Source organism: Pararge aegeria, chromosome 7, assembly GCF_905163445.1.
Source record: "Pararge aegeria chromosome 7, ilParAegt1.1, whole genome shotgun sequence".
Classification (NCBI taxonomy): domain Eukaryota; kingdom Metazoa; phylum Arthropoda; class Insecta; order Lepidoptera; family Nymphalidae; genus Pararge; species Pararge aegeria.
The window spans coordinates 6,304,434-6,448,612 of record NC_053186.1 but is presented as its reverse complement, the minus strand read 5'-3'; the positions used below and the strand labels follow the sequence as shown (position 1 = coordinate 6,448,612).

Here is a 144,179-nt window from a genome sequence, read left to right as displayed (position 1 = left end):
GTACTTCTACAACCGTCTACTGTGATAACCTTCCCAACGTGGTGTTTATGGGCCAGCAATGGATGTAGGCACAGAATTAAGAACAACTAACCGTGTACATGACTATTGAAGCATCGAAAACCACTCCACTTTAGAATGGTTTCTCGAACAAACCGTTGGTCACTTCATACCATTTAGCCGATGACAGTAGTTATTTTACCTCTAATGTTCTAAGCGTTCATTATAAAATGTGAAGATGGGAAAACTGTGAGCTAGCTACATTCCGCGGGTGTAAAGTGAGACGTGCGCGGGACGTTTTCACTGTTTTTGGACACAATGCACTGCATAAATCGCTGAATGAGGATTCTATACTTTCTTATTCAATGGATATACTCAGGCTATTGATTGTTTGATTTGATATTCTTTCCAACAGGCCGGCTGGAATTGTCAAATATTTTTGGGAATGTTTATTGATACTAATCCTAACTTATTTGTTCAAATCTTATCCAGTCTCTAAGCATCCGTATGATAATAAAATTCAGGAGCCTCTTGGAGACATTCCTCTTCGCTTCAGACTCGTTGTTACTAAATGGTTTCCCTGATTTGCTTTGCTAGCTCTATGGTAATTTTTGACAATACATATTGAATCTCTAAAAAATGCTTTCAAGCATATAAGAACTAGCGATATTATAAAGTGCATTGACGCATCATTTACCACACAATTACAATCAAGCCGACTCTTATCAGCTGTTATCAGTCGCTTTCACCTTGGCTGGGCACATTAAACTAAACCTGAACGCATAAAAACCATCTAGAACAAAAATAACACTTTAGTATTAATTTTGTAGCTATTTACCGACAAAACGTACCGCCAAGCGATATCTATAGGCTATCCGTTCTACGATGGTTTAGTAGCAGTAGAACTGTTTGTGACAGAGATCGTACGGGGAAGTACATGCACCATGCTTGTTTGTGCCGCTAACCAGCATTGTTGCAATGGTGTGATTACAGACACATGAGGCTTAACACCGTTCGCCTCAGGCTGATTTACACAGTGCTTTGTATGACGTCATCCATGCATGCCCTGCAAAGGGTTGTTCTGTTTATAGGCAATGGTTGTCTACTGAACTTAAATTTACTTCGTTACGCGCTTACGACAGTAGAAACCGATTAGGGGTATTGTGTTTCAAATAATTGCCGTGCCTCGTGGTAAACGCACTGTACGATATTGGACAGAAGCAGGCGTTACTTTGCGGAAATCCATGATATATTATCAAAATTAAGCTCAATTTGCTTTACTCCGCGAAAAGCTGATGAATCTGTATGGTGTAATTAATAATTTCTTCAATCCTTATACTCCACACCAAACAGATCTTTGGCAATGTTCACCAAACAAATCTACGCACGTTTCGCTCTGAAACCGAAGCATCCTCAGGAGATGTTGACTTTACAATGAATAATTGTTAAGTACGACTTAAACTAAACCTAAGAAACCTAAGATTGAAGAAATTATTAATTACACCATACAGATTCTCCTGCTTTACGCGGAGTATAGCAAATGAAGCCTACTTTTCATAATATCCCACTGTAAGAGAAAACTTATCGGTACAAGTTGGCAGTTGGCAACAAAAGAGTCTTATAGACTACCAAAATAAAAGGGAGCGTGGAAAATCCAACAAAGGCCGCAGCAGACCATCCATCGTCCCTAGATATAATTATAATGAGACGATGATATATTCTAAAAATATATAAGATATAAAACATCTTTTCCTTTCTTTTTCAGATGGCGTAGCAATGCAGTGTATTGTTTTCAGATGAATTTAAAAAATAGGTTTAGAAATATAATAAAATTGATAAATTAATCTGTGCAAAAAAACAATAAAACCAATAACTTATTCTTAGATATAAGAAAGCGTGTAAAACATGCAATAAACATTATTATGTGCAAGTAAAGTAGTAAAGAATTAGGATTCAAAATGGCCGACAATGAAGGACCTGTGACCGTCACCGATTTGCCGATGACTTTTCAAGTAAGTTTTTTATTTTACATATTTTCAAAAAATCGACTTCTAAAGCCAAATGCGAAAGAAAAACTGTTTGTTTGTTAGCTATGTCCAGATGAACTGAAATCTTGGTGAAATTTTGTACGGTGAAAGCTGGTATCCTGGAAACGGCCATAGACTGCTTTTATCAAGAAAAAAACACCAGGGACGCATTCCCGCTGGATTGAAAACGCCTTTACAGCTGTACCGATCTTAATGACATTTTCCATAGCTTACGACGTAATGTTGAACATGGGATTATTTATAGTACGAGAAAGTCAAGATTCGCTGGGTGTTTAATTTAATTTTTAATTTTAACCCTATCTATGGTATAGTTTCTAAGATAAATAAATAGATAAACCTAAGTAGAAGTCAGACAGTTATTTTAGATTTGTAACGTTACGCATGCAGAGCGGAACAAGTTACGAAAAACAACGCACAGCGAGTGATGAGGCAACTGCCAGATTTGCATCATTATGCAGTTTGTAGTTACCTGTGAAGTTGTGAAGAACATAAGTTAACTATACGCCATTAACTTTAGATTAACTTAAACATATCTCATTATCACCATCATCATCATCATTGCAATTAAATAACGTCATCTTCTGGACATAGATAGGAACTAGGACTTTTGTAAGAAATTCACGGTCTTGGACCGCTTTTTTCTAGTGGCTCCGAGTAACTCGCGTTGTCTGTCGCCATTCCAGTATCTTGGGGCCCGAACATCTATGGGTTCTCCGCGCTATACGTCCCGTCTATTGCCATTTAAGCTTCGCGAACTGTTCAGCTGATATACTTAGACCTACGCGGTGGGTTTTAGTAGGTCGTTTTTTGAATGCCCTATTTATAGGCGATGGTTCTCCATATAACATCACATGGGCCATCTACTTGATTCTTACAATAATACTGCTTTAAGAGGTTGAAGTAACCCTGTATGAACAAGTTCGAGAGTGTACTGACGAACTCATACTACGTACAGGAGTGTAGTTTTATTGGTGTCAAAAGAACTGACCTCGGCTTTTATTAGTATGTCAGCGAGGATTACAAATATTGTAATTATGTCGGATGTGTCAGGTTTCCTATTTACTTTATTACTTAAGCGGGAACTGTGACTTAAACCTCTATGTTTTTTGGGATTCCAAAATCGAATGGTGTCCTATTAAGCATCCAATTTAACCGTCTAACCGTCCGCCCGTCCGTCCGTCGGTCATTACCTATCGCAAGAACCGTAATAAGTAATGAGTTGAAATTTTCACCAAATGTGTATTTCTGTTGCCGGTGTAGCAAAAAATATTTTAAAGTATTATAATTATGGACACAGATAATTATAAATTAAAGCACCCTTTGATTTATAATTATTTTTATCTTAAATCATCATTTATAATAGAATATTTCCTTATAACTATGAAAAATAGATAAAAATTGCCCTTGACAGCGATTTATTTGGATACATTACGTTTGGATAAAACGGGTAAGAAAAAATGGACTGAGTTTAAACATCCTGGCTTAATTTGATATCGCATATTAGATTGATCGAAAGGTTTGCAAACAATTAGGTATTAACATTTATATTATACGGGCAGAGTTTATGGGGGCCATGTTGATTGCGATGACGTCACTTCCGCTCACGTCCGCTCCAATTACACACACTTCATGGTGGAATGCGTCGCAGACTCACTTTAGTACCCACCTGGGTACTCGGAGTTTTAGTTAGGTATTAGTAATTTGAGAAGCGGTGATAGCCGAGTGGTTATCGCTTCAGCCTTCCTTCCATGAGTTTGATCCATGGCACGCACCTCTAACTTTTCGGAGTTGTGTGCGTTTTATTAAAACATAAGCATTTAAAATTTCACTTGCTTGTGAAATGGTGAAGACAAACATCTCGCCTGCATGCCCTAAAAGGCGTGTAAAGTCTACCAGTCAGCACTTGGCCAACGTGGTGGACTAATGGATAATCCCTTCTCATTTGTAGAGGAGGTCTGTGCCCTGTTGTGGGCAAATTTTCCCTTGGATAGGACCGAAATTATATTTATATGTTTAACTCCCCCTGCTGAAGGCGGTTTCACCCGACAGAAAAACCACTAAGGCTTATCCCTCTCTGATTTGATAAACACCCGGTGATCCTTATATACTTCTCAGACGTCTGGTAACCACCCCAACCAATTGCCGGGGCTTCCTCGCTAAAGAGAAGGGGGACACTTGTACTTGTACTAGTAGGGGTACTCTCCCGTCTACATGACGCTTACCATGACACTGTTACAACCCTTTTGGTGGCTATCAATCCTTTCGTTAGCCTATCCGATCTCCGGCAGGGGCTAAATTGCAGTGAAAAAAAAATGTAGTGACAAAAAGAAAACAACAACTGATTTAAATGGTATTTTGTTCTTATGGGTCACTATTGGATGATACTTAGCGAACACTTCGCATTTTGGATAGATGGAATTGACGCTCGTTTAATTACACTTAAAAATAAACAATGGGTGGGATTATATTTTACGAAATTACGCATGAGATCATCTCATCCGATCGCCGCCATTGTTAAAATATACTATTGTTGTGAGATTTTAATATTGTGGACTAGTATTATTTGGAGGTTGTTCTATATTTAGCGCAATAATAGAATTTGAGCTGAAAATTGTTAAGAAAAGTTTTAATTGCCTAATGCAACTCAAAAAGGTCGTTCAGAAATATTGTTCACGTGATCATATCAGAAATGAGGAGCACCGTAGAACAACCAGAGTTTTTTTTTTAATTTCCACTACAATTTATCTCTAGACTATAATTTCATCTGGCGATCAGATAGTGCAGTCTAACATGGTAGCGAACTGAACTAACCTGTCAGAAATATAACAGTTATTTAAAACCCTCATCCCCTTTCGGTTTCTGCGCGGCATCTAACTGAACGCTAGAGTTATTCATTACTCTAAATAGTAGGTATTTTATGTAACGAATCTATTGTAGTACGGAACATGTAATGTAAGACCTAATTCAATAAGTAACCTGCAATCACGCAAATAAAGAATTGAATTGAACGTACCTACCTTAATTCTGTTACATAAAACATTCTAGTAGGTTTAGTTATTTTTTAAATTCTTTTTTATACTACAATTTTTATTCAGTGGAACATCCTTAAAGTAGATAAATAAAACCGCATTTTTCTGTTTAACGTTTAATTTTTTTCGTATATAAATAAAAAAACAATAATAATATCTGAAAGCACATTTCGGACTCATGAATTGTTTTCTCTCTTGAAAGTCCAACTCTTGAGGAAGTTTATAGGCTACTACAAAACATATTGACAAATTACGACCTAAAAGTCAAGTAAAAAGAAAAATAAGAAAACAAAAGCTACTTTTATTATGGACTAGCGGACCCTCGCGACTTCGTCCTTGTATGAGTCAATGTAGAAGCTAGAAAAGATCATCGTGGCTTGCTATGTACCTACTATTACTATTATTTTACGTGGTCCATTGTAACTCAGTTGTAAGTTGTCATTATTCTAGTTGATACATACATCCTCACAAACTTTCGCATTTATAATATTAGTAGGATGGTACGCAATACACATGCATTCGATCGTTGTCCCATATGCCTTGCGACTTGCTGTTATTTGTGAAGAGTTATGTCCTTTATCTCCGACAATATTTATCAGATCCTTATTAAAATAAGACAAAACATGCTCGATAGTATACACTTTTAAATAAAAAAAGAATTATTAAAATCGGTTCAAATTTAACGGAGCTACCGTTATATTGTTTATCGGGATAAAAAGTATTCTATATGTTGACCCGGAATATCAGCTACCACTATACCAAATTTTATTAAAATCCGTTTAGTAATTTTTACGTGATGTCCGGACAGACAGAAAGACAGACAAACAGGCTGACAGGCAAAAGTTCAATAAAAATCTATTTGGACTCATTATCGATTATAAAGCATCCCCCGGTCAAAATTTTTAAAATATATTAAATGGACAGAAATCTTCCAGTTACAGATTTATTATAAGCATAGATAATTTGAAAATTAGTTCATTGATTTCCTTGAAGGGAAGTAAGCATGCAGTACACACGGGAAAAGCCGCAGGGGAAATCTAGCACTGTCTTTCTTTTTCTAATCTAAACATTTTTGATCTTCCAGGTGAAATATCTAGGACAAAGCGACGCGCGAGGGCTATGGGGTATCAAGCATACACGGAAACCAGTGGATCTTATGGTGGCAGCAGCTAAAGCACTACCTCCAGGTAAAATGGCTTACTATGAGTAGGTATTCAGACTAAAGTCGTGAAGTTACCGTCTAAGTTTCTTGTGAGCTTCTTCTTAGCCCAGGAAACATTTGGAACCCTCGTAGCTTTAGTTTTAAGTTGAAGGAATTAGTTATCGCCATCAGCTCCAATTTATGTCATATTTTACATGTAATTACAGTACGTTTCAAACGTAAATGCGCCCCTGAAGTTTGCAAACGACGTTGCGCACCACACACATTTTGCGTGACCGGTGTAGCGGTGAGGGTAACAGCGCCCGTCTGCTAACTTCACGCAGACGCATTTAAGTTTGAATCGTACTGTACGTGTAATTATTTTACATGTAATCAAGAGTGCCGTGTATGTGCATGTATTTATTTGAATAAAGAAATATTTTAAATTGACTTTGATTATGTAAACACATATGCATTAACGATTCTTAAGAGGCTGTGATAGGCCTACATAAAAAGGAAATTTTAAATTCGAATTTTGAATTAATAGATTTTTAACGAAGTTTTTCGGAGTTCGTGGTCCCACCGATGTCACCTACTGGTAAGACAACGGTACTCTACCATATACCCGCGGTCCTACTGGGCTAGAGGCGAATGATGACATCGACATTATTATGAGTGTATAATGTATATATACTTACTAGCTATTCCCCGCAGTTTCACGTAACTGGGTCGAAATGTTGACTCAAATATTGTGGTACTTATGTACAACATCATCATCATCATATCGGCCCATTACCGGTAAACTACAGGGCACGGGTCTCCTCCCAAAATGAGAAGGGGTTAAGGCCGTAGTTCACCACGCTGGCCCAGTGCGGGTTGGTGGACTCCACGTACCTTTGAGAACATTATGTAGAACCCTCAAGCATACAGGTTTCCTTACAATGTTTCCTTCCCCGTCAAAGCAAGTGATATTTTTAATAACCTAAAACGCACATAACATAGAAAAGTTAGAGGTGCGTACTGGGACTCTGTAGCTGTAGTAAATATTATATCCCAAAATAAGCGGCGACAAAGTCGCGAACAGCAATAACTATATTTTTATTTTATTTCCAGGTCAAATTCTTCCCATAGTAAAACTAACCATTACGGTAGACGGAGTACACCTGGAAACTCACAACCATGGGCCCCATAAGGATGAGTTTGAACACATGGCTGTGTTTTTCAACATCCAGTCAATTTCGTACGGGGTCCAGGACCTGGTGTACACGAGGGTCTTCTCCATGATCATTGTTAAGGATAACGCTGATGTTAAAGGATTGAATCCCTTCGAATGTCACGCATTTGTTTGCGAATCCAGGTAGGTTTATACGAGGTGTTTTGAAACCCTTGTAGCTTTCGTTTGTATGAAAAATTAAACAACGAAACTTTCATGTTCGTCATTTTTCTATAGGTAGTTATAACGTGCAATTTATTTTCAATATATAAAACTGCAAAATCTAGCGTTACGCCTGGACAGGTGAAATGCCGAATTCAAAATATGACGTCCATGACACGGTGTGCGTTTTCTCGGAAAATATTTTTTAAAAATATATTTATTAATTTATGTATAAGCCCAACCTTTAATTTCTGTGAAACCAAGATATTTTTGGACATAGAAGATACTTCCGAACATCATAGGGCAGTTTTTAAACTGGTTCTAATATCCCACTGATGGGCCTTGGCCTAGATCTCATATAGAATTCACCACATCGCTCCGATGCGAGTTGGCAGGCTTGATTTATCATACGAATAAGTATATTTAAAGTAGAATATTCTAGATACCAATCTGAGGTTGATATTTCACAATAAACCCATTTATCAGATAACCTATTTTTTTATCTCAATCAATTTTCCCATGAATTCGAATTTATGTGTGTCATATTTACTTGTGATATGACAAGAAAAATAATATGATTTCGTCATTCACGTAAAAGTACTATTTTGCCAAAAATACGTTTAGAATAAGTGTAATGTTTATTTTCAATCTTGATATAAGGGTTGGTTCTCAAGTTACACGTGAATGGAAACAGCTAGGTTGGAACGCCTTTCTCCATCTTTTTGTTTTTTATTGTATGATGAAATCCTCATAAACCAAGTTGACATGCCCGACTGCACTAGGAGTAAAATTACTCATTGTCCTACGGACCAAAACCTCCTACATTCAGTAACCTTCCTTCCCGGAACCGCAATACGCCTTACTTCTGGAAGGGGGGCTGTGTAATTAGGCTGCGTTCTGCTTTTGCCGACTCTATTTATCCTTTTTTATAATTTTTATTAGTGTTTTTACCTACACTTGAAGGAATTATCAATTTTATAAATTTAAAATGCATATAAAAATCATCCTTGCTCGTCTTCCCATAATGTTTTGGAGTATGTTGCGCTCCTATTCCAGCCCTCCTTACTCCTCAGCATCTGAGAAACCAGATGGTCTTTTGTTAAAGGCTCTCCGTTTTCGCCAAACTCTATGCATTGCAATTTCGCATGATTGGGCGTGTCCGCCGTACCACAATAAGGGCAGTTTTCACTGGCTGCCTTGCCTATTGCATACAGGTAGGTATTAAATACTCTATGGAATTAATTATTAATAATTTTACACCACCTGTCCGCTCTCGCTCTCGTCCTAATCCAAAGGTTGCCTGGCAGAGATCGCTACTAAGGCCGCCTTTTGTATTCTACTTCTATCTTTGTATTTCTATTGTTTTTTCCTAACTTCATAGTGTTGTACAAATAAAGAGTTAAATAAATAAATAAAAAAAAAAAAGATGCCCACGCAGTGCCTGTGTCATTAGTTTATCGACTTCCCTATATTTCCTGTCCAGCGATTTAGTTCGTCTTTTCCTACCTTAGCGGTTCTTATCAGAAACGAAGTATGCCCGTTTTCACTACACCAAGGCATCGCCGAAATATTACCACGTACACACTTGACTTCAACTTTCAAGTCATTATAATTAGCTTGATTGAGAATCTATTTTTTAGGTTACTATTATATTATGAAATATACTTTAGGTACTTTTTTTTGGTAACGGGCCAAGCATGCAAGCATGGATGTTATGTGGAAACCATCGCATATAAACAGACAAACACTTCATTCAGGAAACCTATAAATTGCCGCTTTACGTTCTTCGACCTAAGGCTTAGGTATTATGTGCCTGTAATTACAACAGCAACAACTCCCTTCGCAGCAATGCTGGAAAATAGAAATGCTGCTTGGCGGCAGAAATAAGCATAGTGGTAGACCCCGGACGAGCTCTGTCACAATAAGCTCTACTACTGATAAACTTGAAATAAATCTGTTAAATAAACCTAGGAAACGCTTAAATCGGACGCCTATTAATTTAGGCGATGTCTATAGATAAAAAACAACGTTTCACCAACTCTTAGATGATGACTAATGACGTCATATTAAGCTACGAAACCGATTCGGCGGTGCTTATTGTTAGGGAAATCGGAAGCCTATGCTTGACATATAAAAAAAATATAAATTCGAGTTTTTTTAATAAACTTAAATCCATTCTACAATTGTAAAAATACGATAGTACAAACACAGAATACCACACCTTGTGAGTGGCAAGAAACATAGACAAATTAGGTTATATGAGTTGAGTGAAAATCGATAGCTGAAAATAAATGTATGCCTAGGAACCTTCTTTGATTAGGTGTAACTAACTTAGGCATTGCCTTGTACGTCGTTATTAAAAACGGGCATGAGCCCATTAGTTGAGACGCGAAAAAGATCTAAAGTATGTAGTGTTAAAGCTCAAATTCGTCCACACTTCTACGATTCAACTTTGCGACTGTTTAACGAAGGGCATTAGGTCAGTTTTTCTTTTAAGGGTACCTACTGTATATAGGTTTTTTATATATGTTTTTCGAATTTCAGAAATGCTGCAAGACGCCTCACTTACTCTTTGGCGGCCGCCTTCCAAGACTACTCGAGAAGGGTGAAGGAAATGCAAGCGAATCCAGGTAAATAACCTTTCTCAGTCCATTAATTCCTCGATTAAAGTGGTTGAGTAAAAGAATAATAAGCTAGCACGGTATGATCATGTAATATGGAGACCCAGAAGAATGTTAAATATGTATGTTAAAGTAGAGATGGGATGGATTGTCTGAAAGAGGATATGGGTGTAAAACGAGATGTGGATAATTAGGTGACGGAAGATAGCAGAATAAGACCTTGTTGTCTGTACCCCACGATATGTGGGGTACAGACAAGAAGAAGAATAGTATATTTAAGTCCGATTACTGGGCACGAATTTTCCTTTTGAAACGAGAGGGATTTAAATACATTTAACTTACATTTATTTAAAACACATTAATTCGTATGAAGCAAACGTCCTTCGAGAGCAACTCTTCGTTGCCCGCGTGTTTGTTAAAATGAGTCTTAAAAAAAATTAAAAAAATATTTATTTCGTTTCGTACAGCAAAATAATACATTAAAATTGGGGTCATCCTAGTAAGTTACTAGTATTACTACTAGCACTTGTGGCAGGCGGCCCCGCTCTTCCATAACATCATATACAAATTGAAATAAATAAGTAGATCAAAGTTATATAAATCAAAATTAAGTATAATTCAAAGTTATAAAGGTAAACCAAAGATAATTACAACATGTGTGTCTACTTGAGGTGCGTTAGTGTGTGTGTGTGTGTGTGTGTGTGTGTGTGTGTATGTGTGGTCGTGTGCGTGTGTTTTAGTGCGTATGTGTGTAAGTGAGTGTATGTGTAAACGAATGGATGTATAAGTTATAATGTATGGGATGCAAAATTCATACGTACATTTGTTGCATCAAATCCTCCGTTTCATAATAGTTCAATTTATGCAACCACTCAGTAAGCACTTTTTTGCAATTATGAAGTGCTAATGGATAAATATTTAACTTACTGTTAATTATGTTGTAGAGATAAGTCGATTTCCTGGTAAATTGTTGGGAAGCAAATTTAGTCCTACTTGGAATTGAATGTAAAACCATATTTCTTCTCCTCGTTTTAAGTTTGCCAGTATTGTAAGGTAATTTTTTATGTACTCTTAGTAATGATGAAAGTAAATATAATTTTCTAACCGTTAGTAACTCACAATGGTTATATAGGTCTACAGTTGAAAATCTGTATGGTTTGAAGAACATAACTTTTAGTAAAGACCTTTGACCTCTTTCAACTTCTAGAAACTTTGTTTTTGAAGCAGCACCCCATGTTGAAATGCAATATCCCAAAATGGATTGACCCAATGTTTTTTTGTTGTTACGTGTCTCAGCGTTTTAAAAATCCAGACAAGCTTCCTTATTCTTCCATTCACAAATTCGACATGAGGGTGCCATGAGAGTCGCCAATCTAACATTACACCTAGATATTTGTTTGTTGTTACTTTGTTAATTACAGGACAATTACAATTACTAGAATTTAGATTACTACATTCATGAATTTTAACAAGGAAATTATTGTGAGGTTGTGTTTTTGAATTGATTGTAAAGCAAATATAGTTTGATTTTTCAGTATTTAGCGTTAAAAGATTAGACTTTAGCCAAAGAGAAATTTCTTTACTTTGAGTCTTAATTCATTGTATGAATTTTGAATAAAAAATGGTAAAAAGCTATCATATTTTTTTAGGCTCAAGGCTTGTGTATGAACAATTATTTTTAATACTTGTTAAGTTTAACAGATATTTTAATTAAAAATTAAACACACACAAACACACACACACACTCACACACAGAACTTACCAAGACTGAACAAGAAAATTGACTTTGACTTTATTACTTTCTTCAGAATTGGATGAAAGACCACCAAGCCTAAAGAAAAGATTCGCCATCGACCTCAGGACACCGGAGGAAATAGAGGCGGAGTTAGAAACTGAAGCATAGCGAACAAGTGAAACAAAATATAAGAAGCTCCTATAAATATAATAAGAAAAAGTAACCGTATAAAAAAGGGCTAAAGGAAGTAGAAAACTGCATCTCAGTAGAACTGATTCCGAACTCTGTTAAACCTGGAAAAACAGCCAAATACCGCAAAGGACGCGGCCAATGGTTCAAATCGTTTAAACCTAGGCCGACTAGATTGCGTCCAGTGTGCGACGCAATCTTTAACGTTCTGGTCTAACCGGCGTGGTTGCCGGTGTAATTATAAGGACATTAGGTTGATAATTTTCCATTCAATTATGACTATAATAATGGGACATGTCTCTTAATTTTGAAGACGAAGCCTTACTGTAGCAGCTACAAAAGAAGAAAAACAAGATATTCACGTTTTTAATAGCAGTTTAACCCGCGAGTTGAAAACCCAAGTGCCGATGGCGCGGGACCCCGCTTTAGTTTTTCGTCAATTCGCGTCCAACAATTTAGTTGAAACAATCGGCGTGAGCGATTACCGTCCCGCGTTCCGCACGGGATTTGCTTCAGTTTGAATAGAGCTTAAGGTTTCACTTACAAGGAAGATATACTTTGACAACAGTTGCCCTTAAATCCTATTGAAAGCGTTAACAAAGATGAAATTTTTATAAGATATAAAAGTGTTCTTTTTTGTATTACCATTTGATAATAGATTGTTATAATATACCTCAGTGTTATAACCACAGGATATGACTGAAATTTTACAAATGTTACAGACTTTGATATAATGCATATTATTTATAAATTAAAAAAATAAAATCATTTTTTCGAAACAGTCATTTTTTCGGGACAAAATACTTTTGAATCAGCTACCGTGTACCGTGATAGCCAAATCATCAATTATGAAGGTAGATTTGGAAAAATCATGGGAGTCCCAAAAATGACTCTACTATTGATAAAGTCCAACATAATAATATCTTGGAAATGTATACATAATATAATGGAAGTTTAGCTCTTTTTCCTAATAAATATATTTTGAAATGTGTAAATGTGTATCTGACATTTCAAAAATAGTGCAATGTTTAACTCCAATGATTCCATTCGATTCGATTCGATTCCATTCCATTGTATTTTATAATTAAGTATTTTTGTACATTGAAGGTCATTTGGAAATGACTATTAGGATGCCTTAAAATAAATGTTTATCACTACTTAACGGTAATGATCTGTGTCATGTTTCGATATTAACACGACCTTAAATGTAAACGCAGCGTATCTTATGCTTGTAACCGCTCAATTTTTCATGATAACTTTGTACAGATTGCTTTGTTGTTAAAAAAAGGAAGCGATAAGAAAATACCCTATCGGCATGGTACACTTTCCACCTTAACTGTAAACATAGCCGATGGTGTGGTTGTCAATCGTAATTTATTATGCAAACATTGTAGTTTGCATAAAAAGTACCCCATCAGTATAGTACTCCTTTACCAATCTTTGTATTTTTTAGACGCTATGTAGTATTACACTTTAGAAAATAAGGTTTTGTATCCCTAAGTTAACACTGTTGATAGTTATCGGTACAAAACAATATACAATGCTTTGTTTGTATTCGCCATGTTTTAAAAAGAGATGTCTCTTTTTATATGCTTTTTAAGCGGCTAGGTTTTAATATTGGCATAGCGCAGTCTACCCTAAATATTTTTCATACTCCCATTTTATCCCATAGGGATAAATTTACCTACGTTTAGTCCATTCTTTTAACTACCTGGTCCAGACAACCACATTGCATATACGATTTCAATGGTAGGTGTAATCAAAAATGGGACCAGTGTTTTTTGTGATTTATGGAAGTGTTACAAACCAAAACTTACAATAATTAGGTTAAGGTTAGTAGTTAGTATAGTTCACTTGAATTTAAATCTTTTTAAAATATACCGATATTAATAGCATCATTCCCTTGCTCCTTTTTTACCTGACCGGTAGTGAAAACATTATTGTCATAACTGTTTACTATAAAATGTGCAAAATAAAATAAAAAGAGATTTTCTGTATGCATATACAACGTGTAACGGAATAACGAAATAATGTTGAAGGGTGCATAAGTATATTTCATAAGGAATCAACCTGTAAAAATAATAAATCAAAAGAAGCATATTTATTTTTGTATAGAAACTAATTCAAGACATTCTAAGTGTTTACTTATGACAACCCTACTGAAGATAAAGGATCGACACGTGCATAGTACCTATGGTACGCGACACGTACCTACGTAGTGACAATAGTCACTTGATTTTACTTTTGCATTTGATGTTAGAGCTGTATCTAATTTCTTACAGTAATAACTATGGCAATAGTTTACTCAAAAACTATTAGCGTTTGAGTTTCACAGATAAGTCCCAGAGATAGTAAATAATATACTTCTAAAGCCTCTGAAGTATTATTTCGGTTTTCATTAACACGTTGTATAAAGAAAATTATTAAACGGTAATAAACTTTATATCAAATACAATTTAACGCTTATAAATAATTATACCGGACCTTAGACTATATGAAACAAACCAAAGAAGTTTCACTTCATATACAGATTGTTTATAAAATCTTATATCTGTTTTCATTATTATTAACTTTACAGTAAATTTAGAATTCTTCGAGTTATTTTGTTAAAACCTCAATATTTTGTCAGATTTGTGATTTTAGATTTAGTCATTTTACATAATATTTATAAAAACACATATCATTAACTATTTTAATTTAAATAGGTACCTATAAAAGTATTATTTAAGAATGGTTAATGTAAATAGAAGTTATTAAAAAATAAAACCATTTACTGAGTTTTTACTGTTGTTTATTTTGAATTTGTAATAAAAAATTGTTTAAAACTTCAATTATGAGTGACTGTACATTCTGGAGTGAAAAAACTTTCTAATGTAAAATGGGTGTGTTATTTTGAAATTTGTTGCACGATTTTAATTTAAAAAAAAAGCCACTTTAACAGTGTCGAACAGTACATGAAATACCAACGAAAAGATCAAGAATGATAGATAGATTCCCATCGTGACCAAATACATTTTAATTTTTTGGAAGGCTCGTAACTGATAGCCACCTGAGCTCGAATGCTCGCCATCAGAAGGACACCAGGGCGCGACGATATCGGAGGTTTGTTGACTCGAGGTGCCTTCTGCGAGGACTCTGAGACCTCCTGCAAGGGCTCGGAGACCTTAGACGACGTTTCAGACTGAATAACCAATAGGTTTTATCTTTGGTCGTGTTAAACCTACCAGTTTATCTTTAATATTTTGCCTACCTAATTACGAAATTCTTAGTTACAAGTTTAACTTTTTAAAAAGAGTCTTAATATAAAAAAAATAGTATTTTAGCCAACCAGACATCTTTGCTTCCATCATTTTGACGCAATATTTTACGATGTAAATCTGTTAATATGATCATTGATTTCCGCTCCGCGTTCAACATACTAAGTTCTTGATTCTAGCTCACAAATGAACGGATAATTGTTAAATAATAAAATGTTGAAAAAGTGCAGTAACTTAAATTTTGTAGATTTGGTAGAATCTGCACTCTGAACTAATAGCAGACTTATGTTTAAAAGTGCTTATAAATTAGGCCGATAAAAAATAACCATATCACCACCACCCAACGAACATTTTAATGGTGAAACCTATACGCACTTAAAACTAACATGATCCTGATGATCCGTATTTCCATTATGAAAGAGATACGGAACCCTCGAAACTGAGAGTTTGTAGCAATGAAATTTTGTTAAACTAAAGACTTAGGGCTCTAACGCATTGATTCTACGCACCTCTTCTAAAACATTCAATAAATATCCACACTCTTCTGTACTCCTCTTAACAAAGTCTCTATTCTTCTTTACAAAACTTCTGAAATCATCTTCTACGCCGAGTGTAGCACTCTCTTCTATCAGATCTAGGAATCTAGATAGACTAAGGTGTAGTATTGTTTGCGCTAGACTTTTCTCACTACCGTTTGCTAGGTATATAACCTTAAGATCTTGAAACCAATTCTGGTTTTTATATTCGGTTATTACAGATATGTGTTGTATTGCGTCGTGTAACTGGAAAGTTAAAATTAAACTTGAAATTGAACCTGAATGCAACGCAAGCTCTACTAGATGCAAAAATGGCATTAAACGAGTTGCAAGAAGTCACCGAGGTATTACTACTGTCTTTAGGAAAACAATATTATTTTAATATTACAATTAATATGATATCCCTTGACGCCCTAAAAATAAGAATCACAGTTCTGAAACAAAATGGTAAAAATATAAAACCTGCGTGTAAATGGAAATACAAAAAAAACCATGGAATTGGAAAATTCCCATAAAATACAGTGTCCATCGATTAAAATCATGATTATAATATAGTTTTCATACATGCGAATTATTTTCTGAAGGCTGAAGATCATATAGCACCCTAAATCCTATGATATGAATAATGAAAATAACAACTTACCTAGATAAAATTTTCCGAAGACCTTCAAATAAGAATAAACAAACCTACATACCTTCAAATAAGAAAGTCATGTTTTCACTCGCAAAATATTATCGCCTCTGTCTTTTATGTGAATGCTGATTAAGATTAAAATACTTACATCATTTATGTTAATAAGGAGGCTTTCAAGAAAATCTTCAAAATCATTAAACAATATTAATTTTCGCTCACTTAGAGAGTTAAAATCTGACTTCTTGTCATCTCTTAGCAATAATGCTGCATATTCCTTCCACCGCTTTATAGGTTCATTAAACTTTCTTTCCTTTATTATTTTAGGGAATTTCATAACTCTTTTCTTTGCACGTGGTGCATTGATTTGTTTATTTGTTTTATTTAAAACTGTACTTTTTGTTTCTTTGTTCAAAGCTATTTGTGATGATTTAAAAAGGTATATAGTGTATTTAATGAGCTCGATATCTTTTGGATGTACAAGTTCGCCGTTTTTTATTTGGTCACTGAAATAATTAATCTTATATTATACTAGCTGTTGCCCGCGACTTCGTCTGCGTTTGATTTTGTTTTTAAAGTATTCAGTATCGCTATGCTTTAAATGAGTATAGTAGTATATATATATATAACGTGACTGCCAATTAATTATAGACAAATAATTTGCAATAAAATAAAATTGCGACTATAATTAAAGATCTAAGCTATCCTATCTCTTAAGTTGGACCAGACTGCTCACGAGTCACGGTGTGCCAATTTAATTTAAAATCGGTTAAGTAGTTTAGGAGTCCATCGCGGACAAACATCGTGACAAGAGATTTATATATATTAAGATTTATCTTATATTTCTTATGTGCGTTTGTATGTCACTGAACTCGTCCTAGACGGCACCCTGAATTTGGGTGGCACCCTGGATGGTTTAGATTGACAAAATAGCCCGACAGATGGCACTAGTAGTTTTATATAATTTGTCTTTTCATTGGTATTATTAAAACTTCATGAAAACATTTTGAAAGCGTGGAAGTAGAGACCAGACTAGAGGTGGATCAATGGAGATAGACCTGGAGGCGCAATACTTAAATCCAACCTAAATCTAAAATCTAGCTAATCTAGCTACTCAATGAAATTGTACGTAGTCTTAAAGAGTCGTTATTCATTAACTCTTTTGGACTTTCTACTCACCATTCACTAAAAGATGATTTATGCCTAGACCTTGGTGGAAGCGGGAGACATGGATCCTTAACTGACTGAGACTATTCACGAGATCAATATGATAATGTATTTTAATTATGTATTCTCGATTTCTAGTTAATCGAATTGATTAAATATTAAAGCAGGATATTCCAGTAAAAGCTTAGCGTGACATATCACTGTCATACCTCAACATTTCTCCTGGCTAATGATTCTTGTAATCAGTATAAGAATATCTGTTATACGGTAAAGTTATGGCGGTACTTGCTAGGATTTTTTTAAGAAAACCCCTATTTCTCCTATGGTGCTGAAATCGTAGAATAGACTCCATTTGTTACTTACATTAAATCCATCAATTTTCGTATAGCTGCCTGAATATCCACAGTTGTTTTCAACCAATTGTAATGAAGTAAGCTATCACTTTCATCTTTTATTTTATCTTTTAATACATACAACATTGAATCAAAAAGTTTCTCGAACGGGAGCTCACCAATTTCTTGACTTCTTGATTCAGTTGCTGAGCTTAGCTTAGCTTCTGAGCTGCCCATTTCCAAATGCAGCTTTTCTGGTTTATTTTCAAAACTAAGAGGATTTGGTGTTAAAGGTACAATATTACGTTGCGGTTTATTCCATCGAAAGTCCTGATTTGTTTTAACGTTTTCATTAGAATCAGCCCTTCCAAAATAATAATCAATAGCTATATTATTATGTTTTGGTGTAATTGACGTCGAACCAATATGATAATATTGATTTGCTTTTCGACCTATATAATCAGTTACTTGAGGTACATAGCCAAATAACTTTTGAAGGTATAAAATCCGTCTTATGGCCCTGACATGATCTTTAACTGTATCACTTTTATGTATACTGGATATAGGATGATCTTTTTCATTTGAGTCTGGGAAATATTTTGTACTAGTAGTATTCTTGGTAATACTCGATTTGTATACTTCGTTATTTATCTTCTTTCCTCTTCTCAAAATACGACCAAAATAGTAATTCGAATCAGCATAATCATATGGATTGTAATAAATGTCTTGGCTAACCAAATTTTGTGTTACTGGTTTTATAAATTCATAACGTTTTGCATTTTGTTCCTTATATGTCTGTTTAGTATTTCTTATAGTTTTGTGATCGTTTTCGATTTTTTTATTATTATATGCTGAAAATCGATTTCTTGTATTTATTAAGTTAGATTGATTGGCATCTTCGTCTGTTTTTCTTTCTTGGCTATCTATGTAATCGTTGTCTTCTATATTTGGTCCCAATTTGTTGTAAGTACTGAAGTATGCATTTTCTGGAGCATAATTGTAAACGGGTACGTATAAAGGATGATTATATTGTTTTGACTTATCAGTAGACATAAAATGTGGTTGATTAGCATCTGAAAATCAATTCAAATGATGAAATAACTTATTTATCCTTAAACTAATATAAAGATTCAAATTAATGTTCTGTAATATACAACGTTCAAACTATTTCAAAATATCAGCTCAGTACTTTTGTGAACTTTGCTCTTTAGGTATTCGCACCTAAGTAATTAAAAAGGAAATATTAAAAAAAAAGACAAAAAACCCGATTGGGTCAATATCCACTATCTATCCACACTAACCCATATAATCAACCAAATATGATAAGTGAGCGTGTTTAACTTATTTCTTTGCTTTTTTTTTAATTTTGATGCATCCAGTGTCGCTTTTACAACTAAAACGAATCCATTGACACCACTCAAATAACATAAGACTGCCTTTGTTTAGGTTCTATGGGTTGCCAAAGAAATAAACATACATAAATACACTCGACAGACATAACCCTCCTACTTTTGCAGTCGGGTAAAATTTGTTTTATGCAATTTCTGTCATAATTTTAGCAACTAAAAATGCCCACCCATAGTACTCGAGCACCGTAGCGGGCTTAAGTCACAAACTGCAACTCCGAGAAAACAATTATTTATTTTTAGAAGTTAGAAATAATGACCAGGTTATTGCCAAATGTGCTACGATTCTCGATTGTTTTAATAGAGTATTATTATAACTATTATGTGATAATAATCATAAAAAGCCTACCAATCTGCATTACACATTCTCAAACCTTCTTCCCTATGAGACAGGAGGCCTGCGCCTAGCAGTGGGACGTTAATAGGCAGATGTCGATGATGTTTCCAGGGTTTCATATAAAATTCAAGATTTATCAAAAGGTGTAACTTACCCACTTCAGAAACTTTGTAAATTTTAACTTTATTTAAATCGTCGTTTATATTATGTAGAGGTTCGTTATCACCAATTTGAGAGACTTCATAGTAATCTCTTTCTCTTAGGATTGTTTTATTTTCATCCGATTTTCCTTGATTCATAATATTTACTGTGTTACTTTTAACGCTCGTTAAGTGTGCTGGGCTTTCTGAAGTTTTTATGTCCAATTTATATGCAGATAAATTTTTGATTTTTGTACTCAAGTTCTCTATTTGAGAATCAATCTTTACATCGCTTAATGTCTTATCGATTGGAACAGTTTCTATAGCAGACGTTGATATATCATTTGAAAGTTTTTTAGAGACTACAGTGACGCTTCTTTCTGTTTGCAAATCTTCATATTCGTCAAACTTAGTCATACTTCTTAAATAACTGCCTTTAGATTTATGTGAATCTGAATTCGTGACGTTTATTATTGCAGTAATCGTACTTGCTTCATCTTTACTTGTTTCTGTAACGTCATTAGAACTTGAAAATGCTTTAATCGATTCTGTTTGAGAATTTACATTTATCGTACTGTTATTTAATGTAGATGTACCTTCTTTTTGGTCTTCTTCCTTATCCTCACTTTCACTTTCATATATTTTTTGTTTAAAACCCCACGTGATTTCACCATTTGTTGTACTATAAGTAGCCTCTTGAGACACTGAATCGGGTAAAAGTGTAATGTTTTCATTATTGATGTTATCTTGGAATGTATAATTTTCATTTATATTCGGCTCAAAATCTATTATTTCTGTAGTTTTTAAACTTTCATTTTTATCTGGTCCGTTAGGGGATTCAGTAATTAAAATATTTTTAGGGAATACCAAATCACTTGAAATCCCTGACTCGATCAAAGGAATTTCTTCTTCTGCATTTTCTTTCTGATCCGCTTCCAAAGTAATCGCAGCCTTGTTATCAAATTTCACAGCATCATTTTCAATCTGATCGTATATGGTTTGTACAGGAATAATATCATAAGATGTCTCAGTAGTCGTTTCTTTATTATATTTATTATCGCCGTTTGTCCTTTTCTTTCTTCTTCCTTCACGTAGAGTCAAATCGAAATGCTCTTCTTTATTATAACTATTCTGATCTGATTCAGCTCCGAATTCACTTTTTTCATTAACACTGTCTCTATTTGATACAACACGATCATATTTATCGATTTCTTTAGAATTGTGCTCTCTATTTTCGTTTTTTAAATTATCAGATTCCTCCTTGAGAATTTCTTGAACAAATGCGTCTTGGGCATCAAGTTGATCGTCAGGTATTTCAGCATGTGATTCGTTTGGTGTATCATTAGTTGTAATTCCTTCCAGGATTCTTCTAGCTATCCTATTTAAAAACTCTTGCTTTTCCTCTTCTGGTAACAAATCAATGTATTTAGCGTCACTTTCTTCGTCTTCTGCTAACACACTTTTACACATAAGGATCAGCAAAAATATTTTATGCATTTTTGCTATTTATGTTTACGTTATTTTGTTAGAAATGACATGTTTCGTACACGAAATAAAAAATACTGATTCAAAAATAGGAATTCCGTGTAAAGCTAATCATGCATTGAAAAGCGTAATTGGTTTTCCTTCATAAAAAGCTTAATTAATTTATAGATAAGATTAAAGAGTAGGTATGAATCAAGCAAGTGACACGGTTTACATAAGACATAATTGAGTAATAAAACAACTCATTTTTCAATAATTCAAGAAATAAATTTTTCCGCCATTATCAAAATTTAACTGCATTTTTTGTAAATAATCCGACCAGCCCTGATTTACTATATTATAAATAGACCTGTGACTGTAAAATGTGACGTCAAACTTTAAAGATTCGTGCATTTGCGTGCCTGAAACCATCATTATGTGGGTATATTCTAACGAATACAAATATTATGAATACGAAACTGTGGCTGTTTGTTTGTGTGGTTAGCACACAAACAAACAGACACTTTAATTATTTTTATTTATTTATATTCGCATGTTATATTTGGCTCAACCTGCACTGATCTTTATTAAATAAAGCTTGCTACAGATATTTGGCACTATTTATTTCGAAATAACTAACGGTCTGTACAAAAATCATATTAATCTATTGCTCCGGAGCCACGAAAATTTAAAACTATCGAGTGAAAGTATCGCACTTTTGAAAATAGTCATGATTCTAAAAATAAAACAATTGACAAATCTTATATCTTTATTAGGTGCCTTCATGATAACTTATTATTATTATTTAAAAAAAAAATTGAAGTATTTACAACATTATCCTGTTCAGTACGATGACAAACATTTCTTCTTTAACTTCAACTAAATCATACTTTAAATTTCATAGAGCCCCTCCACATTTTCCTACCGGTTCTCTTATTACTTCTATCTGAGCCCCACCGTGTGTTTTCTAATTCGTCGTTGATTTCCGGTGTGTTAGGTTTATATTCGCTTGGCTCATGGTTTATTTCAGGTTCGTATAGGACTGCCTCGATTTTTGGTTCAGAGTCATATTGAGCTGTCTCTATCTTAACTTTAGGTGCATTTTGAATCTTCCCAACTTGCATTTCAGGTCGATGTTGAACTTTTTCCATAATCATTTCAGGTTTATATTGAATCGTTGGTAGTGTTACTTCTGGATTATATGGAGTAACCTCAACTTTTGCTTCCGGTTCAATATCAATATCTATGGGCTTTTCATTTATTTCTTCATTCATGTCCATTTGTTCTTCAGCTTCCTTTAACAACGCATCCATGATAATATTTTGTTTTTTACGGTTTTGGTTCCGATTTTGTTTCTTTATACTAACGTTTTCTTTTACCGGTATATTTTCGGTTTGTTTATTAGTGTTTATATCAAAATCTTCTCTGTTAACGTCTGGGTCTGCTATTTTACCGATTTCCATGTTGAGGTCGTAGAAACTGGGTGATTCTTCACATGGAATTGATTCTCTGGGTCTTGTGCACACTAGTACTTCCTAAAGAATTAAAAGAAATTAGAATTAAATAGTACATAAGGTTCATATTTCGATATGTAACTTAACAAAATGGTAATCCCAAATTAGTGCTTATACGAAAAAGATAAATAGAGAATGAGTTGAAGGATCACTTTAATATACTATGAGGTATAGACTATGAACATCACGAAAGCAAAGTCGGAAAAAACGCTAAGCAAAAACGAAATAATAAAGCAGACGGGCTGCGGGTGGGTTGTTGTATATTGTGTAGGGCTCCGGATAAAAATTGTATGTAAAAAATTATTCATCAGAAGTTATTTCTTGAAGCACTCTAGATTTATATATATATGTACCTGATTAAACATAGTTTCCTTTGGGCATATGAAACTGAATTTATATGTGATATTGCGTCCAGTTGTAGTCTGTGTAGGAAGGCACACGTGGAAAAGTTGACACTCGTTGTCCACATCAGCATAATAACCGTAGGTGCGGTTTTCACAGCTGAAAGAATAAAAAATATATAAAATGATAGTCATATGGTCACCCGGTTATGTATGGTTTACTTAAAACTATGCCAAATCACGAATTTCTTAACCTAGGAAAAACTTCTATCGGATCGGATGATGCTTAGAGAAATAAACTTTTCACCAACTTTTAGATGATCACTAACGACGTAGTGACGTGCACAGGGTTATTGACCAGGGTATGCATAAAGAAGGCAGATGCCATAAAATGGAACAATCCTTCGCATTAATGGGATATACAAAAATGTAAGGTATGCAGAGCTTTTGTGCATGTATGAAGTGCACGCCACTGGATGTAAGGCGCCATCTGTAGTTGCGACATCGGTGGTGCATTATGCTTAAGGAACTCGTAAACTGACTTTTGACAGATGAAAATAATTCAAATTCGGAATAACCTTAATTCAATACGAAAAATGGAAAATATGATAATGCAAACAAACAAAATACTACACCTTGTGGCAAGAGTCATAGACAAGTTAGGTTATTGAGTTGCCTAGTAAAAAACAATTTCTGAAAGGTATACCTAGGAATCTTCTAAACAAGCCGTTACTCACTTAGGCATTGCCTTGTTCGTCATTAGTGAAAAGGGTATTATTGTTTGAACCGTATATTTAACTTTTGACTTTTGTTGATTAGGTACATATACATCATCATAAGAACCAATGGGTTGTTATGATGATCTCATTATGATGATGGTTCCCATAATGAGAAGGGGCTAAGGCAGTAGTCCACCAAGCTTGCTGGCTGGCTGATCGATGGACTCCACCAGTGGCGTGCATAGAGGGTATGCACAGGGTATGCAGAAGAGTATGGAGAAGAAAATCTCCAGTACGAGTTATAAATACACAAGGGTAGGCTTTTTATAACTCTTACAATGCCTACCCTTAAGTTTTATATATAACTCGTACTGGATCGTATTTCATCTGCATACCCTGTGCACGCCATTGGACTCCACGCACCTGTTGGAACATTAAAGCGGAGCTCTGGAATTCAGGTTTTTATTTTTTAGAAATGCGTAATTAATACAAAATAAAATAAGTAGTACGGAGGAAAACTATGATCGCGTACAGCTTATAACAAAAAAGAATGGAAAAAGAAGGGGAAGGACTTTGTTCAGCAGTGGAATCTATCTTCTATCTATATATATAAAATAGAAAGTATGTGAGTATGTTCCGTATAGGCTCCGAAACGGCAGGACCGATTTCAATGAAACTTTCAGGGAATCTCCGGATTGACCTGGCGAGTAATCCTGTAAAGTTTGGTGACGATCGGAGCACTCCTACTTTTGAACAATCAAACTGTCAAATACAGCTTTTTTTTAATATGATGATATTCTATTGTTTGGTGTACATGGGTGTAGATAATGATATTCACCTCGAGAAGAGAATAGAAGAGAATGAATACGGAGAGAAATAAATGATTTTATAAGGATTTATTGATATTATAAGATTTAAATTAAAAATTTAATGATGTAAGTTTATTGTTTAAATAAAATAAAGCAAAATCTAGCCCGGCGAAGCGGGCTGGGTAGTGTACCCAGCCCGCTTCGCCGGGCTATATATAAAATTGATACTAAATACTTGTTAATTAAAAAATAAGAAAATAACGATAACAGGCTGTAGCAATGAACAAATAAATAAAATGCCTTATTTAATTCTTAGGTAAAACTTTTTTGGTTCAATCCTTATTACCTAAAGCCCTCGCCGGGAATTTAACCCTGAACCTATTTGGACCATTTTCAAATTGAGAGCGCACGTATGAGCCGAAGCGGCAGAAAATAAAAACAATCGTGTAATTTGACGATCTCCCCGGCGCAATTGTGAGGGCTGTGCGAATAAGTGCGAAGATGCGGGCTCGATTGCCAGCCGGGGCAATTTGAGACAATTTCTAAACTTCTCCGACACTGATATATTTTCTCTTTCTCTGGAACTGGTCTAGTGACAGACTTTAACCGTAGCCCGTTATCACCCTACCGACAAAGACGAAAGCGATTTACCGTGTAAAGCGATGTAAATGTACCGGGTAAATCGCGTGTAGAAATCGATAAATAAAACTAAGTTAACCTAACATAACAGCTAAGCTCGTTCTCATCTTAGACATCATTTACCACTAGCAGACCAAATTGCACCTGTAACCTTCAAAGAGGAATAAAAAACATACCTGAATGTATCAGTGATATTTTCTCGAATCGAAGTTGCGTTGGCGGGCAAATTTAAGGCTTCGGCTGTAGTTTGGTTAACCATCTCCTGCAAAAAGAGATTTTTACAAATTGGCTATATCGAACACGTGCTGCTACGCGTGCTGTTTCATATAAAATCGTAGTGATTATTAAGTCAAAGGTGCGTTTAAAAAATCCCATATGGATATTTTTCACCCTGGACTAAAAATATACATAATACGCCGTGTGGTTGAGGCAGATCGGAAGACAGTTGTCATGATCCCTCTTCTTCCGGCCAGTGCCGAACTAGGCGACTAAGGAGACAAAGGGTACCAGCGTCCTCCGTGCTACTACTACATTCTATATAGTGATTATAGGCAAATTCCTCCAATTGGAAGATGCCTTTATTCCAGCAGTGTACTGAAGTCAGTAGGCTATTGATGATGATCCCATCATCATATCAACCTATTACCGGCCCACTACAGGGCACGGGTCTCCTCCCATAATGAAAAGCGTTAAAGCCGTAGTCCACAACGTTGGCCCAGTGCGGATTGGTGGGCACGCCTTTGAGAACATAATGGAGAACTCGCACGCATGCAGTTTTCCTCACGATGTTTTCTTTCACTGTTCAATCAAGTAATATTTTATTTACTTAAAACGTATATAAATTAGAAAAGTTAGAGGTGCGTGCTGGGATTCGAACTCTGCCCCCCGAAATTGAAGCCAAAGTCCTTACCATTGGGCTATTACCGCTTCTTCCATAGCTCCATATTATTAGGTATTAATATACTTTATTTTATGATATAAGCGCTTTAAGCCAGCGCTGCGAGAGCTTTGACCACAATTTATTGGTATTGAAATTCATATAGATTTGTATCTATTTTGAGTGAAACATTAAAGCAGTAAGCGATACCGTAATTTCGATTAGGTACGACATATTAACCCCTACGATTTCTACGCAGCATGCTACCGGAATGCTTAATCACTTCGCGTCACATTTTTGTCTTTAGGGTAGTAACGGTGGTGGCCACGACGAAAACCTTTCACCAGACCGGACCAATAAAAATCCAAGAATATACCCAAACTAACTGTGTTGTTAGGGTGGAATAGTCCTTACAGAGGACTGATCACTTGTCTGGCAATGGCAGGCGTCCCCTCAATAAATAAACTGTGCTGTAGATGGACCCCCGGACCTCCCACTTATAAAACAACAACGCTGACCAGCGCCAGTGAATTTGGCAAAAGATTCTAGCTTAGAGCTTCGATTTTAGTCAATGGAGTTGAGTTAAAAATTGCGCAATGGAAGAAAACCCAGTTTTAAAAGATTGCTTACTCTCATCATTTTCATAACTGCATTACTTTGAACTTCCATCTCGATTTCATCACCGAACGCGTAAATAGTAAATACAATGAACAATACACTTCTTAGTAATATGGTCCCCATTTTGAATTAAATTTCCTTCAAAAGTTTAACGTTAATATCACAGCTTTAATCTGAAAAAAAAGATCTTCATTACGCCACTGGTGAAAGAGTTAGGTAGAGTTAGATTAGAATTTTATTCGACGGCCGAGTGGCGTAGTGGGCAGCGACCCTGCTTTCTGAGTCCAAGGTCGTGGGTTCGATTCCCACAACTGGAAAATGTTTGTGTGATGAACATGAATGTTTTTCAGTGTCTGGGTGTATATCTGTATATTATAAGTATCTATGTGTAATATATTCATAAAAAAATATTCATCAGCTATCTCAGTACCCATAACACAAGCTACGCTTACTTTGGGGCTAGATGGCGTTGTGTGTATTGTCGTAGTATATTTATTTATTTATTTATTTATTTTAATTTTAGACACAAACTGGGTTTTTTGCAACATTTGTAATGAAAATATAATAATATTCTGAGGATACCACGATGTTGGAGGAAATCGTGCGTAGAGAACGCATTTTTGTAGATCTGTGTGATTTACGTATAAAAAAAAAAGTATAGTTTGCACTGTATCGGGACCGGCGACTTAAAGTGCTCTCCTTGGCAATGGGTAGACACCACCTATTTCTTAACTCTAGGCTGGCACGATTTTTATTAGAAAAACCTTTGGTAACAATTCTTGGCTGGAACCAGGCATCGAACTTAGGACGTCATGATCCGTAATTTAAAGCAAAAGTATTGAAGAAAAGGTTAACTTGAAACTAAATACAAAATAACTTAACTAAAAAAAATAACTTTTAATAATATTGCTGTGTTCCAACTTTGAACTTCTTGAAGTTTAGGTACATAACAAGAAAATATTATAAAAAAAAAAAATATTTATATGATACTTACCGAACACTCCAATTCCAAAGAAAATCACATAACACAATTTGTTTTTTTTTTTTTTTATGTAATGTAAAGAATAAGATTTTAAAAATTACTATGGATTATAAAAATTACTGAAAATTGTAAAATAAAGTTTAAAAAATGAAAATAATAAATCACGTCATGTAAGTACTTGTGCACAGTTTCGCAAAATGTATCAGAATGCGAAATTTTTCATGCCATCTCTGTCTTTTATAAACGTTCTGGGGTCCGCGTTATTTATTCGCGGAATTTCGTATAAGGATTTGGTAGTGTTGACAGAAAAATACGAAATTCTTCAAAAACTTTATTAAGTGTGTAGTATGTCCGCCTATGTAATTTTAAATCCATTTACTGAAACCCTAAATTTAATTTTATACTCTTTCTTTAGGCTCGCGCTTACCCTTTCTTCACCATAATCCCATTATGGTGAAGAAAGAGAAAGCGCGAGCCTAAACCTAATAAAAAAAGCTTTTCGTTCATCCTTCCTTCACGCCCTATTATAGAACCAATCGACATGGTTTCTGCCTTAAAGTTAGTTGAAAGTACTGAGAGTAACAAATTCCTAAGAGTGGTTAACACTTAACAGGAACATCCTTATTTCAACACAAAATATCTTTCTTCTTCTACGCATAACCAAACAAAGCATTATAAATGCGAAAGTGTGTTTGTTTGTCCTTTCTTCACGCCATAAGAAAGCATCAGATCGACTTGATTTGTAGGTAATATGTAATGACAGCAGCACGATTAAGCTGATAATGTCGACCAACTATGTGTGTGACTAGATAGTGTGAAAAGGGCTTTATTCTGTATCGTTTATGGTCAAATGTTTAAAAACCAAGATTTGAATTACATTTTAGTCCTTAAACATTTTCTAACTCGGGTTAAAAGAAATTTAGCAACCCAATACCCATAATAGTTCTCACCCGACCCAAGAACTGGTGACCCTTCGGTAATGCTTGCCAGAAGTCCAACAAGGCAGTTATTTTTTTAAGAAAAGGTAGTACTGCTTTTGCTGTCTGTACCACATAAGCTTTGGCTGGCCCACGAAAGATGTGATCCGAAACACTAATGCCATCAAATTCGGAGCTACAACCTTGACTTTGGGCTTACGCCTTCGTTATATCTATCGGTGCCATCATTTGTGGATTAACTCGAATTTACCCACGAAAAGTGATTCATGTTAACGGGAAATGGGGACATTTTTACAAGCTTAAAATAATATTTTATTTACAGCCAATGTTCATGACAATTTGTCGGTAGGTTTATTTTTAATTTTATAAATATAGGTATATTTTCGATACACTTCAGTCTTGTATTGAGACTCAGGTGAATGCAAAGACTATTAACACTATGAGGTTCATATACCTCGTGGTGTCTTAGCCATTATCACTTAAAATGTTTTTATGATAGTTTGATTAGGGCAACTGGATTCTTAAACTAACAACGAAAGCAAGCTTCTTTCGTGTGAAGCGAAAGAGCTGAAATTTTGCAAAACGATGTGTGATCCACTTCCTCTAATAAAATATTAGTAGTTGTACATTGTGATGTGATGTATTTTAGAAAGGTTTTTTGCCATAGAATGTTCGGACAAAAAGTGTTTATCTCCGACAATATTTATGAAGTGATGAAGATGATGATGATAAGTATATTGTATGTACAGATGCCCATAAAACAGTCTTTTCATAAGATTTCTGGCCTATTGGGTCAAATATTCTTTACAATTATAGACCATTACGTTTTCGCAGCACGTTCTATGGTACGCTAAATGGTTCAATACAAGTAGATATTATATAGTCTTAGGTTCAATGTTCTTTATATACTGGTTTGAATAATGAAATACCAAGGTTCTTTCCCCACTAATTCATCTGTGACGGCCGATGGCGCAGTGGGCAGCGACCCTGCTTTCTGAGTCCAAGGCCGTGGGTTCAATTCCCACAACTGGAAAACTTTTGTGTGTTGAACATTAATGTTTACAGTGTCTGGGTGTTTATATGTATATTATAAGTATTTATGTATATTATTCTTAAAAATATTCATCAGCCATCTTAGTACCCATAACACAAGCTACGGTTGCTTTTGGGCTAGATGACGATGTGTGTATTGTCGTAGTATATTTATTAATTATTATTATTTATTTATCGTCCACTAACCGCTAGCTTTTAATGATGCTGGATACAGGTTTCCTGTCTCGAGTTTAGTTTAGTTTAGTTTTTATTTTTTCCACTACGTACGTGGTGGTACGTAATGAAGCAATATAACATGGTAGCGGGTTAACCTGATAGGGATATGGCAGATACATGAAACTCATACCCCTAATCTGTTACTAAACAGCCTCGTCCAGGAACGCTAAATCAAAAAGAAAATTCACAATCTGTCTCGAGGATCGGACCCGGGGCATCGCACTTTTAAGACCACATCGCTTAACACTGCGCCAGAGAGGTAAATAAAAGCTAAAACCTGCTCCCGCGTTTACCAGTTAATCTTAAACCCGATGGCGATCAGTAACTGTACAAAGGTCGCTAACTGTACATCAGAGTAACCCAAAATATTTGCGCGACCGTACCTGACTTGAATTGTTGAAGATAGCGTTTTTGGTTAACTTAAGTTTAGAGCTGTTTATGAGAGTTGGGTTCTGTAGATAAACTTTTAATGGCAAGTTTTTTTTTTTAATATTCATGACTAGTTGGAAAAAGTGAATGGAATAAACAGTATTTATAATAATGAAGACTTTATGGAGCAAAGTTGTCATAAAAATGAGTGCACCAAGCTGTCTGCCAGTAGGGAAAAGTGGCGAAATCTCGTGAACCAAATAACATAAGCTACAAACAGCGTCACTTGATGATGACCACGACCACTCTGAAGAGTGTAACGAAAAAGGAGGAAATGGGGTTAAGGACTTTTATGGCAACTGAGTAAAGTGAATAGTCCTTCACAATATTATTCAAATTTAGAATGAATGGTCAATTTTAAGTAAGTCTATTAAATAAGCACATTTGTAGCGTCTCCATCAAACTTCTAAGGCTGATATACCTAATACATTTTGTGAAAAATACAATAAGACCAAAAAATATAAAATGCCTGGAGGTTGAACTACACAAAGTTAATTGATAACGTTATAAGGATGTATGTAAGTATATAGGTATATCTATTTATTTATTTGATGTATTATTTATGTACCGTACAATGTGAATGAGAACATATGATACAAGAAGTGTACAAAGGAAAGCCCGTATCTTCCCGTGTAGAGAGCAAAATCTGCCCCAGAGGGCTATTCAAGGGGACGAAAAAAGGTTTAAGAAACCTGCATAGGCTGAGGTCGTTTCAGCGTTATTTAGACGAGTTTTTTTTATGGCAATTTATTTTTGGCAGTCTAGGTAGGTAGTGTCTTATCTCTTAGATATACTTAGTTCTTACTGCGATAAGGCCACGTTTTTTACTAACTCTCTATAGGTTCTTTATATTGTTGATGTCTTATGATTCTAATAATTGCCTGTGATAAACAGACTCCTAAATTTCAGTCATATTAAGATACCAACATGTTTAAAACTAGGAATACCTACAGTATAATGGAACAGCAAAAACTATGGAGTCAAAATATTGATAATGTAAACTTTATTTTACTACTTAGACCGGCAGCTGACGGATTTACCGAAATAGAATTCAAAAAAACCGTAATAGCCGAACGTTAATCTGTAACTAGAAAAATAATTCGGTTCGATATGTCATTTCGGAACGATAACGCGGAGAAACCGATTAGAGGTATTTAATAAAACTGCTATGTCCTTAACAGGTTAGCCCGCTAGCTTCTTAGACGGTAGGCTATTTACCACCAGGTGAGATTACAGTCAACGTCTAACCTGTAGTGGAAATTAAAAATACTAAATCAAAAGGTACTCCACGCATCACCTGTTCCATAGACCAGAGGTAAGCAACCGCGTGTGAATCAAAAATAATCGCAATATACGAGTTACAACTCCATTTGTGATCGTGATTAGAATATGTCGCATATTGCTGTATATACTTACTAGCACTTATCCGCGACTTTTTCCAAACTAAACTTCGATCAATTCATACTATTTAATATTATAAATGCAAAAATGTCCGATTGTATGTATCGGATCCGATTGTTTGTACGTTTGTTTGCTACCTATCCGGCTCGATCGTTAAACCGATCTTGCTGAAATTTGGCACACATGTAACTTGCATCCTGGAGACGGATATAGGATAACATTTATTCACATATCGGTAAAGCTGCTGTTAAAAGTTACCCGTGTAATTTAAAAAAAAAGTACTTGTGAGCTATGTATGGCTTAGAAGCTTAGCTTATCTTGATGAAATTTTACAAAGAAATATATTGCATCCTGGAGGCAGCCATAGGAAACGTTTTATATATAACTACTACTACTAGCTGTCCCGGCGAACTTCGTACTTCGATTCTTTTTTTTTTATTTATCTCATAAGTACTTAAATATAAATAGGTGTATGATCAACGAGTATTTAACAATTTAACAGTCTAGTATTTTTTATGTTTGCAGCCATCCTTAGGTAACACATATTTTCTGGTTAGAATGCGGCCCTTTACCCGGAACACAGCTCAATGCTTCTTCGCGGCAGAAATAAACTTGGCTACTGGAGGAACACAAAAAGCTGTTATACCTACTACTAAACTCTCCTTTAAGAGGAGGCCTTTGCCCAGCCATTTTTGGCAGGACTTTCCATTTTATGTCCTCTTCCTGTTAGATGCCTACCCTGGTCAATTGAATAGGCTGAAGATGGACACTTTAAGCTGTGTGCATATCTTGCTTCACGCACAAAACATTTAATATTTAATTTTATAATCAAACAAAAAATGCATACGTTTAATGTGTAATAATTACAGTTTTTTAAACGGCTGTTTAGTTAAGTTCCTTTGCCTAAGTATGACGAAGAAACACCTCAGTGTTGCCAGTACGCAAAACAACAAAACGCATTATTATATCACAAATCTCCAGACGCGATAACAATTTAGATTCCGATAGCACACGTACGTTGGTGGAATACAAACTAGTTCCTGAAGCCAACGACCTGGCATCTAGGCAGTGGCACTTTTACGTAATATGACTCTTTTTATGGGATTCCAAGGTTCATTTACCGGTAAATGTGCTGTCTAAACTAGAACGCGGCAACCGGTAGCATCCCCCTGAGAACTAGTGATTGCATCCAGAAGTTAGTGGCTGAACATTTTTTACACCCCAACACGAAAAGTGGCTTCTTTTTATAAGTTGCACGTCTTGCTTCTTTTTGTAAGATTCTAAATGAACTAACCGTTTCTAATGATTTTTTTTTTCTGTTTCAAACCTGACGTGATTGAGATGTTTCGAACCTATAATGTATAAATATCTCTTCAGGAGTTCGAAGATCATGAACTCATCTCCTACATGATAAAAATATCTATCAAACCCGCTATTTTTTAGCTGCATTCGTCAAGAACTAATGGCGAATATAGTGTTTTTGGTTTGTAAGAATGATGGTATAAAATTCTAGCTTATGTCGGGAGTAAGAACAAAAATACTAATTTAATAATTATCTAAAACAGTTTGTAATTTAGCCACGGAATAGTAAGTGATTGCATTAGGCCAATGTGCAGGTAACATATAGATTGTAATGTATTATCTGGGATACAAATCACCAATTTAACTGCCCCTGTTGTTAAGTGGTTAGCATATTCGAAAATTGCTAAGTATTGATGTTTGTATATTTTTATGAGTACAGAAGAACTTAAGAAGGTAGTTTTGGATTGTTATGAAAATGCATACTAAAAAAAATCTCATACAAATGTGAAAATCACCCTAAATATGAAAATAAAAAAAACTTAGCTACATTTCGTGTAAAGGCTACAAAAAATCACATTCACAAAATGTAAGTGTCTCCAATTCTCGCGGAATTTGGATTTCACTGAAATCTAAAAAAAACTATCTATTGTTCGGATATTCAGGTGGATAAAATCTGTTATGTAAAATAAACTGAGCGTGGGAATAAATACTTTTTGTAATTCATACATTATTGTGGACGTAGAATTTAAATGGACAGCATCACTTCGGGACATAAACATAAAATCGACAGAAAGATTGATGTAATAAAATTATATAACGTATTATATATCATTTTATATTCCAAACATATTTTTATAACGAAAACGTATTGAATAAAATCAATTTGGAACTTGACCAACGCGTTGATGCATGATTTTGAGTTTCTATTCTCAATGGGAGCCTTTACTATTCAAACGAAATTGTAGAGAAAACCTTAGCCTGGAACCATTCATGTTTTAGTCGAAATTTAGTTGTACGAGTACATATGACCCACAAAAATCGGATAGCATCCCGGTGCACCCCCGATAAAGACGTAGATCAAGCTACGATTCTTTCAGACATCTTCTGGGTAACTATTCAGTCTATATAGACGTGGACTGGAAAAAACGTATTTATTTTTTTAATTTGTTGCCTTGTGGTTATGATTGGAAGTGTGCCATTTCGAACACATGTTATACGTTAATGTTCTCCACGCAACACTTGCTGCTGAAATTGCTGAAATAACATTGCCCCTTCAATTTCAGAAAAAAGAGAGTCTTAAGATTACTTTGAGTTTAGTAGGATCCTGCTTAGCCATTTCTAAAAAAATATATGCTCTTTCCATAGAAATCTTAATAACAAAACAATTTTTGTAGGAATCGATTTTTTATCTTATCACACTAAAAATCCGATTCTTGGCGCACCTAAATTCCTGACACGTCGGTTTACCGATCAAACCAACCGTTGGCTTATTTGACGAACATGAGATAGATTCATTCATTTGAAATTTGAATGGGTTACTTATTCATTGACAATTAAAATTCGTTTCACGTAATGCAGAGTTAAGAAAAATAACTTCGTAAATGTACTTAATATACAGTTGGCGCGAAATTTATTCGTTGTGCGGTAAGAATTATATGCGAACATGGTCGGTACCTACTACCCATTATTTTAAAGGTTTACTCCGCAAGAGACATTATTATCATCATAATATTAACCAATGAATCATCACGATACGAACGATTAACGATAGTAGTAATGTTAATGTCTAAACCTACTTAACGGTGATAGCCTATTGGTTAAGTCAGAGGCCTCACTTTGAGGATGATCGAGTTCGGTCCCTGGCTTGCACTTGAATTTTTTCAGTTATGTGCTTAACGTTAATTGAATATTTTGTTTGCTTTGACGACTTAAGAAAACATCGTGAGGAAACCTGCATACCTGAGATTTCTCCATAATGTTTTCAAGGGCATGTGAAGTCTCCTAATATGCAAATGGCCAGCGTGGTAGACTACGGCCTAGACACTTCTCATGCTGAGAGACCCGTGCCCTGGAGTTGGCCGGTAATTTATATATGTCTAAGTACCGACTATAAAACCGCATTATAATCATCCCTTTATTTTGAAAAGAATATAAAAGTAAAAGTTTTGGGCCCTTGCGTAAAATCCTAGCCAGAAGGGATAAAGAAGGGTTAAACTAGTATAAAGCAATATCCAAAACAAATCTAAAACGGTCGACACGTTTGAGTGCTACAATGACACACACAGACAAAGTGGTTAAACTTACACCCCTGTTATTACGTTGGAGGACAAGTTTAGTAAATAGTTTGCTCATATACCTATCGACTAAATAATTGTCTTAGAATAACTTAGTGGTAGATGGCGAGAGCTTTGCTCGAAATATCTCAACAGCTAAAAGAGTCGCGAAGCTGAAGCAGCAATGGGCGGATGATGACACAGCACAGAGGGCGCTGATGAATGAATGATTAGCTTCTTTCGATCAACCGGTGTAGTATATTTTTCTTACAATTAGTGTTACGAATGATTGCGGTTAAAATATAAATTAATTGTTGTGTATATATTTAAACACTAAATACGTAAATATAACAATAAGCTACTACATAATCGTCAAAATAATTTGTATGAATTACGTATGGAGGGTAGAGGTAAAGAGAGTCATCTTATATGGGAGAAAAGTTGAAAAAGTGTCCAGTGTATGCGCTAAATAACAGTTCAAAAATCCTCCACAATGGCGCTGGTGGATGCACAGGGTATGGTATGAATGTAGCAATCGTAGATGAATTGAAGTATGCGGAGTTAAAAAATTTAATGTCATTATCGACTAAAGTAGTTAATTATTGAGAATTTCAACAACTTACGTTGTACAAAATATTGTGGTAAATATAACCTTACTTCCTTGTATCTCCATACTTCCTTGTTTATTTTTCAAGCCTACTCTAACAATATTTATATTTGGCGCTTCTTTTAAGAGTTACCCTGATGCAAATGTGGCGCCATCCTAATTTAATACATTTTGACGACACTTTTTCATATACACAGATGACCCTCCTTACCTCTACCCTCCATAGAATTACGACATACGCAATAAGAGGGCCACAGATTTTTTTTTAATTTAGCATTGCGAAGGTAACTTTATTAAAAAAAAAACTCTTTTTAAATAAACCACACAGTAGCACAAAATATTTTAAATAATCATCTATAGATATATAATTTTTTTTTATCTGTAAATTCTTTTAATTTTGGTGCTGGCAGCCCAATAGCGTCCTTACGTCAAATATTTACAGGTATGTGTCAAATTTGCGTCAAACATTCCCGTTCATTGTTTATTGTGTATTTTCTAATAAAAAAATGTAATTAAATGCTAATGTGTGCCAATTTTATCAAAAACTATAATGAGTGATGAAAATGAAAGTTATTGTCGACTATGCGCTGAACCACGACCTAAAGTTGAGATGCTAACACCAGATAAAGATATCGTGGCCAATTCAAAAGTAATTACCAAATTATCCTGGATAAACATTGATATTTTCAATGAAAACGGCCTTCCAAACACAATATGTTATACCTGCTTGGACCTACTAGAGCGTACGTGGAGTTTCCTAAACAACGTGCGAATTGCGCAAGAGAAATTGATAGCTTTAATATTAAACACAAGTAAAGACAACGCTTACGAAATTGAGCATGAAAACAAGGATTATGAAAAGAAAATACCAGGAAAACCTGTCGACGTGAATTGGGAGATCTTCCAAGAGCTTAAACGCGAGATAAAAATCGAAAATTTACACGAAAATGTGCCAAGTTTATTTCCTACAGGTACAGTTGTTTTATCTGAAAAAACCCAATTAGGTATCAAACTTGAAGCTGATAGTGATGGGGGCGGAGGAGTAATCGTCGATTCTAATGACGATTTAGAACAGTTCAGCTCATCAGACAGTGATGTTCCCCTCAAAAGGGTTGTTAAGAAAAAGCGTGGTCGCACAAAGCATAAGAAATGTAAAAGTGACACAAAATTAAATATATCATCTACAAATACTTCATGGGATAACCAAGCATGTATTTGTGCAAAGTGCGATGCACATTGTCAAAGTATTTTATTACTCCAACTGCATTCATTACAAAATCATGATTGTTGCTGTGTGTTTAAATGTACACAGTGCTCCAAAGTTTTACCTGGTTACCGATCATTTATACGGCACACAAGAACACATAACAAAGCTTTAAGGAACTGTTGCGAGTTCTGTAACTGGTCCTTTACGTACTTACCTGATTTGTCAACTCACAAAATGAAATACCATAAAACAGTTTACAAAACCAAGTGCTGCAACTGCGGTTCGAACTTCGACACACCAGAAGAGTTAGAAGAACATAAAAACTTATTTAATAAAAGTGGAAAGTTAAAAAAGATTACAAACGAAGGTGAAGATCTTTTAGAGCATAAGTGTGATCAATGTAGTAAAGTTTTCAAAAGCCGTGCCAATTTACAACAACATAAACAATTGCACACTGAGCGAACAAAAGACTTCGCCTGTCACGTATGTGGTAAAATGTTCTACACAAAAGGGACTTTAGGTACTCATTTAGTTGTTCATGAAGAAAAACGACCATTTAAGTGCAATCACTGTCCACTAGCTTTCCGTGCAAAGGGTAATCTAATATCACACTTAAGTTTACATTCTGGTTTGAAACCTTTTATTTGTGAGCAGTGCGGTAAAAGTTTTCGAGTTAAAAGACATTTAATGTCACACTCTATAGTCCATACAGACTTAAGGCCATATGTATGTGAGTATTGTAACAAATCTTTCCGTTTTAAAACTCGTCTTAACTTACATTTAAGACAACATACTGGTGTGAGACCATATAAATGTATTTATTGTCAGCGTGATTTTACGAATGGTTCTAATTTTAAAAAGCATATGAAGAGACGTCATGGTATAGACACATCTACACGATTGACATCTAAAATTGTAAATAAAAAGGAATTGAGTGTTATAAGTGAGACTATATCGCAATAAATTGTATATATATTTTGTTTTAGACATCATCAATGTATGCCTCTAATGCCCCACATATTTGCCACAAATTTTGTATGAAAATAAAATTAAACATCTGTAAATACCTGCATTACACTCACCATGTTGCTTAAAAACAAATTAGTGACAAAACAAATTCTCAAAAGACTTTACACTTTGTGAGAATGCAACTTATTTCTATGATGACAACACAATTTGAAATTAAATATAAACTTAAGAAGCAATATATGTAACTACTAGTGCATTGCATCTTAGATACTTTGAAATTGACTGTGCTGTCATAACTTCTAGGATGGCAGCTGTTTTGTTGTAGGAGAAAGAAATTAGTGAAATTTCTCAGTCAATTGTAGACTGATGTTGAAAGGCTTATAATGTTTCATAGGGCATAATACTCTTGAGGTCTTGTTGTTACCAAGTCAGTGTCTGATCAGGGGATCCCTTGGAAGTCAAACAACCTTAATTTTTATAGCCTACATAAATATACAGATATTTTTTTCATATCCTGTCAACCTGCCTTGGAGCAACATGGTGAGCTAGGCTTCGAATCCTTCCCTTCTATGGCAGACGAGGCTTTTGCCCAGCTGTGGGACATTAAAAGGCTGATGATGATTGTAAATTATATGTAATGTGTATAATACTCAATTATTTTAGAATATTCAAGCTATTCCATTATAATTTATACTATTATTAAAGAAAATCTATTGCCACAATATAAAGTGGTTTTTCAATGTGCTATTAAAAAGGCCTATTATGTTCGAATGAAAACTATTGAGGTATTGTTGTAAATACACTACATAGAAAGCTGTTTGTAAACGGGCTATAACTTCGGGATTCGACTGGAACGTTTGATTTACGGCAAAGAAACATTTAGGGAGGCCGGAATACTATAAATATAGTATAATACAGCAAAACAAAATTTCGTAGCCTTCTGCATCGTAAACACAAATCTATACAACTATAATCAATGCTTCTTGAAGATGGACATGAATACATTTTATACCGAAAGGAGGTTCAATTTCCGAGCAGAAGGTAATAGGTATTGGATATATTTAAGACCGGGAAAATGAACTATTCTGTAGGACATCTAAAAAAAAAACGAAACAACCGCGGATGAAGTCGCGGGCTAGAGGTTTTATATTTTCATTCAATAATAAACAATTTAATAGTACCTTTTTTTTTAGATTGAAAACATTTTTTTCGGATTTTATTTAAAAAACCAGAACTTACAGGAAGCTTTAGATCTTCTGGTATTAATAATATCCTGTGAATTCTCCAGAATGCAAACTGTCTTTATGAAAAAAAAAATCGCAGTGAGTTAACTATAAAGTCGTGCATTTAAAAAAATTGTTACCCAAAGCTATATTTTTTAAAATTCACCACCTTATTCTTTTGTTATTCCGGTAAATGACACACTTTCGAATTAATAGTATTAGTAAATATATGCTTCACTTAAGTAGTTAATTGACGTATCCTAGCCTAGGAGAAACTATACTTCTCCGGTATTCTTCAGAACTATACATCTCCGGTAGGCTTTACCTACTCTCACAAAATAGCAAACCTATTCCCTGGTATAAGTTCTTGAGTTCCCTAGCTCATAGCCCGTTCACGAACTAATTTACGTTTTATATTAACAATAAAATCAATGAAATTACTTAAATTACGTATCTATTTTATATTTATTGTAATATAAACCACTGAAAATGTGTTTTGTTTAATTTTCACCACTAGTGAACGTACCTGTGTCGCTGGAATCGTGATTGCATTATAAATAAATTTATAAATAAACTTCCACGATACACACATCGCCATTTAGCTCCAAAGTAAGCGTAGCTTGTGTTATGGGTATAGTATAGCTGATGAATATTTTATGGATATAATACACATAAATACTTATAACATACAGATACTGAAAAACATTCACGTTCATCACACAAACATTTTCCAGTTGTGGATATCGAACCCACGGCCTTGGTCTCAAAAAGCAGGGTCGCTGCCCACTGCGCCAGTCAGCCATCATTGTGTGACATTTGTAATTTGAGGTGAAAAATATACAAGGCTAATAGGAACGGGGGTAGCCGATGGGTTAATAGTTATTCTTAAAAACATTGTTAATAATAAAAAACTTGTCCATAATTTTTTACTCCGTAGGAAGTAGGGTTTATACCCTTCCTACTAACATGTGTAAGTGTGGATGTTTGTTGCTCAACCATGTCGCAAGGATTGATACGATTTCGCTAAAATTTGTTACAGAGATAGATTGTAGTCTGAAACAACACATGGGCTACTTTCTATTCCGGAAAATAAGAGTTCCCGCGGGAATAAAAACCTTAACCCACGCAAACGTAGTCGCGGGTATCATCTAGTTACTGTTTAAAGTTGTGATAAAAAGATACTCAGTGGCAACCATAACATAAGCTGTGTTTACATTTAAGTCACTCATTATTTTGGCACAGAAAATAAAGTATATAATCAAATCGTTTATATTGTTATATTAATTAAAAATTTAAGCTCCCGTTTTTCAATAGTAGTTCAACTAGTCCTTTTTTTTTAAACTGATACTGAGCGAGTTCTGAAAAAAAAAGAATATTCGCCATTATGTGGTGGCGGCCATCTTGGATTTTAAATTTAACACTGTATAGTAGTCAAACCCTTTCATTTGATGCCCATATTGAGGGAGTTGGATCGATAATCATCGAAAACAGCTAAGAACACTCGCAACTAATTCCCCTTTCAAACAAAAAAAACAAATCAAAATCAGTTCATCCGTTTAGGAAATACGATGCCACAGACAGACACCTTAGACTGAATGACCTGATATAAACCGGCGTAACTTTTTTTCATAGGGGCTAGCATGCATCTAAATGGAGTTGGACACTTCACTCAATAGCTGCCAAGCCAGCTTCGCGGCGCAGTATGTCACACAACATAACATTGTGCATAGAAAAAAGTTGTTGAAAAATAAGCCCCATTTGAGAACGGTGTTTTTTGAATATCGAAGATTTTTTTACATTTTTTGTTACACTAACTAGCCTCCAATAGATAAAGTTTTTTTTTTTTATTTAGGCCCAAATGGGCAGCACAGCACTTTGTTCGTAGTGTAATGGGTATTAAAAGTAACTGGTGCAAGCCGGTAGTGTCAAGGATCCAAAACGATATCAACCCTACAGGGCACGTGCTACTACCCAGTGCGGATTGGTACTCCACTCCACACGCCTTTGGTAACAATATGAAGAACTCTCAGGCATGCAAACTTCCTCGCAATGTTTTCCTTTACCGTTGAAGCAGTGGTATTTTAATTTCTTAAAAATCTTGTTATACCTACTAGTACCTTTTATGAGTTTGTCGAAGTACCTACCACCTTTCAAACTTATATACATCAAATCGATAAGCCTTCCCGCTCAAATAGTGTGTCAATTTTATTGACAATATTGTGTCTGGTACATACCACGATAATATTTTTGGATTTGTCGATATTTCGACTCAGTTGCATGGATCGTGGTCACGGCGGGACTGCGTAGATACGAGATGTCAAGATGGACATCTCGTACCTACGCAGTCCCGGTCCCGTTTTTCAATAGTAGTTCAACTAGTCCTTTTTTTTTGATACTGATACTGAGCGAGTTTTGAAAAAAAAAGAATATTCGCCATTATGTGGTGGCGGCCATCTTGGATTTTAAATTTAACACTGTATAGTAGTCAAACCCTTTCATTTGATGCCTATATTGAGGGAGTTGGATCGATAATCATCGAAAACAGCTAAGAACACTCGCAACTAATTCACCTTTCAAACAAAAAAAACAAATCAAAATCAGTTCATCCGTTTAGGAAATACGATGCCACAGACAGACACATTAGACTGAATGACCTGATATAAGCCGGCGTAACTTTTTTTCATAGGGGCTAGCATGCATCTAGATGGAGTTGGACACTTCACTTAGTGTTGCCCAAATGCAAGAACAAGACGAGACTTAGCCAGACTTGGTCTTGGTCTTGCGCCAATACACCTGGTCTTGGTCTTGGTTTTGGTCTTGCGCTCCCAGTCTTGGTCTTGGTCTTGGTCTTGCAGCAAGAGTCTTGCAAGTCTTGCAATTACCTATTAGTCTATTACTATTTATTAAAGTTTACTTTAAATCTTAGAAAAACGTATTAGAATTGGAACATTGTGAGCTTGAATTAACATAGCCATAGTAAAGATCAAGCAGATTAATAAATAACTGAAGATTTGATAAGAAATTCGAAAAATCAACTGACCTATATGTCGTTTTCCATGGAAGTAACTGTTTCTTAATAAACATTTATGATTTATAAGCTTACATTTGCTAAAACATGTAAAAAAACAAATTAATTACAATAACTTGACTGTATTTTAAAGAACAATACTTATCTGTCTAGAAAGAGATTGAACCCTCAACTTATAAGAAATTTAATAAAAGAGTTTTACGATTTATCATTTATTTGAATAAAAAATAAAATACAACACAAATCAACAGCTTTATCATTAGGTTATGATACTTTATATCAATTCTTTTGACCAAGAATTAATACAAAGTAACCATCTGGCTGACTCATCACTTAACCTATTTCTATGTTTTCTAATTACTAATGATGCTTTAGAAAATAACCTCTCAGCAGGTACTGAAGTTGCAGGTATTGAGAGAAAATCACGGGCCATTTTCGATAAAATCGGATACTCTGTCTCATGCGTCCTCCACCAATCTAAAATGTCTTCCGAGCTGGCAGTTCTTGGTTTTCTCAGGTACTCCTCCAACTCGTCTATCACTAAGCCTTGAAGACAATATCCAGATGACGTCGAGGGACATTCATAGAGTTTATCAAAGTCTATTACGTCTTCATCTTCATCACATACTTTATTGTCTTTTTCTGGTAATTCCAGAGATTTGTTCAGTGAGTGTAGACTTTTATATTCTTCATAAAGTTCATTGAACTTGCGCAGACTTTCTGTTTTAAGTTGCTTCCCCCACATTGTCAGGTCAAAAGTCTGAGCCTTATGCCTTGGGTCTAAAATTAAAGAAGTACAATAAATCCAGTTGCTCTTCTTGTAATGTTTAAGCATTTTGTCTCGAGCTGCTTGGAAAGCTAGAATGAGCCTTTCATCCACTTCAGATCGATTAGGTTTCTCATCTAACTGTTTTACCATGGATTCAATTTTATCTAGCAAGAGATTAAATGATACAATGACTAGCGGTAACGTAACATATTTGTCTCCACCAAGTTTTGTACTTAAAAGTTTAAAGTTTATTAGAAATTTATGTAATTTTTCGAGTACCTGCCATTCATTAGCTGTGATTTGAAAATCATTCAATTCGGTGACAGAACTGCACAATATGTCAATGCCCGCTCTCACTTTTAAACCAAATCCAATCATATCATGTGTGGAATTCCATCTCGTTGGACAGTCAAGAATGGCATTTAGATTTGATGGCACGCCAGCTGCTTCACAAGCAGACTGAAACTTCTTCTTCACTATCTCATTTCTTTTTATTTTACTGGAAATACTGCGTAACTTTGTTACAGATGTACGCGAGTCAGCAATATTTGGTGCAGATTCTTCATCTTCCTCATCCTCAGTTTCGCCTGCATAGTCTTCGTACTGCTGATCTTGCGCGTTAGTGTCAGACTCACAGTGTAATGCTAAGGTCTTTAATAAATCTTGTACACCAAGGTTTAAAATGTGAGCAAAGCACCGGAAATGTTGATTGTCTGAATCAAAGTGTGGCGGCAGCTGTTTGCCCAGTTCATACATAAATTTGGTATTTGCAGTTGCGTTGTCGACCGTGATACCTTGTATTTTATCGATTATGCCATATTCCAATAAACATTCATGGAAAATCGTTGGAATATCTTCCCCAGTATGTCGACCGCGTGATGGTATAAAATCAAGAACTACAGATCGATACTTCCATTCGTTGTCTATATAATGAATAGTAACCCCGTAACTCCTACCAGCAATTGACGTCCACCCATCAATGGTAAACGACATTTTAGATGATAATGGTTGAAGTCGTTCCTTGAGATTCAATTGGAGCTCTTCAAATCGCTCTTTGACTTTCCTTCTAAGTGTAGACCTTTTAGGAAACACCATATTAGGGCAAATACGTCGAAAATATACTTGTGTAGCTTCGTCATCGAAAAATGAGAAGGGAAGATATTTTTTCACCACCCAATCAACTGTAGCTGTCGTGATGTTGTCACTGCTGTTTTCCGACTGAAACAAAACAATAAATCTTGTGTTATTATTTAAAACATACTAGGTTTGAGCGTATAAGAGGAGGAGGTTTGTTGTTGTTAAATCGAGAAAATCGTTAAATTGATATTTGTTATATTAAGGTTGCACTGTACTGTAATTTACCAAAATAAAGTACTTAGTTGTTACTGGCCGATTAAATGAAAATATGGGTGTTTATAAAAAATATTTAAGACGATAATTACATACTTAATATGTCGCACCCCTAGATGAAAACACCACTAACTCAAAAATACTTACGTAAGTTAATGGCGTTTTTGAAAGTATCGCATGAATAGCTACGCGGAGTTAAAATTCTTTTAACTGTTAAAAAAATATTCTTACCTGTCCACTTCTTCCAGCGGTTACTAAAAAGCTTGTGATATCTCCACTTAATTTTGGTTTAACAGGAAGAAATATTTCTGATTCCTTTTTGTGGAAAGACATTAGATGTTTCCTTAAGCCTGAAGTGTTTCTGTTTTTCATTTTTATTTCAATCTTTTTATGTTGGCACAATTTACACAAGGCAGTTTGGGATGCATGAATTATTTCGAAAAACTCCTCAAATTTGCTTTTGGGTCTTTTAGATCTGTGACTCAAACTCTCGTTACTCGGACTAGAATAATTTGAATCTTCGTCACTCATATTAAATTGTACACGTGATACGTTTTTAGAAAACAACGAGAATTAGTAAAAACAATTATTAAGTTAGAATCGAAGCACAGCTCAATTGGAAATGACTGGAATTAAAATAATTCCTTCATTTATAGTACGTTTCCTTGCTTTTTACCGCGCCGCCTCGCCACGTGCCGGCTCTATGAAAAGGATGCCGCCGCAAATCGAACGATGCCGCGTGCGGCGTACAAACACACACTAAATATTACCTACTTGTACAGACGCGACCCGTGAATAAAATATATGTAAAGAATTAGTGCCAATCACTATTCTTTACATATAAGTGAATGTTTTGGCGTGCATCTATACTAATATTATAAAGCTGAAGAGTTCGTTTGTATGTTTGATGACAGAAGTTTTAAAATAAATAAATAAATCCTGAACGTCACTATACCTCCAAAGTTACTATTCCTCGTGGACGAAGTCGCGGGCACAGCTAGTAAATACTTACTCTCATCATCTCTCTCAGAGATATTCGAACACTTTTTTGCTATTTTTTCTTGTAAAAACTTAAGAAATATAATGACTAAATGTACAATAATAGTACCTAAGTAATTAGTTTAAAACCATATAAGTAATCAATATTATAATTACTTACTAGAATGAATTATTATGACATCTACTACCTATCCTCACCATTTTATCCTAATCATAATACTACTTGCGTGATCAGTATAATGTATTCATTTTCATTCTAAGCACTCTGAAACTTATTTATTCTTTGGAACACCTGTAGGTACTCTTAAAATTCGAAATTATTTTGCATGAATAGTGTCAAATGTTATGATTTCGGCGCGGCGGCAACGATTGTTTTAGATTTCAAAAGAAGCCGCCGGCGCGTGTATCATAACCATGTACTTCCGAAAAGCGGCAAATTTCTTTGAGAAGTAAGTACAAAACCTTTGATGCCGCATTATCAAAGTGCCGATGGTTAAAACATAACTATGCATGCACTCAGTTTGATTTTAATAGATATTTTTTTATTCGCTATGTTTATGGTATTAGTCGTAATGCGCATAGGTCCAGTTTTTCATATTCTTTGATATAGTTTTTTGCGTCTCATAGAATTCCTAAGCGTACCTACCTACCTATACACCGAACTGTTACACCTAACTACTCCGTGAAATAGCGCTAAGTCCTAGCTGCAAGACGCAAGAGTCTTGCAGGCTATGTCTTGTTCTTGCTCAAGTCTTGCACGGTCAGTCTTGGTCTTGGTCTTGCTAAAAATACGCGGTCTTGTTCTTGGTCTTGGTCTTGCAAAAACGCAAAAACAAGACCAAGACTGCAAGACCAAGACTGAATTTGGGCAACACTAACTTCACTCAATAGCTGCCAAGCCAGCTTCGCGGCGCAGTATGTCACACAACATAACATTGTGCATAGAAAAAAGTTGTTGAAAAATAAGCCCCATTTGAGAACGGTGTTTTTTGAATATCGAAGATTTTTTTACATTTTTTGTTACACTAACTAGCCTCCAATAGATAAAGTTTTTTTTTTTTATTTAGGCCCAAATGGGCAGCACAGCACTTTGTTCGTAGTGTAATGGGTATTAAAAGTAACTGGTGCAAGCCGGTAGTGTCAAGGATCCAAAACGATATCAACCCTACAGGGCACGTGCTACTACCCAGTGCGGATTGGTACTCCACTCCACACGCCTTTGGTAACAATATGAAGAACTCTCAGGCATGCAAACTTCCTCGCAATGTTTTCCTTTACCGTTGAAGCAGTGGTATTTTAATTTCTTAAAAATCTTGTTATACCTACTAGTACCTTTTATGAGTTTGTCGAAGTACCTACCACCTTTCAAACTTATATACATCAAATCGATAAGCCTTCCCGCTCAAATAGTGTGTCAATTTTATTGACAATATTGTGTCTGGTACATACCACGATAATATTTTTGGATTTGTCGATATTTCGACTCAGTTGCATGGATCGTGGTCACGGCGGGACTGCGTAGATACGAGATGTCAAGATGGACATCTCGTACCTACGCAGTCCCGGTCCCGGTCCTGGCTACGATGGTATGTACCACGATAATATTTTTGTTGTTGTTGTTGTTTTTGTTTTTTGGTTTTCTGTAATTTGGCTGAACAAATATTTGTCATTGCCGTATGTGCGGGGAGTAGCCAAAAAACGCAAATCAGCAGTTTGTTTAAAGCAACTCTGGTAGTATAACACTGGGCTTTGCTTTATTTATCTGCATCATCATTTATAATCACAGCTGAAGGTGAATGATGATGCCTCCAAAGGTAGAGAGCGTTTGCCTAAGATAGCTATTCACTCTTAATTTGAAGGCACTCATATTATAGGTGGTATTTGAAACCTATAAATTTTTTACATGTTAGCCCCTGACTGCAATCTTACCTCAGTAATTTTGCAGGCTATTCCGTCAGGGAGTATGGCAGTAAGGTATATTAAACCCAGGCCCCTAATAGGTTTCTACACGACACGTCGGTTTTTAATTGACTACAAGATTAGCTATTAAGACAAAAGAAATTTCACTTCAATTAGGTAGGTGTCATGTCCACCATATTGCAAAAGGAATATCACAATAATGATGTAATGCGAGATGGCGGGTTATGCTCCGAATAACTTACATTGTTCACAGTAAATTCCCAGCATGTGTAGTAAATTGTACCTTAGTAATCGTTAGTTCAAATGTTATAAAATTTAACTCCATATTAGACTAGAGAACGCCCGCGACTTAAAATCTAGTTCGTCACGGAAATACAAAATGTCACCCTTCTGATTTCCAGAATCAAGCATTTTATTATTCTTATACCTTAAGTTTTAATAACTTTTACTTAAAGCTCGAGAACTACGATGCCACAGACAGACACACACACAGACACGTCAGACTTATGTCACCCCGTCGTTTTTGCGTCGAGGGCAAAAACAACGAATATTTTGATATAATCCGAGAAAACCGGACCAATCTTTATTCTGTCCGGAGTATTATTTATAATTATTAGATAAATTAACTAGTGGTTGCCCGCGACTTATATAACTATATAACTGATAAGTAGACGAGAACCCACCGCATTGCATCGCCCGCCCGCTGATTTTTCAAATCCGACTGTTAGTACCAGTGACTGTGCTTTCTAACAATTTAACTTTGAACCCCTGTTTTGGGAGTAGAATGAATACTATGAAATAGGTGGTTCTTAACTGAAAGGCAATGGCTTAGAAACCTTAGTATTTACAAAAACTTAGATAAAGTGATTAAGATGAAAGAATAAAGTGATTAAGGAAGTTAAGCAAGTTTATTTAGAAAACGCCACTTCACTCTCGTTGTAAAGAAACCCCAAACTATAATTAGGTAGCTAAATAAATAAATAGATCTAAATAAATAAATAAATAGATCAATAAACGACACGGTTTATTGATCCATCAAAACATTAATCTAGCAGAGATTGCTACTTAGCGATAAGGCCGCCTTTTGTATCCTACTAATTGAAGAGTCCACTTTCTTTTATTGCCTTAGTTGTGAATACAAATAAAGAGTTAGTATAAAAAGATAGATAGATAAATTCTTTATTGCACACAATTAAGGGATAAAGATAATAAATATTGGAAACAGAAATACAATGAAAAAAATGTATATTATATAAAAATGCGCAAAGGCGGTCCTATCGCTTTAAGCGATCTCCTCCAGACTACCCTTAATTAATGAAGAAAATAAATGATTATGCAAACGGGATAGTGCAATATTTTAAAAATATGTCACAAATAAAATGGATAAATATTATTTTTATTATATAAAAAGCAACAACTACTCTTCAGAGGTATAAATAGTAAATGTGTTATTATTAAATTAATAAAACATACAACATAGTGAGTTCTTTATACAATCTTTGCCAGTATGTCGCACGGACGCAATCGTCCGTCTCGGACGAGGAGTTGCACGCGACTTGCATGTGCAGACTTATCCTGAGATAAATCTGTTTGTAACTACATTTACAACTGTCAGGCATCGGAATAATCTGCTGAATGGCGTAATTATATCTTTAGGGACACGTGGAAAACTGCTGAGGGCCCCATCCCATCGGATGGAGTCCTCATCACTTTGCACGACAAAGTAAAAAAGGTCAACATAAATTCTAGTTTTTAGTATTATAGTAGAGTCTTTACAGTAGATACTAAGCTAAAGCTAGGCGGGTCATTGCCCCGGGGCTCCTAAGCTTAAGGGGCCAACCTCTATGAGCAACGTTCAGAAAAGTTATTTTATTTAATATACAATAAATATCAAATTTTAAACCGAACTTTGGGTTAAAAGTCAAAATTTCTTATCGGGTATTAATTTTAAGTATGTAGCTTTGCGCCGTTATAAGACGGTATTTCATTATCTTCATCAGCAATCAGTAGGTACCTTTACTGGGCACATGTCAAACCAGCCATCTGAGGATCGGAAGTGGACACAGCCTATTTTCCTAAATCCAGGTTAGTAGAACACCTAACTTGATGAAATTTTAAAACTTCATATAACCTTCCTGGTATAATACCTATATCTTTGTGCTAAATTTGGTGACGATATGTTCAGCCGTTTAGTTTTTAATAAATGGAAGTATGGATATATCCACAAGAATTGCTCGTTTATTAAAATATCTCCAGATACTTATGATAAATCTTGGCGCGTGCCGCTCCCATGCGTACCGTGCCGTGCTCACCAACCCGTGTAGAAAACAAAAGCAGCGGAAATATTACTCCAGTCGCCGACAAGAAAGACCGCGAGACAGTTTTCTAACTCAAACCGGCTAAAAACGTACTAAAAACCACCACAGAACCGTTAAAATACTCTAAAAACTATTTAGAACATCTATCAAATTGAATTTGATAGCTTACAAAATTCAATAAACAAGTTGAGCTACCGTGCGCATGTTCTTCGCGCTAAAATGTAAAAAAACCGACTTTATATTTTTTATCTACTAAAAAAAATCTAACAATAAATAAAAGAACAGTGGGATAAACAAAATTAATAAAAATAATCTAAATAAAGAAATACCCTTTCTATTTTAAATAGAAATTCTTAATACAATATATTTACAGGATTATAAAAATGCCTATTATTAACAAGAATAAAATACATTATTACATTAAAGAATAAATCGTGATTTGCAAATGAAGATCGTGCTTTGACTCTATAAATCTGAATTGGTTTTTTTTTCTCAAAAGAACATGGACGGCAAAAGAGTAGCTCTGTACTGTCTGTTTGCTTTCTACACACGGTATGCGGCCTGCGATGATTACCTTAGGATGGTAAGTTAGAATCAATTATATTAATCATGATGAGATAAAACAGATAACAGTAAAAACCACGCCATATGGTGCTAGTTCTCCTTACTTAAGTACATTACTTTCCTATCATTAAGAATTGTTTCATCTTTAGATATTACTTAGTATTAAAAAACAAGGCTAGATTGAAAGAGAATAAGTCGATGGAGAGTTAGAGTTCATATTTGTGATGATAAATTTTTGTTCTACAATTTATTCTTGAAAGCAACACTTTTAGACAAATACCTGTACAAAGTTGCCATAAAAATTTACATTGAAAACTTTCAGCTATGTCATCATATCGACGCATTGGGTACTAGCCAAATACAGGGCAAGGGTCTTAACCCCTGACCCTGCCGTAGTCCATCACGCTGACACAGTGCGGATTTGTGCGACTCCACATACCTTTGAGAACATTATATTGAACTTCCGTCAAAGGCAGTGATATTTTTAATTACTTAAAACGCTCATAACTAAGAATTTTAGGGGTGTGTGCCGGGATTCGAACTCGACTCCCCGAAAGTGAAGTCGATCTCCTACCCACTTACCTGCTGTCACAGCTTCAGCTATGTGTTCAATTGTAAATGTTAATACATTTAATATCAAATTTGACCACGGATTAATAAGGAAAATTACTACAATATCAAAGGCACCGGAGAGTTGTATCTCCATTTTATACTGTGGTATCTTCATTACTCGAGTCATTAAATAAAGGATAATCAATCAATAATCAAGACATGAGGTTAAATGTAAACCCCCCAATGTTTTGATTGTCATCACGTACGTTTTTACGCAAACTTCGTAAATTTTTCCCATAAAAGTATTTTTCCCAGGGAAAAGTTGCAGCACTAATCCTTTTCATCTATACCACCTTCCCTCTTTCCACACCCTTCGCATTTCTAACTGTTCTCGTATAGCTCTAAATCTACACGGATGGCAGGAGCAGGAGACACTTTTTCCAAGGGGAAAAGACAAAATGTCTTCCAACACACACTTCCACAGTGTTATCAACTCTCCAACCATGTGCAAACGGGTGGAAGTAATATCCAAATAATATACCTGTGCCTTATATAAAACGGGCGTAAACTTTTCCCTGTTGCCGCATTTTGGCAGGTGGACAAGTAAACTTTATCCATTGTCAGTGGATATAACCGGGGGATAAATTTGTATCTCATACCTATGCAAGCCTTGCTACCGTTGGCTGAAAACTTAAGAAGCTAAAGTGATTAAGCCCTAATTGACCCGGATTCTTGGCGGAAAATTTGTCAACCCGGTCACTACACCGTGAAGGTTGCACTTAATACACAAAAGACTTTACCCGTTTACTGTGAGTAACACCATGACGGCGGTTTTGGGTTGTAGTTCTACTGGTACACATCCTAGAAATGAATTCACCAAGAATTTATAAGGTACTAACTAGCTGTCCCCACTCCCCGCGAACTTCGTACCGCGGACAATTTTTTTTTTCTTTATGAATTTTATATTTTAATACTTATTATCCTATTCCGGTCTAAGAGGAATCCAAAAAATCAAATATCATAAAAATTGGTCCAGCCGTTCTTGAGTTATAAATGGTGTAACTAACACAACTTTCTTTTATATATATAGATTTGATTTCTCTGTTAAAAAATATCTTGGGCCTGGTAGCCTGGAGTTAGAAAATTGGCGATAATGTTAAACACCTGGCCTCGGAGAGCACGTTAAAATGACGATTGCGGTTATTTACTATTAATAATACTACTTATGTTAAGAATCGTTAAAGCCAGCGATCTACATACAATGTAGCAGCGTTGTTGATCTATGCTCTATATCCCTTTCTTTATGGAACATGAACTGCATACATGAGCTCAGCAGTGGGGTGTTAATTTCCTTAGGATAATGATGATCAAGTTAACATCAAAAACCACAAATGAGACAGTAAGTATATATTTGCGTCCTATCCATGGATTTAAATGAAAACATAATATGTGCGAATGAACCAAAAAATACACAACACCATCTCTTAGAATACTCCTGAACTAACACGGACAACAATTGTACTAAGTACTTTATATTTTTATCATTGAATAATATAGCACTATCTTGTTTGGAGAAAATCATTAGGTACCTACAGGTGAGGGATCAATATTTGATTATATTATTTAGTTTACCCACACTGTGAGATCGGAATCACTAGGTCATTTACAGCCCCCCGATGCTCTTTTTAAGTATTGGCATATTGGCACAAATAATTCGTTTGTTTATCGCGAAGTGAATAAATATATTACGACAATACACACATCACCATCTATCCCCAATGTAAGCGTAGCTGGTTTTATGTTTACTAGGATAACTGATGAGTTATATAAATACATAAATACTTATAACATAACAAACACCCAGACAATGAAAAACGTTAATGTTCTTCACACAAACGTTTTCCAGTTTTGGGAATCAAACCCCCAGCCTTGGACTCAGTAAGCAGGGCGAATCACCGATCGGCCGTAATTATAATAATCCTAGGTTATAAGCCGACACTCTTGACGAAACTTCACACCAAAGTTTTAATTTATAACGGCTATTAAAATATACTTAGCCTTAGTGAAAGCGGTTTTGTATTGTCTTGTCTGTCAGTCTGTGTAACGCAAATACGTAACTCGATAGGTACCCGCTTGGAACAATACGGTGCGACCCAGTGCTCCAAAACTGAACTAAACATGTAGTAACTGGACATCCTGTAGAATTAAAATTCATTTATAACTTTAGCAGAATGGACTCAACCCTAAAAACGGCCAAGTGAGTGTTGGTGCCTATAAAAACGGCAAAACATTTTGTTATGTTTCTTAGTATTTGTTCTATTTGCGGCCAAGAATAAACTAAATAGACTAATTAGATTAATTTAAATATTCTATTATATATATTTTTTTATGAAGTATGTATATTTTATTCAATTTATTATTATTATTTACTTATTTTTGTAATTTATATTTATTATTTAAGTATTACTTTGTGTACACCCTAATCCTTCTTCTTAACTTTATGTACTCAATTTCTTTATTTTAATTATGTAAATAGATTTTTTAAATGCTTGTTTTTTTTTGTTTAGTGAACAATAAAGTGTATTTAATTTAATTTCATTCATTCATTAAACACTTTCTGGTAATCAAATCACGTATGTGGCATTATTAGTATTATTTCTACAAGTAAATCAAAAAAGTATCTTTGGTGGTAGGTCTATATATATTTTTATATATTGAGGGAACGCCGGTCATTGCCAGACGGGTGATCAGTCCTCTGTAAGGTACATTCCACCCTATTCCCCAGGTGATACTGGTAATCAAATCACGTATGAGGCATTATTAGTATTATTTCTACAAGTAAATCAAAAAAGTATCTTTGGTAGTAGTTCTATATATATTTATATATTGAGGGGACGCCGGTCATTGCCAGACGGGTGATCAGTCCTCTGTAAGGTACATTCCACCCTATTCCCCAGGTGAGTAAATTTAGACCTATCTGCTATTTTTTGTTATATTTCAAGTAAGCTAATCCATATGCAGTTTGATATGTCAAGTCTGTCGATTTTGTAGTGACTCTACCGCAAATTTTGAAGACAAACTCTTCCAAACCAGGAAACTCAGCAGTTGTTTCTGCCCCACATTCACTTCTTATGATTTAACATGGTGCTGCTACCAAGCTACCTTGTCATTAAGAAATTCATCAATTGTATAGTGACCTGTAACGCTGTAACAAGTGTTTTAAGAACTATCATGTAAACATGTAAAATAAACCTATAACTCCACCTCACAAATTATTTCTGTACCTTTCGCAAACGATATCCAATCACTTATTTTTATTCACTTTTTGTTTATAAAAACTAATCTTTTGTTTTAAAAATACTGTATTATTTATTATTATAGATCGGTATATAAGTGAGCTACTTTAGGTAGAGACCTGTAACTGTTTTTATAAAATTTTCAAGAAGGGATTGGCTGGATCTATCTTTATATATTGATCGTAGAGTTCTAAATAGTTTCGATATAAGCTTTTTTCCCCGAAATAAATAAACGTCTCATAAGTCGTGTGTATCATTTTACGATCTAAGACAATAATTTCAAAATTACAATACTTAGTTAAGTAACCTTGGTTCCACGTTATGCACATGTCATACCTAACTTAATCTTGTAAACTCATCCGGTCCTTAAGATGATATCATGACAGATTTCAAGGTTCTAGATCTAAGGGTCAGCGCACATGAAGGACGGCAGAGTGATCGGCCCCAAGGGTCCAAAGGAGGTTTCAATAAATTTACGTTGGGCTTATGTATTTAAAGATAAAATGCTCTGCCATACAGGCGTGTGCCCATAGGTATCCCAGATGCAGTGCAAAGTAAGTTTTACGTTGTGACCTACATCCTCTGTAATCCGTTCTTATCATATTTTCAGGGTGTAAATACAAATGCCGCGGAAGCCACGCAGTTCCTCAGAGAATATGATCGAGAAGCTTCTGGAATGTGTTATAGGCGAGTTCTTGTCCATTTACTTTTGTTTATTCCCTTATACCTAACTCCGAAGTTAAGCCAAATAAGTTTATCATAACTAATAGACTAGGCTATCACCAAAAATAAAAAGACAATTAAGTTTATTCTGAGTAATAAGTGTTGCTTAAAATTTTGAATGTTTGATACTCAATCACAACTTATCGAATCTGGGTGAAAATAACAGTGTCAGATTATAGTCTGAAGTAGCGCATAGGCTACTTTTAATTCCCGAAACATGTAGGATTCCCGTGGAATGGATGTGTTTTTGTTGGTAACTTCAAGACATACAAATTTGGCTTCATGTAATAAGTATGTCTTCTCAAGTGTTATTACAGTCGAAATAATTATGCCTGTCTTCAAACCTCCTTGACGATCGCCTGTTTTTTTGTATGTAGAATTAAATAAATTTTAACCTATTACAGGGTAACCATGTCCCAATGGAAGTTTGTGACGAATATCACAGAACACAATCGGCGCAGAATGCTGGAGGAACTGGCCCTGAGCTCGAAATTTGAGAAACTGTCCTGGAGGAAGGCAGCCGTTTATGATGCGTCACGGCTGTCAGACCCTCAGGGAAGGAAGCAGTTGACCAGAATAGTGCAAGCAAGCCGTGCTTCGTTATCCGATGAAAAGTTTTCTGAGGTTTGTCTTCCTATGGCCGTCATCATCAGCATCACATGGGTCGTGCATTGATCTCTTGTTATCATTTCTTATTTTTTCTGTACTTTTGCCATGCTTGCTTCTCTCTTTTGTGTGATGTGCAATAAAAGTTATGTCGACCACTGCAGCGCTAGTGGTGAGCACAATAAGACAACAGTCTTATTAGATCCTAGGTTCGATCGAATCTGGGAATTTATTATTTTTGAATTTTCTCTGATCTGGTGGAGAGCATGCTTCAGCCGTGGTTAGTTACTACACTGCCAAAGACGTATGCCAAAGCGATTAGGACAATGGGTTTTTCTATTTTTACTCATTGTGTGTAGCTGATTCACCCTAATAATTTTAACAGCGTAACGTGGGCTTGTTGGCGTGCCTTGGAATCTCGCTCTTCGAGGAAAAGTTTGAACCCTAGGGCTCAAAGAAGGGAAGGTCCGCCTGAGGGCGCCTCGTGTTCGGCCGAACTTCGGCTCAGGGTTCGGAGTGACAGGGTTTCAGACGGTGATTAGTCCGCAGCCGCACCTACGAAGTCGTACCTACGAAGCCGTGGTGTAGTGGTGCCAACATCCGGATGACGTCAGAAGTCGGGGACCTCACAGTGTCTTCGCCGGTGTGACAAGACACTGTGCAGAAGTTTATTGTGTGTCCTATGCAGAAGTTTAATGCTCCCTGCATTGTCAGTAGTAATTTGATCGTCAAGGTCGTGAAGGATATATTTAGGCCGCCTTATGTTGAGAGTGGCGCTATTTTTGGGTCTCCACCAATCTCTAGATCTTTTAAACAGGTTGAATGAACTTTGCTTTGTACAATGATAATATTACATCTTCTCTATTTCAGATCCAGCAAATTATAACTGAGATGAAAGAAGTCTACAACGCTGCAAAAATATGTCCATTCGGCCAAAAACCTTACGATCCTCACGTACCGCGTTTACCTGCACAGGTAACAGAGGCGCAGGAAACCAAAGCTTACCAATCTTATCAATTAAACAATCAGCCGTTCCAGCACTACCAACCTCATCAGGACAATTCTGATTATCCTAATTATTGTGATATGCAATTGGATCCAGAGATTTCGAGGATTTTAGCACATTCGAGGATTGAAAAGGAGTTGCTGTACGTATGGAAGAGTTTCAGGGATAAAACTGGTCCCAAACTAAAGAATAAGTTCATGAGATATGTGCAACTAGCTAATGAAGCTGCTGTTAATACTGGTAAGATTGATTTTGCATATTACATTGTATTTTTCATCTGTCATTTTTAGAGATTTCTGTTCAGATATTTGCAGTAGATTTCAGTTAGGTTGTTGGCGCTGCGCTGTACAGCTCAATGCCTTTTGCTATGTAGTTCATTTGTTTATTTATTTTTTAACTTTCCAGGAAAAAAACAGTACATTTACACATAAGAGTATTGTCGTTTTGTTATCACATAAACCAATGAAGTTTCTTCATAAAAATTAAGCTTATTTTGCTGTACTCCGCGAAAAGCAGGAGAATCTGTAATTTATAATTTCTTCAAACCTTATACTCCACACCAAATAGATTTTCGGCAATGTACACTCTACGCATGTTTCGCTCCAAAACCGGAGCATCCTCAGGAGATGTTGACTTTATAATGAATAATTGTTAAGTTGACTTAACATTTATTCTAAATACACCATACAGATTCTCCTGCTTTTCGCGGAGTAAGCTTAATTTTCATGATATATCATGGAATTCCGCAAAGTAACGCCTGCTTCTATTCATTGAAGTTTCTACAACTTAGGTTACTTAGGTTTCTAACTTTTTGAGGGAAATAAAAAAAAATCTACTTGTTTAATCTTTAGGTTATAGAGATGCAGGTGACCAAATGCGGGCAGCTTATGAAGATCAATCTTTCAGAGCAAGCGTGGAAGAGATTTACAACCAGGTGGCGCCACTTTACAAACAGCTCTTCACTTACGTCCGCCGGAAACTGGTTCTTCGGTACGGTGAAGCCAGCGTGAGGTCTGATGGTCCAATACCCGCGCATTTACTGGGTGAGTTTTCCGTATGACTGTCAGCGGGTTATATCTTATGAACCGTAACAGGTAGATATTTGAATTTTTCACAGACTGTATTTTTCCTAATAAATCAATTAATAAACGAACTATAAAAAAATTATAGGTTACAAAAAGTACAAGAATCGTGTTTTTGTGCTTTTGTACAATCTTGCTAACTTTACTAAGTACCTATAGTCTGAATAAATCTTTCAGACTTCTCGAACTTCGTGCGTCTCGATGCGCAGAATGGAATGGTTTAAACATTTAATAAATAATTGAATAATTTTGACGACCTCCCTGGAGCAACGGTGAGCGCTGTGAATTTAAGTAGGACGTCCCGGATTGGATCCCGGCGGAGGCAATCTGGGAATTTATTATTTTTAAATTTTCTCTCGTCTTCTCACCGTCCTTTCAACAAACTTTATGCCGAAAGTCATGTTGATTCCCTTTTTATGTAAGACGTGAAGGAAAGACAAATAATCAAATAGACAAACTTTCCTATTGATAACATAAGTAAGGATAAGGATTGAGGATTTAACTTATGATTTCCAGGAAACATGTGGGCACAAAACTGGAAATCAATAATGGATTTAGTGATGCCGTTTCCTCAGTCGCCGAACTTGGATGCCACTTCTGAGATGCTGCGTCAAGGGCTCACACCACTGAGGTATCCTACACCAATATAATTATAACATTATATATAACCCATATATATACCATTATATAATTATACCATTATATATAACCCCACTTACGGATCAGAGACATGGTCGCTAACTATGGGCCTCATAAGAAGGCTCAGAGTCACTCAGCGGGCGATGGAGAGAGCTATGTTAGGAGTGTCTCTACGTGATCTAATCAGAAATGAGGAGATCCGTAGAAGAACTAGAGTTACCGACATAACTCAGCGAGTTGCGAAGCTGAAGTGGCAATGGGCGGGGCACATAGCTCGGAGAACCGATGGACGTTGGGGTCTTAAGGTGCTGGAATGGCGACCCCGCACCCGTAAACGCAGCGTAGGTCGGCCCCAAACGAGGTGGACAGATGACATCAGGCGAGTAGCTGGGAGCCGTTGGAGGCAAGCGGCCCAGGACCGTGCATTGTGGAACTCCCTACAAAAGACCTATGTCCAGCAGTGGACGTCAATTGGTTGAGATAATGATGATGATGATATAACCCATTACCGGTCCACTACAGAGCACCGGTCGCTCCTCACAATTAGAAGGGTTTAGGCCTTACTCCACTACACTAGCCAAAAAACTATTCTACTTTATAAATATATTATAAAACAATTTGAAACAATGATGCAATTTTATAAATTTTATGAGAATGGATATTTAATAAACAAATTATAAAGGTGGAGCACCATTAAAGTTTGAAAATAAAATTTTGGGGATGTATAAAATAAAAAGGGTTCGTTGTTACTTTTGTTAAATTTTATTTTATTACTGGCTTAACTAAAATTTAAAAGAACTGAAAAAGTTCGCAGTTGGTTTTTAAGCCGTGTTTCATTCTCAAACGTTATTTAGTTGAATCCCGTCATAGCACGTTTTTATCCCGAAAATGCTTACTGATATTATAAATACTGTTGCGTTTTAATGAAGTTTGATTGGACTCCAGAATGTTCCAAATGGCTGAGGAGTTCTACGTATCTATGGGCCTGAAACCGGTGCCTCCAGAGTTCTGGCGAGGCTCCATGCTGGCACGGCCTGCACAGCGCAGCGTCCAGTGCACTGCCAGCGCGTGGGACTTCTGCAATAGAATAGACTACAGGTGAGTCCTTCTTCTACCTTCTAGAATGGTTTCATTTGATTACTAACGGTCTAAAGCTACAACGTCCAAGTACAACTTCGGTTTAAATACTTATAATCTCAAACAGAAGACAATATTGTGTCACTTAAATCGAGATAATAATAAAAAAAATATGCGGGTCTTTGGGGACTGTCGTTAGAACTGAAAAAGTCTATATACTACATACACACCGGTAACATCTAGCCACATGTTCCTATTCCAAATTCCTAGCATATAACAGTATTTATTTTCTTTCACAGAATAAAACAGTGTACAGAAGTAACGATGCAGGACCTGATCTCTACACACCACGAGATGGCGCATATCCAGTATTATCTGCAGTATGCTGATCAGCCGCAGTTATTCAGAGATGGCGCAAACCCTGGTAAACTAGTTAATTACATTAAACTAGTGATTCCCCGCGTCTTAGTCCAATTGCTAATTTAATTACTATCATCATCATCTTTATCAACCCGTTACCGGCCCACTACAATGCACGGGTCTCCACGCCATAATTAAATTAATGGTTTAGGACAACATCTTGAGGAAACCTGCATGCTTGAGAATTTTCAAAGGCGTGTTATGCCTACCAATACGCACTTGGCCAGATAGTTGGACTACGGCGTTAGCCCATCTCATTCTGACAAGTAACCAGTGACCGGCAATGGGTTGATATTGATGATTATTGTTTTCCGGAAAGAGTAAGGGAACAAAGTTTTTCATTGTTATGAATATCGTAATACCAGATCGGTTAAGTACCTTCCATCCGTCTAGCCTTGTTGATTCATATACTTGTTAATTATTTTCAGCGTTCCATGAGGCCGTAGCGAACGCTGCTACGTTGTCTGTATACAATATACCACATCTCCAAAGAATGGGGCTTTATCAAAACAAGTGAGTTTGATATTGTAACAAGTTTTAGTCTGTCGGGCGGTTGATGTCTGATGATATTTTATACAAATGATCGATGATTTGATTGATGAATTATAAAGTTCAACAAAACATAAAACATTCCTCTTTAAAAAGTCCATTGTATATATTGACAAAGTATCGCTTCTAATATAAGTTTTCGTATTTTCATCAGGTCCCACGACCCGTATGAGGTCAGCATGAACTTCCTGATGTCAATGGCTTTGGAGAAGGTGGCTTATTTGCCTTTCGCGTTCATGGTTGATCAGGTGAGGGCTCTTTCTACAAAATCAGGGTGTATCAGTCCATTTATTCCCCGCTGCTTTACCCAGACTTAATACCCCATAGCGACATGTTATTTCGAGTGGTCTATAAATGAAAGGTACTTTCCAAGGCACGGAGGTGGATACTCACAAACGAATTCTGAAAATCTCTATTTTACAAAATATATTTTCTAGAGTGTGCTCAGAAACTAATTTATATAGTTCTATACAGACCTTGTTGATACGTTAATTATATTCCTTGTCGGGGGATATAATTTTTGTCTTCTACCTGTGCTAGCCATGCAGGTGTAATTGCAATCAAAAGTTAGTCTATTCAAAACAAATGCATTTTAAATTCTATTGAATTTAAAATTCAATAGAATTTAAAATGCAAAACGAAGTGGAGTAAAGTTTTACGTAAGTAATAGACTTATATAAATGTTTATATTCCACATCATTGTGAACTATTTAATTATAATTTAGTTTTTTTTTATATATAATACCAGTGGCGGTGGTCTGTATTCGAAGATGGCGTACAGAACATGAACGCGAGATGGTGGCAGATGAAGTTGAGATTCCAAGTAAGTTTGAAACTCAACTAATAGATAATATTATTAGTTAGCCCACCAATACGCTTTTTATTTTTACTACCTAGAAATTAAATACAAATTAGAGTTTGAAGAACGACATTATATCTACAGAAGCTTTAAACTTTTTGTTTTATACTTCACCCAAGTCAATGATAAATGTAGGTGCATGATAGTTAAGTGGGATCAATCTAAATCCAATAAAGCGCACTACCAAAGACAGCGAATAAATTTGTTTTCATGCTTCCCCATATTGAAGGAACCAAAAGCTAGGGTACGCAGAAAAAAAAAAACTTTAATTTTAAAATATAAATTTGTCGGGTGCCTTTCGACGCCATTTTTTTCGCCAAATTAACCTTCATTTTATTTCAGGGAGTTACTCCTCCAATCGGCAGAACAGAAGATGATTTTGATCCTGGATCAAAATATCACGTCATATCTGACCAGGTAATCCAATTTATTATCCCGGAATGAGGTAAAAAATATCTATAAAAGTAATTGTAAGAGGGTAGAAATTATTCATTAGTTATTTTGCGTTTATTGTTACTTTACAACTCAAGACCGTGGATTTTGAAACTCGGAAATGATGATGATGATATTGATTTATCTTTACATAGTTTAAAACAAAGTCGGTCCCGCTATTTGTAGATACGCTTAGATCTTTTAGATTAGGAAACGGATTTTAATGCAGTGTTCAGCAATAGCTTTCTATTTGAATGGAAATGTTTATATGTCGTGAACATGTAAATAAATAAATTAAATAAATATACTACGACAATACACACATCGCCATCTAGCCCCAAAGTAAGCATAGCTTGTGTTATGGGTACTAAGATAGCTGATGGATATCTTTATGAATATAATACACGTAAATACTTATAATATACTGATAAACACCCAGACACTGAAAACATTCATGTTCATCACACAAACATTTTCCAGTTTTGGGAATCGAACCCACAGCCTTGGATCAGAAAGCAGGGTCGCTTCCCACTGCGCCAGTCGGCCGTCACATGTATATTGTAGTAGATAAAAGCAATGAAAATCAAAGATTTGTATATATCTGATGTCGTATCAAACATATTTTAGAGCGGCTAAACCTTTAGAGATAGATAAAGTGAATTTACAACGAAATTGATTAATATATCACTCCAAACCCCCATCTACAACATCTGCATTTCCGAGTGAATCCGGGGCGAATCGCTACTTATGTGTATAAACGATAGTGTCGCTACTTATGTGAAAAGACACTATTAATAGATATTAATAGTGTCTTTCATTCTCTACGTATATGATGAAGCGGTGATAGCGCAGTGGGTAGGAGCTCGACTTCACTTTTGGGCCGAGTTCGAATCCCAGCACGCACCTCTAACTTTTCCAAGTTATATGCGTTTTAAGTACCCTATTAAAAATAGCATTTGCTTCTACGGTGATTGAAACATCGTGAGGAAACTTTCATGTCTGAGAGATCTACATAATGTTCCCAAAGGTATGTGGAGTCCACCAATCCGCACTGTGCCAGCGTGGTGGACTACGGCCTTAAGTACTTCTCGTTGTGGGAGGAGACACGTGCCCTGTAGTTGGCTGGTAATGATTCGATAAGATGATATGATAACGATGATCATTATTGTCACACCCCAAACTGTCAGATGGGTACCAGCTTTCCTTAAGCCAGCCTTGTATTTTCCAGGAATACATCAAATACTTCCTTGCAACGATCCTCGAGTTCCAGATCTTCGAGCAGATGTGCGCGGTGTCGGGTTACAGCGGCCATCTTCACGAATGCGATGTCTATAGGAGCAGGGATGCTGGGAGACTTTTGAGGTAGGATTATTCTTTGACGGATCAAGCAGATGATAAGTGCATGCAAGGAACACGTCCTGCAACATGCCGCCCTGTGTCCATCAATTTGAAGCAAAGGGCCCTTCAGACCGGAACACAGCATTGCAACAACTTGCTTTGCGGCTGAAAAAGCATGGTAACTGTTTATTGTTTTCTCTGTGAACGGCTTAGGCGGCGCTTCTTGTTAACAAGGTGGAAAACTTTGTTGGCGGCCAAATTCAACAAGTTACGGATAACCCCACAACGTATCATACATATTATATAACTGTTTTTGGATACCAGAGTTTCGGCATAATAATTTACGTTTTCATTCCTCTTCAAGTTAACCCTTGACTGCATTCCCACCTGCTCGTGAGTAATGATGCAGTGTAAGGTAACAGACTAGCAGTGGCGTGCAGCGAGGGTATGCGAGTTATAAATACTTGAGGGTAGGCTTTTTATAACTCTTACAATGCCTATCCTTAAGTTTGTTATAACTCGTACTGGAGATTTTCTTCATTTTATATCATCTGCATACCCTGAGCATACCCTCGCTGCACGCCTGTTAGGAATTATGGGCGGCTGTTAAACATATCCCTTATAGGTTCGCGACATCGTTCCGGAACGCACAATCGCTTAACGGCACGCCTTTTTCCGTAGGGTGGCCACCATCCACGGCCCTAAACCAAAACCTAACATCAGCCCAGGCCGGAGAAAATTCAATTTACAAATTTTAAAATTGGGGGTTGTCAACATTAATACATATTTGTATTATGACTGCAATTTACTTGTTTTGATTCTTTGTTGCACAAACAAAAACAAAATTCAATAAGATATAAGCAACAATAGAGAAACTTTAAGTAGTTTGATGGCCGATTGGCGCAGTGGGCAGCGACCCTGCTTTCCGATTCCCACAGCAGGAAAATGATTGTGTGATGAACATGAATGTTTTTCAGTGTCGGGTGTTTATCTGTGTATTATAAGTATTTATGTATATTATTCATAAAAGTTTTTATCAGCCATCTTAGTACCCATAACACAAGTTACGCTTACTTACTTAATGGAAAATGTACTTTCAGTGAAATAATGCAGCCAGGAGCATCAATGTCCGCATCGGACATTATAAGAAGCATGACACGTGGCAAAACTAATAGGATATCCCCAGAATCTCTTGTTAAGTAAGTATTTACAGATAAAGACAGGCTGCTAAGAACTTCATACATTTCATAGTATAATATGTTGTTTGAACCTCATTTGAAATATTCAGCATCTTAAATTCCACACAGGCTAAGTAAACTATTAATAGGTACTTTAAATACCTGAACGGGCGGTATGGTGATAATATGCTCGACCGTAACAATAGAAAGATTTTCCCCCGAGCCGGTGATCGTGTTCGGGGACCGAGGCCCGACCGACTCTTTGATAGTTTTATATATCGTCAATTTTTGCGAACACTTCTTTAGCGCGATGTAAGATCATTGTGGTGCATTTTGAGACCGCTACATACTCGTACCTTACGGGTATCGCATTAGAGATCGCTTTATGCACTAGTTCTATAATATAGTATTTCAATTGTATATTTTCAATATCCAGATATTTCCGTCCACTGGAACTTTGGTTACGCGTGCAAAACCGGGATGAGCAAGTTATAGGATGGAACTCCAACTTTCAAGACGTGGCGCTGTTTGCCCCACAGAGGGCGTGGGCAACTAACAATCACTTCTCAGTTTTATTGTTACTAGTGTCTTTTATTACTGTACATAGTTTGTAAGATTGTTTTTGTAAGGAATAAATGATATTTTGTTTTTACGTTTATTTCAACGTTTATTTGTACCTACCTACTCAAATTGAATAAAAGACGTTTTACTCAAATAGACCTTAAAACCGGCAGGGTCTTGAGATTTGTTCATATATTATTATTATTATTATTGTTTTTGCCTAATATTGTGAGGTAATATTGTGAAAACTAAAGCTACGAGAGCTCTGAACACCCATAAAAAGCCCACACAACTAACTCCGAGTTTTCTTTTTACTAAAAATAAATTCACAATATCATAATAATTATCATCATGTCACCCAATGGTAATCCACTGGAGGATTTCAGGGATAAGGATTATCAAATATCACGGCCTTTTGCCGCTAGCTCGGAGGTCAATAAACGTTTACCGGTGTTTTAAGGTCGCTATTCGACCTTAAAGTCCAACGCTTCTCCGAGCTATGCCACTCGTCAGGCGATGGAGAGAGCTATCTATGCTCGGCATATCGCAATGTGAAGAATCAGAGTTACCAGCATAGCTTAACGAGTACCAAAACTGAAGTGGCAATTGGCGTGGCACATGCTACCATATATAAACGCTACTCTCCAATGTCCATTTTCTATTCGATCTATCCGTAAACCATAATTTTATTAGTTAGCAACATTGTTATTGTCACAAAATATTCATAAATTTTTTCACGAGTAACAACTTTGCTTAGCAACTTATCAAAAGATTACAGATATAACCATATAAAATGGACTTATTTTAGTTAAAACTGTCTTTAAAAATAAGAGCTACTAAGCGATAAGGCCTAATTCATATTTACACTTCTTGGCCTGCTCAGCCGCACCCACCATGGCTGAGGTCGCCTGAATGTGTGATGCAGCATCAGGTCTCTGGTGGCACTTGAGCGGTAGCAAGAGATCTTTGGGGGACTTTTTTTTGTGTAAAATCGTGTTTTTAGGGTTCCGTACCCAAAGCGTAAAACCGGACCCTATTATATACCAAGAAAAAAAAACATCTGTTGCCGCTATGACAACAAATACTAAAAAAAAGACATGCATGTGACAATAACAGGTGGTCGGTCGGTGATTGGCCTTTTTTTCCAATAATACTGATTTAAATAAATAAATAAATATACTACGACAATACACACATCGCCATCTAGTCCCAAAGTAAGCGTAGCTTGTGTTATGGGTTCTAAGATTACTGATGAATATTTTTTATGAATAATATACATAAATAATTATAATATATAGATAAACACCCACTGAAAAACATTAATGTTCTTCACACAAATATTGTCCAGTTGTGGGAATCGAACCCACGGCCTTGGACTCAGAAGGCTCGCCCATTGCCCACTTCGCCAATTGCAGTAATCAACCTGAGGCGTAGGTGTTAAGCTGCATGAGCCTTTAATTAAACTGGCAACCACGCCCTTCACACCAGATCACAGCAATGCTGTTTTGGAGTATAAATAGGCATGGCAGTAGTACTTCCCTGGAAGAGCTTTGTCAAGAAAGGCTATTTACTACTAATACGACTCCGCGCATTCCATAAACAAAAGCGCCTCTTTTCTTGTCAAAAAAAAAACTTAGGGTCTATGCGTAAATACGCGTACCTACAATCCATTTCCGTATTGACAGGAAACCGCGGCAGTTTATTTCTGACCACAAATGTAGTATCTGTGACTAGTCATCCAAACTTGGACCAATTTACGCTCAACTAACAGCACTTTCCTTTTGCGGTCTCATTTGGTTCGAAAGCGGTGATAGCCTAGTAATTAGGACTTCAGCCTCCCTTTCGAAGGGACCGAGTTCAATTCCCAGTATGTTACTCTGTGATAGTATAAAGTTACTAAAATCTGTGGTGTAGGGTTCTCTGCGATTACATCAGTAATATACATTAGCGAATAGTGTTATTTATTATGTGAATTTGACAGAGCCGAAAGCTATAGTAATCTGACATCTATTGGATAGAAGCAGGCGATTCTTTGCGGAAATCCATGATATATTATGTAAATTAAGCCTAATTTGCTATACTCCACGAAAAGCAGGAGAATCTGTATGGTGTAATTTATAATTTCTTCGATCCTTATACTCCACACCAAACAGATATAAGTTTTGCTTCGAAACCGGAGCATCCTCAGATGTTAACTTGGAACGTTCGTAGAGCATTCAATACAAGTCAACCATTTGTATTGAATGTGAAATGAAGATGTGATTTATAAACAAAAAACAGTAATTTAATTCAATTAATTTTTATTAAGTGCCTACTAATCGAAGGACTAAGCAGATGGCCCATTTGGTTGTTAGTGGAAAACCGTCGTCCATAAACAGAGCGAAATTTCGCAGGGCATGCAAGGAACAAGTTCTACAAAATGCTGCGCTCCTTCTTATACACCGGCAACCACGCTGGAAAACAGAAATTCTTCTTGGCGGCTAAAATCTTACGGCTAAGCTTGATAAACAATGTATGAGGATGGGGCATATAACCCAAATCATGTCCCTACAGGGCACGGCTCTCCTCTCAGAATGAGAAGGGTATCAATCGTAGTCCACCACCCAAGTGCGAATTGTGGGAATTCGCTCGCCTCTGAGAACATTATGGAGAGCTTTCTTTTTGGATTTGGATGATTTTCGTTCACCGTTAAAGCAAGTAATATTTAAAAGATTAAAAAGCACAAAATTTCGAAAAGTTAGAGTTGCATATAATTTTTTAGTTAATAAATTTGAACTCAGAGAATATACGACTTCAAATAACAATACCTCCAAGCTTATCCAATTCCGGTCTGAATACCAGCCGTGTCAATCTTACTTAAGCGTTTTTAACTCTTATAAAAATACTTACCTTCCAACCCCCGTTTAACCCGTTTTAAGCAAAGGTTTACCGTTTTTATCTCTGATAAAAAATACCCCCGTTTAACCCGTTTTGGGGGTAGAATTAGAAAAACAATTATTCCCGGATACTAGAAGCATAAAATAAACGGACTTTCTAAGTTTTAGTGTCCATAACTTTTCCAAGAACATTCAACCCCAATTAGACCCATTTAGGGGTAGAATTCTGGATGAAATAGTGACCATTGTAACCTGTGAATTGTGTAAATTACTTGTGCATTCCTCCACTAATGTAGCGAAATAAGGACTCCAGTCTCCACTAATACCTGGAACATATAGACAAAAGCCTATAAAAGAGTTTTTTTTATATATACCGTGTAAAAATACTTTCTTAAGCAGTCAGTAAAAAACTGTTATTTTTTTATTACAAATAGACACTTGAACTACTTGATTAGTGGTTGTTTATAACCTGCTTGATCGCTTATAAATTCCCAATCCCTGCGGTGGTAAAACTGCGAAAGTTATAACTTTTGCTTCGGTTAAGTTATATCTACGCATTGGAATCAATAAAGCTGTTCTGTTTCAAACCAGTGTTATTTGATAAAGTTTTGGATAGACTCTATTATCATATCAATGAATAGCTAAATGGAAAATTGTTATAATTATAGACATTCAGGAATTCATTTTGTTTGTTAAATAAAAAAAAAAATTTTTATCTGTTTTTACTTTAAATTTGATGCCGCGTAAATTGGTTGGAGGTATGGGTTTTAATAAAACTAACTGACGACTGCCATAACCCTCAGATTGGATCATCACAAACCATCGAGAGAGATTGCAGTCAAGGACTAACCAGTACAGGAATTAACACTTGTCCTAATGTAAATTGAATAAAGACATCTCTATTAATATAACTCAATGGGCTTCGAATGAGAAGTTTCGTTTGCGATTCCGCAGCCGCGGGCAATTTTAGCTCGTTAAATAAATTGCGAAGTAAATCTTACGGGGTTCAATCCTCGACTGGATCAATTTATACTAAAATACATGGAAGGTTTTGAGGTGACAGCAGAACAGAATATAGTGTTTCTCTTTCCCAGGGTGCCGTACGAGGTGACTAAGGGATTATGTCCTTTACTTCAATATTCGCAGTGAACCACTATAAATGTACACTGTATTAATATCATGTCTTTTATAATTAAGAATCAAACAAACTTACCTAGCGATGTTTGATTCCAATTATGTGAGTGTTGCAACCGAAGACAATTACGGCATGTAATGTAAGTAATATTATAGTAATATTACTTACATTACATGCCGTAATTGGTTGCAACACGAAATATAATTGGAATCTCGGAATCAGCTCCATCGATTTTCATAAAATTTAGTATACAGTAAAAAATTGTTAGTTATTTCGGGGGCGATTAATCGATCTAGCTAGTATTCATTTTTAAAAAATGTCATTCTATTTGTTTTTTCCGGTAATAACCGATTTGGTGCAACGAAGTTGAGCGTTCCAAACTTTAGCGGTAAATAATCAGAACCGTTGATGAAAAGGGATTGGTACCACAAAAGGATGCCATCGTTCACGGCGTCTCACACAAAGTACCTATAACCTGTAAAAAACCGCCAGGCAGGCCAGGATGGTTCCGTTTTCCATTATGAGCTACGGAATACAAAAATTATCGCATATTGTCCACATAAAACGAGTCTTCGTAACAATTAGCACTACTTAAAACTACAAACAGTGAAAGCTGAGCTACCTAAACCAATAATTTCACTTTTTCATCGGTACTTAACAAGTTCTTATGTTTTTAATCCATCTCTTTATTTTTTTACTAGCATACCAATAATAAATAACCAATTAGCTTTATTTTAATTTTATTTGATTGTTACGAGCTAGTGCCGTATATATATAATTTTTTTTTGGACAATTCCCATTATGGATCTTTCAATACGCGTGACATTGGCGTAGTACAATGTACTAGGCAAACCTAAAAGCCAAGAAATCGAGAGAAAAAGCTAAAAGCTGGCTGGCTTTTATTAGAATCAACTTGCACGTAACAACAAAACTCGGTGACATGAAGATCTCCAGTCTCGACATGATTGTTTCACTTTTTTTATTAAACTAGTAAAAAGTTTAGCTCTGGTCTGCATCTCGTCTGACGGTAAGTGATGAGATGCAGAGTGATTAAGAGTATATCTCTTAAATTGTTTGCGGGCTAACATATAAGGGTTGCGACAGTTGTTCAATTCCCATAATGGGTTTTTCGTAGCGTAGTCAGATTTCGGCATTGCAAAAAAGTTGCAAAAAAATTTAACACCTATTTGAAAGCAAGATAGAATTGTGTGTACATTCAACTTTCTCCTTGAAAAAGATAAGTATAGTATTACCTACCTACTTGGCTCTGAAAGTCTTAGCTTTTTGTGATCTTGATCTAACCACAATATTTCGTGTGGACTTGAGTTCAAGTTTCGAAGCTTAATGAACCTTAAAAAATTATTTAAAAAGTTTACTGACACAAGAATCCTAACTTTAACCTCAATGCCGATTTGAAATGAACTTCAAGAACATATTTATTTATTTATTTATACGCTTTATTTGCACACTACAAGTTGAAGAAACTCTTGTTCCAATGATGCAATGTAGTTTAAAAATTCCAATAAAGCCGCTAACTGTTACTAATAAATGCTTTTCTAGTTAAAAATAAAAATTGGCGCGTTCCGAGTCTTCGATATCAGAAATACGAAATGACATTCTTTAATGACATATGCATCAATGATACAAAATAATACAAAGTGAAGCATTTCAAATCCAAATTTCTCGTCTCTGATATCACCGAGAACAAAAGTATTATGTATTGAAGTAGCAGTGGGTTTCAAATATCTTTTTATAGCTGTGACAGTAAAAACAGCTCTTCCCTACACAGTTACACAGTCCCCTTTCGTTAATTTTGGTGAGTAGTTTCAGGTTTCCGTAACAAAATATATTAAAACGAACCTGTACATTGCTACTTTGTCAGGTTGCCATAAGTTTATAAAAACAAAAGTACCTAAACACATTGTTTAAAATGGATAAGTATAGGTAATCCTTCAACTTTGAGGCAAAAGAAAACTTATTTAAAATGGGACAAAAATGGGGGTGACAGTTTTTTAGTAATTTGTGGGAATTTGTTGTTACCAAATTACCATTCATGCGTTTCCTTACAAGATAAGGAGCAAAGATAAAGAATTTAGAAGTAGTACTTTTTGACGGCCGATTGGCGCAGTTTGCAGCGACACTGCTTTCTGAGCTCAAGGCCGTGGGTTCGATTCCCAATACTGGAAAATGTTTGTGTGATGAGCATGAATGTTTTTCAATGTCTAGGTGTTTATATGCATATTCTAAGTATTGTATATCATTGAAAAAAATACTCATCAGTCATCTCAGTACCCATAACACAAGCTACGCTTACTTTGGGGCTAGATGACGATGTTTGTATTGTCGTAATATATTTATTTATTTATTTATTGATTTTTCTTGATGAAGTCTAAGATGTTTAGCGGGTTCATCTGTTGCGGTATGGAAGCTAGTTTAAATACATACCCCAAACGTTTTCTATGCGGCATCGTACCCGCCGTTGAAAAGTGTATACTCTAAGTGTCTATGTGTGTTTATATGTATATTCTAAGTATTTATATGTATGCTTCACAACCGCGTAATGATGCTAGCTTACAAACTTTTCACATTTTCCCCATTTTAAGGTAAAACGTTTAGAACATTAGAGGTAAAATAATTACTGTTAAATGGCGTAAACTAACTGCATGTTCGCGAACCACTACTAAAGTGGAGTGGTATTTGATGCTTCATTAGTAGTGGACGCGGTTTCTGTTTGTTCTTAATTCTGTCGTAAAGGTATAAATACAAAATCCCCAGCAAGATGGTCGCAAGAAACTAACTGCCCCTAATATTTCTTAATAGGTGCCTACTTGAATCAAGGGCAATTTCAGAGATTTCAATCTGCAATCTGTCGAATTTTTACTTACACGTTCACTCGTGTAGGTTGCTCAAATGTGTACAGCAGCGTAGTCGGTCTATGCTCTAAATCCTTTTCTCAGACTCTTCTCCTATGAGAGATTAGGCATGTACCCAAGATGTAAATATGTGTGCTTATTTTTTCAATTTTTCATACATATTTCAAGCTTTTTACGTTGCATATAATCCGGTCTCTAATTTTATAATACTAGCTAATACCCGCGACTTTGTGCGCGTTTATTAAGGTTGTTTATTAAAGCGGGAACTCTCTTATTTGCAGTGGCGTGCTCTTCATACATGCACAAAAGCACTGCATACCCTAAAATTGAAATATAGCCCGTATAAGAGGAGGATTTTTTGTTTATCAAATTTCAGCCAAATCGGTTCAATCGTTGCGACGTGATTGAGTAAAAAAACCTTCAAAGTTTCGCCTTTATAATATTCTACCTTCTGCCCGCGACTGCGTAGACATCAGAATTGGGTCCAAAAAGAATTAAAAAATGTGAAAGTAATAAAAAATTTAATAAAATTTACACCCGTGTTGTCGATTGCGCTGTTAAAGAGAAAAAAATAACTGCATTTTTGCGTTTCAGCTATTACGTATTTAAAATGTTAGAGCCGCAAAATTTATATTTTTATTTCACGCACATAATTAAAAATAATTCGCGTGTAATTCGGTTATCACACTCTTAACGTGTCTCCCCGTAGGAAGGACGATGTTTGACAAAAAGCGGTATAGCCTACTTTTTATCCCGGAAAAACATCTTTTTCCTACAGAAAAAACACGTTAAGAGCATGAGAACCGAATTACACGTAGACGAAGTCGCAGGCGAAAAGCTGGCATGTTATAAAATAACAATAAGATTACTAATAAATTATTGGTGTGCAGCATTTATTTATGCTTTTCCCGCGGGAACAATTAGAGAGATACCCCGATCTGGGGGGTCCGTTTTTGCGTGATTGAGTAACAAACATCAAAACATCCACACTTTCAAATTTATAATATTAGTAGGATTACTAGATGGAAATTGGAAATGGACGTATTAATTGTTTAAATAGTCGTATGTTATACGTATACAATTTATGAATGAGCGTGCACTTATTCGCAGGTACTAATGTTATATTTTTCCCCCTTTCTATTGTGCACCGTAATCTGTTTTCCTTGTATTTTCCTACTAGTAAGGATGCCTGGCAGAGATCGCTACTAAACAATAAGGCCGCCATTTGAATCTATTCTTTTTCTATTTTCGTTTTTCAATCTTTATTTCCTTAACTGATTTTTGATATAGAGTGAGTTGGGAGGACGGAGTGTAACATAGGCTATATATTTATAGCCATACTTTTTATTCCGGAAAAACAAACAGCACGGTATTTGTAAAAAAAAAATCTCCGTAAAAAAGCGTGCGAAGAAATCTAGTTAAAGTATATTTTTTTGATAAAAATGTAATTAGAAATCGCGCCGTTATAACATACCGTTCTCCAAAGTGTAATAATTAGTTAATTGCAAACAGCATTTCATCTAGGATTTGCTTTTAAAATTTTACGCTAATTATACATACATAGTATCCAAAAAAGTTTTAAGTGCAAGTGTTATAATTTTGATTATAAATACCTATTAAAGCTTCAGCTAATACCCACCTGTAGGAAAGTCAGGTTTTTTAAGAAGTTCTTATGTATTTATTTTGCAAATTATACAAATTTATGCAATTATACCAACTTACAAAGCTCTCGCTTTTGTATATTGCAATAACCGCCTCCTAAGATTATTTGACCGTAAGCATAAAGCGGTGATAGCCTAGAGGTTAATGCTTCGGCCTCACTTTCGAGAGGCCGAGTTCTAATCTCAGCACCAACCACTTACTTCTCTAAGTTATGTGCGTTCTATGCAATTAAAACATCACTTGCTTTAACGGTGAAGAGAAACATCGTAATGAAACCTGCACTCGTAACAGTTATCTGTAATGTTCTCAAAGGCTACCAAACCACGGCCATCGTGGTGAACTAACAGCTTAAACTCTTCTCATGTGATATGTGGTTGATAAGGCGATGATTATGAAGCATAAATGTAAGCATAAGCGATGACAGCCTAGTGGTTATAGCTTCGGCCTCCCTTTCGGGGGAATTGAGTTCTATCCTCGGCAGACACCTTTAACTTTTCCGAGTTATGTGCGTTTTTAATTTATGTCGTTAAAACAGCACTTGCTTCAACGGCTTCAGAGAACATTGTAAGGAAGCCTGCATGCCTGATACTTCTCCATGTACACAAAGTTGTATGAAGTTTACAAATCTAAAATAAACCCATTCTGAAAGGCGACCCGTGCCCTGTGGTGGGTCTATAATGGGTTTATTATGATGAATCCAAGCACAGGGGTATACAGGGCACCAAATACACCAGTACAACTAAATAGCGATTGACGGGCCAAATTGGGATTAAATTTATTAAGCAAACAATTACATTGTTAGCCAAACAGACCCGATTAAAACCGGTAGTTTATTTAACCAGAATTTCTTTCCAAAAAAAACAATCGACAATTACATTAGGCGTTATGTACTCAAAACTTTACTTTCATCGTAAAATAACTTGGTAGCAACAGTAGGAATACGAAATTCGAATCACGCGGACCTACCAACATGGCGCGGATAATTCTGACATTTGCTTTTTTAATATCCGTCACTGCAAAGGGGGATGATCAAAACGGTTTAATAACGGCGTTAGAAGATAAATTAGAAAATAAATTAGTTTTTTATGCTAATAATTTTGCAAAGTGGTTGGAAAATGTTAACGATAGGCATTTGGGCCAAAGTGAGTTAGGGAAGATGCTCGATTATAATGGAATTAAGCCGAAGTTTAATAATATTGGAAGTGGTGAGTATTATTTTTAAAAAATCTTCATTTTTTTTATTAATAATTAGATGTGTATATCATTTATATGTTATATCCACTGATCTCGCAATACCTAGTTGTATTTAACTCACTGCACTTCATCTCCTTATTTTAAATATTATATTAGTTATTTTATTTCCAAAAATAACATAGTAACACACCATTAAAATAAAACTGTAAAACATTGTGATACCATCGTAGTGAGGCATTTAAGTTAATATAAGAATTTTTAATTAATAAAAGCCAATTAAGAAAATATGGAATAAAATAATAAAAAATAATTACAATAATAGTTAAAGAATAATATATATTTTAAGAAATTTAAATAAACTAAACGCGCGCATGCGTACAAAAGAAGTGCCTGAAAATACCTGTGTAATGTGTCAACTGTCTCGTATGTCTAGTCAATAGCATGTTCGACTACAAATCGCAATATCCCTGGATTCTCGGATTTGGCAAAACTTGTAAGGTGTTCAGTTTTTTAATTACGAAATTCTCAGTACCAACCTAGAGTTAGGAATCTGCCACGTAGAGCAAGTTAAGCCATCATCGGTCACTAAGCTGTGATAACAGTAAACCCCACCATCACTCATTGGAACAGCATGGTGAGTCTATGTCCTATATCCCTTACATATATGAGAGGCAAAGCGTGTTCCTAACTCAACATTGGGGCATATGCCGCGGTTCAAATTTAAATTTAAAACTCATTTTACATACTTTTAAAACGTCAAGTTTGTCCTTTTTATATGGAGTCTGCGACCGCTTCAAAAGAAAATTTCTACAAAGAACATTGAGACAGGAAACCGAGCAGTTGCTCTTTCCCAACATCAACAATTTAGATTTTTAACCGACTTCAAAAAGGAGGAGGTTTTTAATTCGTCGGAATCTTTCTTTTTTTATAAACTATGTTTTCCTATTACTCGAAGACTTAAACAATCAACAATATTGTAACCCAAAGTAGGAAACTTTTGCCTGTAAAGTTCATTATTTCGCGTGCGCTGAGAAAAGTATTGATGATACATAAAAATATGTACTACATTATTAAAGTACTAATTATTTTAGCTTTTTAGTTCCTGGGCGTATGTTGAAGTTGGTTTTTTTTATAAATTAAAAATATTTTTTTCATTTTATCATTCATTTTTCTATCTTGTGAAAGATGAAAGCGGGACGGATGCTTCCAAGCAACATTGCCATTAAAAAAATCATCAAATGTATAGCAGTAACCTCGTTGTAAAAAATAAATAAATATACTACGACGATGCGCACATCGCTGCCTAAGCCCAAAGTAAGCGGAGCTTGTGTTATGGATACTAAGAGGATTGTTGAATATTTTTATGAATTATATACATCATCATCTCAACCAATTGACGTCCACTGCTGGACATAGGTCTTTTGTAGGGAGTTCCACAATGCACGGTCCTGGGCCGCTTGTCTCCAACGGTTCCCAGCTACTCGCCTGATGTCATCTGTCCACCTCGTTTGGGGCCGACCTACGCTGCGTTTACCGGTGCGGGGTCGCCATTCCAGCACCTTAAGACCCCAACGTCCATCGGTTCTCCGAGCTATGTGCCCCGCCCATTGCCACTTCAGCTTCGCAACTCGCTGAGCTATGTCGGTAACTCTAGTTCTTCTACGGATCTCCTCATTTATGATTTGATCACGTAGAGATACTCCTAACATAGCTCACATTATATACATAAATACATATAATATACATTTTAACACCCAGACACTGAAAAACATTCATGTTCATCACACAAACATTTTCAAGTTGTGGCAATCGAACCCACGGCCCACCCACTAAGTGATGGTGTAGTTGATGGTACCGGACTAACCTCTTAGGGGTATAGCAGTTATATTAAACCTGTACTCCCAATCCGTTTTTACGTTAGATGACCTTTTGACCCTTGACAGCAATACGTGGGATTTTACCGGAACGCTAACTACTTAGGTATGTGTAGGATGGTAGCCATGGCCGAAGTTTCGTACCGGAGCAGCTCACAAAAAATTCAGAAATTGTCCCGTGCTGGGGATCAAAACTGGGACTATACTCATAAACCATAGCAGTCCCACTGTGCTACGCAGTTCGAAATGATCATTTATTTATTTATTTTATATCTTGTTAGTACTCCTGCCCTGCCGTACCACTTACACTAACTGGATAGCACTACATAATTTATGGATAACTATAAGACAAATTAATGAAAGATGAAATTAAAAATTATGTACTACGAGTATATTGATACGAATATTGAAGTAAAGGTCATTCAATATTCTCAAAGTATAGTGCATTTTATTAGTTTTATAGCAATTCATGATAAGATAATTTCCAGAATCCCGGGGTATGAAGAAAATGGCGATGGTGCTGCTGCCCATAATATTCCACGTGGGCGCCACGTCCACTTGGCTCATACTGACTGCCCTGATGGCTGCTAAATCTGTCGCCATTGGCATCATACTCCTGGTCTTCAAGATCGCCGTCAGTTCCGCTAAGGTAAGAAGATATGTAATATATATCTAAGTACTTTGTATTTTTGCCATTGTTGCAATGCTGTGTTCTGGACTCTGGTCTGAAGGGAGTGGTTGCTGGTCTAATTATAGAAAAACAAAACGGGCTTAACACGCCTCAATAAACTACCGGTTGACATCTCTAAGATATAAATCGGTAGATTCTTTTAAAATTGTTAGTTTAAATTAATTACTTTTTTTACTTTTAATGATCAAATTACAGCAGTCAATATTTTTCTTCAAATTTACAATTTAATCTTGCGAACTTAGATACAATTTTCCTATTATATAAGTACCTATTGAAAATTGTATCTCATTTATTATTCAATGACTCACTCGGACGGATTTTGTAAAACGCGCAAACAACAGCAGCATATATATATGTATATATGCACGAAAAACTCCAAAAGTAGCCATTGAATTAAATTTAAAATTTACTAAACGTTTCATATATCTATATATTCTTCATCTACAGTAATAGTAAATCTGAAGTGATTCTTTTTTGTTTTATGTGAACACGCTTCAAATACCACTCAAATCTCAAAAATATTTTTGGAAACTCAGTAGTTGCTCTTTTCCAACATCAACATTTACAATCATTTTGCTATCTTGCGGGAGATGAGAGCGAGGCTGGCTGCTTCCATTCTACCTTGTCATTGAGGAATTCATCAAATGTATAGTATCAGACTAAGATTTCAAAGTATATAATAGCTAAGCGTGGCCGAATCTTTTAAACTAAGTAGGTATATAAAAAAACAATGTAATAAAACATGTGTCCTTAATTGATCGTCACTGTTCGTTGCCCAACCCAAATTGGGACGGCGTGATATGCAAAGATTTCATCCGTAGATATCACTGCAATTTACTAAATAATTATAAAGTTGATAATTGAATTGAGAGAACCCGCTAACTCGAATTGCAGAGACGTGGTGATTATTCGTGGTATTATATATATTTTTTTGTAATAATAATAAAAAAAAACCTTTTTATTTAGAGGCTAACACAAAATAAATATAAAAGACAGATTTTAAAAATAAATAAATCAAGAAAAAAAAACAGTAATTAATTAAAATCTAGAATTAAAAATTAGAATAAATTAAATTTCAATTAAAATAAAAAATTGTAATAATAATTGACGGTCTGGGATATTGGTTTCCCACATACAGATGGGCCTTCACCTATAAACAGAGCAACATTTAGCCAGGCATCCAAGGAACACGTCCTACGAGGTGGTGTGTGTCCCTGTGCTCGTCAACCTGACGCGAACTCATATGCCTGTAATTACACCGGCAACCACGCCCTCAGACCGGAACACAACAGTCCTGCGTGGTAGCAGACTTTGAATTAAGAACGAGAATCCTCATTCAGCCATTATTGTACGCAGTGCATTATGTCCTAAAACAGTAAAAAAGCCCCGGGCACGTCTCACGTTACACCCGCGGAATGTTGCTAGCTCACAAATTTTGTCCCATTTTCACATTTTATGGTGAAAGCTTAGAAACAAAAGAGGTAAAATAATTACTGTCAAAATGGTATGTAAGTGACTAACCGTTTGTTCGAGAAACCATTCTAAAGTGGAATGGTTTTTGATGCTTCAATATTAATCGTGTACACGGTTTCTATATGATCTTAATTCTGTGGTACTTCCCCAAACAAACCTTTAACCTCATTCCTGAGAGAGAACATCTGTGCATAGCAATGGGACATTAATAGGTTGATAACTCGTTGATCTGCTCGTACTGTTTCTTATTCTTTCCCCTTACATTGACCTTCAAAAATGATGTTCTACCCTCATTTTACCGTTGCAGGTCGCAGCATTCTTCACGGCGTGGAAGCACAAAAACCAAAATCAAGAGCATTCGTGGTCACCACATTACGAACATGGTGAATACTATTTTACTAACTGAATTTACAGATCTTACCTACTACCATCGCTAAAAGGTGTATCTATTATTTCAAAATTACATTAATATGTCCATCCTTTACTCCCCTAAACAAATATTAATATTCTGATTCAACGACTTCGAGAGCGTCAACAATATTAAATTAATAAAACTAATAGTTATATGTAAGTTAGTCCCGGTAGTACAGTTTAAAAGGTTACCTTATGCGAAATTGCAAAACATAGAAAGAAGTAGGTGCGAAATTTCTCTTAGTTATTTTTTTATTGATTATGTATTCCTTTGCTCTTTTCCTCTGGTTCACAATGTTTACTTAGTATCCTGTGAGCTGTGAGATATAATTATAAATTTTACCTTTACTATATCGCATAAACCAATAATATTTAAAAATTGTAGTTCTTGTTTAATTGTAGTTATATTTGTTGAAATCAAATAGAAGAACATAATGCCGTAACGTCAATAGCTAATATTAATAAAATACAACTTACTTCACACTGGAAGCGGTGATAGCCTAATCGTTAACGCTTCGGCCTCCTTTTTGGTTCGTTTCTGGGCATGCTCATGAAACTTTTCGAACTTACGGGCGTTTTTACTAAAGCAATCAAAATATCACCTTTTTAGCGGTTCAGGAAAACATCGTAGAAAACCTGAAAGCCTAAGAGTTCTCCATAACATTTTCAAAAGCGTATGAAGTGTAGCAAACCGCGCTTTGCCAGCATGGTGGACTACGGCCATTCTGAGAGCAGTCCCGTGTCTTTTGATGGGCCGGTAATGATAACGATTGCTTCAAACGATGGTAGAAAGCCCCAAGATCTGAATTTGTCTCAGCTTGCAGTAAATTTTCAGTGTAATAGGCTCTTACTCGGAACATGAAAGACAAAATCATATTTTAATTATTTCATGATCTGTTTGTCCGTTGCAGGTCACTACCGCAGCATACATGATGCTGGTAAGATTTTTTTTCAAATATTTGAATATGATTTTGTTAATGTTACCCTGATCTTTGTTTGTATTCACATTCAACTTCTTTGCGTTATTATAATATGAATATTTTTTGGTTAGGGTTACAAAAATAAAACACTGGTCCACCACCCCTCCTCTTTCGCGCGGTTGTCGCGACTAAGGTAATATAACAGAGAACGGGCAGAGAAGCGATTGGGGTTCCAAACAGGTTAGCCTGGTATCTTAGGCATCATCTTCACCAGGTCAAATTGCATTTGAAGACTAACTTGTAGTGGACAAAACAGAAAAAAACATAAAAGAAAACTCTACTAATTCACCTTTCAAACAAAAGAAATATAAACTTATAAAACCTCATCGTTTTGGTATGGGGGGTCAAAAAGTAGCCAATGCCTAAAATTAAGTTAAATCAACTTGATTTTTGGCATAAATTGTTTACGCGTGACGGAAGGAAAAACAAAAAAAATAAAATGTGGGCTTTGTTCCAGGTACACACAGCGACTCACCATACCTCTCCTACAACCCTGGCTGGAACACAGAACAAAAGACTTTATCGACAAGTTTTATTCCCGAACCGTATCACGAAATTGATTTGAAACACAGCATTGATAAGAAATCATAGTGTTCTACTTTTCTATTTTTAATTTATAGTCGACAGACCAAGCACCTGATTTTAAGTGACAAACCATTGCTTATAAAAAGGGCAACACTTGGCAGGGCATGTCCCACGCAACACGGCCTACAGAGTGCCGTCCTTTGCCCATCAACCTGGAGCGTTATTAAGCCTCATATGCCTATAAATACATCGGAAACCACGCCTTTCAAACCGAAAAAGCAAATCTACACAACTATTTATGTGTAAAAACAGGATAACATGCTCGGGACCCTACGGACCCTTTGAAATTAAAACCATAGATTCTCTTCTTCTTTAAATGCCTCACCATTAGTGAAGGTAAGCAGAAACTTTTTTAAACCACTCTTTGTCCATGGCTAAACTGAATATTTCTCCGACTATAAATATTGTAGAAGTATTAATATACTTCTGAAAAGAGGATATGCTTTGACAAATTTAGAAAGTCAATTTTGACAACTCACTCACACCCATGAAGTTTTTTGTTTTTTTTTTCTTTATTCTTTCTCCCTCTGACGTACAAAATCTAAAGATTTTGTACGTCAGTGTTGTAGTAAGGGTGATAAGTTAAGGTAATTATTAGGAGATTAAATTAAATTGCATTTATAGATATAAATAGAAAACTTTTATTTATTTAATTAAATATATCTTATATAAGCACATTTCGTTTTATTGTCCTTATGAACTATTGTATAAAAAATAAAACAAACGGGGTGAGCTAAATAAAACCGTTTAAAAAATACTATTATCAACAACAAAAAAGAAAAACTATCGGAGAACACAACGCAAAATACATAAATTACGCCAAAAAAATTTGTCTATAAAATTAAAAATCGTATAAAATAACAATAAGAGATTCCATATAAAAACGTAAAAATTAAAGCCAACAATTTTGTGATGGAATGTTTATTTATTATAGGCGGTGTAAAAAAAACATATTTTACTTTATTTAAATGGACGGATCCAGTCTTTTCGTTTATTTTTAATACAATAAATAACATATTATAATAGATAATATGAATACATGATGTAATTTTCTTTATCCGGCCAAACATTAAATGAAATTTCATTTAATTAAAAAAAACAGTACAAAAATACGTTTTAAATTGCCATACTGAGTAAGAGATATGGTTGAAGAGTATAAACCCACACAGCTGCTCTAACTTGGTTTGCCGGACTTCATCCATTATTAGCATATGTTATTGTTAACAATCCGGATAAACGACTTAACGTGCTATTTGTTGCACGAGAATTGACACTGACACTGATTCCTAACTCCGGGCTGGTACTTGGTACTTTTTTCTATAGAAATCCAATAAAAATGTTTGGCCGGACTCAGGAGCACAACCCAGGAAACTTGATCCATGCTAACCACTAGACCATCAAAGCAAACATGCCACACTATATTTAAAAAAAACACCTTGTTAAATACACCTCATATTTGGATGGTCGGATTTTTATAAGCCTAATGAGTGATGTTCCTTTTTATAACTCTTATACTTATATAATTATTATAATATATACTTCTTATAATCTATTATGACACATAAAGTATACCATAATAATTAGTATACAAGGCCAGTAGGAAAAGTGCTGTTGAGGTATTCATGAAATTGTATTATTTGCAAAAATTTAAAAACATTATACTATTACAGAAATAACTGTGTTCATGAAAAATTACGTAGTAACAACCATGACATCAGCTGTGTTGCTATTGGTAATAAAAAACAATCACGAGCCTAGATAATATTAAAACAATAATTCAAATGTGATTTCATGTCATTACAATTTTTAAAAAAAAATTGTTAAGGGTATGTATGAATAAAAACTGAAATATACATTCCTAGAAAATAATAGTAATTTCTCTAAATTTTGGTACAGTGAAACTTTTTATAGATCCTAGTATACTAAATCCAAATGACCCTGTACTAAACTATTATTAAACAGAAAGATATCCAAAGGGAGTATCCATTATTTAAGTAAGGTGATTATGGCGATATTTTAACCAGTTCACTCTCCTGTCGGGAGATTTTACTCTACTCTCTTCCTCTCCTCTAATCTCGAGAGAGTTTTGACGTACTTATTTATCGTATAAATTATGTTAATCTGACCTAATTGAATTAATTTAAAACAAAATCCATTTGATGTTTATTTTACTACTTATTGACATTCGTATGACCACAAATAAAATATTACTGTGCAGGATAGTATTAAATTAAAATTAAAATTCATTTATTTTAAGTACATAGTTCTTTATAAGCACTTTTAAAACGTCAAGTCAGTCTGTTTGTAATGGCTTTAACTCCATTCAGCAAATTACTCTTTTCCAAAATCATACAGTCATATAGTTTAACAATCAATAGAATTTTTCTATTTTGAGGGAGATGAAAGCGAAGCGATTCCAAGCAGCTTTATTGTTAAGAAATTCATCAATTGTGATTGATTATTTTACCCCCAACCCTCTTAGCACCTCACGTAAATAATGGACACCCTATACTAATAATAATAAAAATATTTGTGACATCGAAGAATATATGGTAATGGCAGTAAGTACAATGGTAGGTAAATATTTTCAGAGTATTGTTAACATTTTAAACACTTTATTTTTAAAATATATATTTTAACAACTAAAATAGATAAGCTAATCGAAAAGCAATATCCTCTTTTCAAATAATGTTTTATTGTTTGAAGAAACCGATTTTGATAAATTGTAATGACTAGAGCATTTCTTTTAAATTTTTCTGAAAAACCTTTCTATGCTTGGTTATCTCACTTCATCACCCACATTTTACTCATTCGCGATTTGTGTTACAAACTTCAAATAATTGCTCCTTGTAAAATATAGTTGACCCAATTTTTTAAATCAAATATACATAACATATTAATAGATAAATAACAACGCAATTAGGAATCAAAGTCAGGTACTTTAATTTGTCAGACCCAAGTTTTAGAGATTCGTCCTTTATGGGTAAGATTAAATAAGACTCTGGATAATATGGGGCTAGTTAAGACCCCAAAAAAAGGTCTTTAATATAATAGAAAAACTTGTAAGACCGCTTCCAAATTTATCATGTACAAAAATCTCTTAACCTCGCTTTAGAGATTCGCCCTTTATGGGATAATATAAAGGGGACAGTCGGACCCAAAAATGGTCTTCAAAGGATGGAAAAAAGTAGGCCTTGGTCCAAAATCCACTATGGATTCCAATCAAACATCCAGATCGGCCAATCTCCTAAAACACACCCCCAAAAATATGCAGAGCGTTATTAAAATCGAATCGCTCACCAAACCCAAAACACTGCTTCTCGAATGGTGAATGTACTTAACCCTCTTTCTTGATAACTTCCTTTTGGCAGCTGTCAGCTTATCCGACCACGAGTCGTAGTTTGACGGGACTATTTGACATTGGCTGTCAAAGAATTTGCGCGCGAAATTGCTGGAACTCTTCGCTTGTATGCATATTTCTATTTTACCGCCCTTTTGGAGGTTAGTTGCAAAATCTTTGTCTACATTTATCGATAAGGAGCGCAAGTTGTACGCTACGTCTTGACTGAAGAATAATTTGTTAGAACTATCTCTAACGTATATATAAAAGTCGGCGACATCCTTTGTACTGGGCACGTACCAGAATGCATATATTGAAGTTTGCGAACTGTAATAGATAAAGAAAATTGCGTTTAAAAACAATTTTATACATGGGGTAATAAATTCAAATGTCTTGTTTTCATGCAGCAATATCCACATATAAACCATAAGTACGGATTGTAGGGTAAGTAATAATTATAAAGTAAAATAATACTGGTTAAGAGCGAGTTGCTCTCGTACACGAAGAGTTCTTGATTCCATTCCATTATAGTATCAGGCTGCATGCAGGCTTCGGCCGCGGCTAGTTACTAATCTACCGAAAAATACGTGCCGCCAAGCGATTTAGCGTTCCGGTGCGATCAATATACAGAAGAAACACTTTATTGCTCTTAAAATATTTAAGAATACAAATAACACAAATGAGCAAAAAAAATTAGCCATGCAAAGGAGGCTCTATTGATGCGAGCAATATCTTACAGGCAACCTTTGTTGGAGGGGTTTGTTCAATATTTACTACCTCAAGTGTAGTAAGAAATATCTCTAACAGTCTGTTACCATCTTAAAATTAATCTGGAAGTAAGTACTTACTTAAGAGGAAGTAAGTGATGCAGCACTTACTTCCAGATTAAAATTGCAGTCGAGAGCTAACTAGTAATGAAAAAAAAACAGGCGACCTTTGTAAGCAGGATCTGCTGTGAAAATACACAGATTGTAAGTAAAATAGGAAAAACATACTCACTATTGTATATCCCTGAACAAAACATCTGGTTCCGAAGTGAAATCGAATTCGGTGTTGCCATACTCTCTTATTTTGTCATCCAACTCAATATTGCTAGCACACAATAATCTCTCCTCGTCCAATTCCAAAAAGTTTGCATCCTCCAAGGACGGGGGCTCGAAACAGGCGAGGCTTTTGTATTTGTCATCGTTTTTCAAAAACGAGTCGGGTAGTTTTTGTAAATAGTGCTTTAGCGGACGGGTAAAACAGTCGCACTTTAATTTGTTATCTGTAAAAGTGAAATGAATGAAGTAAAACCAGAGCAAATTAAATTAAAAAAGTGTTATCACTCTATGTCATAGACTAGGTCTATCTGTTGGAATTCGAAAATTCGTACTGCTGGGGACGTCTGTGAGTTCTGATTTCTCTGGGTATCAAATTTAAACAAACAAACGACAGGGCGCTCGCCTAGTGAAGGGAAGAGGTAAACTATATTTTAGTGTTCTGTAAAAATTATAAATTAAATTAATTTTAGTTTTATGTAAAAAACGAAAAAGAAATGTTTACCCCTAAAATGCTACAAATCATAACCTAATCTAATCTAAAATGTTAAGGACCTGTCATCAATTTAACTCCTAACATTTTTACGTCCGACTGGCGCAGTGCGCAGCGACCCTGCTTTCTGAGTCCAAGGCCGTGGGTTCGATTCCCACAACTGGAAAATGTTTGTGTGATGAGCATAAGTGTTTTTCAGTGTTTGAGTGTTTATATGTAGGTATTTTCTAAGCATGTATGTATCTATAATTCATAAAAATATTCATCAGTTATCTTAGTACCCATAACACAAGCTACGCTTACTTTGGGGCTAGGTGACGATGTGTGTATTGTCGTAGTATATTTATTTATTTATTTAATTGTTTGTTTGTATTTGGTCTACGGATAAAATGGCCGCAATTTTGATTACGCTCCTTCGATACTATATAAATCGTAGTTCAACTTCCACGCGGTCGAATCATCATCATCATAAGTTCAACCGATTAACATCCACTGCTGAATATAGGTCTTTTGTAGGGAGTACCAAAATCTACGATCCTGGGCCGCTTGTTCCAACGGCTCCCAGGGACTATATTCTTGACACCCCTTGCCACGCCGACAGAGCCAGGAATATTGGGGGTGTGGCTTTCTTTTCTCTATCAACCAATACCAATTCAGCACCCTCGATACCCAGCGAACCTTTCTGACTCTGGATCTTTTTAGAAGGCCCACAGTTATTATCGTAACCTGTCTATCTTCCAATACGGCGGCAATTTTGATCGAGAAGTGATCATTAGAACGAATACGGGATGGATGAAATGGTGTCAGTGATCCCATAAACTTAGCAGTAAAAGGCACAGATATAAGAAAGGTTTGTGGGAATAGGAATATAAAGGGGGCAGTGTAAAAGTTGCGCCAGTGACAGAAAAGATGAATACTAAAAAACTGGCATGATATCTTATGCCAAGAGAAGAAAATCAAGTAACTATAACATAATGCGGAAGAACAAAGAAATAGAGGAAGGAGAGACTGATTGTGTAAAAGGAGTGGACAGTTAGATGAAAACTAATAGAAGTGACGGGTAGAAGAAGACATGTTGTGTCGACCCCACTTTTTACAGAAGATTATACGCCCACATTTTGACGCAATATAAATAAATATGTGCCGTGTGGTGACGGCAGATCTAAATACAGCCATCATCGCGTCCTCTTACCACGAGGCGGCTAAGGGAATATAAAATTTTGAACTTTAAGCACTTTTGAAACGTCGTCTGTCTGTTTAAACCACCAAAAAAAGGTACGGCTGTGTGAGCTGCGATCATGCTACTACCCCACTGCGGTTGCTAACTCGTCTGCCCAACGTGGCGATTATTGGTAAACCCTCTCGTTGGGAGAGTCCTTTAGTCCAACATTGGACTGCTATAGATTGATGATTAAACTATTTACTTACTCTCAAAATACACCATAAGGTTATTGTCACGAATCTTCTTAACTAACTCCGGGTAAAAACTAGTCAGTAAATTGTTCCTTAGATCCAGAACTTTCAAATGGTTAGATTTGCCTAGATTCTCTGTAGGCAACTTTTCCAATGTATTATTTTGTAGATATATTTCAGTTATATTTTCTGGAAGGTTGAACTTTGTATCCGCTGTAAAGAAAAGCAATTTAAGAACATTCATGTTTAGCCCATTAATGTCCCAATGTTGGGGATTGGTCACAGGGCGATGAATACCCACCATGCTGCTCTAAAGCGGGTTGGCTTACAGATGGAATAGAGTAAGTGGGTGAAGTGGTGGTTAGAAGATTCTATCCTTTGTTTGTAAAGTAAGTTTATCCGAACACAAATCTATGTTATTGACTATATTGTGCATATTGTCAATAATATAGACATTGTGCGGGGCGTATTGAAGAATGAAGTATTGGTTTAAAATATTGATAATATTTATATTGTCAAAAATTTTGATTGTGTGCGGGCAGTCTTAAAGATATTGAAATCTGCAGCTAGATTAACAGTATTAAATAAAATACATCCAATGTTTATTGAAATAACAAAATTAAATAGTGGTTCATAAGTTTTATAGGAAAATTTTACATCACAAAATCACGGAATTGTTTTACTCACATGTCCTGGATACTAAATCTTTCAACTGGTTGTTTGATACATCCAAAACTTCTAAGGAAGTCAAATTGCCCAATACATCTGTAACAAAAAATGAAATTCAAGTAAATAATTTCCATACTAGTTATTAAAGTATGCTTGAATAGTTATTTATGCAACTGTTGTATAATAAGGGGTATTAAAACACGAATGTAGGTTAGTGATAATAATTTCACATGAGTGTTTTAATACCTAAGTATTCATAAGAGTTGCATACAGTACTTTATCTACACTCATAATGATTTAAATCATAGGTAAACGTTTTAAAAGAACCGATGTTCTTTTAATGCAAGATGTATAAGTTTATCCAGTGAAAATATCTAAACCTTGTCTTTTACTAAATATTCTAACTAGTAAATTGAAACCTTTTGTTCTTATCTTTCAGAGTTTAATCGTTTAATGACAGCATAACTCATAATATTCTCAATCATCAAACTTTAATTAACTTTAATTCTCCTCTTCAATTTTAACATTTTGACCTTCTGTTCATTCCATTCCCGCCATTTTTATAATGTTCTTTACCCTTCCTCTTGAATCTGGGTAATTTTGAATTCCCACTCCAACTCATATCAACCAAAGATTATGCATAATTATTTTTTTCTTAATTATAACCCATAGGCAAAGATGTATCACCCTACAGCCAGATTATGCATAACAAACAAACGTTTGTTATGCATAATCTGGCTGAACATTTTGACCTTCTGTTCATTCCATTCCCGCCATTTTTATAATGTTCTTTACCCTTCCTCTTGGATCTGGGTAATTTTGAATTCCCACTCCAACTCATATCAACCAAAGATTATGCATAATTATTTTTTTCTTAATTATAACCCATAGGCAAAGATGTATCACCCTACAGCCAGATTATGCATAACAAACAAACGTGTAGGCAAAGGCATTTCATGGAGTGCATCGTTCTTTTCTTTCCTGCAGTTAGCTTTTAATTTAGCAGGTGGACAAGTTAATTATATCCCCTGTGAGTGGATATAATCTGGGGATATAATTTTTATCTCCTGCCTGTGCTAGCCCCGCAGGATGCAGCCCTGCTATCTATAAATAAATTTTCACAAATATCGTTGTTGCTGTCGACAGCTGTACTGTCACGCATAAAGTAAGTCTTTTTTTTTAATCTTGTATCCTATGCTAACTCCAGGATACAAGCTATATAACTGCCAAATGGCAATGACAACGTTGCACTTATTCAACAATAAAAAAAAACAAGAGATGCATGGATTTGGTTACTCACTGTTTCTTATATCGTTAATATAATTGTTCGATAAATTCAATTTCTTCAAATGCTTCGTGCCAAAAGTGATATCGAATGTGACGACGGGTATCTCATTGTAACTCAGATCGACTTCCATCAACCTGTACGGTATCCACGGGTTGGCTGGGAACATCTTTCTTGATAGAAAACCGAAACGGTTGTGGCTTAGGTTTACCTGAAATTTTATTTTTTATTGTAACCAAATTCAAACAACGAAGAGGGATCTAGTGGTTAGCATATTAATGCATGTAGCTCAGAGAACGTGCTGCTAAATAAACTTGAAAAAAAAATGCCGGCTTTCACTTAATCTAGGCATCGCCTTAATCGAATGCCCAATGATTTAGCCATTCGATTTAGGAATGCCAGCACACAAAAAGCTCCCCATTTTCCCTATATTATGGCAAACGCTTAGAACATTAGAGGTAAAATAATTACTGTCAAGTGGAGGGAAGTAACTAACCGCCTGTTCGAGAAACACTACTAAAGTGGAGTGGTTTTTGATGCTTCAATATTAGTCGCGTACACGGTTTCTGTGTATTCTTAATTCTGTGACATCAATTTCAGAACTGCGAAAAATTGAAATTCTTTTTATTCTAAACAAAAACCTTATTTCGATTTTTTTACAGTATCAATATTTTTTTTGGTAAACTTACGATTTCCCGAAATGTCCACTAAACTGGTAATCATACTCTACCTATTCCGATAACTGGTTATAACACCAGTTTTCTGTCTCGTTTGAAAAAACAAGCAGTTCTTATTTCATACTCACCATCTCAAGTGACAGACAGTCATCTAGTAGGCCATTAGTTTTGTTGTCAATTTTATCCAAACTATTGTAGGACAGATCCAACTTCCTGCAATACAAGAAAGTCATAATTAAAAATTAAAAACGGCCAAGTTATAATGTAGGTCCTTGGAAGAAATCGTATAACTCTTATACACGTAGATAATCAAGTTTACGAAATGTCCAAAATGATATTAAAATAAAATAAGTTTTTTTTTGTTTTTTAATTCTTTATTTATTCGGGACTTTTCTTAACAATAAGAATGTCAGCCCCATCGTTCCCTTTACAAAAATTGATACTTCCTTTCTCTTATCTTAACTTAAAATCTAATAGCATTCTGGCTACCTCTGAATAAGGTGCCGCCAGGATACTTTGCCAAATCCCCACATCATGAAGATTCATTTTAAATTTACATATTAATTGGTCCCTCATTGGCCTATTCGGAGCACACTCCCCCAACAAATACAAGACATCTTCGTCTATTACAAATTTCACACTTAGGTGAACTGACCCTTTTCATAAGATATCCAAATTTGTTTAGAGGAACATGTCCAGCACGCAGTCTCAATGCCATCACAACTTGTTGGCGCTTCCATCTTACCTCGCAGAACCACGGGACACGAGGAGGCTCGCATTGTATGCTGTTATACCAGATACCTTTACTTTTTGACCGTTCGTCAAAATACACTTTCCAATTTTTGCAACATTCCTTTTTGAATTTTGTTAAAATTTCGCAATAGTTTGGTTTAACCTCAATATAATCTCCTTCAGACAATGCTCTTTTAGCCAGGGTATCAGCCATCTCGTTTCCCGTAAAAAATAAGTTTAAAGTGCAAAAAACACAATTCGCCACTGAAATATTTCATTTGCCATTTTGTGGCGGTAGCCATCTTGCACCGATTGTCATTAAACATAACTAGGAACAATCCCGACAAATTCACCAGACAAAAAAAACGTGTGTGTACTTATGTACCCGCGTTAGAAGTTATCTTTGGCGTAACAAAATAAAAATCTTTTCAAAAACCTTTCGCCTCATTCTACGTTTGTAGAAAAAACTACAATAACAATAGAAAAAAGATATTTCATACATTGAAAGATTATTATAACGCACTATCTAGTTAAATAAAGTTTATTTCAATATCACAAAAAAATTCTACATAATTAAAGAAATTGAGGTAATAAACGTCCTTAAATTTGGAACACTAATAGACAGTTAGTTACCGAAAAAAACAAATTTTCACTCAACATTAAAATTTGAGATTTTTGTACATTTGCCTTACATTGCCTTTCAATTATATTACAATTCAAAGTGTACACTGACAACCCGTAAAGCTAAATTCAGGGTGTCGGTTTTTTGTGATGGTGTGCGCGCGCATCGTAAAAATTTACTCTCATCAATTTTCCTAAACACGTCAACAGAAGTAAAACTTCAACAAATTAAAATCGGTTCATCCGTTCGGGAAACTATGCCACAGACAAACACAGACAGACACATACGCACACACGCGCACACAGACAAGTTAAACTTATAAAACCCCGTCATATTTGCGTCTAGGGTTAAAAACTCAAACATACCTCAAAGCAACGAGCCCTTTGAACACCTCATTCTGTAGGTGTTCCAATTTGTTTCCACGCAGAGACAAATCCAGTAACTGTTGCATTCCGTTGAAAGTCTTCTGACCCAGCTCTGTCAACTGGTTGTACGATAGATCCAGTTTGAATGTAGTTGGCAGATTGCCGAATGCAGACCTTGAGAGGGACGTTAGCTTGTTGTGCTAGAAAGTGACAAAAAACTTTATTGAACTAAGTCATATCTTATATCTTTAAACGAGCAATTTTTGTATATATATAATTGGATACTCGGAATCGGCTCCAACGATTTTCATGAAATTTAGTATACAGGCGGTTTCAGGGGAGATAAATCGATCTAGCTAGGATTCATTTTTAGAAAAAGACAATTTATTTGTGTTTTCTGGTAATAATCTATTTGGTGCAACGAAGTTGCACGGGTCCGCTAGTATCTTTGGCGTTATGAAAAAATTTGATAAAAGTATTTTTTCCGAATATACTATGCACGCACTGTAAATGCGGCCGAATTAAATATCTCCTTCTGGGAAATACGAAGCGGTGATAGCCTAGTGGATACGGCTTCGGATGCCCTTTCTGGGGTACCGCGTTCAATCTCCGGCACGCACCTCTTAACTTCTCGGGTAGTCATAGTCCTATTCGGTTTTTACGCGACATCGCACTGGAACACTAAATCGCTTAGCCGCTCGTCTTTGTCGGTAGGGTGGTAACTAGCCACGGCCAAAGCCTCCCACCAGACCAGACCAGAGAAAAATCTGAAATAATAATTGCCCAAATTTCCCCTGCCGGGAAGTTTTTTTTTTTATTTTTATTACACAAACTACTAAAATTAGTATTCTTCGCATCCTGAAACTCACATAAGTTTATTTGGACGCTGCACATTCGAACCCGAATTTCTATTTAAATTCGTAGAGCTCACCGTTGCGCTACGAAGGTCGCCAAAACGATGACTGTGCTACTACGACCCGTCTACTGCGATCATGGTGACACACATGGTGATTATGGGAAATTCTTCTCGTTAGTCCGTTAATCCAGCAGAAGCGTTATTGGCGTCTTTTGTAGACAATTATTGTCTTAATTTCATAATGGACCATAACGTTTCTTGATAAAACAAACTTACCTGTAAATATAAATATTGTAAACTAGTCATAGTATTCAAAGCCTCCCACGGCGGTTTGGTCAACCCGTTGCTCGACAAGTCCAACGACTGCAGGGTCAATAAGCCAGCGAATGCATCGCTGGTCAACCGGTCTTCCAATACGTTGGTCGATAAGTTGAGACGAAGTAAAGCGTTCATGACAGGCCAGGTGCCTGCTTTGATTTCGCTTAAATTGTTGTGTGCGATATTCAGTTCCCTAAAATAAATATACTTTTAAATCTATACTAATGTTATAAAAAGGTAAAGTTTGTGAGTTTGTGCGTTTGTGAGATTGTCGGGGGTAATCTCTAGATCTACTGAATCGGTTTTGTATATTGGACTCAGCCAAAACGTGGCTGGGGTTTAGCAAGTGTTTGATAAAAACCCAAGTGGCACTCACCCCAAACTGATAGGTATCTGGAATATCCTATCCAGGTAGTTGTAGCTGATGTCCAACAGCCTACAGCTGGCCAGCTTGGCGAGACTGCCGCGTGACACATCGACCAACTGGTTGTGCGACAGGTCCAGCTCCAGTATCGTATGTATCGTGCCGAAGGTCGACGGTTTGATGCGTTCGAGGGAATTGTGGCTTAGGTTTAAGAATCTGGGAGGATTATTAATAGCTTCACTTTAGAAAACCTTATTTTTTATTTCTTTTTATTTATTTTGGACAGAAAACAATTAACTAGAAACTAAAAATCTAGAAAGTATTCAAAATAAATTTGTCTTAATTCTGTTTACAATGACCCCAATTTTGACTTATTTTATGGTAATATGAACAGTGTATGTCGCAACTTAGTAGATAAACTGTTGCATGCTAGGTAAACTTAATACTTAGTTAATGTTTGCTGCGTTTTTGCTGGGTTCTATCAGGTACCCTTGTTTATATAAGACTTATCTGTGGAAGCCTGTTATTAGTTTTAAGTCAACCAATATGTTAACTATTTAGTATTTACAACTGTTGGTTTTCCAATTAAAGAAAAATAAAATAAATTAAAATAAATAAAAGTGTGGGTTAATATGTAATCCTCAACACTATCCACATAATATTGTAAGGAACAGTAGGGCGATATGATGTAGACACAAGTAACTATGACACATAATCTTAATATACCATAAATAAGATTAACTATCGGCGGTTTATCTATTTTTTTTTATACTTGGATTACCATAAGACAACATTTCAGAGGCAATTTTTACGTTTTATTTAGTTCTAACTTGATTAATTGAAGAGCACCAATTAAAGCAGTTATGCTCTGGAACAATCTGCCTGCTGAAATCCGTGGAAGTAGTTCCCTTCCAATATTTAAGAGTCGTCTGAAGGACTACTACCTCTCTTTGAGTGATGAAATTTGAAGTAGATTCTTTATATTCTTATTTTTTTTTTTTTTTTTTTTATTAACTGTGTGTTAAAATCTACTTATAAATATTATGATTGTTATATATTTATATATATTATGTATATTTTCTATTTATATATCATGTAGGTATATTTTATATATTACGTATATTTATTTAATTTATATATGTATTTGTATCTTTACATTTTGGTATTTATGTATATCTATCAACACTCTTGGCACTATCCCGTTCTCTTGCTGTTAGTCCTATCTACAAAGGTTGCCTGTAAGAGATTGCTTGCAGCAATAAGGCCGCCTTTGCATGTCTACATTGTGTACTGTATACTCCTTACTGTTTCTTTTCCTGTATGTTATACGTGCAATAAAGTGTTTCTTCTTCTTTCTTCTTCTAAATCTTTGATAACTTATATTTCAAAAACCTGCACACTTAGTACTATATAAACTTAGATCGATATATAAACTTAGATCACGCGAATCTCTTCGTACCAAATTTAAAGAAATAGGTATACTTACAGTAGCATTGCAATATATTTATAATAATGTTATCTTTATTAAACAAAACATAAGCAATTATAAACAAAAAGTCGATATAAACAGCCGACTAAATAGAAACGGACATAAATAAGTGATATCTGCATATCGTCTGAGAAAAGTACAGAAATCCTTTGTGGGGATGGGTATATGCTTTTATAACATGATACCGAAGGTAATATTAGATCTACCTTTACCTAAGTTTAAACAATATATTAAAACACATTTAACAAATCGTGGTTGCTACACGATTGATGAATTCCTTAACGATAAGGCTGCTTGGAAGCAGGCTACTCCACTCTCATCTCTCACAAAACAGAAGAATTCTAAAGATTGCTAAACTTTAAAATGATGTTGGAAAAGAGCAATCTGCTGAGTTTCTTCTCAGTGGAATCTGCCTTCCGAACCGGTGGTAGAGTCACTACAAACAGACTGCCTTGTCGTTTCAAAAGTGCTTATTAATTAGGCTACTTGAAATAAATGAATTTTGAATTTAGAATTTGAATATTTTATATTCTTTAAATTGATAATATTTATTAATAAACTTTTTATGTGTTTTCGCTATTTTGGAAAAAAAATGCAGATACTGGATAAGCTTCGATCTACGATTCTTTGGTTACTGAAAAGTTATTAATAAAAATTAATAAAAGTAATTAATAATTGTAACTTACCTTAAAGAAAATAGATTTTGAAATACAGCATTGAAAATATCTGAGACATTGTTATGTGACACGTCTACGGTATGAAGTTCGTACAGTTTTGGAAAAGCTGTCTTTGGGATGGTCGTAATGCTGTTGTGCGACGCGTTTAGTACTCTTATGCCTGTCATATTTTGAATTGGTATCTAACAAACAAAATAACAAATATAACAAAATACTCATAAATTATTAATAATATTATAATAATACTATGTTAAAAAGTTCTACCAGTCAAGTTTAGAATATGTATCTTAAAAAAATAATACAGGTAAGTTACCTGTCACGAGTTTTAGTACCTATGAAATGATACATGTTATATTTTGGTATCTAATAACAAATAAATAAGTTAACTAACTCAACTAAAGTAAAGTAGTGAGTTTCTACTTTACTTTAGTTAAAATAGTTACAGACAAAGACTTTGTAATGACCGTCGTAGTTAAATTGATGGCCGATTGGCGCAGTTTGCAGCGATCCTGCTTTCTGAGTCCAAGGCCGTGGGTTCGATTCCCACAACTGGAAAATGTTCGTGTGATGAGCATGAATGTTTTTCAGTGTCTGGGTGTTTATATGTATATTCTAAGTTTTATGTATATTATTTATAAAAATATTCAAGAGTCATCTTAGTACCCATAACACAAGCTACGCTTGCTTTGGGGCTAGATGGTGATGTGTGTATTGTCGTAATATATTTAATATATTTAAAAAAAAAAAACCTAAATCAATTAATGTCCTTATGTCGAAGACACAAAGTGTTCTCTACTTAGCAAAGTACCGTAAGGTAATTTTTAGTTTTAAATGCTTTATGTGTTTATGCGAATTTCAAGTGTTTGAGTACCTTCAAGGCTAGAGTGAATAGGCTTTTTCGAGGCAAGCGTGCTCCAACCTAGACCTCATCATTGCATTCTAACTGGCATGACTAAGCGCTGGCCTATCGTTAATAAAAAAAATAAAAAAAAAGTATTAAAATCACCAAATCGATTCCTAAAATTCACAAATCATTGAAGGCATCAAACTAATGAAACCAAACAGAACTAAATAATGAAATCAAAAATGATCATTTTAGTCATTTTGTAATAACACTTACGTGTATCTAAATCTAATTTACCTGTTAATGTTAATAATATTACCAATAATTACCTATTAAGTTAAAACCATTTATTAATGGTTTACACTTACCTGGCCCAAATCAGTGAACTCATTATAAGAAACTTGAAATTCACCGGCGTAAGTATTTTCATCAAAAGCATTTTTGTTGATTTCCTTTAATTTATTATGACTCAGGTCCAGAAGTGTCATGTTGTTGCAATTTTGGAAGGCTCCAGATTCGATGCTCGATATTTCATTGTGGGAAATGTTGACTGATGCTAAATACAGATCGGTGAACGCTTGCTTGTCTATGGATGTTATTTTATTTTCGGCTAGGTTTATTATCTGTAAGTGTCATCGAATTAAATGAATAGATATTTCTTTTATGTTAATAATTTACAAAAATATGACTTTATAGATATGTCTAGATCATTATTATAAGCACACAGCTGAACATAAATCTCTAAAAAAAATTGGAAAGTTGACACAGCTGATAGTGCCCAGTCAAGGGGAAACCTGAACCAAAAAATGGGATATCAGTATGCTGAGAACGATGTTAATGTATGTTAAGTTTTATAACTCTCAGTCAGTGATAGTAGGTAGGTGCGAATTATAAAAGGTACAACTTTACCTCAGCGTATTTGACAGCTTGGAACATCTGGTAGTCGACTTTGGTGATCTTATTCCGGGCTAGGTCCACTGTGCCTATGCGGGTCACTGCAGTGAACGTGCCCCTACCCACATCCGATATTTCGTTGTCTTGGAGGTAGAGACGCCTAGGGGTTAAGAGGTAAATCACATTATAAGATAATCTTCCGCCGCTGGATGTTTCTTCATTTACATCACATTGCAATTTTGTTCCTGTTAAAACATCTCTATACCAATTCCAGTTTCGAAATTATGGTATCCACACTTCAGGCAAAGCTTAACGTGCTTAGGGCACGTGAGGCTTTCGGTTCGATTATTATAACTAACAAGTTACTAATCGTTAAAGCCCGCCAAACCGCATTGGTCCAGCTTGGTGAGTATATACTCTACAGATATAAGCCTTATGGGTTGTTTTTTCAAACACGCCCCAAAAAGCAACTTTAAATTAGTTTTTATACATATTATAGATATTGAGACGGTACTCTTACCGCAAAAACCTCATTCCTCTAAAACTATTTGTATCTAACTTCTTTATTTTATTATTATCCAAATGTACTACTTTTATTACTGTGTTTCTTGCGAACATGCCTCTGAAATTCAAAACAAAAAACATTCATAAATAAAATAAAAAAAGTTATATTCATACACAATAAAAAAGTAGTTTTATTAGGGCCTTATTACAGAGGCCTTATTATTATTATTTTTATTTTTATTATTAGATAAATGGACAAGAGCGCGTTTTGTAAACTCGTATTATTATGTAAACGAATATAGTTTTCACCGTCACACAATGGAAAACATAATAAGAAACTATACGTAATAAGGCCATAGTAGGATTTATTAAGGCTAGCTATCGAGCTACGTTAGGTGTTTTTTTGAATCCTGTTTATTTCTCAGAAAATACTTATACACGAAAATACAGCAAAACAAATAGCTAAATATAATTTTAATTGCAATATTTACTAGGTAGCGTTATAAACATAAAATAGTTTTTGGGTAAAATCAGATTGGGTTTTTTTTCAGATGACGTAACTAAATTTAATGAGCAAAACAACAACTAAGTACAACATTTCATCCAAATCGGAATAGTCGTTTTCCCGAAATAATTGTCATTTAAAAAGTTAATAAAATCCTTCAGTTTAAGTTTGGCCTTATTACAAACTTTGTACACTTACCTAGGTATGTCTGGTAGTAGATTGTGACTTGCGTTACACCAACCAAGTTTAGTTAGATCACCAATGTGGCTTCCATCAAGCTTTGTTATGTTGTTGTAACTGTAAAATATAAACAGTATATAAAAACACTGCAATAAGAAATACCTATTTACGCTATTCATGAGTTCTATATATTTTACTAATGTTGCCCGTGTAACGTAGTTCCCATGGAAAATTTAATATGTAAAAATAAAAATAAATCTTTTAAAACGAGGCTTACTTTTCTCGGAATAAGAAAGCGCCTCCTATACTATTGCAGACTATTATTATCTCTGCGCATTGCATAGTAAGAAACATCCATTCATCCAAACTTTATAATAAAAATTTAAAATTTATAATATTAGTATAGATGTATTACATTATGTAGCGATACGGCCGCCGAATTATAAGTATATATCAATAATATCAATAAACCAAATCATAGATTGTTTTTTTGGTTTCTGTACTTTTTGTGTTCTAAAATAAAATTGTATTCATATATTATACCTCACATGTGCTTTTGTTGGTGTATAATATCTACCTTAATACTGTATCATCATTAATTTTATATTTTTTTGTTACTAAATTTACTACTGAAGTTGATGGGATATAGCAATGGACCGTCTAATTCCGCCCTTACTCGTATGGTTCTGATTATAATTTAACTCACCATGTGGATTCCATGTGTGCAAATAAAAAAGATAAAAGTAAATATTTTTTTTACAATACTAATTGTAGTCTAAATATTGGTTTCTAGACATTCTAATTAGGTTCTCACCCAAAATTATATCACAGTGAAATGATCATAACAAGATCTTCTTAAAACCATATTTTTTTTAATAGTGTTCAGTTTCTGAATTAAGGGCCAAGAAGGCATGTCATATAAATCCTTATATAAATATAGAAATAATAATCACTTAAGCGGCAGTTGTAAGCTAATCGCAACTTTCGTATGTAATAACAAGTGGCCACCATTTAGCAATTATTGAAAAAGATGATCCGCCAGCAGATTCCACAACATAACTACTTTTCGAATACAGCCGCAGGTAGTGCTTTTAAGCATATAATGTGCACGCCACCGTCTTGGGCCCGTATTAGTAAACCGTCATCCTGCTAAGCAGAGGTTCAAAAATATCAATCAATCTTTGTTGAAGACCAATTTACGAACTGTTCTTAGCTCAGCTCTGTTCTTATATTTTTATAGTGTACTATGACATTGTTTTAGACCTTACCTTAAATCCAAAACTTCTGTGTCCCTTAATCCTTTAAACTGATTACGCTTTAGTGTAGCCAATCTGTTGCCGTGGAGGTCTAACGTTTTTAACTTCTTGAGATTCTGTAAATGATTTAAAACAAAAGATTTAACAATCTTTGTTGTGGTGGTGGCAAGATCTAACTGAATATACAACAAATATGTATGGCTTTATTAACAACCAATAATGATGAATGATTCATGGAAATAGGCGTTTGAGTGAGGGCTTTACTCGAACAAAGAGCTATTTAGTTCAATTTAGTTTTAGAGTTATAGAGCGATTTAGTAGTATTTTTTTAATTTTATGAAATTGACAGACGGTAAGAAAAGAAAATCCATCATACATAAACAGATTAACACTTCGCAGGGCATGCAAGCAAAACGTCCTACAAAGAAACATTAAAAACATATCAGTGGTGTGTTAAAAGGACAAAAACCGTTAAAAAAAAAAGAAGAAATAAAATTTAAAAAAAAAATAATTAAGAATCAATAAATCAACAGTCAACTTACTTGAAAAGCCTCTGGGGGTATGTCCGTTAGCAAGCCATTAACTAAGTGTAACTTCTCTAACCGGCCGGTAGCCAAACTGCCGCCAAAAATATCCTTACTGAGTGACGTCATACGATGACCATCAATTGACAGGATTGTCAAGTTGCCCAAAATCTAAAAAGAAATTCAAAACCGATTATATTAGTGCGACCATAAAAAAATCTATTTTTTAGGCCAAATTGTCCTATAGGTAGAAAGCATATTAATTTTTACAGCTTGGCCTTATTAGAATAATATGGTGGTACCTTAAATGCCTCTTTAGGGAATTCATTGATTCTAGTGTTGTACAAGTATATTTCCTGCAACGTCCTGTTCACGCCGGCAAACGCGTACTCGTCTATGGACTTTATGGGCGTGTCTATGATATGTAGAGTCCTTACTGTAGATCTGTGCAGGAGTGGGCCGAATAGATGTGCTGAAATAAATGGTCGCGTTATTTTCTTTATTATACACTACATTGGCCACCCTTAGAGATTTGGAGATTACAACTTTGGTATACCTAGTATTACAACTTTGTTATACCAAAGTTACAACTTTTATTCATTTGAGATTTCCACTAAGGTAACCTACAAATTTAGTATACTAGGTGGACAGACGACGTCAAACTAATCGCGAAAAATCGCTAGAAACAGGCGGGAAAAGACCGTGGAATGCCTAATATCCAAACAGTGGACGTCCATCGATTGCTACAATGGCGACTACTAAGCTGGCCCATATTATAATGTGCATTAATAAATGATATACACGAAAATAAATGTTTAGAAACTAAAAGCAACGAAGGCATAAAAAAGCCTAAGCCTCTATATAACATTAGAACTGAGTCAGTGAACAAACAAAATGGCACAGAGTCGTTGGTGCTTTTTTTGGTGCTAAAGGATAAAGGTAACCTTTATCACCGTAATGCCAACACGATGTTACCAAATAAAACATGCGATAATTCACATTGCATCATTCACAAATATTTCCGAAAAAGGTTAAATCGAGAAATTTCATAGCAAAAATACGACATGGTCATTTCGTGATCCGTGTCGGTTAATAAGTATTCTATGAGATGGCGCTGGAATCGTTGGTGCTTTAAGGTAAGAAGTAACCTTGCATTGCGTAATTGCCAGCAGAATTTTTCTAAATATAAGATGAAGATAGATAGAAGATAGCCTTCCTTAAAAGGTTATATCGAGGATCTTAATAACAAAAATGCTATGTGGTCATTTCGTGGTTGTTCATGTGTATTCTAAGATAGGGCGCTAATCTATTTGTTAGGGGAACTGGGAAATAAGCAACTTAACACGTGGCACTTACATATTTTACATTCTTTAAGGAGCAGTCTCTCGATAGGCAGCCCCATGCCAGCTATATTCCCAATCCCCACGCTCATGACTGCTAACCCCGTGTTCTCGCATCTCACGTACAACCCCGCATCTGTCCCTTTCTCGCACACGCACGGGAAGAGCAGCTGGTTGTCTGTCTTTTTCGGACACGGGTACGCTGGCCCGGGTGGAATGTATTCTGTGTTCAAATATGGTAATAATGTTGCCAGAACGAAAACTGTTAGGGTGAGTGATGCCATCTTGTGATCTGTAAAATTGTATAGTAATTTATTTATTTATACAGTAAACGTAAAGTAGCGTAAATTTTTTAAGTGTATTAGTAAAAGATTTAATTCCTTTGACCCTACAAAATTAAACTCTTTACAACTTAGAAGAGGACACAAAGATCAGATTTTTTTGTACAAAATAATAAACGGCCTAATCGATTGCCAATATCTGACAAATAAAATAAAATTTTGTGTTCCCAAATCCGACAAACGTAAAAAACTAATCGTAAAATGAATACGTACCTTCTCCCACGTGCTAAGACCAATTATAGCCGGAACAGATTTATTTTAAGAACATGTGATATTTACAATAATAAGTATCAACATGTAGACCAATTTTATTATAAGTATGGAAAGTTTGTATCTGCTATCAAAAAATGCACTTGAATGTGTGTTTTTTCTTTTTCTTAGATAAATTTTTTGTAAATGTGCAATCTTTTTTGCGTTATTAACTTATTGTAACTAGTACTACTTAGTATTTAGTAAGTTGTTTATATATAATTAAGTTACTTATATATAATTAAACCAAACTCCCGTATCATTATGATAATTTTAATTAATAGTGAAAATTTTATTGGCTTGTGTAAGATCTATAATTAAGTTTATCCATTGTAACAATTTATTTATTTATATTAAAAAAAAACATTAAACTATACTACTACTATAAGAAAATAATAACATTTAAATTAATTAGAGGAATTAAAATATCACTTTCTTTAACGGTAAAGGAAAACATCGTAAGGCTGCATGCTCCATAACATTCTCAAAGGTGTCTGAAGGCTACAAATCCGCACTTGACCAGCGTGATGGACTACGGCCTAAACCTCATTCTGAGAAGAGAGAAAAACCTCATTTGTGCGCAGTAGTGGTCCAATAATGAGTTGATAATGGGTTTATATTGATAATGGTGATGTTGAATGTAATGCAAATAATAATATATTCCATCTTGCGTTGCTAGGATGAAATCGATGACTTACTTTAATAGTCTCATAGCACGAATGAACAATAAAGTATATAAAAATAGTTTACATTATGAAACAGTTAAGATAACATGAACTGTAAATACGATTGTCAAAAATCAATTATTTTTAACGCATTTAACTGAAATCATCATTATTATTTAGCAATTCTAAAGTTGATCTTCAAAGATGTTGAATAAAAATTTTTTTTTAAAGCAACACTAATCGGAAAAACCCTAGTCCAATTTGGACTTCCCTTGCTTCATGTACACATGAAATACACACACTAAAACTGTTACATATGACATAATAATACAAATTAGCCTCATAAAATGTTCCTTTTGGACAAAGGTCACTTCTCTATAAAGCTCACACAATGCCGACCTCCCTGGCGTAATTGTGAACGTTATGGTCTTATAAGTAAAGAACTCAGGTTCTATACCCTCGAAGGCGCAATTTGGGAATTAATATTTTTTAAATATTCTTTGGTCTGTTTTGGTGGAGGGCTTCGGACTTGGCGAGTTACCTCTAACCAAGACGTGGGCTTAAACGATGCCGCGTAGCAACTATGGTAGGGGTGACATTCTAATATAACTACTATACCCCAGGTTAGCCCGCTACCATCTTAGACTGCATCATCTACTAGGTGAGACTGCAGTAAGGGCTAACTTGTAGTGGAATAAAAAGGCAATTAAAGGATTTTAAGATAATAACATGTGATCTTCTTCCTCACTGGCCCGTTTTCAGCATATAAACTCTTTGCTTGCTATACATAAAAATAAAAATTGTGTGAAAAATACATATTTGCAAGCTATCTAAGTTGCTGAGGTCATTGGTACAATAAAACGATTGCACTGGTGGCATTTCAATGAAATAGAATCCAGAATAAGGTAAAAACAAACTGATAATAAAACCATTTTATTGCAACGTTTAATAATAATGCTGCAAAAGTTGCATCAGACAGTTGTTTTTGTTCAATATGACAGCCAAACTGCCACATTGGTCCAGTTGTTAGCATGTTCAACTAAGGCTCAAAAGGTCTGGAAGTTGGTTCTCAGGTGCATTTAAAATTTTAATAATACCTAACATTTTTTTTTCTTTTATGACATTCTCCGCACCAGTTTGGAGTTAGTGAATTAGAAATTGAAGCTCCACTTCACTATTGAGCGGCCGAGTTCAAATCCCAGCACTTTCCTAAGTTATGTGCGTTTTAAGTAATTAAAATATCACTTGCTTCAACCCCTGGAGGTCAATGTGAGTCCACGAATCCACATTGGGCCAGCGTAGCGGACTACGGCCTTAACCCGTCCTATTTCTGGGAGGAGAACTGTGTTCTGTAGTGGGACGGTAATGGGTTGAATTGATGATGATATAATCTAAAACTATATGCGAGTTATCTCTTAAAGGGGAGAAGGCTTGTGCCCAGCAGTGGTACAATAATGGGCTAAGGACGATGATTCAACAACAAATCAAAAGTATCAATTACAGTATAGTTGTCAATTTTTTTTTTTATTCTACTACAAGTTATCCTTTGACTGTAGTCTCACCTAGTTCTAAGTGCTGATGCAATCTAAAATGATAGTAAACTAACTTGTTTGAGATATGGCAGTTATATTATACCCATACAAATGGTGGGTTTCTATGAAACATTGTACCAGAAAGCTTAATCGCTTTGTGGCAGAAATTATAAATTCCCAAATTACATCTACCAGGGGTTTAACCCAGGACCATTTATAAGAACACAGCTCTCACCACTAAGCAAAGGAGATTGCAGAGTGATTTGTTGAAATTTGACTAGCTTGTGCGTAGGTATCTGGCGTTCCCCACTCCTATACATCAGAGTGCTAGTTATATGCATAGTCTGCATGTGATGGTAATCATTTAATCTGATCAACCCTCACTGAAGCAGTTTGGTGCGATTATGGTCTAAAACTATCTCCCCTTAGTTGAGAAGAAGCCTGTGTCGAGCAATGAGATATTTAAGGGTGATAAATGATAATGATAAATGTTGCATAGTAAGTGACTTTCAATATATATCAACGCAATTTTTCATCAAGGCTAGAATAACCTAGGAAGTATTATACATTATTAAAAAAAAACTTCGCAGTCTAAAGTTGTTCGACTTCACAAGGCCATAGAAACTTGTCCGGATCTAACAATATGACATTTATTCTTAACCAAAGCGAGTGCTAATTGCAATATCAACTAATTAGCACTTTCCTTGACAAACGCACTCGTTTACTAATGCTTTATTTCCATCGTGGGCATAATAATACAGTTTTTAAAACACTGTTGGAGACTTAACGAAGTTAAGCAAATACTTTCACCTGGTAATAAACGTAGAAAAATAACTCACCTGCATATATTTACTAGAGAAACAGCAAACGCAAAGACTAGTCTACTTGTTCTTGATAATATTTTTAGTAAAACATAACAATTGCGAATTAAAATACGCAATTTTTATTTTTATGTAGCTGCAACGCAGCCCACTCCTTCGTAAGGAAAACAGAACTGTCAAAACACAGACAGCCTGACAGCTGTGAGGTCACAGCAGTAAAGCATTTATTTTTTTAAATTTTTCGTGAATGGTGCGCGGGATGATCCTTGGTGATTCAAATATATCTGATAATATGTCAGTGAATGGAAAATAGGCGAAAAGTTCCCGCCCTTTCCATATGGAAAGTAAGAACAATGTTTATTATTTGTGGTATTATTCATTTTTCTTAGAACGACAATCACCTCAGACAAGCAATTTTCAAACACCAGGAACACGCAAACCTCAGTGTTTGTATTTTCATTGCTCCAGACTATGCTCATTGGCTCATTTTGGTAATTTATATAATAATATTTAAATGATCTAAATGAGCCAATGAGGATAGTGTACGCAACGAAGGTATTGATATAACTTAATTAATTATATACACTACAGTCTACACTACTACCGGCTGCCCAATTCACTAACTTTTACAACAAATTGCCAACTTTTCGTCTTCATATTATTGGCAATTTTTTGATAGCGAAAGCTCTCGAATATTTTGTAAGGTAACATGTGGCCACCACATAGCAACTGTTGAAGAATTTATTGAATCGAGCAGCTTAAATAGAGTAATGGGGAAAATTATATGCAATTTTTTCTATTTACTTTTTGTATTTGAATTTTGTTTTAACTTAAGGTTTTCCGTACCACCTGTAGGTAAGTCTGAACCTATGAAACCGAGTCCATGACTGAGCATCTCTATTTACTGCAACTCTCTTTTTGTGCTATAGACCCCGGCTTTAGTTCTGTCCAACACAGATAAGTGACTCGTTCTGTCTTCACTAGTGTCTACATGACAATGGAAGTCGAAGAAGATATTGATGATTGATTCCTATGATTAGAATTGCTTTTAAACAGTATTAAAATTAAAATTAAAAATTTTAATTAAATTAAAAATATATTCAGAGCAACAGAGCAAAATTTTAAAATGCCAACGAAAAAAAAAAAGCAACCTCTTACCTGCGAAGTAGCACAAGGGGAGCGGTTCAGTGCCCCACAAGAAGATGTATTCACGCATAACTGGTGGAAAGTATTCTGTTACCCTTACATTCTGTGCGGGCGTCTTTGGGACTGTTTCGTGACTTTATGCGCTGGTACAAACCAATGTTTAATATACTGGATGGGAATACAGTGGATTGTTTGCAAAATCACACAGATGACAACCCCAGACCCTATTATATTCCCTTACTACTTCTACATGTTCTGCCAAGTGCTTTTGCTGACCGCCTTTTTTGTATTCATATGGATATGGTTTGGCAAGAATATTCTGACTGCATACTTTGAAGCGTTCTATTCCGCACTCAAAACAAACAAATCTGTGCTTTCGAATACCTCCAGGTTGTCTTTTAGAAGATATTGTTTTCGAAAAAGTGAAATATTCGATACTGCGTTAGATAGTTCGCCTGAGCATTTTCATCGGAATTATTATCAATATTTTTATTATGTTGTCGCGTTTTTTGTTGATTACTTTATACATGAAATGTTCATTTATGTGGATTTGCTTTTGTTTTGCGTAGTTCATAAATTTGAACTATGGAGTATCACATCTGTCCGATCCACTAACTATTCCAACAGACGCTAAGCGGTCGCCATCTGCTGCCCTATTTAATAACCCAAAATGAACGTTTTTTTATAAAGACGACAATTTGGCAACTTGTTGGAAAAGTTAGTGAATCGGCAGCTGTTATTCCCATTAATACACGTCCCCATGTACACTATATTAATATCATGACTTTTATAATGTTCAATTTCATCTTTTAATTCATTTGTCTTATAGGTATTCATAAATTATGTAGTTCTATCTAGTGAGTTCAAGTAGCCCTGCCGTACTAACCAGTTGTAAAATATATAAATAAATAGCTCAAAAGACTGATAAAAAGGTACCGAGATGCTAAAATAGCGATTATAAGTTAGCCCTTGAGTCTGCTTATGTAAATAGCCAACCTAAGTATCTAACTAACAAAAGGGTCTACCTCTAAAATAAATTCAAACTTTATAAATGTTACTTATTTTATTCTAAAAAAATGGTAGGCTGTTTGCTGTTCTTCTTCTTTTTTTGCTTTTTTGGCTTTTAGGTTTTAGGTGTTCTTAACTGTTTAAAGCTCTCTAATAACTAATGAGTTTTTTTTTTCATATGCTGGCAACACTCAGTACTTTTGACACAGAGTACTTTTGACGAAGAGGCAAACAAACCATTATGTGCCTATTTGCTTTATACGAGTAACCTTTCTAACGGCAGTTTAAGAAACTAATGTGACATCCAATTAATGGTATAAGATTTAGGAATCAAAATTGCTTAAAATTGTTATGCTGCTTCATGCAACCTGCCCGGCTAACATGAGCAGGAGGCAATTATCTCCACGGATAAAAAAATATCTTCTCCCACAGCTTTCTCAACTCTTGCATTGGCGCATGAAAATATTATTTAAATAATATGTGAAATTAATCGGGGTTAAACTTCTCCTATTCTATGTTCCCGTGCTTTAGCAGGTGGATACGTTACTTATATAATATATCCGCTGTCAGAAGATATAATTTTTGTCTGCTGCCTGTGCTAGCCCTGCTGGGGTCTCCCGTCTGAACTGAGAACAATGTTCTTACTTATGACTTAAAGTCAAATACTGAAGTCAAAATTCATTTTACAAAGTCAATTATTAAGAATTTCTTTCTTCAATAACTAAGATACTTGTCTATAAAACCGCTTTACCAACAAGGTAACAAGGCCGTGGCGCGGGCGCGGTGATTTTGATCACTGGATTGAGTTGTTCTGTTTATCGTCATCAGTCTTGATTAGTCTGTGGACGCAAGTAGCACGTCAAAAATGTCGAAAAGTGTGTCAAAGCAATTTTATTTCACAATTTACGAATTTTAAAGCGCCAGTCCGCTCGCGAATTTAACTCCTCGCGTCCGTGAACCGAACGCCTTTGCAGAAAACTATTTTTTAAAGGAAGAAGAAAAAATTGATTTCCATTTGTAAGTAGAAAATTTCTTTTTTCCTAAAGTGAAATTTTCACGTAACACATAATTATAATTTATTAGAGAAACACTACACTGATTTTTAAATTTGGGATTACATTTTTATTTCATGATCGATTCGAAAAATTGTTTAGAAACTAGAAGATCAGTTAGAAAATAGTGTTTACAGTTTTATTCACGTTTCACTGGGTTAGGTACTTATTAGTGGACTATGAAGAGTATAGGCGTAATTATCTTGATATGGTTGGATGATATAATTATGAAGAAATAATTTATTTGTTGGTCTAAAACAAGTTTTGGTTAAAAGAGTGAAATTTTAATACAAAACTCGTGTTATTCACTCTCTCTCTGAGTGACCTTGATTTTTTTGGCATACTTCGGAAATTCAAATGAGTACACGTGAATTAAAAGAGCGACCGATCTGTATATTAGGTAATAAGGTAGTGCTAAGTGCACTGAAATATTTTTTTTCTAAATTATATTTAATATAAATTTTGAAAAAAAATTTATAGCAACTTTCTTCTATGGTAGCATTTAATGATTATCAACACAAAAAAACAATAACTATTTGAAAAAGGAACAGTGAGCTCTTTTTTATTTAGGTGCTCTTAAAGAAAATTAAATAATGCAAAATATCATACAATATGTGAAACTTAATAATGTTTAGAAGATTTTTATAAAATAATAATAATAAGTAACATATTTAATTAACTATAAAACAAAAGTTACCTTAATAAAAAATATTAAGCGTACCTTAAATCAGAATGTGGCAGATATACAGTGTGTAAGAAAACTGATTGCTTTTTAGCTACATTTATTATAAGTTTGGTTGGCATGGCTTCTTAAAAACAGTAATAGCTCAATGCAATGTTTGATCTTCACAGAATAATATGAATAGTTATGAATACTTCATTTGAATACATTTAAATTCAATCAATCCTAACCATGCTCATACACACACACACACAGAGTCACAGCCGCTGTTTGAGATGCCACTTGATAGCAATGATGGTGAGTTCAGATGACTTGTATAAACGTTGAACCAGCTTTATTTATAACTATTCCAAATTTCAAAGCAATAGCATTAATAATGACATCCATAATATAAGGTTGTGATAGACAAACATTGTCACAACCTAACTTTTTGTTTCCATCATTTTGGTAACGGACCCCTAAGATAGAAAGTTACTAAGCCGGTGACCATCACTAAATGGCGTGCACAGGGTTCTTGAACTGGGTATGCATAAAGGACGAAGATGGCAAAATCCTTCTTCTTTATGAGTTATGTACAAACAATTTAGAGTAAGCAGTGTTTTTGTGCTTGTATGAAGTGCACACAACTGCCATCACTGTCTAGTAGGTTGAAAGATATCTTTATTGTGATATATTTCTTATGGCTGTTCCTTTGTTAACATACTATAATAATATACATGTCTAGTAAATACCCTAAGAGAATGCCAACAACAGAAAAGAAACTGTGAAATTGACAAAAATGTATACAAATGTAACTCAGTATATATGAGCCAAAAGGGTAAAGTAGGTTGAGTGCATACTTTACCGTTTTGGATCATATTTAGGTTAATAAACATTGATATAGGTCTTTATATGCCAAATTATATATTTATGACATATTGGTTATTTACATCAATACAAATAAATACAATTAAAGTGTCTTTTTTGTAAAAGTATTAGTTGAATATTTTTATGAATATAATAAACTTAAATACTTATAATATACCGAGAAACACCCAGACACTGAAAAACAATCATGTTCATCACACAAACATATTCCAGTTGTGGGAATTGATCCCACAGCCTAGGACTCAGAGAGAAGGGTCGTGCCCACTGCGCAAGTCGGCCGTCATATCATCCTAAGTATATCATCCTCATCGCTATTCATCTTCGAAATCAAGTTTAGCATGCAAAAAGCTGAAATGATAATATAAACCTTATCCACTTATAAAAATAAAAACAGTTTTTAAATTGTTTTGTCCGTCTGTCTGTTTTGGCTAATCTCCAAACCGCCTTGACGATTTTGATATGAGTTTTACTGGCTGCTAGCTGAGAGGAGTAACTATTTTTTATAATTTTATAAGTTTGTTTTTATTTAAGTACTTTTATTTCAAAAATATGACTACGCGCAAAAAAAAACGACTCATTTTCATGCGCCTTTCATATATTTAATTTATTATATTTTAAATTTTGAAGTATATATTTCTTTATAAAATTTTTGTGACCTGGGATGGCGCAGTTGTGAGCACCAACGGGCTTACAAGTGGGAGGTTCAGTTTCGATCCCCAGCTGAGACAATTTTGGAATTTATTTCTGAATTTTCTTTTATTTATTTATTTTTATTTATTTATACTCTTTATTTGTACACCACTCAGAAAAACGAGACAAAAAAAAAGAACAAACACATGAACTCGTACGATGTCGCGTAGAAACCAATTAGAGATACCTATGCGTTTAATAATATAACTGCAACTCCCCTAATATCAAGCCCGCTACCGTCTCAAACTGCATGATCACTCAATTACCAGTTGATATTGCAGTAAGGGTTTAAAGGTAATGGGACGTAGTACGTAAAAAAAAGAGTACCTACACATTAACACACTTTCAATAGGTATATACAATTTTATATATTGTCTTGAGATGATGGTCATACCTACATTCATTTACTAAACTGAACTACAAAGGATTCAAACGTGCCCTGTCGGACTAGAATGCGCGATATGAGATAGTTATGTCTACCCATTAGTTCGTCTATCTCTATTGGAAATATACTAGTAACCGTTAAAGGAACAAGACAAACTTATAACCGATATTTTGAAAAACAACCCTAGGGGTTTCCAATAGGGGATGAAAGTTTGTGCGGGAATTTATACTGATCAGATTTTGTATGCGGGAAAAGTCGCGAAAAACCCGCTAGTTCTAACTAAATTTAGTTGTTTACTCACAGTAGGAAAATGCCTTATGTACTACCAACTATTTTTAGTATGTTAAATGAACCATAACATAATATTTACTATTTCCCCTGGCCTTAAAAGGAAGGAATTTTAATTACCCTCGAATTGCATAATTAACTAAGTACTTACTACATATTCAATTTTATTTAGATATTTTACATGAGTTCTCGGTAAGAGGTCTACGGAATCAGATGGGCGAATTATAGTGCGTGTCGTGAAACAGTCACGGTTGGTTTCTGAGTTCACCATTGGTTCTGAATGAGGAGGTTCTACTGAGACGTACCCAACTTTTAAAATTTCAACTTAATTTCAGTGGACAAACCTGCCCTTCATTTGCCCTGATTATCCATCGCCGAGCTCGAGAGCCGGCGAGAATCTCGGCAGTTCTTCTTTTCAAGGTTATCGTATTGCGATATTAGCTACATTAAAACACCATTAGGTAAATCACGTTTTCACTGGAAACTATTTCAAACCTTGCTTCCTGTTGGCCTGTATGTAGATCTTGCGATACCTATCTGCTCGCACATTCGGCACGTTGTCTCAATACGTTTAAGGAATAACAATTGACTTGATTTACGTCATCCCCACACCATGCATAGAATGTATTCGATGATTTACGCTCGTGAACTACTAGGAAATTGTTGTACGAATTGGGTTGACTGTTTGATGCTACTGATTCTAATTACTAATTTCATCAGGATATCAAGTAGCTTTGCTTTATGAGCACTTCTAAAACGTCATGTCTGTCTGTTTGTAGTGATTTTACTAGCAGTTCGGAAGGTATAACCTACCAAGAAGAAGCCGGCAAGAAAGTTAGCTAGTTGCTCTGTTAATCAAGTCTTTCGTCTTTAAAAATTTTGTATAGATTTTATAGAATTTACTAGCTGATACCCGCGATTTTATCATTTTGTTTTTAATAAGCAACCAAATGGTACCCGCGTACCATTTGGTTTTCGTGGATATAAAGACGTGCGTCTTCAGAATGCAAGACATCTCTGCAAAAATTTCTCCAAGATAGGTTTAACTGGGAGCTGAATGTTAACGTCGTGTTTTACCGGGATAAAAAGTCCTATGCCCATCTCTAGGATACATGCGAGATGCAAGATCGGTGCGCAGAAACAGACACCTTGGCAATTCATTGGCATTTCCATCCATTAATTTACTTTGTGCAAATGTTCACTTCGATCCGATGCTGCGTGTCGAGGGACAGGACAAGCTCACAAATGCTTTCGCTCATACTCGTATGTATAATATCATATTGTTCCGTACGATATTGTATCTTATCTACGCTCATATCATTCAAATTCTGATAGTGAACTAAAAAAAAGTTAAGAATGATATTTATTTACATAAATCACTAATATCTTTGTCTATTTATTATATAAAAAATAATTTACTTCGCGTGTGGCTCAAAAAATCTTTTTCTTTTCATTTGAATGGTTTGGCAAGATTTTAAATGCCAGAGTACCTGCCGAGAAATCGAAAAAAAACGGAAATAATTTTGTATGGGAAAGATCAAAATCGGTAATATTGATTTAGTATTGATGATTATTGATTTATGGGAGAAGCCTAAAATAATGATTAATAATAATCATTATTTTAGGCTTCACCCATAAATCAATAATCATTGCCATTGCCATTTCCACTTCATGCTATTTTTGATTAATTTCAATAGATGGCGTTCTTTACGTTATTACGAAGTTCATCGGGCCATTTCATCATGTAATAAAATTAGCATTTTTTCCATACAAATAAAAATAGTTATGTTCTTTTTCTTGTTTATATATTTTTTTAATACACCCGTAATCATTTTATAAATATAAAACATCACTTAACCAAAATAAAAAAATCCCCATATTCGCTTGTCTAAGCGCGCGTGGCTATTTTTCGCGTTAAGCCTACACTGTTAAGTTTTAACTAAGCTATTAAAATATTTAAACACATTACGTGTTTAAATATTTTTTAATTGGCATATTAAGTTTTATAATATTAATGCATTTGTTTAAGTCTACCTTAAGTGGCTTGATAAGTGCGATTTGCAGCTTTGGATTAAGTGCAGTTTCTATTTATCTCGTTATTTCCGTCTAAAATAATAATCAACTGCATATCTCTTCCTTTATCACTAAGATCTTTCAAACATTAAGTAAATAAATTACTATCGTGTAGTTATCTTAAATTGCTAATTTTCTCTTATGGCTTGCCGCAGTATTACTGTCATCAACTGTTAATAGTTCCGGTGGCATTGTGTTTAAATAACAGATAATTTTAAAGACAGAAGTACTTATTAAAAAAAATCCATAAATATCAGCGAATGTTTAAATTTTATAATAATTATGTCTCGCAAACTATTTCAGACTGAAATCTTAATATTACTAAAATAAAATTTAGACAGTGGTGGTCATATAATTAAAAGGACGCTTTTTTAAAGGGAAGAATTTTCAAACTAACAAGTATATCTTTGTATGAAATGCATGTATTCTTTTTGTATTTCTCATGATATCGCTAAACGGTTCCATAGGCTAGATTGGCTAAAAAATAAGAAGATAAACTTGTAACACTAGATCCGAACCTAGAAACCTATTACTACATACTGGCTAGTTACATACTTAGAACGCTCATGTAGTTTATTTTATTCAAATAGAGAACTCTCTGCGATTAGTATAATTTCCGCGCCATTTAGTGCTTTAAAAGTCTTAAGGGTGGCTTCATATGAAAACCATGGGGAAAAATAAAAGTTCGAGAGAACGTCGAACAAAAAGATAGCCGACCATCCGCAATACTCAAAAACGATGGTACGAACGATGGTATGATTGAAATATAGTTAGTTTGGCAAAACATAAGCCTTTTAAGGGTCCCGTTAACCCGTCAGAAATCTTGACACGCACGCAAAAAGTTGCACGGACGGATAGCAAGGAAGGTACCTATGTTGAAACGATGACATAAGGCAAGACGGACTTTCATTTTGAAGAAGGTATGAAAACTGGACAGTTAGACACTCGAAAAATGTTCTTTTTCTGACCGGACAAAGATAAACAGGGAAGTTCTGATGGAAAACGTTGTGTACGGCGCCCTCTGAATAAAGCATTCGACCCGAAGTACAAATTGACATTATTAAAGCATTGTGGGGAAATATGAAAATTTGGGGGTGCTTTTCTGGACATTGTGTTGGAGCTATTAAAATGATAGAAGAAAATTTGGATCAATTTCAATACAACAATATACTAGAAGAAGCAATGTTACCTTTAGTTTAGCTGAAGACGTGCTTTTGGTTATTGGGACATTTCAGCACGACAGTGTGATCCAAAGCATACTACATGCACCGTTACGGAATTTCTCACGTCGCAATCAGTTTCTGTCTTAGATTGGCCAGATAACGGCCCAGATCTAAACCCGATCTAGCATTTTCGGTGTGAAGTCAAGAAAAATGTTTCAAATCGGCAGTTTGACAATTTAAGAGAGCTGTATGACGTAATGAGAAAGCGTAACAAACAAACTTACATTGACATTTATAATATTAGTAGGGATATGTGGCTATTTCATATAATAACTAGTTACTTCTAAGATAAAACACATGACAACACATCACATGATTTAGAGTAAAAAAATTTGGCACTTCAAATCGTTCATATTTACGAGTATATAGCCACAACTGTATAGCCTATGTTACTCGCTGAGAATGTACCTTTCTACAAGCGAAAGTTTTTTTTAAATCGGTTCAGTAGTTTTTATGTTTATCTATTATATACACACATTCAAAAAACCAATTTTTTTTCCCTTTTTATGATTATAGATAAAATTCGTGGACTCCACACATCCTTAAGAACATTATGGAGACCTCTCAGGCATGCAGTTTTCCTCACGATGTGCGTGAGGAAAACTGCATGCCTGAGAGGTCTCCATAATGTTCTTAAGAGGTGCGTGCTGGTATTCGAACTAAGCCCCCCGAAAGAAAAGTTGAGCTCCTACCCACTGGGGTATCGCCGTTTCCAGCGTGGTGGACCACGGCCTTAACCCCTTCTCATTGTAGAAGGAGACCCTTGTAACATAAACTGCTCATGTAAAATGTTAGTATTTAAGATCCGTATCTCGTTTGAGGCACGGCTCGTTCCCGCCACGGGTCTAGCTTAAATCATCCTCTTTAAAATAAAATAAATCAAAGTAACCAATAAAACCTAAAGGCTCATGAATATTTATGCTCTAACCTAATTTTAAATTTTGGCAAACATGATTTGGTCATAATCTAATTAAGTTTTGGTAGATACTAATGGTATTCAAATATATTGTATGCGTAATAAGCTCAGGTTGTTAAGGTATAAGTCCCATAATTTATTACCGCTTGTTATCTACCATTTCCGTCCTAATAGGAATCGGAACAACTATGAACAATCGTCCTTTTCACTCGCAGTGTTTTGATGCTAACAAGATTCCGTGACAATAACCTAACGGGTGAGGTTTGAACCTACGACCTTCGGTACATGTCATTATAATAATTTCTTAACTCGTAAAACCAGCTTCAAAGAATGTACGAGGCCTTGCATGAGTACCTTATAGGCAGAGCGCTCGTGGCATTGTTAGTGTGATTCCAAACCAACAAAAAAGAATTATGATTTGTCACATAATTTACAAAATGAAAACAATCTTGATGTCTTGATTGTCTTTAAAGTACATACATCTCAGATCTTAACTTATATAAATAGAATGCAAGAGTTCATAATATTTAATATTTAATTATTATGGTTCCAGTTGCGTAATTCTACTGTAAATTAATCTATTAGATTAGGTCGAAAGTGTCCCAGAACGTAATCAGATCAACCCGACTCCAATCAGTCATTCTATTCTATCCAACATAATGGAGTGTTTTAGATCGCGAAGCCAGAAGCTTTATAAATGAAGGAGCGAGCTTACTGGCGTAGCCTTTAAAAAACTTGCTAAAGATTCTACTGCTTTGTCGAACTTAAGTTTATTTAATTTACTGTTTGGGTAAATAAATGATGATTTGATAACGACATGTTAAGGCTTAACATATCAAATTAAAATGATGTAAGATTTATTGTATTCGCTTACGTATCATTAAATTTGGGCTTTGGAATCTAAGAAAGCAAGATGTTAAATATTTCGTACATAAATTTACATTAAAATTGACTTTTAATTTCGTTGATCTATTTATGGCAGTATTAAGTAGCGTTATATTTCGCTATTTGATACTATATTTGGTCGTAAGATAATCATGAGCGTAAATAAATAGCAGGCCGTTCGAATACCGTTTGAAGCACTGTTTTATAACCTCAGTTTTACTATGCCCGAGCGAAAAGCAACAAGGGCCATATAGATATAGTTATGCCATAAGAAATAATGTCTTAAAATATATCTGCTATCGACTCCTAGCCTAGCTATGACATTTGGAGTAAGGGAAAACCCTATATCGATAGCTTTCTGAAGAATGCCCTGTTATATTAAACTTGACGACCTTGTAGCCAATAATCCAGGTTGAATGCTTGCGTATTGAAATTATACTGAGAGACGGACTTAAAACAAATGAACCAAATAATATAACAACTATAAAATTACCTAAGTGTATTATTACTCATAACTACATTCTTTTACTAAAAACTATAGATACGAGGGGCCCAAGCGCGTTCTTGTCCTAAAGGCCCACTAAAATCTAAGAACGAGTATTCTTTTTGTAATAATCATCGTCACTGAAAAAAATAAAATCCGGACAGGTTTATTCCCTTATCATTTAACATGGTTTATATTTACTATACATTTACTAGAACTATATTTTTTATTATTTTTTTAAATAATAAAAAACTGGTAAATCTTACAATTTTTTTTATCGAAACCACAACCCATTATTTCCTAAAACGCTAAAACGCTAAAACGCTAACCTCCTAACTACTCCGCTGTTGGTCTTAATGGTTGGATGTATAAAGTGAAACAGAAACAAAGATAATCATTTCCTAAGTTCCCATACACAATTATATAATCAAATCGGGTCGGTAAACCCAGTTTGTATGTATGTCATACGGCTATTTAGGGTAAACGCATCATCTGCTTTATCCCCCCTACTACCGAATGATGTGTTGTATATTTATTTTATGTCAAAATAAAATGAACCGACTTTAACAATCTTTCGACTATAGAAAGCCATTTTCTTAAAGAGTAACATAAGATATATTTTATTAAAGGTATTTGTAAAGCCAAACGAAAACGCAGCACGCTGCTTAATCTGGGTGCGCTGACGAAATGGTTCGTCATATGTACATATACTATGTGCTACAAAAATATCGCTCTTCAGTATTGTAAATAAGCCTCAATACAACATTTTATGTCGAAAGGTATTTAAAGGGTTACTTTTGATCGTCATTTTTATGCATTAAATACTTGTCCCTACTATTTATTGTAAGGATTTATATATTAATCATAGTAAAAACGCATTTTATCATCAAATGCAATTTTATGTACATTAACACTGGCCCTTTATACTTAGCATGGTACTCTACATGGACTAGCGATCTCGATAGACGCTGTTCTGATTTCATAGTAAATAATATACTGGAATCGGATCGAAGAACCACCTTATGGATAGTCGTATAATTGAATATGATGCTATTTAGATATATGCCACTTATTTTATTACTATTACTATTTTGATTGGGCATGCGTTTTGTTCAACGTGAAGCGGGAATGGTCACTTAACTACTAGGGAAGATCTTAAACGAAAGATACTACTTATTTTATGGTTTTCATCAAGGGGTTCCTCGCTTTACGAGGCCTCGCAACAATTTCGGAATCATGTTTAGAAATAGATTCTATTCTTAGCTATTCACACATAAAAATATCCGCCTATATTTACCTTTGCAAGTAGGTGTATTTGAGAAGAGTTAGGTACAAGAAATATAAATTGTTCGCAAAACCGCAAAGGACGCCTACGCATTGTAAACGTCCTTAAACGAGTCCCGACTGTTTGTTGAGGCTAGCGGAAAGGGTAAGTGGTCAAGTTGGTCACTGGACACCCGACGAGTTACCATGGATACTGGCGCGTGTACTTATCTGATTTCCAATGAACATCATCCTCGAAGCACGTGGGACCAACGACAACGCCAATTTCCTAACTACGGGATAGTATTGAGAAATGTATAAGTAAATATGAAATAGCTTAATTTACATTCATTATTATAAAAACGGGCAAGGCTTCGGCTTTCCTTTCGGGGAGACAAAGTTCAAATCCCGGCACGTTCCTCTACCTTTTCGGAGTTATGAGCGTTTTAATTTAAGCAATTAAATATCACATGCTTGCCTGAGAGTTCCCCATAATGTTCTCAAGGGTGTGAAAGGTCTACTAATCCACACAATGGACTACGGTCTGAACCCTTTTGCTTCTGAGAGGAGAGCCGTCCCATATACTGAGCCGGTACTGGGTTGAAGATGATGCTAATGATGATGATAAAACAACCAATCAAAAAATAGTTGTAGGAGTTATCCTTTCATCCTTAGCCCCATCCACGTCCACTTAAATATGGGCAACATTCGTGGACATAATAAGTTTGAATTCTTATAAAGGTCCATTCAAACTTTCGTACCTTAATTAAAGATTTTCGTGGTTAATCAACATTTCTTAAGCATAGATCAACGGGTACATACCACGATAATATTTTGAATTTGTCCATATTTCGACCCAGTTGCATGGATCGTAGTCACGACGGGACTGAGTACGTACCGTACGTAGGTGCGTTTTCGTACCTTATTCATTAATTAAACCTTTTGTGATGGCCGCTCTTGCGCAGCGGTCGGCGTGGATTTCTTTTAAGTAGACCAACGTCTGGTCGATCCCTGGCGGGTGAAAAGTTATCTCTGGTCTGATATTGTGGCAGTCTAGGGCAATGGCTAGTTTCCACTCTACAGACAAAGACGAACGATCCGGGGTATGATTTTTATAAATTTGCCAATTGCCATACCTTACTTCCTAAAAGATTGGCCGCTACCATCTTGAACGACGTCATCACTTGGACATGTGAGATTGCAGTCAAAGGCTGATTTGTCTATAAGTCTGATTCCCGGACGCAGAAATCTTTGTTTTCCGCGTTCTAAAACTGACAAGAATACAATTGAGTATAACTATACCGCGAAACTGAAATATGTAAACAAACTGATTGCCCGATAATATTCATGTGTTACATGTTTCATGGGATTTTCCTCGTTGCTTTCAGTTGAACTGGTGTCGTCATCGTATTGTCTAAATTAAGAAACGTAGGCGTATGCCCCTGACTTTGGCCGCGTTAACGTCATTAGTGCGATGTTAGGATGCTTATGGAATGTTAAAATAATAAATTGGTATTATGACAAGTAAAATCCTGTCTTTAAAAGTAGGCAATCTATACTTTTATTTGTCCCTTAAAATTGTGTTAACGGTGAAGGAAAACATCGTAGGGAAAGCTGTCTGCCTAAGAGTTCTCCATACTGTTCTCAAGTGAGTGTGAAGTATTTCCTAACCCAAACCTTTCTCATTCTGAGACGAGACCAGTGCTCTCTAGTGGGCCGTTTTGTGTTGACAATGATGATTAGCTAGGTTCATAAAAAAACGTTAAATCTCGGAGATTGTCGATATTTAACCACACATAAGCGAAAAACATTGTTGTATTTTAGCTTCTCCATAGCGGCCTATGTTGAATACTTCGAGTAACTAGTAGGTAAACCTCGATATAAAGGTAGGAAGAATATAGTTGTCATACCTCTCATCTTCGCAAGTGTCGTACGAGGCGACCAAGGTAAGGTACAGCAGCGTCCTCTGTGCTACTACTGCAATTTACTGCGATCTCCAATCCGTCTGCCCAGCGTGGTGATTATGGGCAGACTTCATATATAAAGTCTACTCTTTAGTCCAGCAGAGTACACTTTATCTATATAAAGTCTACTCCGCTGGTCGAAAAAGTAGTCTTTATAAAACCTATTACTGCTATCAGTTATAGGCTTTTGAGTATGATGATTTCCCGGGATATTTTTTTTTTCTTATGGACTAATTTATCATTTAATTTCATCAAGAATGTGCATTGGTTGAGGAGAATATAGGTAACAGACAAACAAGACTGGTACACTTTCGCATTTGTAACATTAATGTTTATTTTAATATGACTACCTCCCTAGCGCATTACTCAGGGCTGTTTTATTAGTGGTAAGTCCCGGATTCGAACCCCGGCAGGGGTATTTAGCTATTTGAATTACTGAAATTGTCTCTGCCAAAAAATACGTAAAGCCAAACGAGTTGTTAGTGTTTCGATACGATACGAAACCCAATAGGGGTAGTGGGTTTCGTTATATATGGGTTTAATATAACTGCCATAGCTACCCTTAAAATGTTAACCCGCTACCATCTTTGACTGCATCATGACACCACCAGATGAAATTGCAGTAAAGATCTAATCGGAAGTTATGTAGAGCACCATCCGGACTCCGAGGAATGACAATTATATCTCGTGCCATTGGTGTAAAGAGTTGGAGGCACGATGAGGAGTACGCGGGACTAGCTCGCAGAAGAATAACAACAATAAACAATATTCAACTTTTCATAGTCGGTTAAAAATAGTTGGGTTACTAATAAATACTGGGTCACTACACTTTTTATGGACGCTGTATGAATCTAGGTCATAAAGTTCATACACCTACCTATATATCATGTAATTAGAATATGACTTAATTCGTAATGGATGTTTAGTTTAGTTGAGTCACTGATGTCCTTGTTACAAAAAAATAAACTTGGTCTTAAACCAGTCTATTAAAAACTAGCTGTGGACCCTGATATCGTCTGCGTGCGTTTATTTTAAGCATTGTTAAGGTTGATTTAATTTCTTTTTGCAAATATATTTATTAATAAATAACTGACTCGCGCAACTTCGTCTGCACTCAATCGTTTTAATATCTTAAAAAAACCTAGAAACTTATTGCAGCGCTACCTACCAAGTCCAGTTTTATTTCCAAACTATGTTATACGCGGCCCGTCGTCGCCGTACGTGTTATTCTATACCCGTCGCAACTTCTAAGCGATAGGTTCAATACGTATAAATTAAAAATGAATTTGCAGGTATATAATCAAACTTAATATTTATATTATTTTATTTCTTTCACATTATAATATTGGTGGTTGGTACGCATGCATTCGATCGTTGTCCCATATACTTTGCGACTTGCTGTGAAGAGTTATTTTCTTTAACTCCGACAATATTTATCAGAGCTCCATTAAAATAATAGACATGCTTGAGAGTATACACTTTCAAATAAAAAAAGAATTATTAAAATCGGTTAAAATTTTAACGGAGCTATGACTGTTTTACTAACTGTTAAAAAATTTCATCCCGTTTCCCGGAGGAAACTTATTGTTTATCGGTATAAAAAGTATCCTATATGTTGACCCGGAATACCAGCTACCATTATGCCAAATTTTATTTAAACCCGTTCTGTAGTTTTCACGTGATGCCCGGACAGACAGACGGACAAAAATAAAAATCTGTTTTGGACTCAGTATCGATTATAAAGCATCCCCCGGTCAAAATTTTCAAAATATATTAAATGTACAGAAATCTTCCAGTTACAGTTTTATTATAAGTATAGATTATTATAATTGCAAAATGTGGACAACTCTCAGGCATGCAGGTATTCTCACGATCTTGTGATTTTTGTATCGGGATGTACGAAAATCTAAAATTGTATTAATTTTTTTTGTATAAATTTCGTTATAGTGGCAATAAACATTCTGTGATAACCCTCGTCCTATTTAGATTCATGAGATACAGCTCGCTATTGGACAGTCGGAAGGACAGCGAAGGCTTAGGAATAGGGAGATGTTCTGAACTCGAAATAGTAAAACTAAATTCGCGATTTCATCAGATGAAAAAATCAATACCCAAGTTGTATAGTGAGAAAATATTTATCAGCATGTAGCAGGTACGCTGACAAGACGGCGTGGAACCACTAGTACTTCCAATAAATTGATGCTAAGGCCTCTGTTATGGGGCTAAGGTTAGAAATTTCTATACTTTCACTACTTTCACTCATTTAAATATTATATTAAATGTAAATATTACTTGCGTAGTTTTTATCGGTCTTCTAAATTTAACAAAAGATTGATTCGGCTGTTTATTAAGACATTTTTTTTTACTTAATTCTTACCTACAAGAGTACCCCACGCACTTTGTCAAAATGTGAAAAACTGAAACGGTTCAACCCATTTTGACGGGACTTTCACAGCCAGGTAGAAGTTAGAATGGCGACTTTTTTCTTGAAACAGAAATTTAAAGGCAAGGATAGGGAGTTATTTACATTTTCAGATAACGATCTTTGATAATATTTTAGTTACTTTATCTTCTTCAGAAGATAGTACAAGATTCCTGTTAGAGCATGTCAGAAAGCTTTTTAAACATAAAGTGATGAAACGGGTGTTAGAAAATAGTATGAAACTCCTGTGTTTTGAAGTTAATGCATAAAAATCTGCATACTTGTAAACCTCAGAATGGGTTTCTTTTAAATAACCGATAGTGAGTAGAATAGGGGTTAATTTACTAGATATATGAATCGAAGCGTTGCATTCGTGAGGCGCAAACGATCGGCGCCTTCAATAAGAAGCAAGTGAAGGATCACTATTTGTCTGTATCGGCTAGGCATTGATGGGAATGATCCCTGTAATCGGTTTTTTTTTTTACTAGCCGATGCCCGCGACTTCTTCTGCGTTTGATTCCAACCACATTCAGATCTACACAGTTTGGACAAAATGAAACACATATTCAGTGGCGTGCATTGCATATATGCAAATAAGCAGTGCATACCCTACCCTCAGGGTCTTAAAGAGCCTTCAGATAGGACCATTAAAGTTTTGTAATTAAAAAAAAACTAAGTAAAAAATATATGAAAGCGCCATCTAGTAATGAGCGGCCAAACTTCTAGGTCAATTGTCGCTAGACAGGCGACAGCGCAACCAGCACGCGCGAGGCGTATAGCGTACAAAATAAAATCTTCTACTTCGTATTTTAATTTCTAACCGTAAATGCTAAACATTTACCTTTTAAAACACGTAAAAATACCTATATTATTATTTAAATCCCATGTTATCGATTGCAGGGTAAATCAATTATTATAAATCACTCGACATATGACGCCATCTACTGTTGCATAGAAATATCAAATAAAATAATCACGCCCAAAGAAAGAATCGTTCTGCTAGATGTGTGCGTGCAAGTTAGTAGTGTGTGTCGTGTAATATTATAATCGTGCGCTTGTACTTACAAGATTAGCATCGGTCTTGTGTGAACAGTTTCATTCATAAATTCTCTAAGTGTAGGTGTCTATAAGCACTGCTTACGGAAGTGGATAATCAATTACGTGTTTGATTTTTTTATGAATAAAATGATTTGCTTGGTTTGTTATTGTTGTATACTGCCATTATTCTTTTTTAGAAATAAAAATATCATTAACAAGTGTAAATACCTTACAGTGTCTTTTAAGAAAATTAAGGAACTAATATTATCAGATTAGTCTTTCGTTTTAAAAATGAGTTATGAAATCAAACGCTGTCTTAATTATGACGAATGAATAGTTTACGTTTTTCAGGAATCATTGGAAAGTGAGAAAGTTAACAATAAATATTGTTTTTATTTATTGTTTACATATCAAAGTAAAATAGCGTTCTAACCTATACTTAGAAATTAAAAACATATTTTGACTAATTTCGATTGCAATATTTTCATTGGCATATTCAATCGCCATTATTGTTTACCTTCGAACAATGCTCTATGGCGTTAGTGATAAATAAACGGTTCAAGTGCATAAATTCAGTAACTTATAAAAGTTTGAGTAGTGATAGTTTAATGTGTTAAGGTTTATTTATAGTTTTTTCATTCTTTTTATAATGAAAGCATATTCGTGCGGTCTTTGTTTGGGTTCAGTGTGCCTGGAAAAAGTACTTAGAGAAAACTTTAATTTCTATCCCTATATCGTAAAATTAGAAATCATTCGCAAAGGAAGGTGTGTACCAATGTTACAAATATCCCAATAAAAAGGTGATAAAGTAACACGTATGTTTAATAATAAATATTACGAAAACTATTCTTGGCTAAGCGGCTTTGTACACACCAATCGATTATTTTGCTTTCATTTTGTTTTATTGTCCAATATACGTAAAGTGTGGAATGATAAAGGATATTGTTATCTTAATAATTTTCATAAAGTCGCTAAAAACATGATATGTTGGAAAAAAATATTATCATCATCATTGTGCTTAGAAAATGCTGCCGAATGGTGTGTCAAAATTTTGTGACGTAAATCAGGGTATGTACTTTTATTCAATGAGCAGTAGATACACGATTGTATTAAATCAATCAAAGATATAGGTAACTTTCGTAATCGTATTTGATTATAAACCGACATATCTAAATTTTACTTAATGTTTGTGCTGAACACCTCGTGCATACCCTGGGTCCAAGGGCTATGCACGCCACTGCACATATTATAACCTCTATAGTACAAAAATAATTATTTAAATCGGTTATAACTTGTTGGAGTTATGGTGTAAAATCGTCAAACACTTTCATCCCCTCTCCCAAAGGAACCGAGCTTAATGTTGGCATAAATATATTACTTCTAACACTTCCAAGAATATGTAGTTTAATGATGATCGGTTAAGTAGTTTTTGTGTGAAAGCGTAACAAACAAACTTACATTGACATTTATAATATTAGTAGGGATAGGTATTATGCATTTACAGTAGAGTATTTGTATGTTTTTATGTTTGTATATATGTATGGAATATTTATTATATTTTTGTACATATTTTTAATATGTTATGTTTTATATGTATTATGTTATATATTTATTTTATGTTTGTTTAGTTTAAATCATAATAGTTTACTCTTTTCTCGTATGCCTTTGGTTGCCTGGAAGAGAACGCTTATATTTTTGCAATAAGGCCGCCAAATTGTACGTTCTACCTTATTGTGCTATTGTATATGTATCTCTGTGATTTTTTTCTGTGGTGTACAATAAAAGTGTATTCATTCAATCATTCATTCATATTAAATGCGATAGAATCACCTGTTAAGTAATAATTGTTTGAACGACAAAAAGTGGTATTCCATTCAACTATACAATTGTATTTATAAGACTTATAAATATTTTTTTAAATTGTACTTTAACATACATCTGATACATGTTTCTTTTCGCAAATCAAAATCGGATTTTTTTATACATATATTTGTTATTTTATATTTTACTTAAGAATACAGATAAACTATTAAGAACCACCCTGCGAAAGCTATCAGCTTTTTCATGCGATGTTATACTGCAGTCAACGCTCTCGCAGCTGCATATTTCTAAAAAATAATCACTGATATGAATAAGTCGTATTAACGATATACGATATGGAACCACCAAAAAAAAAAAAAAAATGGTGCACTTGTGACGTGACGTGCTGGTCACATTTTTGGTTTATTTTCCCTTTCAAACTTTTTAAATTAAAATTGTACTTTATTGTTTACAGGTAACGCACTGCCGACACCATGAAAGTGTGGGGAGCGCACGGGGAATTCTGTGCCAAGCACCAGTGGGAGGTAATCGTAGCCACGCTAGCCCTACTAGCATGTGCGGCCAGCGTAGAGAGGCATGGCACAGGCGGCCGATCAGAAAGATGCGCTGGTTGGGCCAGGGCCTGCCCAGGGTTAGAAGCCGAGTACCAAGCGGCCGACGCTGTAGTGATGACCTTCGTCCGTTGCACAGCTCTACTCTACGCGTACTACCAAGTCTCGAATCTCCAAAAAATCGCCTCCAAATACCTTCTGATCCTCGCCGGTATATTCTCCACATTTGCCAGCTTTATATTTACATCGGCATTGGCTAGTTTGTTCTGGAATGAATTAGCTAGTATAAAAGATGCTCCTTTCCTGTTTTTACTAGTAGCTGACGTAGCTAGAGGTGCTCGAATGGCTAAAGCTGGATGGAGTGCAGGAGAAGATCAAGGCAAGAGAGTAGGGAAAGCTTTATCTTTGTTGGGACCGACTGCGACGCTAGATACACTTCTAGCGGTTTTACTAGTCGGTGTTGGTGGACTTTCTGGTGTTCCAAGGTTGGAACATATGTGTACATTCGCCTGTTTAGCATTATTGGTTGACTACTTAGTTTTCGTAACTTTCTATCCTGCCTGCTTATCATTGGTAGCAGATTTTGCTTCCGGTAGAAAGGAAATGGCTCCAGACAGTCCGTTTTCAGAAGAAGACTTAAAGCCAAATCCAGTGGTGCAAAGAGTTAAGATGATCATGGCCGCTGGATTACTATGCGTGCATTTGACAAGCCGGTGGCCTTGGACAAGAGAAAATGGTATGATTGAAGGATCTCTATCAGATGGCTTCAAATCTGCAAATCATGAAAATGTTCTGTTTCACTCGTACGTTAAATGGTTTTCAGTAAGCGCTGATTATATTGTTATAGCAACATTGCTATGTGCTTTGATCATTAAATTCATCTTCTTTGAAGAACAAAGGAATTGGGTTATCGACATGAACGATTTAACAGTTAAAGAGGTTGTCCAACATAGCGGTAGTAATAAGAAAATATTTTCAATTGGCGAAGAAGATTTAAAAATTGCGACATCTACACAAACAGATTCTTCGCTAAATTTAGATGAAACTGAGTGGCCTTCGCTTTCCCCAAGCTCATCTTTTGCTAGATTAAACGCTAAGAAACGTCCGATGGCAGAATGTTTAGAGATATACCGTTCAGAGGGAATCTGTACATCGTTAAGTGACGAAGAAGTTGTAATGCTTGTCGAACAATCTCATATACCAATGCATAATCTCGAAACTGTATTAAACGATCCCTTAAGAGGTGTCAGACTGCGCAGAAAAATCATATCCTTAAGATTTGGAACCGAATGTGCTGTAAAGAAACTTCCATATTTAAATTATGACTACAGTAAGGTTCAAAACGCTTGCTGTGAAAATGTTATAGGATATGTCGGTATACCAGTTGGTTATGCTGGACCTTTAGTTGTCGACGGCAAAGCATATATGATTCCTATGGCTACAACTGAAGGTGCTTTAGTCGCATCCACGAATAGAGGAGCAAAAGCCATTGGCACTCGAGGTGTTACTAGTGTTGTAGAAGATATAGGTATGACCAGAGCTCCTGCAGTCAAATTACCTAATGTTGTGAGAGCACATGAATGCCGTCAATGGTTAGACAATAAGGATAACTATGCATTAATAAAAGAAGCTTTTGACTCCACATCAAGATTCGCACGTCTCCAAGAAGTCCATATAGGTGTCGACGGAGCAACTCTATATTTGAGATTCAGGGCGACAACTGGTGATGCCATGGGAATGAACATGGTTTCCAAAGGTGCTGAAAATGCTTTGAAGCTCCTCAAAACCTATTTCCCCGATATGGAGGTAATCAGTCTTTCTGGAAACTATTGCTCTGATAAAAAAGCCGCTTCTATCAACTGGGTTAAAGGCAGAGGTAAACGGGTTGTATGCGAAACAACAATCTCAGCTGAAAATTTGAAGAAAATTTTCAAAACCGATGCGAAAACTTTGACTAGGTGTAACAAGATTAAAAATCTCTCAGGATCTGCTCTCGCTGGATCTATAGGTGGGAATAACGCTCACGCAGCGAATATGGTTACAGCTATATTTATAGCAACAGGTCAAGATCCAGCTCAAAATGTGACTAGCAGTAGTTGCTCAACTAGTATGGAGATCAGTGGCGAAAATAGAGATGATCTATACGTCACTTGTACGATGCCGTGTTTAGAAGTAGGAACAGTTGGTGGCGGCACAGTGTTAGCTGGACAAGGGGCGTGTTTGGAAATTCTCGGAGTTAAAGGGGCTGCGGTTCGCCCTGCGGAAAACTCAGCAAGACTAGCATCTCTAATATGTGCAACAGTTTTAGCTGGAGAACTAAGTCTGATGGCTGCATTAGTTAACTCTGATTTAGTTAAATCTCACATGCGCCACAATAGATCTGCAATTAACGTTCAGGGTACTAACGTGTCAGGTGTCACAAATGGTATGACACTCCAAGTACCTAACTTATAACAAATGATACTGGAAATAGCTTTAAAAGATTTTAAATGAGCAGATGAGAAGAATATGACTTAAAATATTAACTTAATTATTATAATTATCATGTATGTTTTCAAAAGGAGGAAACTATAACTATAATGGTAAAAAACACATATCATCGTTGATGGACGTACAACAGCCATGAATATTTTGGCTTACAAACTTGTCCGCCATTTTCTGTTTCAAAATAGCGGCTACGCTATAAAACGTTTCATCTCATAGAGAATTTATTTTTATTGATGCCAGTTATGGATTATTATGGGGATTATGCGGGGCCGCTATTTTGGGAAGAATGGTAGGCAAGCTATGGTCCATACGAAAATATTTAAAACCCCTTTAAACAGTATTGTTTCAAACTGTTCTAGATCGGAATCTGGTATGGACTATCAAAGACGATATTACAACCAATACCGTATATATTCCTCAAACGTTGGGTAGGGCGAGTGCTATTCAATGTTTGTCTACCAGTATCCTTAGGCGATTATGTTTTTATTGTAGGGACGGACACATAAAAAAAGTTTATACTTTTGTTAAAACTTTTCATAAGCTTGATGAAATAAGATTTAAAAAATCATGTTTACAATTATTCATCTTGTTTATGTCAGTGTGGTTTTGGTTGGTTTTTTTTTTGCCTCTTATCATTTCCTCAATAGGAAAACCTTTGTTTTGTACTTGATTTAATTTTGTCCACCTTACGACCGTGTTTCTATGATGAAGTTGCTATAAGCCATGAAAATCTAGATTTATTTCTATGTACTTCATACAGCATTCCATAAAATTATAAATCTGGGCAAATATATTTTTGAGAGTTTGAGTATCTGTTTGCTTTAGAGTGAATAACTGGAACATTGATTGGTACTGCCTCCGAAACCGGCTCTCGAAATCTAGTTGCTTTTTAATAATGCACTAAACTTCAAATTATTTTTTTGAGAGGTTAATTTGAAAGGGAATATTGATATAGTCACACGTTGCATCAACATTTTAAAGGTTTTTGCGGATTTATCAATTTTAGGCTTTGATTTCCTTTTGGTGTTCATGCAAAGTACAATAAGACTAGTCGCCTATGGCCACTTATCATTTAACTCAACAATTATGTAATCAGCAACCTTCACTGCCGTTGCTTAAATGTTTAATGTATGAATGTATTCCTTGCATATCAAGTCACCTTTTAAGAAAGTAACAAGTAAATAAAGCCTAGAAGAAATATGTAAATCTTTTTTTTGTGATAATGTAAATCTATTTGAGAAACAACTGTGCTTCTGACAATAGCCTTAGACTGTACTAAGGGTACCTCTATTGTGGTATTAATGTTAATAATTATTAGAATATCACATTGTGTTCGTTTAAAAATGTGTATTTCTCGAAGAAAAAGTATGCATTCAAGTTGTATATGCGCGATGTAGATGAGAAAAAGTGTAGTGCCTAAAGTCACACCTAGTGTAACTCCCAGTGATTTACCAAATTATAGTGTTTTCACTTCATGTTTAAATGGATTCTACGGGACTCTTAATCAATTAGGATTACTTAGTGTAACTACTAATAATATTTATTTAGTTTTATGTATATTAGAGTTTAGCCGCGTGACCGCCATTTTGTTTAAGTAAAAAAAAGAACATACATTAATGAGTTTTCTTTCGATCCTAATCAGTAAACGCTTGAATGCGTGTTTAACTAAGCACACCGTAAGGATGTGCATTATTGACTCCAATTGCACTACCTATTCCTAACACTGATTCCGAAGACTTACCATCAGCTGCCCAATTTGCTAACTTTCCCAACAAGTTGCAAACTCGTCGTTATTTACAAACGCATCATTTTAAAAGCAACAGTTTTCATCTCCTCGCATATTTTGTATGGGAGATAACAGGTGCCCCACCGCTTAGCAACTTTTGAAAAAAATTGCGAATCAAAAAGGTGTGAGTGTATATCACAATATATTAAAACAAAATGCAATAGACAATTTATTCTGCTAATTGTAGCAGTAAAGGTGTTAAGGTTTAGTAATTAAATGTAATTCCTAAACCTTTAATGTCGAAATGTTCTAATTTTAAAAATGATGTTTCACAATTTTCAGCAGTTCCCTTACATCGACTTAACCGCTGAATCGATGTTATTGTAAAGCACGTATATTTTAGAACCTGTAGATACCTAAAAAATATCCCGAGAAAGGAACCGAAAGCCGTTCCCGCGGAGTTCAAAAAAAATAACCATTGCAACTTATGTACGAAAAAAAATTTGCATAGGCATAGCGGATGCATCCTGACGTAGGATACTTTTTACACAGTTTTTACACGATAACAAACTGTTCCAAAAAAATACAAAAACCGTTACTTATTGTTCCGATAAATAACAGTAAGGTACAGTAGTAGTTAGTAAGTATACTAATAAAAAACAGAGGATGATTTTTTATTAGAAGTCTAATCTCTCAAACTATATTATCTATCTGAAGATATTTTTTGTTTTTTATATAAAGCCCTATTCTTAAGGAAGGTTAGGTTATTTAACATAACGCTTAGACCTTTTGGAGCCAACCTAAATGAAAAAAGTCGGAACTGAAAGCTAAGAAAACTAATTTATAACGTGGGTGGGCAATGCGACACGGTCGGTTTTGGTAAATTTAATTATCAGAGTCTTAAAGGACCAAGTAGTAGGAAACCGCTTGCTTTAACACAAAGTCGGTTATTTGTTGATGTTTTTTCGAAATCTCGCCTCACATTAGCCGGTGTTGTAAGCTAACCTTGCGATCTGAGGCGTCGAGTGTTGGGCAAACATTATATTATGAGCTTCAACTCACGTATTATTAGCTACTAGCTGTACGCTGCGGTTTCATCCGCTAAGAATTTAAAAAATTGCACTCTCAATACCTTGAACTACTAAGGTACTGCGAGTGAAATTTTTTTTAAAAGCTTTTGTGATGGTTCTCGTCCGGGTACTAGTACTTATAAATAATAATAAATATACTACGACAATACACACATCGCCATCTAGCCCCAAAGTAAGCGTAGCTTGTGTTATGGGTACAGAGATGGCTGATGAATATTTTTTTATGTATATAATACATATAAATACTTATAATATACAGATAATCACCCAGTCACTGAAAAACATTGATGTTGTTTGTGTGTTCATCACACAAACATTTTCCAGTTATTGTGGGAATCGAACCCTCGACCTTGGACTCCGAAAGCAGGGTCACTGCCCACTGCGCCACTCGGCCGTCAAAAAAACTTACTACTGCCATGCTTATTTCTGCCGCCCAGAAGCACTGTTGCAATGCTGAGTTCCGGTATGAAAGGCTTTGTTTCTGGTGCAGTTAGGGACATGAGGCCTAACAACTACGCCTCTATTTGAGAAGTTGAGGCGGCACTTTGTATTTATAGCATGCCCTGCGAAATGTGCCCTTAGGCTCCATATTAGATCATAAAATATGTCCCTTTTAGATTATAAAATGGTGTGAAACACTTAAATCTCTTTACTAAATTCAATTCACACGTCCAAAAATAGCGGTTTTCCTTTTCCACGGGCAACATTGTAAAAAGAAACTACTTTTGAAGTTGGTCGGCAAAACTGTATCTCTATTTCTCTTATTCTCTACGTTATCTGTATGTTTTATCTTTCTTCTCTCTCATGTAACGGAATGTGTAATCATTAATTTCACTCAATTTTCGTCCAAATAAAATGGTAGTTTCAATAAATGTAGCCTTTGGCCCACTTCGATAAATGGTGCTAAAATGAAATATGTCGTTAAAATCGGTTCAGAGAAACATCAAAAGTTTTAAATTCGTGTATTATAAGCATTGTTCGCATAATTGTAAAAAATAGACTGAATAAGAGGCAGATATACTTACTCGATTTTTTCTACCCTGTATTTTATTGCAAACAAAATTATCCTAGTCTAAAAGGCAAATGTTTTAAAAAAAATAAAAGAGACTTTCCTTACTTATGTACACGTTTTTATTATTTTTAAAACATGTTTTACACTAAAAAAAGTAACAAAAATATTAATTTCAGTATAAGATGTTTCGAAATAAACGGCCCTTTAAAAACAGACGTACATATGAATTTTATTTATTCGTAAATAGATTTCATTTAACTGCAAAAAAAAAACTAATTGATTCAATATTACCGTGAATATGAAAGTGTTATTTAAATGATGACACGCGACCTTAACACCTGCTTCGTTGGTCAAGCGATTAGCAAGTTCAACTACGTATTACGAGATTCAAGGTTCAATTCCTGTACTTGGCATACAATACTTGGCTTAGGAGTTCGAGCCCCGGCACGCATCTATAGCAGAAAAAGTTATGTGCGTTTTAAGTAATTAAGTATCACTTCTTGTAGGAAAACATTTGGGGAAACCTGCATGCCATTCTCAAAGGTGTGTGAAGTTTACCAATCCGCACTTTGCCACCAATCCGCACTTTTTCCACCAATCCGCACTTTGCCACCAATCCGCACTTTGCCAGTAGTAGACTACGGCCTTCTCATTGCAGATGCTGAGAGTGGGAAGTAATGGATTGGTATGATGATTATTCAAAAATTCTAACTAGCCCACAAACATTGTCTTTTATTGTCCAAATTCTTGGCAGATGCGTCTACACATATAAAAAGAAGGATTAAAACAAACACCCACAATGCCTCCAAATAATAATAATACTTGGACCTTGCTCACGAGATTACGCCATGTGGAATGTTGAGTCGACCGTTGTTGTTCCGATCGTCGTTTCAGTCAATGGTCTTCTCGCGAAAAGCTTCGACCAACATCTTAAGAAGCTTTCGCTTGGTTGTTGGATCAAGGGTCGGATACAGAAGGCAGTAGTCCTTGAAACGGCGCGTATTGTGAGGAGGTTCCTCACTCTGGAGCCCCGGTTGCTTGGGCATTCAAAAGCCCCGCAAGCGGAGGGTGGAAGTTTTTTTTTTTTTTTAAATTTTTAATAGTGTTTTTTAATTTATTTTTAAGCATTGTTATTAATTAAAAAAAAAAAAAAAAAAAGAATAAATGATAGAGAAGAAAATAATAATAATCAGCTTGTGTTATGGGTACTAAGATGACTGATGAATATTTTTATGAATAATATACATATAAACACCCAGACACTGAAAAACATTCATGCTCATCACACAAACATTTTCCAGTAGTGGGAATCGAACCCACGGCCTTGGGCTCAGAAGGAAGGGTCGCTGCAAACTGCGCCAATCGGCCGTCGCCAATATAGGTAGTTTAGAGAGCATGACTGAAAAATCAATAAATGAATAACCAAATCGAAATAAATGTTCCATAATTTATATTGCGGGTTATCGGGCTTTAGTACTAGTCTGTGGTAACGAAATGGTCCACCCCCGTGTCTCAAAGCGCACTTCAATTAAGCTTAGTGATTCTAAATCAGGTAAGAAAGAAGTTAACTATTAAAAAGCTAATGCCCGTTTTCAGCCCGTTGCTCTGTTTATAGGTTCAATAAAACCATTGTTTTCCACATACCATCAGGTGGGCGATCGGCTTTGTCCGTCAATAATTATTAAAATAAAAAAAAAACGATGAATGCCTAGGAATCTCCTTAGATTAGGTGTAACCTATTTAGGCATTGCCTTAAAGGTCATATAAAGTAGTCTTTAGACATGTATACTTCATAAAATAAAGAGGAAATATAAAAAAAAAAAATAAAGAACTGTGACAATATTCACATCGCCATCTAGCCCCAAAGTAAGCGTAGCTTGTGTTATGGATACTGAGATGATTTAATACATATGTACTTACAACATTCAGATAAACACCCAGATACTGAAAAACATTCATGATCATAACACAAACATTTTCCAGTTGTGGGAATCGAACCCACAGCCATAGACTCAGAAAGCAGGGTCGCTACCCACTGTGCCAATCAGCCGTGAAATCTACTTACTTTGAAACTACTAAAGTTTCAAAGTAAGTACTTAGTGTACTTACTAAAAGCCAGTCGTGCAGAAATATTATATTCTACAAAAATCCTGATATTTAGTAGATTTAAAAAATAAGCGTGTGATAAATAATAGGTTTTTTTTTTATAAATAAGCCAAAAAAAACGCATTTGATTAAAAAAAAAATTTTTTCAATCGTCATTTTCTAGACACAAAATATGTAAGTACCTCTAAAGCCTCCGAAGTATTATTACGGTTTTCATCTACACGTTTTATAGGTAACTATTATATATATTTTGCATTGTCGTGCGAGTTCTGTAAAAAATAATATTATGACAGCAGTGTTTTAATATTTAAAAAAAAACACGTGTGTATTTATATACCCACGTTAGAAGTTATATTTCTTCAATATAAACAATCATACACAAATTATTAAAAAAAAAATTATCTAACGCCTTATTCTACGTTTGTAGAGAAAACGACACTGACAATAAAAAAAAAGTATATAATACATTGAAAGTTTTATTTTAACGCTTTATTTAGTTGTCTCATTATTGGACAACCAAGATTCACTGAACATTAAAATTTGTGATTTTTGTACAATTGAATCAATTAAATCACCGGAATGAGCCCGCAGACTTTGACAATTGAAAGTGTACACTGTCAAATTTTTTTTTTTAATACTAAAATGTCGTCTATAGCTAACTTCAGGGTGTCGGTTGTTGTGAACGTGTGCGCGCGCATCGTAAAAAGTGAGCTGGCTGACGATATACCTCGGTACTCTCACTCGGTTTCGCAACTGCCTTCATCACATGCGCGTGTTAGGAAATAGGGAATTACAGCAGTTTATCTATGATAAACCCGATGTAATCATCGGTATTAAATATATCAACAAATCATAGTTTGTATACTCATTGATAATGTATTGAAAAAAAAATAAAGGACTTTAGTAGACTGTCAAAAAAAAGTATAGGATCTATGGCGGGAGACGCAAGTTTGACAAGTTAGAATGGCGGGAAAGAAAAGTTAGCACGGATTTAAATTAATGAATTGAGAAAAGGAGATTAAGTAAAGTATTGTGGATAGAACGTTACAAATTGGGAATAGTTGATTTATAATCAATATATAAATCAACTATTCCCAATGCTGTCTTCGGCAGAGAAGACCACTGGTAGAGTTTCTTGCCAGTGGTCTTCTCTGCCGAAGACAGCATTCCGAACTGGTAGTAGAGTCATTTGAAGGTAACAAGTCATATGAATTATAGAGAAGCTTAATATACAGTATTAGAGTTAGTGTTGCCCAAATGCAAGAACAAGACGAGACTTAGCCAGTCTTGGTCTTGGTCTTGCGCCAATACACCTGGTCTTGGTCTTGGTTTTGGTCTTGCGCTCCCAGTCTTGGTCTTGGTCTTGGTCTTGCAGCAAGAGTCTTGCAAGTCTTGCAATTACCTATTAGTCTATTACTATTTATTAAAGTTTACTTTAAATCTTAGAAAAACGTATTAGAATTGGAACATTGTGAGCTTGAATTAACATAGCCATAGTAAAGATCAAGCAGATTAATAAATAACTGAAGATTTGATAAGAAATTCGAAAAATCAACTGACCTATATGTCGTTTTCCATGGAAGTAACTGTTTCTTAATAAACATTTATGATTTATAAGCTTACATTTGCTAAAACATGTAAAAAAACAAATTAATTACAATAACTTGACTGTATTTTAAAGAACAATACTTATCTGTCTAGAAAGAGATTGAACCCTCAACTTATAAGAAATTTAATAAAAGAGTTTTACGATTTATCATTTATTTGAATAAAAAATAAAATACAACACAAATCAACAGCTTTATCATTAGGTTATGATACTTTATATCAATTCTTTTGACCAAGAATTAATACAAAGTAACCATCTGGCTGACTCATCACTTAACCTATTTCTATGTTTTCTAATTACTAATGATGCTTTAGAAAATAACCTCTCAGCAGGTACTGAAGTTGCAGGTATTGAGAGAAAATCACGGGCCATTTTCGATAAAATCGGATACTCTGTCTCATGCGTCCTCCACCAATCTAAAATGTCTTCCGAGCTGGCAGTTCTTGGTTTTCTCAGGTACTCCTCCAACTCGTCTATCACTAAGCCTTGAAGACAAGATCCAGATGACGTCGAGGGACATTCATAGAGTTTATCAAAGTCTATTACGTCTTCATCTTCATCACATACTTTATTGTCTTTTTCTGGTAATTCCAGAGATTTGTTCAGTGAGTGTAGACTTTTATATTCTTCATAAAGTTCATTGAACTTGCGCAGACTTTCTGTTTTAAGTTGCTTCCCCCACATTGTCAGGTCAAAAGTCTGAGCCTTATGCCTTGGGTCTAAAATTAAAGAAGTACAATAAATCCAGTTGCTCTTCTTGTAATGTTTAAGCATTTTGTCTCGAGCTGCTTGGAAAGCTAGAATGAGCCTTTCATCCACTTCAGATCGATTAGGTTTCTCATCTAACTGTTGTACCATGGATTCAATTTTATCTAGCAAGAGATTAAATGATACAATGACTAGCGGTAACGTAACATATTTGTCTCCACCAAGTTTTGTACTTAAAAGTTTAAAGTTTATTAGAAATTTTTCGAGTACCTGCCATTCATTAGCTGTGATTTGAAAATCATTCAATTCGGTGACAGAACTGCACAATATGTCAATGCCCGCTCTCACTTTTAAACCAAATCCAATCATATCATGTGTGGAATTCCATCTCGTTGGACAGTCAAGAATGGCATTTAGATTTGATGGCACGCCAGCTGCTTCACAAGCAGACTGAAACTTCTTCTTCACTATCTCACTTCTTTTTATTTTACTGGAAATACTGCGTAACTTTGTTACAGATGTACGCGAGTCAGCAATATTTGGTGCAGATTCTTCATCTTCCTCATTCTCAGTTTCGTCTGCATAGTCTTCGTACTGCTGATCTTGCGCGTTAGTGTCAGACTCACAGTGTAATGCTAAGGTCTTTAATAAATCTTGTACACCAAGGTTTAAAATGTGAGCAAAGCACCGGAAATGTTGATTGTCTGAATCAAAGTGTGGCGGCAGCTGTTTGCCCAGTTCATACATAAATTTGGTATTTGCAGTTGCGTTGTCGACCGTGATACCTTGTATTTTATCAATTAAGCCATATTCCAATAAACATTCATGGAAAATCGTTGCAATATCTTCCCCAGTATGTCGACCGCGTGATGGTATAAAATCAAGAACTACAGATCGATACTTCCATTCGTTGTCTATATAATGAATAGTAACCCCGTAGTAACTCCTACCAGCAATTGACGTCCACCCATCAATGGTAAACGACATTTTAGATGATAATGGTTGAAGTCGTTCCTTGAGATTCAATTGGAGCTCTTCAAATCGCTCTTTGACTTTCCTTCTAAGTGTAGACCTTTTAGGAAACACCATATTAGGGCAAATACGTCGAAAATATACTTGTGTAGCTTCGTCATCGAAAAATGAGAAGGGAAGATATTTTTTCACCACCCAATCAACTGTAGCTGTCGTGATGTTGTCACTGCTGTTTTCCGACTGAAACAAAACAATAAATCTTGTGTTATTATTTAAAACATACTAGGTTTGAGCGTATAAGAGGAGGAGGTTTGTTGTTGTTAAATCGAGAAAATCGTTAAATTGATATTTGTTATATTAAGGTTGCACTGTACTGTAATTTACCAAAATAAAGTACTTAGTTGTTACTGGCCGATTAAATGAAAATATGGGTGTTTATAAAAAATATTTAAGACGATAATTACATACTTAATATGTCGCACCCCTAGATGAAAACACCACTAACTCAAAAATACTTACGTAAGTTAATGGCGTTTTTGAAAGTATCGCATGAATAGCTACGCGGAGTTAAAATTCTTTTAACTGTTAAAAAAATATTCTTACCTGTCCACTTCTTCCAGCGGTTACTAAAAAGCTTGTGATATCTCCACTTAATTTTGGTTTAACAGGAAGAAATATTTCTGATTCCTTTTTGTGGAAAGACATTAGATGTTTCCTTAAGCCTGAAGTGTTTCTGTTTTTCATTTTTATTTCAATCTTTTTATGTTGGCACAATTTACACAAGGCAGTTTGGGATGCATGAATTATTTCGAAAAACTCCTCAAATTTGCTTTTGGGTCTTTTAGATCTGTGACTCAAACTCTCGTTACTCGGACTAGAATAATTTGAATCTTCGTCACTCATATTAAATTGTACACGTGATACGTTTTTAGAAAACAACGAGAATTAGTAAAAACAATTATTAAGTTAGAATCGAAGCACAGCTCAATTGGAAATGACTGGAATTAAAATAATTCCTTCATTTATAGTACGTTTCCTTGCTTTTTACCGCGCCGCCTCGCCACGTGCCGGCTCTATGAAAAGGATGCCGCCGCAAATCGAACGATGCCGCGTGCGGCGTACAAACACACACTAAATATTACCTACTTGTACAGACGCGACCCGTGAATAAAATATATGTAAAGAATTAGTGCCAATCACTATTCTTTACATATAAGTGAATGTTTTGGCGTGCATCTATACTAATATTATAAAGCTGAAGAGTTCGTTTGTATGTTTGATGACAGAAGTTTTAAAATAAATAAATAAATCCTGAACGTCACTATACCTCCAAAGTTACTATTCCTCGTGGACGAAGTCGCGGGCACAGCTAGTAAATACTTACTCTCATCATCTCTCTCAGAGATATTCGAACACTTTTTTGCTATTTTTTCTTGTAAAAACTTAAGAAATATAATGACTAAATGTACAATAATAGTACCTAAGTAATTAGTTTAAAACCATATAAGTAATCAATATTATAATTACTTACTAGAATGAATTATTATGACATCTACTACCTATCCTCACCATTTTATCCTAATCATAATACTACTTGCGTGATCAGTATAATGTATTCATTTTCATTCTAAGCACTCTGAAACTTATTTATTCTTTGGAACACCTGTAGGTACTCTTAAAATTCGAAATTATTTTGCATGAATAGTGTCAAATGTTATGATTTCGGCGCGGCGGCAACGATTGTTTTAGATTTCAAAAGAAGCCGCCGGCGCGTGTATCATAACCATGTACTTCCGAAAAGCTGCAAATTTCTTTGAGAAGTAAGTACAAAACCTTTGATGCCGCATTATCAAAGTGCCGATGGTTAAAACATAACTATGCATGCACTCAGTTTGATTTTAATAGATATTTTTTTATTCGCTATGTTTATGGTATTAGTCGTAATGCGCATAGGTCCAGTTTTTCATATTCTTTGATATAGTTTTTTGCGTCTCATAGAATTCCTAAGCGTACCTACCTACCTATACACCGAACTGTTACACCTAACTACTCCGTGAAATAGCGCTAAGTCCTAGCTGCAAGACGCAAGAGTCTTGCAGGCTATGTCTTGTTCTTGCTCAAGTCTTGCACGGTCAGTCTTGGTCTTGGTCTTGCTAAAAATACGCGGTCTTGTTCTTGGTCTTGGTCTTGCAAAAACGCAAGAACAAGACCAAGACTGCAAGACCAAGACTGAATTTGGGCAACACTAATTAGAGTCAGTCCAGTTGTTTTATTTCGCTCCTTGGGAAGTCAGGTGCATAGAGTACAGACCCACAACACTGCTCTAATGCAGGTTGGTGGGCTTTAATGATATCTTTTATAAAATAATACCTAAATAGTAATGAAGAATAATAATCTAAAATAGAAACTAGGTATTTAGCTTCAATAATACTGTTAATTAATGAAAGATCTAAGTGCCATCCTGAATTTTGTTAGTATTGAAGTGAATATCTGAATACCAGGCCTCCCATTATATATATTTTATAACACGCGCATTTCGTTAAATCGTATAATTTCACTCTCATCGTCATCTTGTGGTAGCGGTCATCTTGGATTTGAAATTTTTTATAGTGTAAGTAGGTACAGTAGTTCCCTTTTTAAGGGCTAGTAGATTGAGGGAGTTCTGAAAAAGTATGGAATCCGCCATTTTGTGGCGACGGCCATGTTGGACAGATTTTCATCAAACACCGATTTATTTACCTTTCAAGCGAAAAAGAAACAAAATCGAAATCGATTCGTCCGTTCGGAACCTACGAATACGTTGCCACATAGACAGTGGCGTGCACTTCATACATGCACAAAAGCACTGCATACCCTAAAATTGAAATATAGGCCGTATAAGAGGAGGATTTTGGCCATTTTATGCAATTTTTCTGTTGTATGCATACCCTGGTAAGAAACCCAGTGCGCGCCACTGCACACAGATACGTCAAAATTATAACACCCCGTTGTTTTTGTCTCCTTTGTCGAAGAGAAAATAATCGTTTAGAAATTACAAATACCTACGACTTCCCGGAATAATAGTGAACTCTGTGGTCTAAAATAGGAGGTCCCGAGTTTGATCAAAGGCAGGGGCCGTTTGAAATTTATAACTTGCTTGAAATTGAACCAAGTGAACAAGCCAACAGGTACGAGACCGCGTAGAAACCGATGTGTAGAAACTGACTGTGGTATATTACACCCATACCCCTGTATGGGTGTCATATACCACAGTCATACCAGCAACAGTTTAAGTGGCAATGATTTAGTGAAATAAAATAAAGAACAAGTAATGAGGAAATCGTTATCCGACTGATTAGGCATAAATTCGTTTTAAATCACCTACCATCAAGAAAACGATGTAATCTCACGTATTCTTAATGGTTATAATATATGCATAGGAGAGGATAAACTTTTAATATCTAATAATACAAACTGCTTCGCACCAATCCGCACTGCAAGCGTGGTGGCCTTCACCCTTTCTCATTGTGGGAGGAGACCCGTGCCCAGTTGTGGGCCGTTAAGGGGTGATATGTTGATGATGATGATTAATACAAACTGCAACGTTGTAGTAATACAAACCTGCCAAGTGCGAGTCAGATTCCCGCGCAAGGAGTTCCGTTATCTATTAACCAGTATCAATAAAAACGACAAAAAATTCTTGTATGGCATATTATACTTCCATAAGTCATATTACTAGAGATTTCCCTAAATATTTATTTTATTCTGTTGTCTAGTATTATAATAATAATAAAAATCTTTATCGATCAAACAGTAAATGAACTTTACAAACTCCATTATAAATAAGTTACAAGGTGCACAGTAAAATATGAAGCTAACGATTGCTTTGGCACTCGTACTAGGGAGACCTGTATCACGAGTGCCGTGTTAGAGTTTTTTTTATTACTGCAACAGAAATGCATCACTCTGCGAAAATTTGAACTGTCTAACTACGAGTATTATTACTGTTCATGAGATACAGCCTGGTGACAACCGGACGGACAGCGTCGTCTTAATGATATGGTATCGTTTAACCCTTTGGGTACGAAACCATAAAAACTTTGAATTTTTAATTAGTAGATTGTAGTTTTTCACGTATTTCCGGGAATAAATTATATCCTATATCCATTTCCAAAATGCAAGTTGCGTATCAGGGATTGAGTCGAACAAAGGATACAAACAAACCAATAACAGATCACAATATTTTTTTTTTTATTTTTTTATTTGTGAACAATAACATATCTTAACCACTAATGAATGAAACGATGATCACTGTAAAAGTATGAAACTGCGTAATAATATAATAATAGTAGTATGGTAAAATGTGACCGTAAATCTAAGACAGAATTCTACCATTCTACCATTAGTATACAAATGGAATAAAGTTATCACCAGCCCTCATCTTCCCGGGAATATAACGGAGAACGGGCATCAGTTTCCTTAATGCTACTACTACCATATATTGGCTATCAACAACCTGTCTGCCCAGCGTGGTGATTATGGACAAAGCAGTGTCCTTAATGCTACTACTACCATATATTTGCGATCAACAACCTGTCTGCCCAGCGTGGTGATTATGGACAAAGCAGTGTCCTTAATGCTACTACTACCATATATTGGCTATCAACAACCTGTCTGCCCAGCGCGGTGATTATGGACAAAGCAGTGTTCTTAATGCTACTACTACCATATATTGGCTATCAAAAACCTGTCTGCCCAGCGTGGTGATTATGGACAAAGCAGTGTTCTTAATGCTACTACTACCATATATTGGCTATCAACAACCTGTCTGCCCAGCGTGGTGATTATGGAAAAATTAGGCTTTTGATGTTGATGATGATACCTACGTATCGCAGTAGGTATGGTATCCTAGTATTTCGTAAAAGGTATAACTAACGATCAAATATAATATACATATCTTTTATAACATAATAGTTATTTTTCTTTCAATCAATTTATTATGATTACCCGCAAGAGGTTCCCCGTGACTTCGTCCGCGTACAACTGCGGTTTGGTTTACCAAAAAATCGTTCTCTATTCTACAAAATATACCCCGATCCACCGCGTCGCATCGTCCGCCTGTGCTAGTACATTGTTTTGCTCAGCTCCTAAACTGGGCTATCAAATGTACGAGAGATTTTTTATAAATACCGAATCCCGACATTTTGGCATTTTAATCATATTCAAATACCAATTGTCATCGATATAACTTATAAAATGACGACTTTCATACATTCGACGGATAGTTAGTGCGGATTAACAAAATAACAAACTCTTCTTAATTATCTAGTATATGTAAAGATATAACATACCTACCAAAAGATTGAGAACGGATGTTAAAGAAAAAAATTAACATTCGCCCAAATCAGGCAATATTATAATTTAAACCGGTATGTATAAAAAATGTAAAGTTAACGATCCATACAAATCGTTATAACATATATAGGTACATAAGAAAAATTTCAAAATTGTAAATATTTTTATCAGAAATGTAGTATGTAAATAAATATACCAAGATAGAAGATGGCCGATTTGGCCAATTGTGTAAGAAAATTGGTATTTATTTGAGACAGGTTCTTGGCCAGTGGCGTAACAATAGGGTGGCAAGACGGGCAAACTGCCGAGGGCCGGCCGTACAGGGCCCTCGAACCGTGATGAGGGTACCGAAGACAGAAGAGGCTGAATCGACAACTGCCTTGTTGTCTAGTGGTTAGCATGTGCATGTTGTTGTTAACTAACACGGGGTTCGAATCTTGCGTCGCACCAAAACTTGTAACTTATTGGGTTTTCTGTTAACGAATTGTCAATACCAGCTCGGAGTTAGGAAATAGGCAGTTCAACAGTCAACACCATTTATTTCATTTAAAAGGTAGCGCACTAATGAACGCAACCGCTACCGCCAGCCAGATAGCCCAGACTCTAACCGAAAGAGCAAGAAGGACGACATATCACAAAATCAGCTGACCTAAATTTCTTACTTTTTAAACGTTGCTAACTCCCGTACCATTACAAAGATTTGCTTATAAAGTAAACGTAAATTGAAGATTTGAAATTAGAAACAGATTTAAAATTAGAAACAGATTTAAAAACTTTCACATTTTAAAGTTTGATATATTGGTCGATCATTGGCTTATAAGACTGTTTTACCGGCGTAAGTTTATACATATTTCGTTCCAAATTATTTATCCAAAAGTAATCGTTAACTGAAGACTCGAATTTTTGTTGTTTGTTAAAAGGGTTTCGCATTTTTTCTATGTAATTTATTTAATTCGTTAAGACTGTTTTACCGACGTAATGTCGACCGGTTGGTTAGATTGATAAATCAATGTGGGTAAGACAACAAAAACTGGGGCATGATTTGTTTGGTGGCGCGGCAAACGGACACCATATTGCGAATCTTTAAACAAAATTAAACTCATTCCTTCAGTGTAGGAAAACAGTGAACAAGTGAACTGGCGATATAGTCTTGTAAGTAATTTATTTGTTTGCTTTTCTATTTAAATTAAGTGTGATCTAGTATTTTGTTATGTCTGATCCTATTGAATTAGAAAATAGCGACATCTGCACTGCTGATGTCGCTTCTTTTAAAAACTCTGCTGGGGTTTATGTGCCGTTATACATTATATCTAGAAAAAGCTGCAGGGATTAATCTTGAGTTTTATCCATATTTAAGGAATCTAAGTATATTCTAAGTCTATATCTAAGTCTATATTGCTTTTTCTAACTGTCTCGTTGGTCTGTTGCCTTAGTGGTAAATTAATACATCGTGAGTTTGTTTGAGAGATCTCCATAATGTTCTCGAAGGGCGTGTGAAGTCCAACAATGCGCACTTGGCCGGCATGGTGAACTGCAACCCAACCCCTTCTTATTCTTGGAGAAGACTCATACGCTGTAATAGGTTCATAATGGTTTGTTAATGATGATGTTACAATTGACGGCAAACTGGCGCAGTAGGCGGCGACATTGCTTTCTGAGTTCAAGGCCGTGGGTTCGATTCCCATAACTGTTTATCAGTTATATAATATTCATCAGTGATATAAGTACCCATAGCACAAGCTACGCCTACGGGCTAGATGGTGATGTGTGTATTGTCTTAGTATATTGATTTAATAAAAAGTGTGAGTTCCCGAGTTCGATTCCGAAAGAAAATTGGAA

The 144,179-nt window shown here is 35.3% G+C and overlaps 8 protein-coding genes across 11 annotated transcripts in view; 5 read left to right on the top strand and 3 right to left on the bottom strand.

The window, feature by feature from the left end:
• LOC120625318 overlaps positions 1–14,138 on the top strand; it is a 16,859-nt gene extending 2,721 nt beyond the window's left edge. For both annotated transcript variants that reach the window (XM_039892351.1, XM_039892352.1), the window contains 5 exons: positions 1,763–2,009; positions 6,159–6,261; positions 7,329–7,572; positions 10,135–10,220; positions 12,020–14,138. In XM_039892351.1, coding sequence (XP_039748285.1) covers positions 1,956–2,009; positions 6,159–6,261; positions 7,329–7,572; positions 10,135–10,220; positions 12,020–12,114 — 582 coding nt within the window. In that variant the 5' untranslated portion in view covers positions 1,763–1,955 and the 3' untranslated portion in view covers positions 12,115–14,138. The remainder of the gene's footprint in view (positions 1–1,762; positions 2,010–6,158; positions 6,262–7,328; positions 7,573–10,134; positions 10,221–12,019) is intronic.
• A 1,284-nt stretch (positions 14,139–15,422) lies between these two features.
• LOC120625019 lies at positions 15,423–21,479 on the bottom strand. The gene is made up of 4 exons (XM_039891929.1): positions 19,956–21,479; positions 18,090–19,131; positions 16,711–17,065; positions 15,423–16,174 (listed from the first exon to the last, which is right to left on the bottom strand). The coding sequence occupies exons 1-4, from the start codon at positions 21,436–21,438 to the stop codon at positions 15,872–15,874; spliced, it is 3,183 nt and encodes a 1,060-aa protein (XP_039747863.1). The 5' UTR covers positions 21,439–21,479; the 3' UTR covers positions 15,423–15,871.
• Positions 21,480–22,289: 810 nt separating this feature from the next.
• On the bottom strand, positions 22,290–27,045 carry LOC120625018. The gene is made up of 5 exons (XM_039891928.1): positions 26,935–27,045; positions 25,604–25,689; positions 23,273–23,420; positions 22,548–22,940; positions 22,290–22,451 (listed from the first exon to the last, which is right to left on the bottom strand). Exons 1-5 carry the CDS (start codon positions 27,043–27,045, stop codon positions 22,290–22,292), a joined length of 900 nt encoding a protein of 299 aa, XP_039747862.1.
• Positions 27,046–36,590: 9,545 nt separating this feature from the next.
• LOC120625324 (gastrula zinc finger protein XlCGF26.1-like) lies at positions 36,591–39,986 on the top strand. The gene has a single exon (XM_039892359.1). It carries the CDS (start codon positions 36,674–36,676, stop codon positions 38,291–38,293), a length of 1,620 nt encoding a protein of 539 aa, XP_039748293.1. The 5' UTR covers positions 36,591–36,673; the 3' UTR covers positions 38,294–39,986.
• Positions 39,987–50,363: 10,377 nt separating this feature from the next.
• On the top strand, positions 50,364–64,841 carry LOC120625209 (angiotensin-converting enzyme-like). Its single transcript, XM_039892197.1, has 15 exons — positions 50,364–50,489; positions 54,929–55,005; positions 55,446–55,665; positions 56,518–56,893; positions 57,505–57,696; positions 58,252–58,366; positions 59,320–59,472; positions 59,751–59,875; positions 60,300–60,384; positions 60,575–60,668; positions 61,169–61,243; positions 61,622–61,696; positions 62,940–63,073; positions 64,150–64,248; positions 64,664–64,841. The coding sequence occupies exons 1-15, from the start codon at positions 50,409–50,411 to the stop codon at positions 64,839–64,841; spliced, it is 2,079 nt and encodes a 692-aa protein (XP_039748131.1). The 5' UTR covers positions 50,364–50,408.
• Positions 64,842–74,304: 9,463 nt separating this feature from the next.
• LOC120625395 lies at positions 74,305–81,072 on the top strand. Its single transcript, XM_039892439.1, has 5 exons — positions 74,305–74,539; positions 76,891–77,051; positions 78,874–78,949; positions 79,889–79,915; positions 80,415–81,072. The coding sequence occupies exons 1-5, from the start codon at positions 74,305–74,307 to the stop codon at positions 80,546–80,548; spliced, it is 633 nt and encodes a 210-aa protein (XP_039748373.1). The 3' UTR covers positions 80,549–81,072.
• Positions 81,073–82,796: 1,724 nt separating this feature from the next.
• LOC120625233 (chaoptin) lies at positions 82,797–104,686 on the bottom strand. 2 transcript variants are annotated; one of them, XM_039892234.1, is made up of 19 exons: positions 104,556–104,686; positions 100,946–101,221; positions 99,892–100,061; positions 99,608–99,760; positions 99,078–99,181; positions 97,828–97,926; positions 97,141–97,242; positions 96,636–96,780; positions 96,095–96,349; positions 94,892–95,064; positions 92,729–92,932; positions 92,311–92,545; positions 91,179–91,378; positions 89,588–89,672; positions 88,798–88,993; positions 87,516–87,593; positions 86,844–87,041; positions 84,882–85,149; positions 82,797–84,209 (listed from the first exon to the last, which is right to left on the bottom strand). In XM_039892234.1, the coding sequence occupies exons 2-19, from the start codon at positions 101,211–101,213 to the stop codon at positions 83,765–83,767; spliced, it is 3,378 nt and encodes a 1,125-aa protein (XP_039748168.1). In that variant the 5' UTR covers positions 101,214–101,221; positions 104,556–104,686; the 3' UTR covers positions 82,797–83,764. The 2 variants fall into 2 exon arrangements, with proteins under 2 accessions (XP_039748168.1, XP_039748170.1); XM_039892236.1 differs by lacking the exon at positions 97,141–97,242.
• A 2,851-nt stretch (positions 104,687–107,537) lies between these two features.
• On the top strand, positions 107,538–129,395 carry LOC120625096 (3-hydroxy-3-methylglutaryl-coenzyme A reductase). 2 transcript variants are annotated; one of them, XM_039892022.1, is made up of 2 exons: positions 107,538–107,708; positions 125,199–129,395. In XM_039892022.1, the coding sequence occupies exon 2, from the start codon at positions 125,218–125,220 to the stop codon at positions 127,747–127,749; it is 2,532 nt and encodes an 843-aa protein (XP_039747956.1). In that variant the 5' UTR covers positions 107,538–107,708; positions 125,199–125,217; the 3' UTR covers positions 127,750–129,395. The 2 variants fall into 2 exon arrangements, with proteins under 2 accessions (XP_039747956.1, XP_039747957.1); XM_039892023.1 differs by lacking the exon at positions 107,538–107,708 and adding an exon at positions 123,968–123,991.
• Positions 129,396–144,179: the final 14,784 nt, after the last annotated feature.

What these genes read in the sequence shown, in the direction of transcription:
- LOC120625324 (XM_039892359.1), top strand. Translation starts at nt 36,674, where the DNA reads ATGAGTGATGAAAATGAAAGTTATTGTCGACTATGCGCTGAACCACGA.
- LOC120625018 (XM_039891928.1), bottom strand. Translation starts at nt 27,045, where the DNA reads ATGGGGACCATATTACTAAGAAGTGTATTGTTCATTGTATTTACTATT. An exon ending in AATATCACTGATACATTCAG is followed by an intron (nt 23,421 to 25,603) that starts GTATGTTTTTTA and finishes TTATTCTTTCAG; the next exon opens with CTGTGAAAACCGCACCTACG. An exon ending in CTGAAATGATTATGGAAAAA is followed by an intron (nt 22,452 to 22,547) that starts GTTCAACATCGA and finishes CCAAAAATCGAG; the next exon opens with GCAGTCCTATACGAACCTGA.
- LOC120625019 (XM_039891929.1), bottom strand. Translation starts at nt 21,438, where the DNA reads ATGCATAAAATATTTTTGCTGATCCTTATGTGTAAAAGTGTGTTAGCA. An exon ending in TTACAAAGTTTCTGAAGTGG is followed by an intron (nt 19,132 to 19,955) that starts GTAAGTTACACC and finishes ATTGATTTTCAG; the next exon opens with ATGCTAATCAACCACATTTT. An exon ending in CGAAAATTGATGGATTTAAT is followed by an intron (nt 17,066 to 18,089) that starts GTAAGTAACAAA and finishes TAATTATTTCAG; the next exon opens with TGACCAAATAAAAAACGGCG.
- LOC120625233 (XM_039892234.1), bottom strand. Translation starts at nt 101,213, where the DNA reads ATGGCATCACTCACCCTAACAGTTTTCGTTCTGGCAACATTATTACCA. An exon ending in ACTGTCTGTCACTTGAGATG is followed by an intron (nt 88,994 to 89,587) that starts GTGAGTATGAAA and finishes ATAAAATTTCAG; the next exon opens with GTAAACCTAAGCCACAACCG. An exon ending in TATTAACGATATAAGAAACA is followed by an intron (nt 87,594 to 88,797) that starts GTGAGTAACCAA and finishes TTTTTGTTACAG; the next exon opens with ATGTATTGGGCAATTTGACT.
- LOC120625209 (XM_039892197.1), top strand. Translation starts at nt 50,409, where the DNA reads ATGGACGGCAAAAGAGTAGCTCTGTACTGTCTGTTTGCTTTCTACACA. An exon ending in AATACCCGCGCATTTACTGG is followed by an intron (nt 57,697 to 58,251) that starts GTGAGTTTTCCG and finishes TATGATTTCCAG; the next exon opens with GAAACATGTGGGCACAAAAC. An exon ending in ATGGGGCTTTATCAAAACAA is followed by an intron (nt 60,385 to 60,574) that starts GTGAGTTTGATA and finishes TATTTTCATCAG; the next exon opens with GTCCCACGACCCGTATGAGG.
- LOC120625395 (XM_039892439.1), top strand. Translation starts at nt 74,305, where the DNA reads ATGGCGCGGATAATTCTGACATTTGCTTTTTTAATATCCGTCACTGCA. An exon ending in TCGCCGTCAGTTCCGCTAAG is followed by an intron (nt 77,052 to 78,873) that starts GTAAGAAGATAT and finishes TTACCGTTGCAG; the next exon opens with GTCGCAGCATTCTTCACGGC. An exon ending in CCGCAGCATACATGATGCTG is followed by an intron (nt 79,916 to 80,414) that starts GTAAGATTTTTT and finishes GCTTTGTTCCAG; the next exon opens with GTACACACAGCGACTCACCA.
- LOC120625096 (XM_039892022.1), top strand. Translation starts at nt 125,218, where the DNA reads ATGAAAGTGTGGGGAGCGCACGGGGAATTCTGTGCCAAGCACCAGTGG.